The following is a 144,179-nucleotide window of genomic DNA, read 5'->3' as shown; positions in this document are numbered from 1 at the left end:
GGGTGTGAGGAAATTAGCCCTGATGAAGATGGTAGATATGAAATGGAGAATGAAGAGAAATGATTCGCTCTGTGGCGGTGGAGCTCAGGTTTTTGCCCTTAACCTGGATGGGACAGAAATACCTCGTATGGAACGAAGCTCAGGTTTGACACTTAACCTGATTGGGGAATCAAATATCTCATAAAATGAGATTCAGATTTGTACCCTTAACCTGATCGGGCGGAAGATGAAATAACTCTTTGATTGAGGCTCAGGTTTGTACCCTTATCTTGATTGGGCGAAAAATGGAATACCTCTTAGGATGAGGCTCAGGTTTGTACCCTTATCCTGATTGGGCGGAAAATGAAATACCTCTTCAACGAAGGCTCAGATTTGTACCCTTATCCTGATTGGGCGGAAGATGAAATACCTCTTTGATTGAGGCTCAGGTTTGTACCCTTATCCTGATCGGGCGGAAGATGAAATGGTATGATGGAACCTTCGGATTTTGCACAATAAATCCGACAGGGGTTTTGCAAAAGGAAGGAAAATGGGGTCCCTAAAGCTTGAAAAGGGGTTGATTTTGGGCGTCTTATTGCTGAGACTAAATAGCTTTTGAAATTGCCTTTTGCGGGAAATGATTGGTGGTTCGACCTCGAACCGAAATGGGACTGTCTATGGTGGGACAGTGGGGACACAGGGAAGTGTGCAAATCTGAGAGTTCATGCTCTCAAAGAAGGGAAGGAATCAAGTCCTTAAGAGGGATTTAAAATTGGTGTCAGGATGTATAAAAAATGGATATCAAGTACTCACTTCACGACAGGATAGCTAGAAAATATTGTCAAAATATTGAGAATTTTGTTGTTGATTCAAAGTTTTTTGAAAATGTTGCACATTGTTGCAAAGATATTCTTTCTTTTCTACCCAAAGCATTACCTCCAAACAAGGTTCACTTCGTAGAATCAAGATTAGAAACCCAAATTACTTGCAATTGCCGTTCTTCAAGGGTGCTATCAGTTTCCTTGATATGAGCAGGAAAGAGAATTTGATATTATGAAAGCAATTGATGAAAGAATACTGATAATAGAATTTCACAAATTTAAAGAGGATTCTTGATAGATTTGGTAGTTTGATATCCTGGGAGCTTCTCTCATGATAATCTTTCTGCACTCTTTTGACTCTCTGGTGTTTTGACTACATTCTCCTTCATTTTGGAGATGTTCTGACTTTTTCTCTCTTTCTTTTTCCTCTCTTTCTCTCTTTTCGAAGGGTACGCCACAAACTCCTTCAACTTGGAGATGTTTCGATCCTTCTTGGACGATGTTGGTTCATGGGTTTAGAAAACTTTGGATGATAGCTGAAATTAAATATCTTTTAGGGATTGTCGGCAGGTTCATCGCATCTGCCTTCATCTCGACAGTGCTTTGGACTTTCTCTGAAAGGATCTGTCACAAACTCCGTCATCTTGGTGATGTTTCAAATCTTCTTTGGCCCCGGGGGTCTACTCGCTTAATTCACCTTCATCTTGGCGACAATTGAGAGATCCCTTTTGCGGATATTTAATTGCAGCTTAGGTGATTTTGGGGAGACTGGGTTTGGGTAAATGCTCTCTTTTTCTAGTGCTCGGGATATTTTCACTGCCTCGTCTTTACAAGAATAGTCTTTAAAGATGTGTCATTGAGCGCGATCAATATCGATCATCTACGGCTTTTCAATAACATTGAATCTTCTTTTCTGGCCATATCGAGGACTTATCCTTCATCCTTTTGGTTGGCCAATAGAAAGAATTTGAATTCTGAATCTCTTTTCGCAAAAGCTTCACTCTTTTGGAAGTAATGCTGAAGGTAGATTGAGATAGGGATTTGTATAATAAAGATTCTGAAATCAACAATTAATTGATAAAATTTTCTTGAAATCCTGTGTGAAAAAGAGCACTTGATGTCCGGCTCAACACATCCGTGACGAAAATTCTCCTCTCTTTTTCCCCCAAATAGAGAGACTCAGGCGTAGCCCTTACCTGAATGGAAAATGGGAAATACTCCTCTCTTCCCTGAAGAGGAGGTGTTTGCAAAAGAGACTTTCAAAGAGAAATTAAGCTTTCGTCAAAGCTCCCTAATATTAGGCTTCTCTTATGGAAAGGGGGCCGATAATAGTGAGGTCTGAAAATTGGGTCATGAAAGGAACGAGTCCATCACACTCTCCCTGCAAAGAGGGTCCTTCATGACGAAAATGACATAATAGAAAAATTGGGGGGTCACAAGAAAAGCGAGTCTCCGTCGAGCCTCTCCCTATCAAAGGGGTTCCTTGTGTGAAATTGGAGATTGTTTTGCAAACGGTTCACGAAGACGCGAGTCCCTTCAAACTCTCCCTGAAAAGGGGCTAGGTGAACGAATTGGATAGCATGCGAAAAGAACGAGCTCCCTCGAACTCTCCCTAAAAAGGGTCTCTCGCAAGAGAAAATGATTGGAATTGGATATTGAAATTTGATTGACGCAAAGGTCGAAATTGGAAATTGGAAAATTAGTTTTTGGAAATTGAATGACCCGAAGGTCGAAATTGGATGACCTAACGGTCGAAGTTGAGAATTGGTTGACCAAAAGGTCAAAATTGCGTGACTCAAAGGTCGAAATTGAGAATTGAGTGACCCGAAGGTCGAAATTTGAAAATTGAGTGACCCGAAGGTCGAAAATTGGAAATTGAGTGACCCAAAGGTCGAAAATTGAAAATTGAGTGACCCGAAGGTCGAAAATTGGAAATTGAGTGACCCGAAGGTCGAAAATTGGAAATTGAGTGACCCGAAGGTCGAAAATTGGAACTTGAGTGACCCGAAGGTCGAAAATTGGAAATTGAGTGACCCGAAGGTCAAAAATTTGAAATTGAGTGACCCGAAGGTCGAAAATTGGAAATTGGTAATTGAAATTGAGAATTAGAAATTGGGTGACCCAGAGGTCGAAATTGGAGAATTGCCTGATTTGAAGATTTAAATTGGAATTTGGAGGGCAAAATATCAAATTTGAGCAATTGACAGACCCTGATGATTGAAATGGCTAGAATTAACAAAGGAGAATAATGAGTTCAAGTCAAAGCTCGAATAAAATACAGAGATCATGAGTCAGAACCCGGATCAACAAAAGAGAATAAAGAGCTCACATCTGAGCTCGAATGAATAGCGAGATCTTGAGTCGGAACCCGGATCAACAAAAGAAAATAAAGTGCTTGAATCTGAGCTCGAATGAATAAAGAGATCTCGAATCGGAACCCGGATCAACAAAAGAAAATGACAAGCTCGAATCTGAGCTCAAATGAGATAAAGAGATCACGAGACGGAGCTCGGATCAACAAAAGAAAATGACAAGCTCGAATCTGAGCTCGAATAAGATAAAGAGATCTCGAGTCAAAACTCGGATCAACAAAAGAAAATGACAAGCTCAAATCTGAGCTCGAATAAGATAAAGAGATCTCGAGTCGGAACCCGGATCAACAAAGGAGGATAATTTGAATAAAAACCCGAGTCGAAACTCGATTTTCCAAACAGTTGGGTCTTGAAAATGTACCAGTTTGAACACTAGATTTTGAAATAATACCAGTTCGAGCGCTGGGTTTTGGTTCAATATTGACGATTATCTTTCCATTTTGAATAATTGTAATGGGACTGTTTGTTGAAATCCCAATACTGACCGGATTGTTGTTAATGCAGTTGAATGCAAATGAATATGAATTTATGCATATGAATGCATAAGTTCGTGAAATGAGAAATTTGTTTATCCTGCTTGCATACAGAACAAAATTTTAAAAATGCCCCAGTGTAACGGGGAAAAGAAAGTTTGATCATTATTTGAAAGAAAAATTAGGAGGGATTACAAGAGGAGAATAACTGCTTCAAGTATAAAACTTTTTCAAGTGTCGAGCATTAATGGGATCTGGTAATTCTACCCCATCGGCATTGATGAGCCGATATGAGTTGCGGGGTAATGCTTCTTTGACAACATAGGGACCTTCCAAATTTGGCGACCATTTGCCGCCGGGATGATGCTTGAGATAAGTTGTGGATCGAAGTACTAAATCATTGACTTTGAATCTTCTTTCGATGATAGACTTTGCATATTGCCTGGCTACTCTCTGGCGATAGGATTGAGCATGCTCTGCTGCTTTTAGCCTTCTCTTGTCGAGTAAGTCTAGCTGCACTAGTCGCTGCTGCTGGTATTGATCAAGAGGTAATTCTAGAAATGATGCGAATTTCAAAGCGGGTTTTTGAACATGTAGCGGCAATACTACTTCTGTTCCATAAACCAATTCTGATGGAGTAGCATTTGTTGGAGTGCAAATGGTGGTTCGATAGGCCCATAGTGCATCGTGGATCTTCTCATGTCAGTCACGGCCTGTTTCTACAGTTCGCTCCAAGATACGAATTAAAATTTTGTTGGTGGCCTCTGCCTGACCATTCCCTTGAGGATAGTAGGGAGCAGAAAAATGATGATAGATTTTGAACTTTGAGCAGAATGTCTTCATCTTTTCATTCTTGAAATGACTGCCATTATCTGACACGATGTCATGTGGGATGACGAAACGGCAAATGATGTTCTTGTGAATAAAAGAGACTATGTGTCGGCCTTCTACTGTGCGAAGAGTGATAGCTTCTACCCACTTGGTGAAATATTTTGTTGCGGCAAGGAAGTATTTGTGGCCATTTGAAGCAGAAGGGGTGATGAGACCTACGACATCGAAGGCCCACATAGAGAACGGCCATGGAGAAACAACGGATTGCAAATAAGTTGCCGAAGCATGAATAGAAGGTGCATGCATTTGGCATTGAACACACTTCTTCACATGATAGTAACGGTCTTGCTGCATAGTCTTCCAGTAGTAACCTGCTCTGATGATCTGCTTGACAAGGGTTTGGTAGCCGACGTGGCCACCATAAATGCCTTCGTGTGCTTCTCGCACGACTTCTTTGGCTTCGTCTTCATCTAAACATCTGGAATACTCTGAACTGAATCCTCGACGATAAAGAACGTTGGCCAGAATGAAATATCGAGTAGACATACGTTGGATTGCTTCGTTGTTCTTTCTTTGAGAGTTCTGGAGGAAATTCGCCAGTTTCTACGAAAGTTTTGATATTGTAATACTAAGGCTTCTTCTTTTGCTCAGCTTGGTGTACTTGTTCTGTTGGAAGGAACGCAGGTTGGTCAAGTCTGCCAATTTCGAAAGAGCGACAAGATTCTCCATTTTTGAATGCCATGATGGAGCCTAAACTGACTACGCTATTAGCCACTTGATTAAAATCTCTCTTGATATGGAAGAACTGAAATTCTTCAAACTTGCTAACAAGAGCTGAAACAATTTTCGGATAGGGAAATAACTTCTGATCTTTGACTTGCCATTCGGCTCGAACTTGATTGACAACAAGTAATGAGTCGCCGTAAGCATGCACTCTCTTAACATTGAAGTCTAGTAGAATCTTTAAACCTTGAATCAGGGCCTCATACTCAACCATGTTATGGGTGCATTGAAAATCTAACATAAGAGAAAATGGAATCATCTCTTTCTCTGGGGTGATTAATAAGATTTTGATGCCTATTCTGGCCGTATTCTTGGAACCGTCGAAAAACAAATTCCAGACCGGGTATTGTTGGATGTTGCATATTTGCTCATCTGGGAAATCATCTTCGGCTTTCACCTCTTCCGCCAAAGGAAAATCTGCCAATTGATCAGCGATTGCTTGGCCTTTGATTGATTGTTGTGAACATATTCTAAGTCATATTGCATCAGTAAGACTTGCCATTTGGCGACTCGTCCGCTGAGGAAAGGTTGCTCTAAGATATACTTGAGAGGATTGAGTTTGGACAAGATTTTGACTTCTGGTGCTAGCAGGTATTGTCTTAGCTTCTGACACATCCATACCAGAGCTAGGCAGGTCTTCTCTATGTGAGAGTATTTCTTTTCATAGTTTATGAAAGTCTTACTCACATAATAAATAGCATGCTCTATCAAACTGCCATCTTTGTATTGCGCCAAGAATTCGCCGCATGCGACTTGATTGACTGAGATGTATAATAAAAGAGGTTTTCCCAATTCTGGCGGCTTCAGGATGGGAGGATTGAGAAGATATTTCTTGATTCGATCAAACGATTGCTGACATTCTGGTCCCCATTCGAACTTCACTCCTTTTCTGAGCAAATGATTGAAAGGTTCGCATCTCATCGCCAAGTTGGAAATAAATCGCCGGATTGATTGCATACGTCCTTGAAGGCTACACAATCTTTAAGATTTTTCGGGGGTGGCATATCAATGATAGCCTTTGCTTTGGCTGGGTCAACTTCAATTCCCTTTTTGCTGACCAGAAAACCCAACAGTTTGCCTGATTCGACTCCAAAAATACACTTTTGCGGGTTAAGCCTTAACTTATAAAGAATGAGTCACTTAAAGACTTGATCAAGGGCTTCAAGGTGATCTTCTTCTTCTTTAGATTTTACGAGAATATCGTCAACATATGCATCCATGATTTTGCGCATCTGATCATGAAAGATAACAACCATTGCCCTTTGGTATGTTGCTCCAGCATTCTTGAGCCCAAAAGACATAACTGTATAGCAGAAAGTGCCCCAAGGCGTAGTGAAGGAAGTTTTGGATTGGTCGCGGGTGGCTAACTTAATCTGATTGTAGCCGGAATATCCGTCCATGAAAGAGAACATAGCATGTCCTGCCGTGCTGTCGACTAAAAGACCGATGCTTGGAAGTGGATAGTCATCCTTCGGAGTTGCCTTATTGAGATCTCTGAAGTCTATGCAGATCCTTACTTTGCCACTTTTCTTTGGGACAACGACGATATTGGCTAACCAATCCGGGTAGTCAATAGCTCGGATAAATCCTGCTTTGAGTAAATCTTCAAGTCCTTCCTTGACTTGTTGTTCTACTTTAGGATCCATTTTTCTCAGCTTCTGCTTGACTGGCTTAACATCTGGCTTCAAAACGAGTCGGTGTTCGACTAATTTTGGGTCTAAGCCCGTCATATCTTCATATGTCCATGCGAACACTTCCTCATGTTGCTTGAGAAAATTAGTGAGCCTTTTCTTTTCTTCCGGACTCAAACTGGTTCCGATCTGGAGAATTTTCGGATCTTCCTCTGAGCCGATATTGACATCTTCAGTCGGATCTTGTACTAGAGGAGATGGTTCATCCTGTTTCTGAACTGAGGCGAACTCTGGTAACTCCTGAAGAGACTGATCATATTCTGCACAATCCTTTGATCGCTTTGCAATCTTGCCATCTTCGGTGCTTGCTTTGACTCGGTGAATTGCTGCCGACTTTTGAAAAGCCTTGGGATTGAGAACGAGCTTCTTGATTGTCCGAGAAGTCATTCTGAAATTTTGGATGAGAAATTTGGTTCAGATAAATTTTCCTACCGTAAGACAAGCAGTCATTTGAAGAGAACTACACATAAAATGGTATTTAAAATTATAATAAAGAGATAGATGGAAAGGAGACAAATGGCATCCGGATAGACAAAAAAATTTAGAATTTTATTGATTGATCAAAGACATTGATAAGATGAGACATTTATTTTGGAAAGAATAAAAAATAACAAATGGTCTTCATTGTGCCCCTTTGACAAAAATAGTCTTCTTTGGCAAGCTTCCTCCGGAGAATCCTAGTCCTGCTCTGTGGGGACGATGCTTCTGGATCACTGGCTCTATGCGGCCATCTTCATTTTTGCCGAGTCCTTTGAAGGGTTGATAACCGTGCTTCAGGAGTAACTCAAATCCCTTTCTTGCCTTCATGAATTGAGGAAACAACGGGTGATCCTTAATGGTACTGTAGTTGATCCGGCCACCAACCTTGAAGAATTGAGGACCTCTCCATCGGGTCATGGCTACCGTGTGCAAAGATAGCTCTGAGGATGCCTGGAGTATTTCTCGATTTTCTTCGTGACTGATCTCTTTACTTTCCCTGATGCTGGGAATATCCACAGTGAATGATGGCCGGGGAATCATGGGCTGCGGGAGCCTTTCTTCTGGGTCTTCTCCAAGTATTGTGGTAATCATTCCACCTTTTGACCATTTCACGCATTGATGCAGGGTGGAAGGCATTGCATTTGCATTATGAATCCACGTCCTTCCGAGCAGCAAGTTGTAGGTGGGTGGTACATTGACCACATGGAAAAGGACGGAGTGCACCAAATAGTTGATGAACACTTCCAGAAATATTTTGCCTTTGGCCGTTTGACCATGGTTGTCAAATTCGTAGATAGTGATGGGATTTGGAATATATTCTTCATCCTTGATCCCTAATGCTTTTGCAGTCATCTCGAGACAAATATTGAGGCTACTGCCTCCATCGACCAGCACATGCGGTACTGTCATTCCCCTGACTCGAACGACAATGTACAAGGCATTATTATGAAAGGAATGAGGCTTTGGAAGGTCCTCATCCGAGAAGGTGATTGGCGCATTGGTCATGGCAGAGTTCACAATCTGTGCCATGTCTTCAGGAGTGGTACTGGGCTTAACTTTGATCTTTCTGAGCAAATCATCCAGTACTCATTGGTGCTTGCGGGAATTCCTAGCCAAGTCCAAAATTGAAATATTGGACAGAGCAGTTAGAGGCTTCTGAGTTGAAGTTTCTCCCTTTTTGGGGTTGGACTTGAGAAAATGCTTTGGGAGCCCCAGAATTTTACTGGCTGCTATAGGAAATACTTCGGCTGCCTCCGTTGATACTTTGAGCTTATCAAAAGCTGAAATTAGGTCCACCTTCTTGGTGGCTGGCGCTGCTTGTCGTAGTATTGAAACCTGGTGCTGAACTTGGAGATCTTGTGCAGAACACGACTTGATGTGCTCATGCGGTAGAAATGGCTGTGCAGACACTACTGCTGTGGTGTGTGGAGGAAAGGAGTGATTGAGAATATCCATTTTCTCTTCTTCTCCTTCCACTAAAAGATTTTTTTCAATAAGATCTTGTACAATGTTTTTGAGAATAAAGCAGTTCTCAGTGTTGTGTCCCACTGTCCTGTGGAACTTGCAAAATTGATCCTTCCATTTCCCCATAGGCACAGGGGGATCGACCAATCTGGGCAACTTAACCATCTCTTTTGACAGCATATACTCGAGCACATCCTCGAGTGATTGGTCTAAAGGAGTAAATTTTCTATCGTAACTCCATCCTTCATGCTTAGTCTTCTCGCGCAGTTTCGGCCCTTGATCCTGCTGAGGAGGCATGCTGTATTGAGGAGCAGGCTTTGCTTTCTGATCTCCTTTGTTGTTTGAACTTCCTGCGCTGTAGCAGTAATCCCTCATCTGCCCTTTGTACTGATTTAAGCCTTTGTTGTTGTTGTTGGCAGAATAGGTGAAGTGAGCTTTCTTCTTCTGCTTACCTTGGGGGTTGTTTTTGGAAAAAGTGAAGCCTTCGTAGACTCCATTCTCCACACTCAGTTCGAGCCATTCGGCTCGTTCAGTCAACTCAATAAAGGTACGGGATGGTGCAGTAGAGATTAATCCTCTTAATGGTTGCGAGAAATTATTGAGGATTAAGGATAAGGCGTGCCTTTCCGAGATAGGATCTCTCATTTTGTTGCAGGCCGATCTCCATCTGTGAATAAAGTCCCATGCTTTTTCATTCTCATTCTGCCTTAGATTGCAGAGATGACTCAATGTAGGAAGTGCTTCTGTGTTGAACAAGAGGCGTTCAATGAACAGATTTACAACTTTGTCGAACTCTTTGAGCTCGATGGGGTTGATATGCTCAGCATACCACTTAGCTGCAACTCCTTCCAAGCTGCGGGGGAAACATAGAAATAGTGCCCGATTGTCCCTCTTGAACCTCGAGCATTCAGCAAAGAAAGTGGCGAGATGAGCTTTTGGGTCGCCAGAACCGTCGAACTTGATGAATTTTCGGGGAAGATTCTCCAGATCATCATCCCCTTCTAGGCCGTCATAGAAGTCCTCGCTGGTAAATACTTTCTTGCCCTTGTCACGGGCTTGTAGATCTTTTACCACTCTAGCCATTTCTTTGAACTGCGCTTGCAAAGGCTCTTCTGCATCTCGGCTCTTTGATTTGTGGCTCCTCCTTTGGCCACGTTTCTGAAATGCCGGAGGCACCTCATATTCTTCATCGGTGTTTTCAGTTGAGTCTGATTCATCTGAAATCTTCTCTGACTGGATCTGCTTTTTGGGAGCCTTCTTACTCCTGTGACCATGGAACTTCTCTCTGAATGGGTTTCTTTCCGAGCTGGTCTCGGGCTGTTCATTCATCATTTTATTCATCATCTTTCGGAACATGGCATACATTTGCGGGTCTATGCCATCATCTTCTTGTTGCTGCTCTTGACTCCTCTCGAACCGGGGGGAACCCATCTCTTCTTCTGAGGCCGATGAGTACTGTGATGCCGTTGTTCTTTTGTCTGATCTTGTTTGAACCATCAAATGTTGTAGACGCTTTCTGCAAGGCAAAGACCTGATTAGATTCTGTAGGAATTGGTTTTTGGAAGAAATATTTGCTGAAAATATGGTAGACAATTTGAAAAAGATATCCCATTACTAGAGACTGAGTCGTCACGGGAATCACGACAATTGTGTTGTCATTCTTTTTGCAAGAGGAACAAACAACGAAAATGTGCCTTGTTACCTAGGCGAGGTCGTCAAACTATAATAGAAGGAGAGAGAATTTTATTGAAATGAGAAAGCATGATTTTATTGATCTTGACAAAGAGGTGGAGGACAAACAATTTGCCACCATTCATGATAGTCGGCAGATACTCTAGGACCAAGAAAGATTTTAAGAGAGACAAAGGAATCCCAGCTGTAGCAGACAGAATGATATGCCCCAGACCATTGTGCGGAGGTGAGATCGAACTCTGCCATAGCTCCTGATAACAGTCGGGCTTCGACGTACTGCTGCCTCTGGGAAAACTGTCGAACACATCTCTCTGGTTGGTAGTAAGTGCAGAAGAAAGGTCTCAGCAACTTGAACCGCTTGCCAAAAGCGTATGTATATCTGGGAGGGGATAATTGCCGATAAAAATAGTCCCAGACAATGTCATCTTCTTGAATGTTGTTGATCATGGATCGATACTGCGCTACTGAAAGGAGTTCTTGACCATTGTATCTGAAAGAGCTTGCTCAGGCTGGAACATGTTGGAAGAACCAGGATTGAAGTGCGTAGATGCAACCTTCAACTAAAATGGATTCTTCAAGTGAGAATCGAGTTAGACCACGATATAGGAAGGCGAGCGTTGCCATGGCTAAGGAGAGGTGATTGGTCTGCCGACTTCCCCATCTTCTCATAAGCTGGATTATTCTGATGTCTATGTAGTTTTGTCTATCTGAAAAGAGGGATAATCCTACAGTGCACAGAACCATTGCATTCTGAATCCTTTCTTTGGCTGTCCTTGATAACGAACTGACTTCAATGAAGGTTCCATATTGGCGGTACAACTCGAGCAGGTTAACATATTCATTTCCGTCCAACTGGATCAGGGGCGAGGATCGACGGTCTGTCATACGAGCTAATGAATCTCGGGGGTCCAAACCCTTGACATTGATAAGGAATTCATGTTCTAAGGAATCTCCTGGTTGACCGGCTGGTTCTGGTAACCCCATAATTTCTGAAAATTCATCTATTAAAACGGTCATTTCTCCCCATGGGAACCAGAAGGTACACGTCCGTGGATTCCATCGTTCCACCATTGCGTGAATCAGGTTGCCATTGATGGTCTGCTTTCAGACTGCTGACGCCAGTTCTAATCCGCACTCGCTCAAATGGTCCAGAAACATTTGGGAAAAGCTTTTTAGCCAGGAATAGTACCACCGGGGAATGAAAGTTCTGGTGCTAAGGGCTCGATGTTCAGGACGACCTTGTCGCACCTTGTAGGAGATGTGACCTTCAGGAAATATAGGATCAACTTGACTGGATGCCATCGAACTGAAAATAGAGAAAGACTCAGAATGAGACTTTTGAGAAAATATGGGAAATTTTGGAAAATATTTCAGGCAGGATATAAAATGTAGCTGGAAATTCGAGATCCAGTAGAAAGAATGAAAAATCGCCTGGAGTTTTAAAAGAAATGGGATATTTGAGAAAAATCATCCAGGGTTTGAGGAAAAAGATCTCGTGGAAAATAAGGATATTTTGAAAAAGGCCTAATAAGTTGGAAAACATTGGGAAATATAAAGAATTGATTAAATAACACACATACAATCACATCCTGCACAAACATTTATGCACATTCAGCACTCCCTAAAAGGCTGATTCTAAATGCATCATTTTGAAAACAGCTGTAGGGCCCTAATCCTAACTCTAGGTTCAGATCATCTTTGTCCAATCCAGTTATGCCGATATACCCGAATCGAAATTCGAGGTACGTGGCATATAATTTCAACTCTGGTTCTAAGGTAAGGTTTTCCAACATCCTAGAGCGCCTACCGATATACTTCGGACTGTGGCCCGCGGTACGTGGTAGGGGGGTGTTAACCCAAATAATTGGCCCAGTTGTGAGGCTCTGTCCCGAACTAGGGTTCTGGAAGAGAGCCCAACAACGTGAAGACCGGGTAATGATAGGAAATGGAGGTTAAAAAAAAATGATCACATGCAAGAAATAGATGACTCTAAAACCTAAAGAGATAGATTTTAAAACTTTGAAGAAGCATACATTGTTCGCATTCATATCCTAAATTAAGAAGAGTTGTATTTAGACCTAAGTCTATGTGAGCATGAAAATATCTCCTCAATCTGGTCCTACCAAACCATGCCTAAGCTATATGCAATCAATGTCAGCTAGGTCAGAATCTAGGCTCCTGGGTTCGCATGATATCAAAAGTAAAAGAGCTGACATTTTGTGAACATAATTTCGATAATTGAACTAAGTCAAGAACAATTTAAGTCAGACAAGGACAGGTCCCATCTCGGTCGCCAAACCTGTTATCGTCGCAAAATTTTTCCCGTCTTCCGTTCCTTGCGGAAGAGAGAGGAAAAGGTTTTTGTGATTCAAACTTGACCGAATTTTGGAAATTGTTTTGAAATACTCGCCTCCGTTTTGAAAATTGTGGGAAAATCCGTGGGATGGGGCTCGACCTGTCGGTACGAGGTTCGATTGTTCCTGCCGCCTTTAACAGGGGTAATCGAACCAAGGACCAAAATTGTGCTTGAATTAGTGAAATTATCGAAGTTATGTTCTATCCTAAATGCACAGAGAATTCAGGCATGTGCTATGAGATTTTGGAAAAATGGAAGTAGGAAAACTATGATGTATGCTTGGAAAATATTTTGGAGTTGGAAATAGTTCTAAGGCAAATGATGGAAATCAATTTCTCAAGAAAACTCAGATGGAAAGGATTGGAAATCTCGAGAAAGTTCATAAAGAGGTGGGAAAATCATGAATAAATGAAAATCCTGAGAAAATGGAAAGAATTCTTGAGAAAAGGGTAAACATTTGAAGGGAAAATGCTTGTCAGGAAAAGCTTCAAGTTTTGAAAGCTTTCTTTAGAAAATGATTGAGATTCATTGGAAAATTCTTTGGAGAGGGAGAATTGAAACTCGGGAAACTAAAATCCTGAGAATCTTAGCCTTGAAACACTTGGAAATCAATTTGGATCTTTGAGAAAGGTGAGAGGCTTCTTTTGAAAATCTTGAGAAAATAACCTTTTCCATGGAAATGTGGAAAGACCTGACTTGGGAAAAATGATTTTGAGAAATCCTCAGAGTTTCTTGAGAAATCAATTTCTTGAGAATGAAGTTTTCTTAAGAAAATCATGAGAAAACCAATGATTTCATGATGCAAATGATATGAATGTATGAATGCACTTTGGAAAGATTTTCGGAGGAATTGGTTGGAAAAATGTGTATTATGTCAAAATAAATCCTTCACATATTCTGACTGTGGCCATGAATATGTTCATAGTTTATTTGATTTAATTCACAATGTTTTGCAAAATTGGAAATATGATATGCATTTTAAGATAGCCTAAGAGTGTAGGCTCAATGTGACTAGTAGAGAGATGATGGATCTGGGTCTCGTCCATATTCCGACTAGGGCCGTAAATATGGACTCCACCGAGTTCATTAACTCCCTAAGAGATGGTGCACGTGCCATTCGTGTACATCCATAGTGCTTTTGAAATAAGATGCATGAATCATAGAATCAGGATATTGCAGGAATTTAAACTATATGATATACATCCTAGTCTAATCAGAAAATTAAATCTCTTATTCCAAAATTTACATTATTACATCACTAAATAAAAGAAATAAAAGGAAATTGCAGACTTCAACTCCTTCCTTTGAATGTCCCTGCCAAGCTTGAAATGGAGTTAGTTCAAATATGTGGGTTTTTCCAACATTTTCCAATAATATTCTGAAATTATTGGACTTAATTGGATATAAACCCTATTTCCATGCTTTCTTGATATTTGAAATGATGTAAATGCAAGAAATTCAGTAGAAAATAGTTTGAAATTCGAAATTATGGTCAAAATGACCAAAATACCCCTAATATTAAGGTTACACCATTTACAATCAGGGTTTTTTTAAGGAAATTTTGGTAAAATTGAGATTTTGAAATTCGAATTAAAACAAATGATGATGAAATGTAGTAGGAGGCATGATGACATGCTGCTAAACACCTTAGGACTGTAAAATCAGAATTTTGACATGCTATCATTCATCAAAAATAATGAATTTCACTTGATTTTCGCTTGGATCTGGGTCCCGCGGGGCCCTGTTTTGATGATAGGGCCGAACCGAGCATCAAACGAATTCCAAATCACACAAAATTCGGTATGGAGCATCTACCTATTCTGATAAACAGCCTAGAATGATAAAACTCACGAAATGACATGGTTTAGATACTAAAATTTAAAGAAAATCCTAAAAAGGATGAATTTCGCCTACGGACCCGAACTAAATGCAATACTTGATATGATAATGCAACAATTACACCATAAAAACCTATGATATTTTGCATACTGCTAAAGGACATAAAATTGAATATTTTTGGTTTTTACAGTCTCGAGATTTGAACTACGGTGAGTTCGGTAACAAGAATTTGGTTCTGACGGAGGTAAAATCGACCTAATCTAATACAAAATGCTAAAACAAATAGAAAACAGCCATAACAATTTTTTATATTTAACAGAGTAACTCACTACACATACAGTAACAACTTTCATGTTTATGACTTTGGCATTTGCTCAACAAAAACATGGATAAAAATACCACTTTTCATGCCTAAAGCAACAGAACAGACAAATATGACAAAACAGGAGACTGACAAGAAAAATCTGAAACAGATATTAAAACTATTCTAAAAATCATAAGTTTTTAGATGCAAACAGAGGACATCCCGAACATGACATTCAGTTTTTTACAGATTCGGATTTGGAGCAATACCCAAAGAGAACCCATCTCCTTAAGTCGATCCAAAATCTCAGAGGCCCAAAGCAGGCTCTGACACATGTACCGAACTCTCGGATTTTTTTCAAACATAAAACAAAATTACAAAAATCTGAGAAAATCAAGTTAAAAACTAGACATCCTTCCGAGTTCATAACATTTTTCGGATCGAAACGCGGACCTCCCAAGAGAGAGATCTCGATTTTACAAGTCGGAAATGAGTTTTTAAAACGCATCCCGGGTAACAAAACCCGACTTACCATTTTGAATGTTTACCACAATAAACAAATTCAAATCCTTCTGAATTTTTGGCACATTTCTAGGGACACCTAAGGGCGCATACCATGATTGTTTTAGAATTTTTAACGAAAAATAAATGCATGAAAAGATGTGTGGACTGAATGACAAAAACAGAGAATTACTGAAACTGAGCAGAATTGAAATAAATACCGAATTAAACCTAATTAACTTATAAAACATGCTAAATTAACAAAATAAAATACAAATTAAATTTAGCTAGATGCATGAATGCTAAAAATCATCAAGGAAGCACAATTATATTTTTTTTTGATATACGTCGCTTTGTGAGAATAGCTCAATCCATCCCTCGGATGAGCTCTATCTTCAAGCGACAACACGCATCAAATCATGATATTATGAAATCAAGAGGAAGGGAGGTGCACCTTGCATTTTTATGCAGCTTTGAAACTCTCGAAATGGACAGCTACCAACGGCTTCTTTCGTCCTTTGATCCGGGCTTCAGATGGTTCACGAAGATCGACCCACGCTTAGATCAAATTGGCCACGGCACGAGCAAGGTCGGTGCTTCACTGCACCTTCTCCACTGAGCTCAAGAGGGGTGTGAATTCAGAGAAACACACTTGAGTTTTAAAGGAGAGCTAGGCTGAAGTTCAAAATCCAAAATTAGAGTCCCTAAACTGGGCGTGAGTCCTTGTACTTGTAGCCTTCTTTTGAAATTTTGAATTTCAAACAGGCTCAATCTGAGCCCTCCATGTGGCGCCATCTCAGGACATGCTATTTTGATTTTTTGAGAAAATAAAATGGGAATTTTGTGGGTGAGACACCTCAGCAGGGGAGTTTGAAAATTTTCAAAATGGTGGCTTGATTTTCTCTGCAGGAGGCTCTCAAATTGCGCCACCTCAGGGGGTGTTCTCTTGGAGTTTGAAATTCAAACTTCTACTTTTCTGAAGGTTCTCCTATGGCGCCACCTTAGGGGGCTACTTTTATAAAAGAAATAAAATAAATACAAAATGAAGCCAAGTGGGGTTTTGGAATGGCGCCACCTCAAAAGGGAGTTTGAGGTTTAAAGTTGGAATCAGTAGGAGCATGCCATGTGGCGCCACCTCAGAGTGGCTTTTGACACATGTCAAAAGAACAGGGCAGTGGGCTCAGAAGGTGCCACCTCAAAGGAGTTTGAATATTCGAATTTCTGCTTTTTTTGAAGGGAGCAGGGGATGACATGTGGCGCCACCTCAGGGTGGCTCCACACTGCCATGTGGCAGGAGAATAGGAATGGAAGAAGCAGAATGCGCCACCTCAGAGGGGAGCTGTTTCTACTTTTTCTGATGCAGGGAGGTCTGGACATGTGGCAGTTCAGGATGATTCTGCTTTTGACAAGTGTCAACTGGCTGGAGGTGTCTTCTCAAATGGCGCCACCTCAGAGGAAGATTTGAAATTCAAATGGGGTTGGCTCTGGAGGAATAGAGGGTGGACATGTGGCGCCTCCTCTGGGAGATCCTGCAGTGACATGTGGTGGTTGTGGAGAGAGGAAGAACCATGTGGCGCCACCTCAAAATAAAATAAAGGTGAGTTTATGCAGGAAAATCAGCATTTGTGCCACCTAGGTCTTGTCTAAAATTTTTTGAATGGTTGCTTTTTCTGAAGAAGGCCAAGAGTGACACGTGTCTTCTACTTTTTCTGAAGGAGGCTAGAAATGACATGTGTCACCTACTTTTCTGAGAAAAGTAGGGGGAGACATGTGTCATCCTGCTTTTTCTGAGAAGAGTGGGGAGAGACATGTGTCAGTCTACTTTTCTGAAGGAGGGAGAGGTTGACACGTGTCTTCTGCAGGAGACACACTTCAAATGGCGCCACCTCAGAGGAGACAAGCTTTACTTTTTCTGAACAGGACAACATATGACACTTGGCATCTCATGGTGACTTTGGAGTGACACATGGCATGAAATGAAGAGGATGCCTAATGACATGTGGCAGCTTCTTAAGGTAGCCCCACACTGACACTTGGCAGATAAATGGGAGGAGAGAGAAAAGACAAGTGGCGTCAATCTACGGGACAAGGCTCCTATATTTTTGGGTTTTTCAAAGTTCAGGTTTTTCAAAAGAAAAGCCTGTGTGACACCACCTCAGTGTGGGTCCCACATTGCTTCTTTATTGAAATAAAGACAAGATAACAAAAACCTCTTTTTGAAATTTTCATAAAATCTGGACTAATTGGTAAAACAAAATTTTTGAAAAGAGTTGGCCCCTGTAGGGCAATTTTGTAAAAGGAAGATATTTGAAATTGTCAAAAGGGCAAAATTTGAGATAAGGTGGCTGAAATCCATATCCAGATTGTTTTCTTGATAAAATATTTTGAAATTCAGAGTCCTGGGGGTAAAGTGGGAAGAATTGATAATTTTGAAGAGCTAGGGTTTTGAAATTAATTTTGAAAAGAGTTGAAATTCGAATCTGGATTAAAGATTTTGAAATCGAGAGTTCTGGATCTTGAAATGACATGTTGTGCAGTGCAGTGATATGAAATGCTCATGCAATGATATGCAATGCCATGTCTTATGAAATGCAATCCTGAACCAGGATTTGGAGATTCCTGTCTCTTGTCAGGAGTAGAATCTTGAACATCTGGGCTAAAATAAAGAAATTTTGAGAGTTGCAGATGAAATTTAGATTTTTGCAAGTTCTGAGCTCAGAAAATGACCATTTTGCCCTTCGGCGATTTCAGAGGCTGAATGATGATGCTAGGTGGAAATGTCGGAGAGGTGAATAAAAATTTGGGGTGTTTACAAGGGTCTGCATTTCGCATGTCATTTCTCATCATTTCATATCATTTCTCAGCATTTCATTCCATTTTCAAAGTCCAGAACTCCAGTTTTATAAATTTCAATCCAGATTGAGTTTTAAAAGTTTTCAGAAATCAATTTCAAACCTTGGGTTTCCAAAATTGACATTTTTACCCCCGAGATTCTAAATTTGGAAATATTTTCTTGAGAAAAACAATCTGGATTTATTTCAAACTCAAATTTTCAAATTCTACACTGGATTTGCTTTGCAACGAGGTATTGAACTTCAAAATCCGAGCTTGTTTCAAAAACTGCCAAAAATAGCTCGTTTCGTCTGGAAATAAATTTGGAAGTATTTTCTTGAGAAAAACAATATGGATTTATTTCAAACTCAAATTTTCAAATTCTATACTGGATTTGCTTCGCAATGAAGTATTGAACTTCAAAATCCGAGCTCGTTTCGAAAACTGCCAAAAATAGCTCGTTTTGTCTGGAAATTTTCTGAAAAGACTATTTTACCCCTTTAATTGTCAAAATGAATTTCAAAAGTGGAATTTGGACCCGCTCTGAGATGGTTCATCCATTTGCATTTTTTTGTTTTAATTTATATAGAAAAAAGAAAAAAAATCACATTTCCTTTATTTTCTTTATTTTATTATTTTATTTTACCTAAGGTGGGACCCACAAGGTGGTCGCCCAAACCTCCAGCCCCCTCTCCCTTCCTTTCTTTCCTTTTTCTCTTTCCCTTTCTTCTTCCTTTCTTTCCTTTTCTTTTTCTTTTTCTTCCTTTTCTTTTTCTTCTTTCTTCCCTTTCTTTCCTTCTTCCCTTTCCTTCCTTCCTTTTCCATATTGTCCAGCCCATGTACTCTCTCTCTCTCTCTCTCTCTCTCTTCACCTCTTCTACACAGCAGCCATCCTTCAGCAGCCACTCACCTTCAAACACCTCCATTACAACCTTGCAGCATCTTCACCACCAGTGTCCACCACCTCCTTTTCCTTGCAGCTACCATCACTTCCAGCCACACCAAGGTTGCAGCATAGCAGCAGCACCACCTTCAGTTGGAGCCATCTCCAGCACCTTCGAGCACAAGACTGCAGCCATCTTCATCAGCCGGCGCCTACTTCCAACTGCAGCCTCTACAGTTGCAGTCATCATCCACCAAAATCTCCAGCCGCCTCAAGCAAGTGGTAGTACCTCCAAAGCTCCAGCTCCATTGAAACAACAACAAGCAGGTCCAGGCCCTTCATCAGTCCAGCCTTCTCATCCACCGATTCAAGCAAGTCCCCGGGTAAGAATCCTTCCTCTTTGATTCTTTTATAAGCCTAGCATGAATCTAGTTCAGAACTGGATTCATTTGGCTAGGAGAGCTATTTCGTGAATGGATAATGGTGGTTTCTTGTTGCTAAGGCCATGTAAAAGAAGGGGTCCATCCAACGGATGGATCAGATCCCTCATTTCGATTGCCAACAACAAAAGAAAGAGTTCATGTCTCCCTAATGATTTCCATGTTTTATTATTATTATCATGAAGATTGCATGTTTCTTTTTTTTATTTAATTTAGTTTTATTTCTTAGTTTAATAGTCGTTTTACTCATTTAGTTTAGTTTTATTATTATTTGATGATTAGTTTATAGGTTTCAGATTCATATGCTTGGTCCAGTTATTATTTCATGTTTAGTTTCCTATCAACAAATCCAATTTTTTTTTTATTTTAAGTGCCTTCATTTGTCTGTAACCTTCTGTCAAAAACCCAGACTGATTTGGGTTCTACAACTTCATTTTAAAAATCAAATCCCAAACTGAGATTTTGTATTTCTGGAACTTCCAGTTTCTTCTTTAGCAGACTAAGACCTCCGGCACCACCCATGTGGGAGATCCGGACTGTCCTCCAAAAATCACAGTGGATTCATAATCAAATCTACTGATGATCTGGAAATGTTGAGGTTTTTTCAATTAGTTTGACTTCTGTAAAAAATCGGATTTCTCAGCTCCCTTGGAAAATATTGATTTTCCTTTGTCAGGGTATAGACAGACCCTAATGCACTGAGTCCACCCAATCTGTAGCTTTTATGCAAAAACTTTCAACACAAAAGTTCTTCCTAACATTATTTCCTGTCATTTTCCAAAATTTGGTAATTTTTGGATCTGTTTCAGTATTTTTCCCGGATTTTGTCTTTCTGTCTGACAGATTTCAATATCCAGAAATCTCAGAGATTTAGGTCTCTGATAACAGTATGGCCTTTTCCAAACCGTAACTCGAATCCCAATGGTGTCAAAATATAAAACTTTACTCTATTTGTTAGAGACATTTTCCCACAATTTCAGCCATTTTCCCATCTGTTTTTTATTTTTCCCACATTTTCTACCGAAACTTGTCTGTTTCCCCTAAATCCTAGAGTCGCCAGATTCCGATCCGACTTGCCGGAGTGGCACAACCCTGACCATAGGTCAAAACCATAAAGTGTAAAAGGCAAAAATCCTTTCCTTACTGTCCTCTATCACCCCATAAAATTTGGGAAATTTTTATGAAAGTTTGATATCCTAAATCTCCTTTAGAATCAACATTTTAGGCAAAAATCACAAAATTTAGGGTTTTTACTTGAATTTTCATATTTAAAAATACAAAAAAAATAGATTTTTCCATCTACATTCTGTTTTTAGGGATATTTTAGGTGTCAATGCAAAATTTTGCTTAATTCCAAGTTCATTTGCTCCATGTGTTAGTTTATCTTTAAGTTCAGAAGCGAAAATTAGGTTAAAATTGATATTTTATGATATTTTCGTCATTTTAAGGTTTTTATCATGTACATGAGCATATATAATTATATTAGGGTTAATTTCAATGTCATTTGCATTTCACATTTTTCATTTTTGCAAAATTTATTTCAGAAAACCCTGGTTTCAAGGCCATAGTCTTGTTATCAGGGGTATTTTGGTCATTTTGACCTAAATTTCGAAAGTTCAATTTCTAATTCTCCAAAATTTCATGCATATCATCATATTTTATCATATTATGTTTGATTTATTTCATTTGATTTTCAAAATTCCAAAATTTACAAAAATTCTTTCAGAAAACCCTGATGTCAAGGTCATCAGGGGTATTTTGGTCATTTTGACCCCAATTTCGATTTTTCAAGTTTTTTTTCGAAATTTATTCATTATTTATCATGTTTATATCAAATGGGGTATGATTTTGGGTTTATATCCGAATAATATCCGATAATTTCCCATATTTTTGGATAAATTCAGAAAAAACCTACATTTTTGTGCTAACCTTGTTTTCTAGTTTTGCAGGAACATTCAAGAAGAAGATTTAGATTTTATTTCTTTTATTTCAATTCAATATAAAAATCAATGTAATACTTGGAATAAGAGTTACTTTTCTGCTTAGAATAGGGTTGCATTGCATATAGTTTAATTTCTGCAAAATTCCAATATCTGATGTATGATCCATGTGCATTTATTTCAAATCCACTATGGTTTACACGAATGGAACATGCACAAGCTTTTATGGAGTTTATAAAGTCGGTGGGATTCGTATTTATGGCCATAGTCAGAATACGAAGAAAACCAAGATTTATAATCTTTATAGCAGCCACATTCAGCCTACACACTTAGGCTAACTTCAAAATGCACTGCATTTCTCAAAGTTTTAAAAGGATTTCCCAATTCCTCAATGAAATTCCCTTTTCAAATTCATATTCATTCATTCATATCATTCAAATTGCATTATTTTCAAATTCATTTTCCAATTTCAATTTCAGAAAAATCAATTTTCTAAAGGATTTACCAAGTCTTTCTCAGGATTGGATTTTCCCAGAATTCTAAATTTTCAAATGAGATTTCAAAGTATTTCCCAAGTTCAAATCAAGATTTTCCTATGTTTTAACATTCTCAAATTTCAAAATCCCAAGTTTTCAGAAATCCATTTTCTCAGAATTCCCGTTTTCCTGAGAATTCATTTTCCCTTTCAGAAATCCCTTTTCCAATGAACTTCCTGATTTTCTCAGAATTTTCAAATCCATTTCCTCAGAAAAGCAATTCCAAATTTCAAAATCAATTTTCTAAAGTTCAAATTTTCTTAAGAAATCACTTTCCAATGCAAATTTCTGATTTCCAATGAAATTCAATGATTTTTTCAAGAATTCAATTTTCAAGTACTTTTCCAATCAATTTTCAAGCATATTTCAATTTTCCAAAGCAAACATCATATTTTCTGAAACTTGCATTATTTTCAAAATTTCATAGCACAAGCCAGATTCTTTGTGCATTCTAGAAAAAATAAAGCATAATTTAGCTGTTTGAGTCGAGTTAAAGCACATAATTGGTCCTTTGTTCAATTACCCCTAGTAAAGGTGCCAAGAACGGTTGAACCTCGTACCGACAGGTGGATCCCATTCCACGGAATTTTCCCGCAAATTTTCAAAACGGAGGCGAGTAATTTTCAAAACCATTTTCAAAACTTTGGTCGAGTTTGACTCGCGAAATTTGTTTCTCTCTCGCAAGAGAGGGGAAAAATTTCGCGATGATAACAGCAGGGGTCTGCCAATAAGCTAAAAGATCAGTCTGCTAATAACTCTGACCAGTCACAATTCGGAGATATGGTCAAAATGGTTAAGGATCTGCAAGCCCGCGACAAGGGCAAAAGGATTTTCACAAGCGAAGATTTTTATGATGGTTTAGATGGGGATGACAACCTAGAAGATCTCCCCTGTAAATTTGTCAAATTTGATGGGACTGGCGATCCCAAGGCTCACTTGGCTATGTTCTTTGCAGAGTGCAATTGATTCAAGAGAGACAATCGTGCTTTGTTCAGATGTTTTTCTCACAGTTTGGAGGGCACTGCCACCAAGTGGTACTCAAAGCATATCAATCCCATTGAGTTGAAGGAATTCGACAAGGTGGTTAATCTGTTCATTGAACGATTCCTTTTCAACACTGAAGCGCTGCCAATGCTAAACCATCTCTATAATACAAAGCAAAGAGATAATGAGAAAGCTAGAAACTTCATCCGCAGATGGAAAGGCACTTGCAATAAAATGAGAAATCCCATCTTAGAGGAGCACACACTCCAGATTATTCTGAACAATTTCTCACAACCTTTGAGAGGTCTTATCTCTACCTCACCTTCCAAATCTTTCATTGAGCTTACTGAACGGGCCGAGTGGCTCGAGATGGGAATAAAGAATAGGGTCTATGATGGCATCACCCTCATTAAGAATAATCAAGATTCAAAGAAGAAGAAAAATTTCACCTTCTCTGCCAATATCGGCCGCAACGACTACAAAAATAGCAAGAGCAATCATGCAGGTCAGAAAGAAAAGTCTTCAAAGAAGAATGAAAAATTGAGTCAGCAGAAAGAAAAGATAAAAGGGGATGGTTGGGGTGACGATCATCAGTTTACTCCCCTTGAGCAACCTTTCGATGAAATCCTTGAATATATGTTGACCAAAAAAATGGTAAAGCTCCCAAGAGCCACAGATCCTCCCACGATCATGGGAAGGTTCATGGACCAGTTCTGCAAATTTCATCAGACAGTAGGACACGATACTGAGCATTGTTTCATCTTCAAGAACATCGTTCAGGATTGCATTGATAAGAATCTCCTCGTTGAAGATAAAAAGGAGGACTAGCCATCTTTCCTCGATTACTCAAAAAAGCCGACAATGCTAGCATTTTCCCATTTCTCATTTGGCTTTCAAAGGATGATGTAATCCTGTCTATCTTTCCTTGATTTGTCATTTTTCCTTCAATGCATCAATAAAATTATCAATTTTTCTTATAAGCTTGTTCTCCTTCTCTGCACCATGTCCTTCTACGAGGAGTGATATTCTTCAAAGTCTCTCCAGAATCAATCAAAAGTCAGAAAGCATTCTTCAAATATCAATTACTTATCCTTTCATCCAACTTCTCACTCCCCAGTTATACTGGGGCATTATTTTGAAAATTGTCTTCAAAACAACCTGTATACAGGCAAGATCAAATAAATCTCTCATTTTTGCATGCATGTGCATCCATTTACATCATTTTGCATTCATTTGCATTTGCATGCATCCATATGTATCGAATTAACTTCCCCTTCTGGTTAAGGGATAAACCTGAATTACCCATTCAGGATAAGGGATATATGCTGAGACCCCGACAGTTGTCTAAGTCATCGTGAGGATGAAGACTGAAAATTTCTCATCAGAATCAGTTGGGTAAATTTTCAAAAATTTAGTGTTCGTGCTGGTAAGATTTTCAAAAACCAGTGTTCGTGCTGGTAAAATTTTCTAAATCCAGTGTTCGTGCTGGTAAATCTTCAAAATCCAGTGTTTGTGCTGGTAATTCTTCCAAAAACTGTATTCGTACTGATCCATTTTCAAAATTCAGTACTCATACAGGTTCATTTCCAAAATCTGGTATTCACACAAGTACATCTTTCAAAATCCAATTGTTATTTGTCAGACTTTCAAAATCCAATTTTTATTGGTCAAACTTTCTAAATATGGCTTTACTGGTTAATGTTTTCAAACCTAATCCATGTTGGTCTAGTCTTTTTGCGAGATTCGAGTTCTGACTCGATTTTTTTTCCCTCCAGGATTCGAGTTTCAACTCAAATTTCTTTCCCTTCTGAATTGGTCTAGAATATTAGAGTTCCGACGGAAATTTTCTTCCAAATCCAATTCAAATGTCCTAGATTTGGTCTAGAAGATTAGAGTTCCGACTCAAATTTTCTTCCAAATCCAATTCAAATGCCTGGAATCGGTCTAGAAAATTAGAGTTCCGACTTAAATTTTCTTCCAAATCCAATTCGCTTGGCTTTCCTTTAAAGGTTTGAACTCCTACTCAAACTTTTCTACAATTTAGTAATTGGTCTAGAAGATCCAAGTTTCGACTCGAATTTTCTTTCAAAACCCAATTCATTTAGTTTTTCCTTGAAGATTTGAATTCTAATTCGAATCTTCCCTCAAAACCCAATTTTGCACCTGGTCCATTCAAAGCTCACAAGTTGAATCCTTCTTTCTTAAACTGTGATCCTTAGGTTAAATCCCTATGGAATTGATAGTTCATAGGTCGAACCTCTGCGAAACCGATGTGGTGCCTAGGTTAAATCTCTATGGAATTGATAGTTTGTAGGTCGAACCTCTGCGAAACCAATGTGATTTGTAGGTTGAACGCCTGTCAAACAAATATGATTCTTAGGTTAAATCCCTATAGAATTGATAGTTCGTAGGTCGAACCCCTGCGAAACCAATGTGATTTGTAGGTTGAACGCCTGTCAAACCAATATGATTCTTAGGTTTAATCCCTTTGGAACCAATCCCATTCTCAAAAATTCGATCTGTAGGTTGAATTTCTACTGATCCCCGGTTCTTAGGTTGAACCCCTTCAGAACTAATCCCACTGCCAAAAATTTGATCTGTAGGTTGAAGTCCTCCTGATCCAATATTCTTTACAGTCCTTAGGTTGAACCCCTTTTGGATTGGTATTTTTCTGAAATGTGATTTGTAGGTTGAAGTCCTCCTGATCCAAGTTCTTAGGTTGAATCCCTATTGAACCCACGTCGTTCCCATTGAATCCAAGTCGTTCTCAATTGAACCCATGTGGTTCCCAGTAAATTAATTTCTAATTTCGACCTTTGGGTCAATTAATTTCTAAATTCAAGCCTTCGGGTTACAACTTTATCAATATCCATCACTTTCCAAGCCTTCGGGTTACAACTTTATCAATGTCAATCAATTTCAAATCATCAAATTCAATCTTTCAATCAAATCCTGCTTTCGAGCTGATCGGTCAACAAATCCTACTTTCGAGCTGGTAAGTCAAAACAAAACCCAACTTTCGAGTTGATCTTTTATTGAGTCTTTTTAGGACTTAATTTGGTCATGGATGTGTCAATTAGACCTCAAGCAATTTCTTTCACCAAGGATTTCAAGAATATTTTGTCAATTTGTTGTCAAATGCTTGTTGATTTCAAAAATCTTTATTGCACAAAAACATTACCTCAGAATACCTTCAGTATTACTTCCGAAAGGACAAAGCTTTCTCACAAAAGGATTCAAAATTCAAAATCTTTCTATTGGCCAACCAAAAGGATGAAGAATAAATCCTCGATATGGCCAGCAAAGAAAATTCAATATTGTTGCAAAGCCATAAGTGATCGGTATTGATCGCAGTCAATGACACATTTTTAAAGATCATTCTTGGAAAATAAAGCAGTCGAAATATCCTGGGTGATACAAAAAAATCCACTCAATTTTCATATCTCCTCAATCACCTAAAGCTGCAATTAAATATCTGCAAAAGGGCTCTCTCAATTGTCGTCAAGATGTAGACGAATTATGCGAGCTAGACCCCCGGGGCCAAAGAAGATTTGGATCATCTCCAAGATGAAGGAGTTTGTGATGGATCCTTCCAGGGAAAGTTCAGATCACCGCCAAGAAGAATGCGATTGCGATGAGCCTCCTGACAAACCCTAAAGGATATTTAATTTCTGCTATCATCAAGAGATTTCCAACGAAAGAGCCAATACCTGAGAGAAAAGAAAGATCAGAACATCTCTGAGATGAAGGAGTTTGTGACGTACCCTTCCCAAAAAAAAGAGAGAGAAAAGTCAGGACATCTCCAAAATGAAGGATGATATAATCCCCAAAAAACCCCAAAAGAGCTCTAATTCTGCCAATAAAAAAAAAAGTGGGCAGATAATCATCATGAGAAAAGAATTTCAGGATATCAGACTGCCAAATCTGCCAAGACTCCTCTTTAAATTTTGTGAAATTCTACTATCAATATTCTTTCACCAATTGCTTTCATAATATCAAGAATACTCTTTTTTCTGCTCATATCAAGGAAATTGATAGCTTCCTTGAAAGAAAGTCAATCACAAGCAATTTGAATTTGAATCTTGATTCAACGGAGTTAAGCCCAGTCGGAGGTAATACTCTGGGTAGAAAAGAGGAAAGATTTTTATACCAATATACATCAATTTCAAGCATTTTGAATCAACAAACAATTTTTAACATTTTGGCAATATTTTCTTACTATCTTGACATGAAGTGAAGAGCTCGATGTCCATCTTGACACATCCTGGTATCACCTTTTACCTTCTTGAGAGAGTATCCTTTATCGTCTTTCGTATTGTTGAAAGATTAGCCTTTTCTCTGAAATGATAGCCTTTGTTATCTTTCATGTTGTCGAAAGAATTCATCTTTTGCGTTGTCAAAAGAATCGCCTTGTCATCTTTCGCATTGTTGAAAGAATCACCTTGTTCCTATGGATCGCCTTTGTTAACTTTCGCGTTGTCGAAAGAATTCACCTTTTGTGTTGTCAAAAGAATCGCCTTACTCCTTTGGATCGCCTTGTCATCTTTTGCGTTGTTGAAAGAATCGCCTTGTTCTTTTGGATCGCCTTTGCCATCTTTCGCGTTGTCGAAAGAATTCATCTTTTGCGTTGTCAAAAGAATCACCTTACTTCTTTGGATCGCCTTGTCATCTTTCGCATTGTTGAAAAAATCGCCTTGTTCCTTTGGATCGCCTTTGTTATCTTTCGCGTTGTCGAAAGAATTCATCTTTTGCATTGTCAAAAGAATCGCCTTGCTCCTTTGGATCACCTTGTCATCTTTTGCGTTGTTGAAAGAATCGCCTTGTTCCTTTGGATCGCCTTTGCTATCTTTCGCGTTGTCGAAAGAATTTATCTTTCGCGTTTTCGAAAGAGTCGCCTTATTTTTCTTCAAAAGAGTTGTCTTATTCGGCATCCAACTTACCATTTTCTTTTTTCCCGGTCAGGTTAAGGGATTAAACCCGAGCCTCATTTTGATGAGGTATTTCATTCCCGGTCAGGTTAAGGGATTAAACTTGAGCCTCATTTTGATGAGGTATTTCATTCCCGGTCAGGTTAAGGGATTAAACCTGAGCCTCATTTTGATGAGGTATTTTATTCACGAGTCAGGATAAGGGTCAAACCTGATCCTCATTTCTACATGAGGTATTTCCCGTCTCATCCAGGTTAAGGTCAAAACCTGAATCTCTACTTCTTCGAAACAAATTTTTGTCATTCTCCACTTCATATCTATCATTCTCATCAGGGCTAATTTCTTCATATCAAGTCAGATTCTTCTAACTGGGGCATTTTTATAGCCCAAATTTGGTGTATTTTTCTTTGCCACTAAGCTCGTCCTCAAGCCAACTTAGTAGCAAAGAGGGGCATCTGTAAACACCCCAAATTTTCCTCATCCATTCTCAAACAACCCTCTTCGTGCAGTGCCAACCCTGTTAGGTCAGTGTAGGAGTCAAAACCCCAAGTTTGTGTCAGAAAATCACCATTTTACCCACTTTTATTAGGAAAATTACCATTTTACCCACTTTCATTAGGAAAATTACCATTTTACCCATAAGTCATCCTGGACCCCAGTCAATCAGAGTCAACCAAGCTTGTGGGTCAATTCAGAACAGTTAGAATATCAGTCATTTCGAGCTCATCTGAGCTCATGATGAACAAACCATTTTCATTTCTGACCATTCCTGCCAAAATAAGATTATTTCTTCAGAAATGAGCTCATTTCTCACTCAAATCTAAGCCAATTGTCTCTGAGTCAGTCATTCCCAGTCAGTCATACTTCTCAGAGTCTAGCTTGAGCTTACCATGAGTTCAAGTGCTCTAATTTCAGTTTAAAACCATTTCCAAGTGTCTAGGAGCCCATTTCAGCTCTTTCAGTTGAAATTGAGCTTAGTTCAGTCAATTGAGCTAGTGTTCGAGGTTCGATTTTAGTTCATGTCAGTAATACTGACCTTTGTTCTAGCTTAAACCCCTAATTCACTTCACTCCAGTGGTCATTTTGTACCATTTCTCTAAAAATGGCAGTATTTCTTGAAATTTTAGTAGGAGAGTCCAGTCGAGTCAGTGTCTGGTCAGTTCACTTGAGTTCTGAAACTCTAAAACCCAGCTCAATTCAGCTCATTTCAGTTTAATTCAGCTCAAACCCCAATTTTCAGTGTCACTCTAATCCATTAGAGTCCAAAAAATCATTTCTTCAACCATTTTGCAAATTTTATCAGTTTTTATGCTTTTTAAACTGATACAGCTGCCAATCGGGGTTTAAAATCCAAAATTCTTCATTCAAGGTCTGCATTTCGCATGTCATTTCATATCATTTCTCAGCATTTCATAACATTTCATCACATTTCATTCCATTTTCGAAGTCCAGAACTCCAGTTTTATAAATTTCAATCCAGATTGAGTTTTAAAAGTTTTCAGAAATCAACTTCAAAACCCTGAGTTTCCAAAATTGACATTTTTACCCCCGGGAGTCTAAATTTGGAAATATTTTCCTGAGAAAAACAATCTGGATTTCTTTTAAACTCAAATTTTCAAATTCTACACTGGATTTGCTTCACAACGGAGTATTAAACTTCAAAATCCGAGCTCGTTTCAAAAACTACCAAAAATAGCTCGTTTCGTTTGAAATTTTTTAAAAAAGACTATTTTACCCCTCCAATCGTCAAAATGAGTTTCAAAAGTGGAATTTAGATCCGTTCTGAGATGGTCTATCCATTTGCATTTTTTGTTTTAATTTATAAAAAAAAAATACCTTTTTCTTTATTTTTTTGTTTGTTTTATTTTATTTTTTTATTTTTTTTTATTATTTTATTTTTCCTAAGGTGAGACCCACAAGGGGGTCGACCTCCCTAGCCCATTTCCTTTCTTTTTTTCCTCCATTTTCCTTTTTTCCATTTTTTTTCTTTCCTTCTTTCTTTCTTTTTTTTTCTCTTTTTCCTTCCTTTTTCTTTTCTTTCTTTCTTTCTTTCTTTCCTCTCCCTCCATTCACATACATCCTTCTTCAGCCACTTCTCTTTCCTCTTTCCCTCTCCTTTCTTCCCCTTTCTTTCTATTTCTTTCTCCCTTCTCTCTTTCCTTCTTCTCTTCCCTTTCTTTCCTTCCTTCCTTCCTTCTTTTTCCCCAGCCTCCAACCCATTCACGTAAAGGGTGGGATCTTCTTTTTCATTAGGTTATCAATACCTAAGTCGAAGGGGAGATAAAAGCTAAGTTTGGATTTTGGTGAAAAAAAAAGAGGAGACGGCTACCTCATCTAACACATCTCTCTCTCTCTCTCTGTTGAAATCTCTCTTTCTCTCCCCTTTGAAGTCCCACAACACCCTTTCTCCTTTATCACAACCTTCCTTGGTGGCAACAAGAGCCCAGCCACCTGCAACCTCCACGCCCAACCGGCTCTCTCATTGCAGCACCACAGTCCTCCTCCACGCCCAACACTTGTACCACAACACCACACAAGACACCAGCCATTGTCCAACTCCTTTCTGCAGCCCTTCTTCAGCCACCACAGCACCACACAACCCTCACTACACGCCTAGCAGCTCCATGCCCAGCACCTGCCAGCCAACAGCCACTAGTCGGTTCAAGCTTTAGTCGGCGCCCTTGTAAACACCCCAAATTTTCACTCACCTTCCTGACATCTCCCTCAATCATCACATTTCAGTTCTCTGGAATCAATGAAGGGCAAAATGGTCATTTTTTAAGATTGAACCTTGCAGAAAGTCTAAAATTTCATTCTTGAGCCTCAAAATTTCTATATTTAGGTTCAGAAACATCTTCAAACTGCAAATTTTCGAAATCCTATTCCTGACAAGAAGCTAGAATTTCCAATTCTAGATTCAGAATGACATTTCATATAACATGTCTTTGCATGGCATTACATGAACACTTTACATCATTTCACTGCACAACATGTCATTTTGAGATCCAGAACTCCTGATTTTCAAAATTGTCAATCCAGATTTGATTTTTAAACTTTTCAAAATTGATTTTTAAAACCCTGGGTCTTCAAAATTACCAATTTTTCCAATTTTACCCCCAGGACTCCGAATTACAAAAGTTTTCTCAAGAAAACAATCTGGATAGTTTTGATATTGATTTTTAAAATTTCGCCAGTTGGAAAGAAGATGACACAATTTTAAAGATCTTATCTCAAAACTTTTTGCAAAAAGATTTTAAATCTCTTCTACAAAATTTCTGCAGTTTTTCTTTATATACATATTTTTTTTTGCCTTGAAAAACCATTTTTTTCCAAATTCTTGAAAACAAACCAAGTTTCACTTCATATTATAAAAAAAAATTCCAAAAAAGAGGTTATGTCTTTTGCTTTTTATTTTTTTTATATAATTGGTGTGGGACCCACCTTTTGAACTAGCATCACACTTAAATTCTCAGGTAAGTTTCTTATTTTCAAGCGGGACCCACCCGGAGATGGCACCAATTTGCAAATTCCTCTTTTTAATTTTTTAATGTTATTTATTTTTTTTTAAAATAGTTAGTGGGCCCACACGCATGTGGCGCCCCACTTGAAAATAAAAGATTTGCCAAAACAAAATAAAACTTTATTTTAAAAAAGGATTTTAAAAGTTGGTTGAGGTGGCATTTCCCTAAAAGCCTCCCATTTATTTCACTATTCGTTTTTATTTCTTTTTATTTATTTGCATAAGATTTTTATTTTCAAAAGGAAGCAGCCTTAAATGGCACAACCGAACTTTCCTAAGAAAAAAAGATGTTTACTTTACCTAAAACATTAGGTAAAATAAACCAAAAATTTTCAAAAGGCCAAAAGTCGTCCCCTCTTAAAGGGCGACATTTCAAAATTTTCAAAAGTTTGTCTTAAAGATTATCAAAACCTTTCAAAGATGGAATTCGAAAATTTTCAAATTTCCGTTTTGAGATTTCAAACGATTTCAAAATTTGGAGTAACGCCCCAAAATCTGCGGTTTTTTTGGAAAACCTAATGAAGATCTTTAAAGGGAGACCCTTTTGATGGAAAAAAGGGGGGAAGGTCGATTGATCTTTTCCTTGTTTTCGGTTTTTGCAGATATCTTCCTCTCAGCGTGGAGCTCCCTTCCACTCTTAGGCATAGAAGGCCAATCCCTTTTGGCTGCTCCCATCTCGATCCCCTTTGGTGCAGAAGATCCAGCCGGCTGCTGTCCATTCCCTTTCAGTCCAGCAGCAGAAAATCGACCATCACTTCCCCTTTGGTGCAGGGGATCCAACAGGGGATTCACAAGGCTCTCTTTTTCATTTCTTTCAGTCCAAGCAGATTGATTGAACCTGCAAAAAAAAAAAAAGCCACAAGAGGCATATTTCCTCCAAGCAATCAGCCTAGCAGCAGAAAACTGACCCTCATCTGCTCTCTGCAGGTCGTTTGGAACAAGGATTTACAAGGTAATGCATGGTTGTTGTTTTTTTTTAATCCTCATTTTGTTATGTTCTATTAAATAAAAATCTGTTGTAAATCTGATTAAACTGGAGTTGATGTAAGATAAAGCATAATGTAAAGTTTCGTTTTCAGCATGAGAGACATTTCCTCTACATATCTCCTGTGGTTTGATCCTCAATGAAGATAACTCTATACACGATGATCTGGGGTTTTCGTTTGAATGACTAATAGACTTCAAGAGGTTGATGTCGGGTCGGTCTTCATTCTATATACATCTAAAGAGTTTTATTAGTTATATGTTTTGAAGGGTATTTGTCAACATCTATAGTTAATAACCTTGATTGGTTATGAAAATCTGAGTTGTAACACTATTGTAACTTAACCTGTTGTCATTTTATATATACTGGCTTTATCACCTGTTATTTAAATTCATTTACATTAGCATCTTATGCTCGTCCCTTTGTACCCACTTCATGTTATCTAGTTGGTTTTCTACTATGTTACCCGAGACCCGTAAATAGGATATTCTAGGGTGTTGTTCATTGTATAGGTATGCTCATAAGTTACCTTAAAGGATATCATTTAAAACAACATCTGTTATATGGACCCATCCATCTCAAAGTTTTTTTTTCTGGAATGTCTTACTCCTGTAATATATTCATTATCCTGTCTATACTACTAACCTATTTATTTTGTTGTAGGACTACTGTGCCATTATTTGGCACTACCCCCTTAGGCATCCAGATCTATTAACATTTGTTGTAAAAAAATTCATCTCAATGATGAAACTTTAGCTACTAAACAGTAAAATCTGTTTCATTTCATTATTTCTGAGTCTTATCAGATAGGTTTTGTTGATGTCATGATCACTGAACTACTAGAAATCAACTTTTCACTGGGTTCAATGTGATTTTATGTTACCTGTATGTGTAGATCATGATAAGGGAATGCCATCAGTTTTTGCAGGAAATGAGGAGTGGACAACTACACATTTGAGTGATGTCCATCCATCGTTTAAGTGTCTACAACAGTCAATGGTCTCTTTGTTGTATATCTTCCACACGTCAGCATATTTACATTTGATAAAATCATAGAGCTGAAGACGCCAGCCATTGTCTGGATAAAACAAAAAAAAAAAGAATTTTCCTATGATTGATATGAAATCTTTGCTACAGCCATTCCTATTAATATATATATTTGCTGAATTATATCATGTCATAGCTATGTATCTTCAGCTTAAAATTTCTGTAGGTTAGGATATATCAGTTTTGCATAGTCATTGGTCGCACCTCTACTCACTTGCTATCCCCAAAGTAACCTCTCATTGCTGTATCTGTCATGGTCAATTCCCTGCAACTTTATAGCATTTTAGCCTTTCATTTACTGCACATATGCATTGATTTCCCTGTGCCTTCCATAGCAACTAAGGCCTTTATCTTTGCATATCACCAACTGTATCCCATACCCATTTTACTTTCAGCATTTTATGTCATTGTGCACATTTACTATAGCATGTCTGTTTCTGCAAAATTACATTTCCCTCATCTCTGCATTCACACTTAGATCTTCTTTTCACCTTTTCTTTACATTAGCACATTGTCCCATCTACATTTATCATCTATTGTTTTCTACACTTTGTTCCCAATTTCAGTGTTTGTCTATCATCATATAAATAGTACATTGTTGTATCACCTTGGTTATGCCTTTACACCAACATTTTGTCTCATACTATCGGCTATCCTATATAGGTCATCTGTGGCATGTCCATAGTGAATGTTCATCAGCATATCATTTCAGCTTACATTTCTCCCATTACATATGGGAATTCAAGTATTATGTATATTCTCCCCTTACAAGCATATATATCTATATGTGTAAATATATCTATCTATATATATATATATCTATATATACCTATATATATATATAGATATCTACATCTACACTTGTTTTCATATACAAGCATTTAGGTAGATATTTTTTTTTTCTTTCTGTAAATATACCTTCATTATCATATGTCACTTAGCCCAAATTTGAGCATTTAGAGATATACCTATATATCTTTGTTGTACATATTATGTATATACCCATTTCCTTGGGTATCTTGTATATCCATTCCTTGTACTAATTCTCATTTTGCAGGAAAATCTGGAAGATAGGGTTTCTTTGGAGTTATCAAATATTTAGTTATATTTTTTTACTTTTTGTCAGCAATGTAACAATCAAATGTAAACTTTGGAATAATATTTATTCTTCTGATTAGATTAAGATGCATCTCATATAGTTTGAGTTTCTGCAATATCCTGATGCTATGAATCATGCATTTTATTTCAAAATCACTATGGATGAACACGAATGGTACGTGCACCAACTCTTAGAGAGTTGATAAACTCGGTGGAGTCCATATTTATGGCCCTAGTCGGAATATAGACGTGACCCAGATTCAGCATCTTTCTACTAGTCACACAGAGCCTACACTCTTAGGCTATCTTCAAAATGCACATCATATTTCCAATTTTGCAAAATATTGTGAATTAACTCAATTAAACTCTGAACATATTCATGGCCACAGTCAGAATGTGTGAAGAATTTACTTTGGCTTAATACACATTTTTCCAACAAATTTCTCATAAAATCTTTCTGAATGTCTTTTCCAAAGTGCATTCATACATTCAAATCATCTGCAACATGACATCATCTGCTTTTCTCATGATTTTCTCAAGAAAATTTCATTCTATGGAAATCAATTCCTCAAGAAATTCAGAAAATTTTTAAAAGTTGGATTTTCCAAGTCAAAATTTTCCATGATTTTCCCTGGAAAATGTTATTTTCTCAAGATTTTTTTCAAAAGGGAATTTCTCATCTTTCTCAAAATCAAATTCGATTTTCAGACATTTCAAGGACAATACTCTCAGGATTTCAGTTTCCTAAGTTTTGCTTTTCCTGCTGTAAACACCCCAAATTTTCACTCACCTTCTTGACATCGCCCTCAATCGGCACATTTCAGTTCTCCAGAAGCAATGAAGGGCAAAATGGTCAATTTCTGAGATTGAACCTTGCAGAAAGTCCTAAATTTCATTCTTGAGCCTCAAAATTTCTATATTTAGGTTCAGAGACAGCTTCAAATGGCAAAATTTCAAAATCCTTTTTCTGGACAAAAAACTAAAATTTCCAAGTCCGAGCTCAGAGTGACATTTCATAGAACATGTCTTTGCATATCATTGCATCATTTCACTGCACAACATGTCATTTTGAGATCCAGAACTCCTGATTTTCAAAATTGTCCATCCAGATTTGATTTTTAAACTTTTTCAAATTGATCTTTAAAACCCTGGGTATTCAAAATTACCAAATTTTTCTATTTTACCACCAGGACTTTGAATTACAAAAAATTTCTCAAGAAAAACAATCTGGATATTTGGATATTGATTTTAAAGATTTTATCTCAAAACTTTTTGCAAAAGATTTTAAATCTCTTTACAAATTTTGTTTTTACATTTATCCATATTTTTGCCCTGAAAACCCAATTTTTCCAAATTGTTGAAAAACAAATAATGTTTTATCTCATATCTTCAAATAAATGGAGCGGGACCCGCCTTTGAACTAGCATCATACTCAGACTCTCAGGTAAGTTGTTTATTCTCAAGCGGGACCCACCCGAAGTTCATACCAATTTGCAAAATTTTCTTAATTTCTCAATATTTATTTATTTATTTATTTATTTTTTAGCTAGTGGGCCCACACACATGTGGCACCCCAATTGAAAATAAAAGACTTTCAAAAACAAAACATAAAACTTTATTTTCAAAAGGATTTTAAAAGTGGGTTGAGATGGCATTTCCATAAAAGCCTCTCATTTATTTCAATACTCACTTTCTATTTTATTTTCTTTTTATTGATTTGTTTAAATAATTTTTTTTTTAGAAGGATGCAGCCTTAAATGGCACAGCCGAACTTCCAAAAAAATAAAAAATTAAATAAATTTCATTTTACCTAAAACTTAGGTAAATGAAATGAAAATTTTGAAAAATCACAAGATGCGCCCTTTTGAAAACGGCAGCATTAAGTTTCAATTTGAAAAAATTTCAAAGTTTCTAATGGAAGCTCAAGGCTGCGTTTTTCTTCAAAAGAGCTGAAAGTTTTTTTTAAAAAGGGGGAGCCGATTGAAGAGTGGGGGAGCCAATTGATTGTGAATTTTTTTCTGTTCTGCAGGTGTTTCCTGCTAAGCGTGGAGCCCTCTTCCATCTCCACCAGCTGCCTTCCACCCTTCTTTAGTCCAGCCGCAGGGCATCTCCAGCCAACGTGTCCATCCTCTTCTCCAGCCCCATTGAAGATCCAGCCACCAGACATTTTAACGACTGCTTCCCATCATTTCTTCAGCCCAACGGTTGCTGCCCAACTCTTTTTCTTCCCAGCAGCAGAGGAAGCAACAAGTTTTCATCCAGCTGCTGCCCCTTTTTTAGTCCACCAGCCAGAGATCCAGCAGTCTCTGCATCTTCTTCAGCACACCAGCTGCAGGAGAGACAGCTGTATCACCATCCTTCACCCTTCTTCAGCCACCCGCAGCTGCTGACCCTTTATCGTTGGTTACACTACTCCAGCCATCATCAGCTCCTTCATATTTACCTTCAAACAGCAGGCCGTCTCCTTCTTCAGTACATCAGCCGCAGAGGATCCAGCAGATCCATTAGTGTAAAAATCCCCAAAACGCTGGCTGCAAGCACACCATCCAGAAGGAGCGTTCCTTTCTTCCAGCCTCTATCAAATCAAGGTGTGGATAACATGAAACATTGAATTTACCCATGATATAATCTCTGTAAAAGTCAGTAAATGAGACCCCATTTGAATTTTTTTTTTTATTCACGTATGACATTTTTGGTGTCATGACTTTTCTTTGAGCTTATCGTTTTCATGACTTTTTAATTGTTGATATCATCATAATTCAACCCTCCTGTATATTCAATATCTGCAATTTGAATCCATGGTTGTGCATTAGCATCTCTTGACCCTTCCCATTTCCTGCATCTTATGTTAGCGTTACTATGTTACATTTTTTTTCTTTTGTTTTTGCATCTTATATTAACATAACTTAGTTTTTTCCTTTTTTCTTTTGCATCCAATCCACGGGTTTTTCAGCATAACAAAGATTGTTGAGATGGCGCATTACAATATGAATCATCTCAAGCTTGTTTGGTCAAACATTTGGCATGTATTTGGTGATTTCTTTGTGAATATTGGTTGTTCTGAAAATCTCTCCATTATAATTTTGCTATGGATACCTTGAGGCAGATGGCAATGGAAGGCCTTTGGTTATAATGCATAATGCTGCAAGTGGAGTCTGTGCTGGAAGCACAGAACTTGCCTATTAGCAAGCTATAGATGCTGCTGCTGATATAGTTGATTGCTCTGTTCAAATGACAAAAGATAGTATGCCCATTTGCTTGAACAAAGTGGATCTTATGGTTGATACACAAGCAGTGAATGTCACGTGCCAAAGGGGTTCCAGAGATTCAAGAGAACAATGGCATTCTCTCTTTCGATCTCACAGGGGATGAGATTTAAAGCCTGTCACCTGAGTTGACTAGCCAAATTGAATCATAGACAGGGTTAAAGAGAAACCCAACGTATAAGAACCAAGGGGAGTTTATGACATTAGCTGATTTTCTTGCTTTTGCAAAAGCAAAGTCAGTTTTTGGTGTCTTGGTTGACATTCAGATTGCCTTTTACCTTGCATCCAAGGGACTTAGCATAACAAACTGCAAACAAGACTGCATGTTCAATTTGCTATTTTTTTTTTTTAAAACACAGTGTATATGGTCTACTATTATATATCTATTGTCTTTGTGACTTTTCCCTATCATTCCCCTTTATAGGCGTGTCATCCATGCATTCCTCATCCCCTGTCATTACTCTCTGTTGTCATTGCTTTAGTTAAGAAACAATGTATAGAGGGAAAGTCGTTTATAAAATGAACTTGTTATTTCTTTTACAGCAAGACACATATGTGTTGGAACTTTCAGTAGGATAAAATGCCTCTAGTTTGTTAATCATATCAACATAGTTTACAAAGGTTCATTTTACAACTGGTAATTCATTTAGCCCATAATGCTCCCACAGTGCATTACCTGCGCATATCCATTTTCTGCAGATGTGCAGTCTTGATAATCGGTCATGTTCACGGATGGATATTTTTATATCCATTCATGATCTATAAACCATCTTTTGTATGCTTTGTTATTGATATATAGGGAAGCTGCATACCCAGTTTTATCGAAAATTACCTTGTAATTTGGAAATCCTTATGAAATCCCCTACAGAAACTATATATACCTGTATTTTCTGATTTTACCCATTATATAGAATTTCCCTTAAATGTGTATATTTTCTTATTATAGGTATATATATATCAATATATATGTATATCTATCTATATGTATACGTATATATGTATATATATATATGTATATATGTATATATATATACATATATATATACTTATATATATACATACATATCCTTTCATGTGTATTGGTTATTATATATATTTTTCTTTTATCTTATTTTTGTAAATATATCTTCATTATCATATATCATTCATCATAAATTCAAGTATTTCTACATTTACTTGTATATTTTTGTTGTATATAGTATATATATACCCATTTCCTTGGTTATCTTGTACTAACTCTCATTTTGCAGGAAAACCTAGAAGATGCTGATTTCTTGGCTCCATTTCATTTCATTTTTTTTTTTACTTTATGTTAGCAATGTAACAATCCAATGTAAACCTTGGAATAAGATTTACTATTACTGCTTAGATTAGGCTGCATCTCATATAGTTTGATTTCAGTAATATCCTGATTCTATGATGCATATATGTCAAATTTCAAAATTCACCGTGGATGAACACGAATGGCACGTGCACCAACTCTTAGAGAGTTGATGAACTCGGTGGAATCCATATTTACGGCCCTAGTCGGAATATGGACGAGACCCAGATCCATCATCTCTCTACCAGTCACATTGAGCCTACACTCTTAGGCTATCTTGAAAATGCACCTCATATTTCCAATGTTTTCAAAATATTGTGAATTAACTCAAATAAACCCTGAATATGTTCATGGCCACAGTCAGAATATATGAAGGATTTACTTTGGCTCAATCCATATTTTTTTAACAAATTTTTCAGAAAGTTTTTCAAAGTGCATTCATTCATTCAAATCACCTGCATCATTCGTTTTTCTCATGATTTTCTCAAGAGATTTTCACTTCATGGAATCGATTTTCTCAAGAAACTATGATGATATTCGGAGTTGGATTTCCCAAATCAAAGTTTTCCTGTGATTTTCCTTAAAAAGTTATTTTCTTAAGATCCATTTTCAAAAGGAATTTTCATCTTTCTCAAGAATAAAAAGCTGATTTTCAGATATTTCAAAGATAAAATTCTCAGGATTTCAATTTCCTAAGTTCTAAATTTCCTTCTTCAATGAGTTTCCCTACAAAATTTTCTATCATTTTCCTAAGAAAATTCTCAAAGTCCAAGTTTTCCTAACAAATGTTTTCCTTTTCAAATATTCATCTTTTCTCAAGAATTCCTCCAGTTTTCCTGAGATTCTCATTTCTTCATGGTTTTCTAAGTCTTTATAAACTTTCTCCAAATTTTCCTGAGATTCTCATTTCTTCACAGTTTTCTAAGTCTTTATAAACTTTCTCAAGATTTTCTCGAGATTCTCACTTCTTCAAGATTTTCCAACTCTTTATAAACTTTCTCGAGATTTCAAACCTTCTTCGTCTGAGTTTTCCTGAGAGATTGATTTTCATCTTTTCCTGAGAAATGCTTTCCAACTTCAAATATTTTCTAAGCATACATCATATCTTCCAATTTACATTTCCCAAAATTCTCATAGCACATGCCTGAATTCTCTATTCATTTACGATAGAACACGATTTCGGTAATTTCACTAAGTCAAGCACAATTTTGGTCCTTGGTTCGATTACCCCTGTTAAAGGCGTCAAGAACGGTCGAACCTCGTACCGACAGGTCGAACCCCATCCCATGGATTTTCCCGCAATTTTCAAAACGGAGGCGAGTATTTCAAAACAATTTCCAAAATCCGGTCAAGTTTGAATCGCGAAAGCATTTCCCTCTCTCTTCCGCAAGGAAGGGAAGACAGGAAAATTTTGCGACGATAACAGGTTTGGCAACCGTGATGGGACCTGTCCTTGTCTGACTCAATTGTGCTTGACTTAGTTCAATTATCGAAATTGTGTTCACCAAATGTCAGCTCTTTTACTTTTGATATCATGCAAACCTAGGAGCCTAGATTCTGACCTAGTTGACATTGACTGCATATAGACTAGGCATGGTTTGGTAGGACCAGATTGAGGAGAAATTTTCATGCTCACATAGACTTAGGTCTAAATATAACTCTCCTCAATTTAGGATCTGAATGCAAACAATGTATGCTTCTTCAAAAGATTTTCAAAAGTCTATCTCTCTAGGACTTAGAGCCCTCTATTTCTTGCATGTGATCATTTTTTTTCAAAATCTACATTACCTACTATTACCCGGTCTTCACGTTGTTGGGCTCTCTTCCAGAACCCTAGTTCGGGATCAGGCCTCACAACTGGGCCAACTATTTGGGTTAACACCCCCTACCACGTACCGCGGGCAACAGTCCGAAGTATATTGGTAGGCGCTCAAGGATGTTGGAAAACCTTACCTTAGAACCGGAGTTGAAATTATGTGCCACGTACCTCGGATTTCGGTTCGAGTATATCGGCATAACTGGATTGGATAAAGATGATCTGAACTTAGAGTTAGGATTAAGGTCCTACAACTGTTTTTCAAAATGATGCATCTAGAGTCAGCCTTTTAGGGAGTGTTGTATGTGCATAAATGTTTGTGCAGGATGTGATTGTTCGTATATTACCTCTATTTCCTTACATTTTCCCAAAATATTTTCAAATATCCATATTTCTCATCTTTTCCTTTTATTTTCTCAAACCCTAGAAGGTTTTCCCAAATATCCAATTTCTTTCAAAACTCCAGGTGATTTTTCCTTCTTCCGTTCTACTGAATCTCGAATTTTCAACTGCATTTTCATCTTGCCTGCAATTTTTCAAAATCATATGTTTTCTTTCCTTGGATTTCAATTCTTTTGTCTATTTGCAAAATTCTTCATCTTATTTTCCTCGTGCATACCTTGACTATTGCGGTGGAAATTGTTTACCCACTTGCCTTCTCCTTATTCTAAATCCGTTTGCGGATTGTTTTCCAAGAGATATCTCTTTCCTTTAAAATGGTGTTTTTCCTCGTGGTTGACGACCTCGCCTAGGTAACAAGGCACATTTTCCGTTGTTATTTCTCTTACAAAGAATGACAACACAATTGTCGTGATTTCAGTGATGACTCCATCCCTAGTAATGGGATATTCTTCCAATTGTCTACCATATCATCAATAATCATTTTTTCCCCATCCAAAATTTCCTCAGAGCCTAACCAAGACTTCATCCTGCAGAGAGCATCCACAACATTTGATGGTTCGAACAAGATCAGGAAAAAGAACCACATCACCACAGTACTCCTCAGCCTTAGAAGAAGAGATGGGCTCCCCGCGATCCGAGAGGAGTCAAGAGCAGCAGCAAGGGGAGGATGGCATAGACCCACAGATGTATGCCATGTTCCAGAAAATGATGACCAAAATGATGAGTGAACAGACTGGGACCAGTGCAGAGAAGAACCCATTCAGAGAGAAGTTCCATGGGCACAAGGATAAGAAGACTTCCAAGAAGCAAGTTCAGCCCGAGGAAATTTCAGATGAATCAGAATCAGAGGAAGACACCGATGAAGAATATGAGGTGCCTCTGGCATTTCAGAAACAGGGCCAAGAACAAAGGAAGAGTCGCAAATCAAAAGATCAAGTTGCAGAAGAGCTCTTGCAGACACAGTTCAAAGAAATGGCCAAAGTTGTTAAAGACCTGCAAGCTCGCGACAAGGGTAAGAAAGTCTTCACTAGCGAAGATTTTTATGATGGATTAAAAGGAGACGAAGAACTGGAAAACCTGCCCCGCAAGTTCATCAAGTTCGATGGTTCTGGTGATCCCAAAGCCCATCTCGCCATGTTCTTCGCCGAATGCTCCAAATTCAAGAGAGACAATAGGGCCCTATTTCTCTGTTTTCCTCGTAGCTTAGAAGGCATTGCCGCCAAGTGGTACTCTGAGCATATCAATCCAATTGAGCTGCGAGAATTCGATAAGGTGGTCAACCTATTCATTGAGCGATTTCTGTTCAATACTGAAGCGCTCCCAACATTGAACCATCTCTGCAATCTAAGGCAGAATGAAAATGAAAAGGCAAGGGACTTCATTCGCAGATGAAGAGAGACCTGCAACAAAATGAGGGATCCTATATCAGAAAGGCATGCTTTATCATTGATCCTCAATAATTTTTCGCAACCCCTGAGAGGATTAATTTCTACCTCACCATCCAAGTCTTTCGTTGAACTCATTGAACGAGCTGAATGGCTCGAAATGGGAGTAGAGAATGGAGTCTATGAAGGCCTTACCATTGCAAGAAACAGTCAAGATGCCAAAAAGAAGGCTCACTTCACTTTTGCGGCTAAGTCTTTCAATAATAGCAAAGGCAACAAGAATGATCATGGTAACAATTTGGAGAGAATCAAAAGGCAAAAAGGGAAGGACATCAACAGTGATAAACCTCTCCAATCCAGCCCTCAGCATCAAAAGAAAGATCAGGAAAAATCAAAGCGCAAGGACTGGAGAACTGATCGAGAATTCACCCCTCTGGATCAGACACTCGAGAGTATACTCGAGTATATGCTTGAGAAAGACCTTGTTCGGTTGCCTAAAGCCGATGATCCTCCAACAATTATGGGCAGATTCAAAGAACAGTTTTGCAAATTTCATTGAGCAGTAGGGCACGATACAGAAAACTGCTTTGTCCTTAAGAACATTGTTCAAGACTGCATTGACAAGAAACTCCTCGTTGAAGATGGAAAAGAGGACTAGTCATCCTGACTAAGCTTTTTCCACAATCATTCCAGAAGATGACAATGCCAACAATTTCCCATTTTTCATCTTGCTTTTTCAAAAAGAATAATGTAATCCCATTCTCCTTCCTTGATTTTAAAGCATCAATAAAGTCATCGAATTTTTCAATAGCTTGGTGCCATCTTATTTGCTTCTTCTTCCTTTTCAAAATGTCTATCTTGTGAGGAATGATCTTGAGGACGTCTATCAGTCAAGAAGCTTGTCAATTATCCTTCTTTTATTCAAAATTTTCCTTCCCAGTCACACTGGGGCATTTTTTTTTTTGAAAATTTCTCTTTACCTTAAAACATCCTGTATGCAGGCAGGATAAACCAATCTCTCATTTTGCATATATATGCACTCACTTGCATTAATTTTGCATTCATTTACATGTCATATGTATTTGCATTTGCATTTCATTTTGCATCAATTCTGCATCCATTTTTTCCCATTCAGGTTAAGGGATAAAACCTGAATCATTTTCCATAATTCTTCAATTTCGACCTCCGGGTCATCCAATTTCTAATTTTCAAATTACCAAAATTCTCAATTTTGACCGCCAAGTCATCCAATTTCCATTCCCTATTCAGGATAAGGGGATAATCCGGAAACCGTTCATAAAAGTAATCCAACTCTCTATAATGATCCTTGTTCTTCATTGAACTGATAGTGTTCCAAGCGAACTGATAGTCGTTCTTTATTGAACTGATATTGTTCCATGTGAACTGATAGTCGTTCTTCATTGAACTAATATTGTTCCCAGTGAACTGATAGTCATTCTTCATTGAACTGATAGTGTTCCCAGTGAACTGATAGTCGTTCTTCATCGAACTGATAGTGTTCTAAGTGAACCGATGGTCGTTCTTCATTGAACTGATATTATTCCCACTGATAGTCATTCTTCATCGAACTGATAGTGTTCCCAAGTGAACTGATAGTCGTTCTTCATCGAACTGATAGTGTTCCAAGTGAAATGATAGTCGTTCTTCATTGAACTGATAGTGTTCCAAGTGAACTGATAGTCGTTCTTTATTGAACTGATAGTCGTTCTTCATTGAACTGATATTGTTCCCAGTGAACTGATAGTCGTTCTTCATTGAACTGATAGTGTTCCAAATGAACCGATGGTCGTTCTTCATTGAACTGATATTATTCCCAGCGATGGTCATTCTTAATTGAATTGATATTGTTCACAGTGAACCGATGGTCGTTCTTAATTGAACCGATATTGTTCTCAATGAATCGATGGACGTTCTCAATTGAACTGATATTGTTCCCAGTGAACTGATAGTCACCTCCTTTGGGGAAAGGAGAGGATAATTTTTGTCACGGATGCGTTAAACCGGACTTCAAATGCTCTTTTTCACCTAGGATTTCAAGAAAACTTTGTCAATTTGTCAATCAAATTATTTGTTGATTTCAGAACTTTATTGCACAAATTTTTACTTCAGTTTACCTTCAGTATTACTTCCAAAAAGGCAAAGCTTTTGTGAAGAAGGATTCAAAATCCAAATTCTTTCTATTGGCCAACCAAAAGGATGAAGGATAAATCCTCGATATGGCCAGAAAAGAAGATTCAATGTTTTGCAAAGCCATAGATGATTGATATTGATCGCAGTCAATGGCACATTTTTAAAGACCATTCTTGTAAAGACGAGGCAGTGAAAATATCCTGAACGCTAGAAAAGAGAGCATTCACCCAAGTCCTGTCTCCTCAGAATCACCTAAGCTGCAATTAAATATCCGCAAAAGGGATCTCTTACTTGTCGTCAATATAAAGGCGAATTAAGCGAGTAGACCCTCGGGGCCAAAGAAGATTCGAAACATCTCCAAGATGACGGAGTTTGTGACGGATCCTTCCAGGGAAAGTCCAAAGCATTGTCGAGATGAAGGCAGATGTGATGAACCTCCCGACAATCCCCAAAAGATATTTAATTTCCGCTATCATCCAAAGATCTCTAACCCATGAGCCAATATCGTCCAAGAAGGATCAAAACATCTCCAAATTGAAGGAGTTTGTGACGTACCCTTCCCAAAAGAGAGCAAGAGAGGAAAAAGAGAGAGAGAAAAAGTTAGAATATCTCCAAAATGAAGGAGAGTGTAGCAAAAAAAAAAAGAGTCAAAAGAGTGCAGAAAGATTATCATGAGAGAAGCTTCCAGGATATCAAACTGCCATATTTATCAAGAATCTTCTTTAAATATGTGAAATTCTATTATCAATATCCTTTCATAGATTACTTTCATGATATCAAATTCTCTTTCCTGTTCATATCAAGGAAATTGATAACTTCTTTGAAGAAGGTCAATCACAAGCAATTTGGATTCCAAATCTTGTTTCTATGAAGTCAATCCTGTTTGGAGGTAATACTTCAGGTAGAAAAGAAGGAATATTTTCACAACAATGAGCATCATTTTCAATTACTTTGAATCAACAAAATTTTCAACATTTTGACAATATTTTCTAGCTATCCTGACGTTAAGTAAGAGCTTGATATCCATATTGATGCATCTTGACCCCTTCGAGAGAGTTTCCTTTGTCATCTTTCACATTGTTGAAAGATTAGCCTTCTCTCCGAAAGGATTGCCTTATCATCTTTCGCGTTGTCAAAAGAATCGCCTTGTTCCTTTGGATTGTCTTTTGTCATCTTTCGCGTTATCAAAAGAATCGCCTTACTCCTTTGGATTGCCTTATCATCTTTCGTGTTGTCGAAAAAAATCGCCTTGTTCCTTTGGATTACCTTTATCATCTTTCGCGTTATAAAAAATCGCCTTGTTTCTTTGAATCGCCTGCGTTCATCTTTCGCGTTGCCGAAAGAGTTGCCTTATTCTTCGTTGGAAAAATTGCCTTATTCATCTTTTGCATTGTCAAAAGAGTTGCCTTACTCTTCTTTGAAAGCGTTTGCCTTGTTTGTCTTTCGCGTTGCCGAAAGAGTTACCCGTCAAAAGATTGCCATATCCATCTTTCGCATTGTCGAAAGAGTTGTCTTACTCCTTACCTTATTCATATTTCACGATGATGAAAAATTCACCAGATCGTCTTGATCATTTTCCAAAATTGCCTCTTACAATTCCATTTTCATCGCCTCGTTCATCTTCAAGAAAAGTTGTCTTATTCACCTTCCAAAATTCCATTTTCCGCCCGATCAGGATAAGGGTACAAATCTGAGCCTCAATCAAAGAGGTATTTCATCTTTCGCCCGATCAGGATAAGGGTACAAACCTGAGCCTCAATCAAAGAGGTATTCCATTTTCTACCCAATCAGGATAAGGGTACAAACCTGAGTCTCATTTCGATGAGATATCCCATTCCCCAATCAGGTCTAGGGTTAAAACCTGAGCTTCGTTCTAGACGAGGTATTCCTGTCCCATCCAGGTTAAGGGCAAAAACCTGAACTTCGCTCTCACAGAGCAAATCTATTTTTTTCTTTATTCTCCATTTCATATCTACCATCTTCCTCGGGCTCATTTCTTCATACCCAGTCAGATCCTTCTAACTGGGGCATTTTTATATATCCCAAATTTGGTGTGTTTTTCTTTGCCACTAAGCTCGACCATAAGCCGGCTTAGTAGCAAAGAGGGGCATCTGTAAACACCCCAAATTTTCACTCACCTTCTTGACATCGCCCTCAATCAGCACATTTCAGTTCTCCAGAAGCAATGAAGGGCAAAATGGTCATTTTCTGAGATTGAACCGTGCAAAAAGTCCTAAAATTCATTCTTGAGACTCAAAATTTCTATATTTAGGTTCAGAGACAGCTTCAAATGGCAAAATTTCAAAATCCTTTTTCTGCACAAAAAGCTAAAATTTCCAAGTCCGAGCTCAGAGTGACATTTCATAGAACATGTCTTTGCATATCATTGCATCATTTCACTGCACAGCATGTTATTTTGAGATCCAGAACTCCTGATTTTCAAAATTGTCCATCCAGATTTGATTTTTAAACTTTTTCAAATTGATCTTTAAAACCCTGGGTATTCAAAATTACCAAATTTTTCTATTTTACCCCCAGGACTTTGAATTACAAAAAATTTCTCAAGAAAAACAATCTGGATATTTGGATATTGATTTTAAAGATTTTATCTCAAAACTTTTTGCAAAAGATTTTAAATCTCTTTACAAATTTTGTTTTTACATTTATCCATATTTTTGCCCTGAAAACCCAATTTTTCCAAATTCTTGAAAAACAAATAATGTTTTATCTCATATCTTCAAATAAATGGAGCGGGACCCACCTTTAAACTAGCATCATACTCAGACTCTCAGGTAAGTTGTTTATTCTCAAGCGGGACCCACCTGAAGTTCATACCAATTTGCAAAATTTTCTTAATTTCTCAATATTTATTTATTTATTTATTTATTTTTTAGCTAGTGGGCCCACACACATGTGGCACCCCAATTGAAAATAAAAGACTTTAAAAAACAAAACATAAAACTTTATTTTCAAAAGGATTTTAAAAGTGGGTTGAGATGGCATTTCCATAAAAGCCTCTCATTTATTTCAATACCCACTTTCTATTTTATTTTCTTTTTATTGTTTTGTTTAAATAAATTTTTTTTTTTTTAGAAGGATGCAGCCTTAAATGGCACAGCCGAACTTCCAAAAAAATAAAAAATTAAATAAATTTCATTTTACCTAAAACTTAGGTAAATGAAATGAAAATTTTGAAAAATCACAAGATGCACCCTTTTGAAAACGTCAGCATAAAGTTTCAATTTGAAAAAATTTCAAAATTTCTAACGAAAGCTCAAGGCTGCGTTTTTTCTTCAAAAGAGCTGAAAGTTTTTTTTAAAAAGGGGGAGCCAATTGATTGTGAAATTTTTTTTGTTCTGCAGGTGTTTCCTGCTAAGCGTGGAGCCCTCTTCCATCTCCACCAGCTGCCTTCCACCCTTCTTTAGTCCAGCCGCAGGGCACCTCCAGCCAACGTGTCCATCCTCTTCTCGAGCCTCATTGAAGATCCAACCACCAGACATTTCAACGACTGCTTCCCATAATTTCTTCAGCCCAACGGTTGCTGCCCAACTCTTTTTCTTCCCAGCAGCAGAGGAAGCAACAAGTTTTCATCCAGCTGCTGCCCCTTTTTTAGTCCACCAGCCAGAGATCCAGCAGTCTCTGCATCTTCTTCAGCACACCAGCCGCAGGAGAGACAGCTGTATCACCATCCTTCACCCTTCTTCAGCCACCCGCAGCTGCTGCCCCTTTATCGTTGGTTACACTACTCCAGCCATCATCAGCTTTTTCACATTTACCTTCAAACAGCAGGTCGTCTCCTTCTTCAGTACATCAGCCGCAGAGGATCCAGCAGATCCATTAGTGTAAAAATCCCCAAAACGCTGGCTGCAAGCACACCATCCAGAAGGAGCGTTCCTTTCTTGCAGCCTCTATCAAATCAAGGTGTGGATAACATGAAACATTGAATTTACCCATGATATAATCTCTGTAAAAGTCAGTAAATGAGACCCCATTTGAAATTTTTTTTTTATTCACGTATGACATTTCTGGTGTCATGACTTTTCTTTGCGCTTATCGTTTTCATGACTTTTTAATTGTTGATATTATCATAATTCAACCCTCCTGTATATTCAATATCTGCAATTTGAATCCATGGTTGTGCATTAGCATCTCTTGACCCTTCCCATTTCCTGCATCTTATGTTAGCGTTACTATGTTACATTTTTTTTCTTTTGTTTTTGCATCTTATATTAACATAACTTAGTTTTTTTCTTTTTTTTTTGCATCCAATCCACGGGTTTTTCAGCATAACAAAGATTGTTGAGATGGCGCATTACAATATGAATCATATCAAGCTTGTTTGGTCAAACATTTGGCATGTATTTGGTGATTTCTTTGTGAATATTGGTTGTTCTGAAAATCTCTCCATTATAATTTTGCTATGGATACCTTGAGGCAGCTGGCAATGGAAGGCCTTTGGTTATAATGCATAATGCTGCAAGTGGAGTCTTTGCTGGAAGCACAGAACTTGCCTATTAGCAAGCTATAGATGTTGCTGCTGATATAGTTGATTGCTCTGTTCAAATGACAAAAGATAGTATGCCCATTTGCTTGAACAAAGTGGATCTTATGGTTGATACACAAGCAGTGAATGTCACGTGCCAAAGGGGTTCCAGAGATTCAAGAAAACAATGGCATTCTCTCTTTCGATCTCACAGGGGATGAGATTTAAAGCCTGTCACCTGAGTTGACTAGCCAAATTGAATCATAGACAGGGTTAAAGAGAAACCCAACATATAAGAACCAAGGGGAGTTTATGACATTAGCTGATTTTCTTGCTTTTGCAAAAGCAAATTCAGTTTTTGGTGTCTTGGTTGACATTCAGATTGCCTTTTACCTTGCATCCAAGGGACTTAGCATAACAAACTGCAAACAAGATTGCATGTTCAATTTGTTATTTTTTTTTTTTTTTAAACACAGTGTATATGGTCTACTATTATATATCTATTGTCTTTGTGACTTTTCCCTATCATTCCCCTTTATAGGCGTGTCATCCATGCGTTCCTCATCCCCTGTCATTACTCCCTGTTGTCATTGCTTTAGTTGAGAAACAATGTATAGAGGGAAAGTCATGTTTATAAAATGAACTTGTTATTTCTTTTACAGCAAGACACATATGTGCTGGAACTTTCAGTAGGATAAAATGCCTCTAGTTTGTTAATCATATCAACATAGTTTACAAAGGTTCATTTTACAGCTGGTAATTCATTTAGCCCATAATGCTCCCACAGTGCATTACCTGCACATATCCATTTTCTGCAGATGTGCAGTCTTGATAATCGGTCATGTTCACGGATGGATATTTTTATATCCATTCATGATCTATAAACCATCTTTTGTATGATTTGTTATTGATATATAGGGAAGCTCCATACCCAGTTTTATCGAAAATTACCTTGTAATTTAGAAATTACATCCTTGTGAAATCCCCTACAGAAACTGTATATACCTGTATTTTCTGATTTTACCCATTATATAGAATTTCCCTTAAATGTGTATATTTTCTTATTATAGGTATATATATATCAATATATATGTATATCTATCTATATGTATACATATATATGTATATATATATATGTATACTTGTATATATGTATATATATACATATATATATACTTATATATATACATACATATCCTTTCATGTGTATTGGTTATTATATATATTTTTCTTTTATCTTACTTTTGTAAATATATCTTCATTATCATATATCATTCATCATAAATTCAAGTATTTCTACATTTACTTGTATATTTTTGTTGTATATAGTATATATATACCCATTTCCTTGGTTATCTTGTACTGACTCTCATTTTGCAGGAAAACCTAGAAGATGCTGATTTCTTGGCTCCATTTCATTTCATTTTTTTTTTTACTTTATGTTAGCAATGTAACAATCCAATGTAAACCTTGAAATAAGATTTACTATTACTTCTTAGATTAGGCTGCATCTCATATAGTTTGATTTCAGTAATATCCTGATTCTATGATGCATATATCTCAAATTTCAAAATTCACCGTAGATGAACACGAATGGCACGTGCACCAACTCTTAGAGAGTTGATGAACTCGGTGGAATCCATATTTACGGCCCTAGTCGGAATATGGACGAGACCCAGATCCATCATCTCTCTACCAGTCACATTGAGCCTACACTCTTAGGCTATCTTAAAAATGCACCTCATATTTCCAATGTTTTCAAAATATTGTGAATTAACTCAAATAAACCCTGAATATGTTCATGGCCATAGTCAGAATATATGAAGGATTTACTTTGGCTCAATCCATATTTTTTTAACAAATTTTTCAGAAAGTTTTTCAAAGTGCATTCATTCATTCAAATCACCTGCATCATTCGTTTTTCTCATGATTTTCTCAAGAGATTTTCACTTCATGGAATCGATTTTCTCAAGAAACTATGATGATATTCGGAGTTGGATTTCCCAAATCAAAGTTTTCCTGTGATTTTCCTTAAAAAGTTATTTTCTTAAGATCCATTTTCAAAAGGAATTTTCATCTTTCTCAAGAATAAAAAGCTGATTTTCAGATATTTCAAAGATAAAATTCTCAGGATTTCAATTTCCTAAGTTCTAAATTTCCTTCTTCAATGAGTTTCCCTACAAAATTTTCTATCATTTTCCTAAGAAAATTCTCAAAGTCCAAGTTTTCCTGACAAATGTTTTCCTTTTCAAATATTCATCTTTTCTCAAGAATTCCTCCAGTTTTCCTGAGATTCTCATTTCTTCATGGTTTTCCAAGTCTTTATAAACTTTCTCCAAATTTTCCTGAGATTCTCATTTCTTCACAGTTTTCTAAGTCTTTATAAACTTTCTCAAGATTTTCACGAGATTCTCACTTCTTCAAGATTTTCCAACTCTTTATAAACTTTCTCGAGATTTCAAACCTTCTTCGTCTGAGTTTCCTGAGAGATTGATTTCCATCTTTTCCTGAGAAATGCTTTCCAACTTCAAATATTTTCTAAGCATACATCATATCTTCCAATTTACATTTCCTAAAATTCTCATAGCACATGCCTGAATTCTCTGTGCATTTAGGATAGAACACGATTTCGGTAATTTCACTAAGTCAAGCACAATTTTGGTCCTTTGTTCGATTACCCCTGTTAAAGGCGGCAAGAGCGGTCGAACCTCGTACCGACAGGTCGAAACCCATCCCATGGATTTTCCCGCAATTTTCAAAACGGAGGCGAGTATTTCAAAACAATTTCCAAAATCCGGTCAAGTTTGAATCACGAAAGCATTTCCCTCTCTCTTCCGCAAGGAAGGGAAGACGGGAAAATTTTGCGACGATAACACCTGCTCCTATGGATTTTCCTTTGAATTTTCAATCATTTTCCAAAGAAAGTTTTCAAAATTGGAGTTTCCCTGACAAGTATTTTCTTTTTCAAATGTTCATCTTTTCTCAAGAATTCTCTCCATTTTCTCAGGATTTTCTCATATCATCATAAACTTTCCTGTGATTTCTAAATCCTTTCATCTGAGTTTCTTGAGAGATTGATTTCCTGAGAAATGCTTTTCAACTCCAAATGTTTTTTAAGCATACATCATATTTTCCAACTTACATTTTATAAATCTCATCGCACATGCCTGAATTCTCTGTGCATTTAGGATAGAACATGATTTCAATGATTTAACTAAGTTAAGCACATTTTGATCCTTGGTTCAATTACCCCTGTTAAAGGCGGCAGGAACGGTCGAACCTCGTACTGACAGATCGAGCCCCATCCCATGGATTTTCCCGCTATTTTCAAAATGGAGGTGAGTATTTCAAAAACAATTTCCAAAATCCGGTCAAGTTTGACTCGCAAAAGCATTTTCCTCTTTCTCTCCCGCAAGGGAAGGGAAGAGGAAAAAATTTTGCGACGATAAGAGGTTTGGCGACCGAAATGGGACCTGTCCTTGTCTGATCAAAATTGTGCTTGATTTAGTTCAATTATCGAAACTGTGTTCACAAAATGTCAGCTCTTTTTGCTTTTGATATCATGTGAACCTAGAAGCCTAGATTCTGACCTAGCTAACATTGACTGCATATAGCTTAGGCATGTTGAGAAACTCTGTTTTGATGTCACATAATATGATACATTGTCTCATTTGATTTTATATGATATGATAATATGTCCTCTTGAAAAATGTTATATTATGACTGAATATGTTTTGCCATAAATCTAACGAGTATTTGATGCAAGGATATCTCACCCAATAAGGATGGAGACTTCTTGTTCAAGTACAAATATGGTGCAATCATACTCCTTGAAGAAAAAGCTTGATGAGCCATGCATTCCTAAAGTTCAAATGAAGAGATCGGCTACCTCAAGATGAAGACTTCTTTCTTCTTTAGAGTCATATGTAACAGAACCTTAAGGAACTTGCATATTGCATATTACATACTCATTCATAAACACTATATCATAAAAGTATACGATAGTTTCAAAAAGCTCCTTTTTGAAAACCAATAATTGTACCTTCTTACAACCTTTTATGAAAAAGATATTTTGTCATGTAATAATTGTACCTTACACTATATACAAGACAACATAAAAAAAAAGGAATGTAGGAAAAAGACAAAAACATAAAATCGGCTACATGGAGAAAACAAATATAATATGTTTTTGAAAAGACTCTAGTTACCTTCTTTAAAGAAATATTTCTAATATAAGAAGAAGACAAAAACATAAATCGGCTACACAAAAGAAAAACAAATAAAATATGTTCTTGAAAGGACTCTAGTTACCTTTTTGTAAAACCATAAAATGTCGACTTACTTGAAGTCAGCATTCTCTTTACAAAGCATTAAATACCTCCTGTAACAAATCCTTGTTAATATCCTTCTCAAAGAATGTCGACCTTCTTTTGGTCCTCATTCTCTCTGGAGACTTTGAAAAACACAACATAAAGAAAACACTTGACATGACTATGTACAAATAAATATCTCAAAGCACTCATTGTACTTACACTCATTTAAAGCAAAAAAGTACTAATGTACCTCAAATCATTAATTAGAATAAAGACAAAACTATAACCCAACGTTCAATGTACTATTGTAAGAAATAGACTTTTTACATAAAATATGTATTACCTAAAATATTACAACGACTAGTGTACCCTCTATTTTACTTTTATGGAAAAAGACATTCTCGAATTTCTCTAAAAGATATTTTTGAAATGACATAACATTTCACATTTCAAAAAGTTACAATTCCAAAATGTAACGACTACTTTTTAAAAGCTATATAAACACACTCAAATAAACTATTCAAACAATGGAATGGAATAGACGTGTGAGCTTACAACGAGAAAAATTCTTATTTGATATTTGAAAAGAGAGCCTTGAAAAAGAAAGAGAAAAAAAAAAGAAAGAAAAGAGAAAAAGTCAAGTCCAGCTCTGTGACAAAGAGCATCCTCTGAGTGACAAACAGAACATTCTGAGAATCCTTCATTCGTGCATTCATATCATTCTGAAGGTTCTATAGGAAGTATTGTAACTCTGTTATTCATTGTATTCCTTCTTTGTTGAAAGAAGTAGACCTCTGTGAAAGAGGGTGTTGCCTTTCTCTGTTGAGAGAAGAAGACCTCTGTGAAAGAGGGTGTTGTCCTTCTCTGTTGAGAGAAGAAGACCTCTGTGGAAGAGGGTGTGCCCCTTCTCTATTGAGAGAAGAAGACCTCTGAGGAAGAGGGTGTTGTACTATTTATCCGGTGACTCGGATGTTATAGTGGAAAGCTCAAGTGGTTTGCTTGGGGACTGGATGTAGGTCTGGATACTGACCAAACCAGTATAAATTCTGTGTTTTATGTGTTATGCCTTATTGCCTGATTATTTTATTTTATCGATTTTTATCGTATTTCACTATTCACCCCCCCTCTAGTGGAATTTCATTTGGTATCAGAGCAGGTTTGTTGGTTTCGACGTAACAAGTCTTCCAGCACAAATGGCATCTACCTCATATGCTCGTGATATTGAAGGTCAACACGCATCTCATCCACCCTTCTTCAATGGCTCCAACTATGGATACTGGAAGTGCAGAATGGCTATATTTCTCAAATCCATTGATTTTGCCGTATGAAAAATTATTGAGCATCCATACACATCTCCATCCACAGACTATAGCTTATGGTCTGATGAAGAAAAGAAAATGGCAAACCTAAATGCAAAGGCTATGAATGCCTTGTATTGTGCCATTGATCAAAACGAATTCAATAGAATATCTATATGTGAATCTGCATATGATATTTGGCATTCTTTGGAAGTTATTCATGAAGGAACCAACAAAGTGAAAGAAGCCAAAATTTCATCTCTTGTTAGAAAATATGAGTTGTTCAAAATGAACAAAGATGAACCCATCACAGAGATGTTTACTAGATTTACCAACATCACCAACGATCTGAAATCTCTGGGTGTAACATATTCCCAGACTGAAAAGGTGAAGAAAATCTTGAGATCTCTCACAACTGATTGGGAGAAAAAGACTACAGCTATTGAAGAAGCTCAAGATTTATCTAAGCTTACTTTGGACGACTTAATAGGCAATCTTATGGCCTATGAAGTCCACATGAAAGAAAGAAGGGAAGAAGAGCAATCAGTAAAGAAAACTCTAGCTTTCCCAGCTCTATCTGAGAATGAAGACTCAGATAAAGAATCAAAAATTGCGCTACTCACCAGAAAATTCCAGCGCTTCATGAGAAGGAACCGGCTTCCAAACAGGCACAAGGAAAGAAAAGATCCTAAAGAAGATCCCATGTGCTTTTAGTGTAATAAGTCAAGCCACTTAAGACGTGACTGTCCCCTTCTCAAAAGAAAGTCCAAGACTGAGGAACCAAAGAAGAGGTTCTTCAAGAAAAAGGCTCTGCATGCTCAATGGGATGATTCAGAACCATCCACTAGTGAAGAGTCAAGTGATGATGAAGCCGAAACTGCAAATATGTGCTTCATGGCAAACGAAAGTTCGGTAAGTGAAATCTCTGATTTTTCCTTTAAAGAACTTCTAGATGCTTTTCAAGAACTATTTGAAGAATCTAGAAAATTGAGTTTCAAAAATAAAGATTTAAAATCTGAAAATCTAAAGCTTTCCCAAGAAAATGAAAAACTCAGCAGTAAAAATTCTGAGTTGAAAAAGGAAAATCTTATGCTTATGTCTGGAATTTCTTCTACTAGCTCCAAAACAAAAAATCTGCAAGTAGAAATTTCAGAGCTAAAAAGTAAAACTGAGAACCTCATGAAAACAGTTTTCAAGTTTACTAAAGGTAAAGAGAACTTGGATAAACTCTTATCCTCTCAGAAAGTCTCTTTTTACAAGAATGGTATTGGCTACTCTCATTTCAAAAAGCCATCTTGTATGAAACAAAAGACCACGTTTGTGAAAAGTTCATCTGAACCTAATAAGAAGTATTATAATGATAATCTTTTTAACTCCTCTAAAGATATAGACAAACCCAAATCCAAATGGATATGGGTTCCAAAGTCTAACAAAAAAGGACCCGATTGGGTACCAAAAAAGAGATTTACTTAATGTTTTGCAGGCTCCAAAGAAGAAGAACAGATGGATACTAGATAGTGGATGTTCAAAGCACATGACAGGACATCCAGACCTTTTTGCTGTTCTTCATCATAAAGAAGGAGGAACCGTCACCTTTGGAGATAACAATAAAGGTTTGATAATTGGTATTGGCAATATTGGTAACATAGATAAACTTCTTATCAAAGACGTTCTCCTTGTTAAAGGCTTAAAACATAACCTACTAAGTATCAGTCAAATGTGTGACACAGGTTATAATGTTAGCTTTAATCATGATGCATGCCTCATAGCAGACACCAATGAAAACATCATCTTAAAAGGTATAAGAAAGAATAATATATATGAACTATACCTAGAAAACATCACAGAACATTGTCTTATAGCTAATAATGACTCTCAACATTTATGGCACTTGAGAATGGGTCATGTAAATTCTAAGTACATGTCTAAATTAGCTAAAAATAAGTTAGTACGTGGGTTACCCAAAATTTCTTTTAAAAAGGATTTCTTTTGTGATGCATGTTAATTAGGAAAATTATCAAAATCATCTTTCAAATAAAAAAATATCATTTGAAGTAAAAGACCTTTAGAGCTTCTCCACCTGGATCTTTTTGGTCCCTCTAGAGTAGCTAGTCATAATCACAATAAATACGTTTTTGTTATTGTAGATGACTACTCAAGATTTACTTGGGTAATATTTTTGAAAAACAAAAGTGACACGTTTTGTCAAATTGAAATCTTATGTAAAAAATTACAAAACGAAAAATCTTGTTCTATTGTTAAAATCCGTAGTGACCATGGAGGAGAATTTGAAAATGAACTTTTTGAAAATTTTTGTAACTTGCATGGTATTTCTCATAACTTTGTCTTTCCTAGAGCTGCACCTCAAAATGGTGTAGTAGAAAGAAAGAATAGAACCCTTCAGGAATCTGCCAGGACTATGCTCCAACACAATAATCTTGCTAAATCATTTTGGGCAGAAGCTGTTAATACTGCATGCTACATAACAAATAGAGTTCTCATTAGACCCTTATTAAATAAAACTCCCTATGAACTATTCTATGACAGAACTCCAAGAATAGACTATTTCAAAGTCTTTGGATGTAAATGCTTTATCCTAAACACAAAAGATAGCCTGAATAAGTTTGATGCTAAATCTGTTGAAGGAATATTCTTAGGATATTGGAGTCATAGTAAAGCATACAGAGTTTTCAATAAGAGTCATAATACTATTGAAGAATCTATGCATGTTAGTTTTTGTGAATCTATTGATCAATCTGTTCATGAGCAAACTAATGATGATGATGTTGAAAGTACAGATTTATTTTTAGATAACACAGCTAAGTCTAATGAAGATGATCATCAAAGAACATTTGTCGATATCAAAGATCATCCTCAAAAGCAGATTTTGGGAGAACTGACAAAGGGGGTTCAGACTAGAGCTCAGTTAGAACGAATTGCAAATATGGCATTCATTTCTCAACTTGAACCAAAGAAGATTGATGAAGCCATCATTGATGAGTTCTGGATGCTAGCCATGACTGAAGAACTGAATCAATTCCAAAGAAATGAAGTTTGGGATCTTGTACCTAGACCAAAGGATCATCCAATCATTGGGACAAGATGGATCTTCAGAAACAAGCTAGACGAAACAGGTAATGTTATAAGAAACAAGGCCAGACTAGTAGCTCAAGGATACAACCAGGAGGAAGGTATTGATTTTGATGAAACATTTGCTCCTGTTGCTAGACTTGAATCTATTAGAATGTTTCTAGCATATGCAAGCTATATGGATTTCAAATTATATCAAATGGATGTTAAAAGTGCTTTCTTAAATGGTTTTATAAATGAAGAAGTGTATGTAAAACAACCTCCAGGATTTGAAAATGAACAATACCCAGATCATGTTTTCAAACTCAAACGTGCTTTGTATGGTTTAAAACAAGCACCTCGTGCTTGGTATAATAGACTTAAAACCTTTCTTTTAAAAACTGGTTTTTCTGTTGGCAAAGCAGATTCTACATTATTTGTTAAAGTAGTGAATAATCATACCCTAATTGTTCAAATATATGTCGACGACATCATCTTTGGATCTTCTAACAACACTCTTTGTGAAGAATTTTCTAAGTCCATGCAGAAAGAATTTGAAATGAGTATGATGGGAGAACTCACCTACTTTCTTGGACTGCATATTAAGCAAACCAAGGATGGAGTTTTCATCAATCAATCTAAGTATGCTCGTGAACTTCTGAAGAGGTTCAACATGAACTCAACTGCTTCAAAATCCACTCCTATGAGCACTACTACTGTTTTGGATAAAGATGAAGATGGTAAGTCTGTTGATACAAAGGTATAGCGAGGTATGATAGGATCACTTCTTTATTTAACTGCTAGCCGTCCAGATATTATGTTCAGTGTTTGCTTGTGTGCTAGATTTTAGTCAAATCCAAAAGAATCACATCTTAAAGCTGTAAAAAGAATAATAAGATATTTAAAAGACACAGTTGATTTTGGATTATTCTATTCAAAATCCTCTACATTTGATCTAATCTCATACAACGATGCTGACTTTGCTGGAAGTAAATCTGACAGAAAAAGCACAAGTGGAACATGTCATATGCTAGGGCACTCACTAGTATCATGGTTCAGTAAGAAACAAAACTGTGTATCCTTATCAACTACTGAAACCGAATACATTGCTGCTAGCCTAGCCTGTACACAAGTCATCTGGATGAAACAAACTTTAAAAGATTTTGGTTTAAATTTTGAAAATACAACTATTTTCTGTGATAATACGAGTGCTATAAACTTATCTAAGAATCCTATTTTACACTCACGAACTAAACACATTCAAATAAGACACCACTTCTTAAGAGAACAAGTCTTAAACAACATAATTAAACTAGAATTCATACCCACTAATCAACAGTTAGCAGACATATTTACTAAACCATTAAAACATGAAGACTTCACACGAATTAGAAGAGAACTAGGAATATGCAAACTAAGTGACTTATAAATTAATCACACTTATTATAATACTTCTTATAAGTTTTGTTAAAATCTTATTTTAAATAGCTTTTCTTCTTATCGATTTTTGTTAGTCAAACTAAGTTTCCATATTCACGTGCACTTTATATTCTTATAAGACACATTCTTTATGTCTTTCAACTTGTCATCTTTCAAGTACACATCCATTATGACTCCTTGTCCTATCTCCTTTCTCTCATATCCATAAAGACTAATTATATTAAAAGCTATCATAACAATGTTCACATCACTCATCTCATAACTCCTTTATTATTTTTGTCTTTTTGTGAAAACTTTTCTTACGATAAATTGTTTCACCTTTCTACTTAGTTTATGAGAACTCATACTTTTCATTAGTTAAAATCGAATGACTATTTTTTTTGGTTCTTTTACCTTTTTCTAAAAAATCTAGTTGCTATATTCTCACGTAAATTTTTTTACTATATCATTTGATATATCATAGATTACGTACACTCTATTATATCTCACGTAAAACTTTACTATATCATCTGTTATATCATAGCCTGATGAACTATCTATTATCATCTCTTCATGCTTTATATCTTTTACATAAAGTATCATAAAAACACTTGTACTTCATATTTTTTATTCTCATTAGTACCTTCAGTACTTTCTCTCTCTCTCTCTCATACGAATTAAGCCTCCATTCTTGTCAATTCTTGTTTGTGACTCCTTCACTAGTTTAAAACTTAACTTTATTCTCTAATAACTATGAACTTCCTCAAGTCGAGTTTCTTTAAGAATATGTTTATCAAATAAACAATAATTCATATCAATCATAACTTTATGTTTTTCATCAATCATGTTTTTTTTTACTTCTTTATCCTACACAAAATCCATATATGTCATCTCACTTCTCTCTATGACAACTCACACTCCTTCCACGCATATCCACAAAAATGATTCTTATATAAGCAATTATTACTCTTCGCTCATAAATATTTCTTTGTCTCCTTATTTCATCTCTCGAATACATTTTTTTATATTTTAGATTTTTGAATCCGACTCCTCCATGTCTATTCTTATTTTTTTAATCTATCATTTATCAATTCTTATATACTTTTGACTCTTTCTCCTTTTTGTCTCATCATCTCTCTTACCACTAGTCAAAGTCAAAGTGTGTCCTTCTCATATCTACGTATACTCATAAAAATTACAAATATGAAAACACATTAATCATGAAACATTTTTTAAGGCATTCTTTTCTTTAAAAATATCATATCTTTCAAAGTACACATCACATGATCACCCTATGACCTATTTCCATAAAAAAAAAATTTATTTCTATATTAAATAAGCAATCATGTCATTTCTTTCCATCCGTGACCATGCCTCTCTCTTACATTGTATATCTCTCTAAAATCGAGAATCATTAAAGTCTTGTATCCAAGCAAAACTTTATTTATTCTAATTCTACTCTATGTCATATCTAAATCAAGTAAATGTTGTCCTTTATAACCTTTCTCTCTTCTCTACATATCTGTATCATCTTTTTATATCTTTCACTCTCCTTTCACGCTTATCCATATATATAAATGAAAACTATTATTGCCTCTCACCCATACCCCATGGGTTGTCCTATTCTAAACTCTCCATTCACGAATTTAGAATACCTCCAAATAAAGTAAAAAGTTGTTTGTTTTATTAGGCCATTATTTTCAAAAATCATTCACTCTTTTTACTTCAACATGACACCCCATACTCTATTAATGGCTTCTCTCACTAGTCGATAAACTCACCCATAGTAAAATCTATATATATACTATATATTTCAATACTATGTCCTTCTCAACCTAATATAATACACTATCCTCAAACATTGATTTGATTTGTCATTCACAAGTCTCTTAACTTACTCCTCACGGATTTCCTTATTTGACTAAAATCTAAAAATCACTCACTTCCAATGTCATTCAAAACCTATCAAAATTATTTTCATTTCCTCTATTTAATGGATTGGTTCATCACACACCAATTCCACTCGTATCTATCTATCATCCTTCAAATTATTACCCACTTCAAACTCGCCCTTCTTAGTCCTCCTTTTTCCTTACAAACTCTTGCAATGGCCTCTTCCTCCTCTAACAATGTGATTACCGCAGCAGATCTAAGGTATCCAGACTTGTTTCACAATTACAACTTACTATGCTCTCGCCCCATTCATGAAGGTAAATTGGTTAACTTTGACGACTTCATGCTCTTTGACTTAGACACCTATCTCCCTGAACTCAAACCTCTACTAGGATCTTCATCCCCAGCTGCCTATTATCCCGAACTAGTTCGACTGTTCTATACCAACTTCTCTACTGATCATGAACAAACCACAATCACCAGCAAAGTCCGAGGAAAGCTGATGATTTTCGATGCTTCCGACTTAGGTAGAATTCTAAACCTACCTTCCACCGGTACCGACCTTAACACCATAGTACCAATCGAACGATCGGTACTTCGAAAAATACTTCTCTGCACCAACTGCTACCAACTTCCATGGCACATGAGGAATCTCCAACCTCATGCTCAACTACTTGCCCAGATTCTTCTCCACAACATCTATCCCAAGCTTCCCCGCCAGGGATTAGTTCCTCGAAAAATCTCTCTTCTTATCTACGCAATTTTTTCTTCTCTTCCGATAAACTGGTCATCCATTCTTTTCGCTCTTTTTATTCATTATCAAAAATTCGAGCCTCTTCTTTTTGGGTGTTTCATAACTCCCATTCTCAAATACTTCAAAGTACCACTTCACAACGAAGTCATCCTCCGTCCATCTCAGGTCCTCGATGATACCACCTTCAATCTAAGGTCCCTGCACATGCCCGGCTCTGATGAAGCAGATCCAACATCCTCCTTCAATTATTTTTCTGCTATGATGGATATCGAGCACTCTCAGGATCGTATCCTTCGTAATCAAGCCCTGTTGCAGCAGACTCGCAAGCGGAATCGTGCTGACCGAACACATTCACCTCCTCCACCTTCGAGATAAACTCATTTTTTTTGGTCTGTAATAACTTTTAATTACTTTTAATATTTGGTCTGTAATAACTCTCTTACTCTGATCCCTTCCTTTTTGTCCATGACAAAGGGAGAGAAAATATGTCTCCATTATTGGAGAAATACTCTCTTTAAACCTTTTTTTTCAAATATTTTATCATATTATTATTTCTATGCATAATGTCTTTTTGACAGGGGGAGCATATTTTGTCATCATCAAAAAGGGGGAGAATGTTGAGAAACTCTGTTTTGATGTCACATAATATGATACACTGTCTCATTTGATTTTATATGATATGATAATATGTCCTCTTGAAAAATGTTATATTATGACTGAATATGTTTTGTCATAAATCTAACGAGTATTTGATGCAAGGATATCTCACCCAATAAGGATGGAGACTTCCTGTTCAAGTACAAATATGGTGCAATCATACTCCTTGAAGAAAAAGCTTGATGAGCCATGCATTCCTAAAGTTCAAATGAAGAGATCGGCTACCTCAAGATGAAGACTTCTTTCTTCTTTAGAGTCATATGTAACAGAACCTTAAGGAACTTGCATATTGCATATTACATACTCATTCATAAACACTATATCATAAAAGTATACGATAGTTTCAAAAAGCTCCTTTTTGAAAACCAATAATTGTACCTTCTTACAACCTTTTATGAAAAAGATATTTTGTCATGTAATAATTGTACCTTACACTATATACAAGACAACATAAAAAAAAAGGAATGTAGGAAAAAGACAAAAACATAAAATCGGCTACATGGAGAAAACAAATATAATATGTTTTTGAAAAGACTCTAGTTACCTTCTTTAAAGAAATATTTCTAATATAAGAAGAAGACAAAAACATAAATTGGCTACACAAAAGAAAAATAAATAAAATATGTTTTTGAAAGGACTCTAGTTACCTTTTTGCAAAACCATAAAATGTCGACTTACTTGAAGTCAGCATTCTCTTTACAAAGCATTAAATACCTTCTATAACAAATCCTTGTTAATATCCTTCTCAAAGAATGTCGACCTTCTTTTGGTCCTCATTCTCTCTGGAGACTTTGAAAAACACAACATAAAGAAAACACTTGACATGACTATGTACAAATAAATATCTCAAAGCACTCATTGTACTTACACTCATTTAAAGCAAAGAAGTACTAATGTACCTCAAATCATTAATTAGAATAAAGACAAAACTACAACCCAACGTTCAATGTACTATTGTAAGAAATAGACTTTTTACATAAAATATGTATTACCTAAAATATTACAACGACTAGTGTACCCTCTATTTTACTTTTATGGAAAAAGACATTCTCAAATTTCTCTAAAAGATATTTTTGAAATGACATAACATTTCACATTTCAAAAAGTTACAATTCCAAAATGTAACGACTACTTTTTAAAAGCTATATAAACACACTCAAATAAACTATTCAAACAATGGAATGGAATAGACGTGTGAGCTTACAACGAGAAAAATTCTTATTTGATATTTGAAAAGAGAGCCTTGAAAAAGAAAGAGAAAAAAAAAGAAAGAAAAGAGAAAAAGTCAAGTCCAGCTCTGTGACAAAGAGCATCCTCTGAGTGACAAACAGAACATTCTGAGAATCCTTCATTCGTGCATTCATATCATTCTGAAGGTTCTATAGGAAGTATTGTAACTCTGTTATTCACTGTATTCCTTCTTTGTTGAAAGAAGTAGACCTCTGTGAAAGAGGGTGTTGCCCTTCTCTGTTGAGAGAAGAAGACCTCTGTGAAAGAGGGTGCTGTCCTTCTCTGTTGAGAGAAGAAGACCTCTGTGGAAGAGGGTGTGCCCCTTCTCTGTTGAGAGAAGAAGACCTCTGAGGAAGAGGGTGTTGTACTATTTATCCGGTGACTCGGATGTTATAGTGGAAAGCTCAAGTGGTTTGCTTGGGGACTGGATGTAGGTCTGGATACTGACCGAACCAGTATAAATTCTGTGTTTTATGTGTTGTGCCTTATTTCTTGATTATTTTATTTTATCGATCTTTATCGTATTTCACTATTCACCCCCCCTCTAGTGGAATTTCAAGGCATGGTTTAGTAGAACTATATTGAGGAGATATTTTTATGTACACATAGACTTAGGTCTAAATACAACTCTCCTCAATTTAGGATCTAAATGCAAACAATGTACGCTTCTTCAAAGATTTTCAAAATCTATCTCTCTAGGATTTAGAGCCCTTTATTTCTTGCATGTGATCATTTTTTCAAACCTCCCTTACCTACTTTTACCCGGTCTTCACGTTGCTGGGCTCTCTTCCAGAACCCTAGTTCGGGACAGAGCCTCACAATTGGGCCACTTATTTGGGTTAACACCCCCCTACCACATACCGCGGGCCACAGTCCGAAGTATATCGGTAGGCACTCAAGGATGTTGGAAAACCTTACCTTAGAACCAGAGTTGAAATTATATGCCACGTACCTCGGATTTCGGTTCGGGTATATCGGCATAACTGGATTGGACGAAGATGATCTGAACCTAGAGTTAGGATTAAGGTCCTACAGCTGTTTTCAAAATGATGCATCTAGAGTCAGCCTTCTAGGGAGTGCTATATGTGCATAAATGTTTGTGCAGGATGTGACTGTTTGTATGTTACCTTTATTTCTTTCATATTTTCCCCATAAATATTTTCAAATACTCATATTCTCATCCTTTTCCTTTATTTTCTCAAACCCTAGATGATTTTCTCAAATATCCAATTTCTTTCAAAACTCCAGGTGATTTTTCATCCTTCCGTTCTACTGCATCTTGAATTTCTAGCTGCATTTTATATCCTGCCTGCAAAGTTTTCAAAATTTCCTACATTTTCCCAAGTATGATTCTGAGTCTTTCTTTGTTTTCAGTCCGATGACATCCAGTCAAGTCGATCCTATCTTTCCTGAAGGTCACATCTCCTACGATGTGCGACAAGGTCATCCTGAACATCGAGCCCTTAGCACCGGAACTTTCATTCCCCGGTGGTACTATTCCTGGCTTAAAAGTTTTTCTCGAATGTTCTCGAACCATTTGAGCGAGTGCGGATTAGAATTAGCGTCAGTAGTCGAAAAGCAGATCATCAATGGCAACCTGATCCACGCAATGGCAGAGCGATGGAATCCACGGACATGCACTTTCTGGCTCCTGTGGGGAGAAATGACCATTTTAATGGATGAATTTTCAGAAATTATGGGATTACCAGAACCAGCCGGTCAACCAGGAGATCTGTTAAAGCATCAATTCCTGATCAATGTCAAGGGTTTGGACCCCCGAGACTCATTAGCTCGTATGACAGGCCATCGATCTTGGCCCTTGATCCAGTTGGACGGAAATGAATATGTCAACCTGCTCAAGTTGTACCGCCAGTACGGAACCTTCATTGAAGTCAGCTCACTATCAAGGACCGTTAGAGAAAGGATTCAGAATGCAATAGTCCTATGCACTGTAGGATTAGCCCTCTTCTCAGACGGATAAAACTACATGGATATCAGAATAATCCAGCTTATGAGAGGATGGGGAAGTCGACAAACCAACCGTCTCTCCATAGCCATGGTAGCGCTCACTTTCCTATATTGGGGTTTGACTCGTTTCTCGCTTGGAGAGTCTATTCTTGTCGAAGGATGCATCTACGCGCTTCAATCCTGGTTCTTCCAACACGTTCCAGCCCGAGCAAATTCTTTCAGATACAATGGCCAAGAACTCCTCCTAGTGGCGCAATACCGGTCTGTTATCGTCGCAAAATTTTTCCCGTCTTTCCTTCCTTGCGGAAGAGAGAGGGAAATGGTTTCATGATTCAAACTTGACCGGATTTTGGAAAATGTTTTGAAATACTCGCCTCTGTTTTGAAAATTGTGAGAAAATCCATGGGATGGGGCTCGACCTGTCGGTACGAGGTTCGACAGTTCCTGCCGCCTTTAACAGGGGTAATCGAATCAAGGACCAAAATTGTACTTGACTTAGTGAAATTATCGAAATTGTGTTCTATCCTAAATGCACAGAGAATTCAGGCATGTGCTATGAGATTTTGTAAAAATGTAAGTTGGAAAAATATGATGTATGCTTTAGAAAACCTTTGTAATTGAAAAGCATTTCTCAGGAAAAAGATGGAAATCAATTTCAGAGGGAACTCAAACGAAGAAGTTTTGAAATCTCGAGAAAGTTCATAAAGATATGGGAAAATCATGAATAGTTTGAAAATCCTGAGAAAAGTAGAAGTAATTCTCGAGAAAAGGTAAACATTTGAAGACAACATGCTTGTCAAGAAAATCTAACTTTTGAAAATTTTCTTTAAAAAAATGATTGAAATTCATTGGAAAACCACTGTGGAGAAGGAAAATTGAAACTTGGGAAATTGAAATCTCGAGAATCTTAACCTTGAAACACTTGGAAATCGATTTTGATTTTGAGAAAGGTGAGAGACTTCTTTTTGAAAATCTTAAGAATGTTACATTTTCCATGAAAAATCACGGGAAAACTTGACTTGAAAAAAACCGATTTTCAAAAATTCTCAGAGTTTCTTGAGAAATCGATTTCTTGAGAATGAAATTTTCTTAAGGAAATCATGAGAAAAACAAATGATGCAGATGATTTGAATGAATGAATGCACTTTGAAAAGATTTCTGAAAAATTTGTTGGAAAATTGTGTATTAAGCCAAAGTAAAGCCTTCACATATTCTGACTGTGGCCATGAATATGTTCAGAGTTTATTTGAATTAATTCACGAGATTTTTGAAAAATTTGGAAATATGATGTCATTTTAAGATAGCCTAAGAGTGTAGGCTCAGTGTGACTGGTAGAAAGATGATGGATCTGGGTCTCGTCCATATTCCGACTAGGGCCGTAAATATGGACTCCACCGAGTTCATCAACTCTCTAAGAGTTGGTGCACGTGTCATTCGTGTTCATCCATGGTGTTTGTGCAAAATGAGATATATGCATCATAAAATCAGGATATTGCTGAAATCAAACTATATGAGATGCAGCCTAATCTAAGCAGTAAAAGTAAATATTATTCCAAACTTGAATTATTATGTCTCTGACATAAAGCAAAATGAATAAAAGAAATATAAAATTAAAATAGTCAGCCTCCTCCAGATTTTCCTGCAAAAGTGGGTTAGTACAAGGAATGGATATACAAGATACCCAAGGAAATGGGCATATGTATATGTATATGTAAATATATACACGTTCCTATAATCGGAAATATATATATGATGAGCAAATTTACATACGTGATGTGCAAGTACAATATGTATTGATATGCTAGAATATAGAGGACTAAACTCAGATATGCCATGGAATATACTAGTATGTAACGAGATTTGATGATATACAGGTCCACCAAAATGGATGGCAACATGCGGGTTATGAGCAGATAGGTATATAAGGCAAGCTTATGATATGGGATTAAGGGAAAGGCCATGAAGTAGTCTTTGTGGATGGCAAGGTGGTATTAGATCAGCTACAATGGATGGAGAGCTACAAGGATAGGTACATGAGATGCTTAGGTGAAATGTACAAGTGCACATTGTATGCAATACGCTCTGTAACGCATGGCGAAGAGAATACACATGCAATGAAAGCATAGTGGGCAGCTGATGACGACATAAAAGGAGGGTGGAACATACGTGTGGAAATGATATACAAGGTATAGGGAAATAACAAGGTAAGTATTCTATTATGTACAGGTTAAGCATGGAATATGACTGATAGTGTAAAGGGGCAAAAGGAGAAATGCAGATGGAACTGCAAATACAGGAGTGTAAATATACAAGAAAGGGATAAGATGAATACTATCTAAAATAGGGGGATGTCACTGAATATCATGATGTGATTGGAAAATCACTATATGGTTGCCATGTTAAGTATATAAAGGCTTCTTTGAGATCACTGGATCTCTTTTAGCCGTGTAGGTGGCAAGATTGTTACTGAGCATGCATCTAGAAAATGACATTTGGCAACATTCTGCAAAACAGGAACAACCCTTTTTCAAAACAGAAAATAACATTTTGCAACTAGTTATCCACACCAGTCTGTATACTCATGAGTCTGAGGCCTGGAAGTTTTAACTATTGCCTACATTAGTCAGCATTAGTCTCCAAAAGAGTAACCCTTAACGTGCTTAGGAACACAATGGTTTTCTTTAACTTGTTGGAGCTTGGTGAACTTGCTGAAAATGAAACCATTCGTCTATAGAACCATGTTCCATAAATGACTACCATATCAGCAAATCTTCCACAGCAAATCTTCCAATGCACAGTTTCACACAAAAAAAAAAAAAAAATGACAACCCCATTTCTTCAAAGTCTTGCAGAGACAGTCGTATCTGATGCTTCAATTAATCTGATAAAAGAAATGACTGGGGATTGTATAAAAAAAAAAAAGACAGTTGTAACGGCATAGCTGCCCTGTACCAGCAGCTAATGAAAGTTGGTAATACTCCTTTACATATCCATACGAGAACAGTAAGCATAAGGGTTACACAGATGAAAAAAAAAAGTTAAAAGACGTGAACATATAACAGGGTATTCTACTATAAAGCAAATGGAATAGGATGCTATAGGTAATGGGCTTTAGCACAATTTTTTTTTTATTAAGATAAGCTAATAGGTGCAAAACATATGCTGAGTAAAAAAAAAAGTGTAAGGGTGCAGAAGTTATGCCTAAACTGATCATACGTGCATATTAGATGATATATTGCCATACAATTTAATGAACCCAACTCATGGAGTTCATCCAATGTACATACAGAGGTCGACATTGACATGATATTATGGGAAACATGAGTTCAAGATTAACACCGAAATTAACTATAGTACCCTGGTTAAAAGCACAGTTCACTGTAGGATAAACCTTATTGGTTATCGCTTTACACCATGATGTACAGGCAACTCGATGAAAAACCATATAGATAAAAAAAATGACATACTGAATGTTTTAAACCAACTTTAAGCAAAAGGTTGTAAGACAACGAGAAGGTTACTACTACTAATGCCTGCAACCTGAATTGTTGCCCTTACAAAAGACAGAAAAACAGAAGTTCATGAAAAGGCATTTTTTTTTTGAAATGAGTATAAATCATGGGTATGTAACAGGGTAATCCAGGTGTGAAGGTCCCGAATTGTAATGAAGAGAAGACACTTTAGATGCTGAAATGAAATAATAAAATAAAATTTTTTTTTAAGGAAAATGACGATTTTAGGACTATGCTGAATCGAGAATGCCATTAAAGGGGCATCATCGATTCCAGACGCATTGAGAAAAAAAAGACCAAGGTGCAAGCCACATTAACGGATGCAACGGACTTGCATTGCGAATGACACAAACGTGAAGCCTAATTCACACAAACGCAGAGATGAAGAGGATCTTTACCTGGATTCGGTAGAGGTTGAGGGAACGCTTCCTATCAGGGTGGGCCAAAGAAGAGGGAAGCCTGCATCTTCTGTTGGATGTCATGCAAAATCCAAAGAAAATAAATCGGCTCTGAAGGAAAGGGAATGGACAACAGTTGGTTGGGCTGAAGGAGAGGTCCAAACGCTGGTTCTCCTGCGGCTGGACTGAAGTGGAGGTGAAAACGCTGCCTGCAACTGGTGGGCTGAAGAAAATGCAGAGGCTGGAACCTTTTGCTGTTGGGATTGAAGAAAGAGGCAGCTGGCTGGAACTGAAGGAAGATTGGGAAGAAGCTGGTGGTTGGATCTTCAATGGGCTGAAGGCCAAGGGGGAGGGAAGATGATGACAGCAGGAGTTCGTGAACAGGAGAGAACCGGGGTTCAGGGAAATCGCCCCTTTTTCTCGTTCTTTTGCTGGACTCCCCTTCCTTTCTTTAATAGTCGTCATTTCAAAACCCCCCTTTTCCTCCTCTTTAGTCGATCTTGATAACTCTTAAAACAAACCTTTAAAAAATTTTGAAAATTTTCTTGAGAAAGGGGAATCACCGTTTTGAGAGGGGACGGCTCCTATTCTTAAGTTCATATTTGAAACTTAGGTAAAATGGGGGATTTTAGGTAGAGTTTCACGGTGGCTCCTTTTTGGGGTTGAAAAGTAATAAAAATAAAGTAAAAAAAAAAGAGTAAAAAACGTATTTTGTTTTGGTGGTGCCACCTCAACTGAAAAATTATTTCTCTTGGCAAAGAGTCTTAGTGGGGTGCCACCTACGTGGGCCCACTAATTATTTCATCAAAAATTAAATCTAATAAAAAAAAAGTTTTATAAATCGGTGCCACTTCCGGATGGGCACTGTTTTGAAAATAAGAGAAATATTTGAAAACTCTAGTGTGACACCACATTGAGGTGGGTCTCACGTCACTTATTTGAAATAAGAGCTAAGTGGAATTTTTGGAATTTTCATAATAGTAGGCTAGTTTTGGAAAAACACGAAGCAAAGTTTGGCTTGATTTCAAAACTTGGAAGAAAATGGTTCTTCAGGGCAAAATTTTGAAAGGAGTAGAGAAATTCGGAGCCTTTTTGTAAAAGTTTGAAATAAGGTCTTACGAATTTTGAAATTGTGTCCCCCTCTTTTCAACTGGCGAAATTTTGAAATGTCAAAACCATCCAGATTGTTTTCTTGAGAAAACTTTTTGTAATTCGGGGTCCTGGGGGTAAAATGGGAAGAATTGATAATTTTAAAAACCTAGGGTTTTAAAATTAGTTTTGAAAAGTTTAGAAATCAAATCTTGATTGACAATTTTGAAAATCAGAAGTTCCGGATCTCAAAATGACTTGTCGTGCAGTGAAATGATATGAAATGCGCGTGCAATGCTATACAAAGACAGGTTCTACAAGATTGCCACTCTAGATTTGAATTTGAAAATTCTAACTTCTGGTTAAACATGAGATTTTGAAGATTTGCAGTTTGAAGATGTCTCTGAGTCTAAATAGAGAAGTTTTGAGACTCGAGAATGAATAAATAGAGAAGTTTTGAGACTCAAGAATGAAATTTTAGACTTTCTGCAAGGTTCTATTTCAGAAAATGACCATTTCACCCTTCATTGATTTCGGAGAACCAGAATGTAATGATCGGTGGAAATGTTAAGAAGGTGAATGAAAATTTGGGGTGTTTACAGATGCCCTTCTTTGCTACTAAGCCGGTTTGTGGCTGAGCTTAGTGGCAAAGAAAAACACACCAAATTTGGGCTATATAAAATGCCCCAGTTAGAAGGATCTGACTGGGTGTGAGGAAATTAGCCCGAAAAAGGTGGTAGATATGAAGTGGAGAATAAAGAGGAAAAATTCATTCTTTGATAGCGAAGTTCAGGTTTTTGCCCTTAACCTGGATGGGACGGAAATACCTCGCATGGAACGAAGCTCAGGTTTGACCCTTAACCTGATTGGGGATTGAAATATCTCATAGAAATGAGACTTAGGTTTGTACCCTTAACCTGATTGGGCGGAAAATGGAATACCTCATTGGATGAGGCTCAGGTTTATACCCTTATCCTGATCGGGCGGAAGATGGAATACCTCTTTGAATGAGGCTCAGGTTTATACCCTTATCCTGATTGGGCAGAAAATGGAATGGTATGATGGAACCTTCGGATTTTGCACAGTAAATCCGACAGGGGTTTTGCAAAAGGAAGGAAAATGGGGTCCCTAAAGCTTGAAAGGGGTTGATTTTGGGTGTCTCATTGCTGAGACTAAATAGCTTTTGAAATTGCCTTTTGCGGGAAATGATTGGTGGTTCGACCTCGAACCGAAATGGGACTATTTATGGTTAGACAGTGGGGACACAGGGAAGTGTGCGAATTTGAGAGCTTACGCTCTCAAAGAAGGGAAGAAATCAAGTCCTTAAGAGGGATTTAAAATTGGTGTCAGGATGTATCAAAAACAGACATCAAGCTCTCACTTCACGTCAGGATAGCTAGAAAATATTGTCAAAATGTTAAGAATTCTGTTATTGATTCAAAGTTTTTGAAAATGATACGCATTGTTGCAAAGATATTCTTTCTTTTCTACCTGAAGCATTACCTCCGAACGAGATTGACTTCGTATAATCAAGATTTTGGAATCCAAATTGCTTGCGATTGACCTTCTTCAAGGAAGCTATCAATTTCCTTGATATGAACAGGAAAGAGAATTCGATAAAACAATTGATGAAAGAATATTAATAATAAAATTTCACAAGATTAAAGAAGATTCTTGATAAATGCGGCAGTTTGATATCCTGGGAGCTTCTCTCATGATAATCTTTCTACACTCTTTTGGCTCTCTTGGGTTTTGGCTACATTCTCCTTCATTTTGGAGATGTCCTGACTTTTCTCTCTTTCTTTCTTTTTGAAAGGGTACGTCACAAACTCCTTCAACTTGGAGATGTTTCGATCCTTCTTTGACGATATTGGCTGATGGGTTAGAGATCTTTGGATGATAGCGAAAATTAAATATCTTTTAGGGATTGCCGGGAGGCTCATCGCATCTGCCTTCATCTCGACAGTGCTTTGGACTTTCCCTGGAAGGATCCATCGCAAACTCCGTCATCTTGGAGATGATTCAAATCTTCTTTGGCCCCGGGGGTCTACTCGCTTAATTCGCCTTCATCTTGACGACAATTGAGAGATCCCTTTTTCGGATATTTAATTGCCGCTTAGGTGACTTTGAGAAGATAGGGCTTGGATGAATTCTCTCTTTTCCTAGCACTCAGGATACTTTCACTGCCTCATCTTTACAAGAATGGTCTTTAAAAACGTGCCATTGACTGCGATCAATATCAATCATCTATGGCTTTTTGGTAACATTGAATCTTCTTTTCTGGCCATATCGAGGATTTATCCTTCATCCTTTTGGGTGGCCAATAAAAAGAATTTGAGTTTTGAATCTCTTTTCGCAAAAGCTTTGCTCTTTTGGAAGTAATGCTGAAGTTAAACTAAGGTAAAGATTCATGTAATAAAGATTCTGAAATCAACAAATAATTTGATTGACATATTGACACAATTTTCTTGAAATCCTGGTTGAATGAGAGCGTTTGAAGTCCGGTTCAACACATCCGTGACGAAAATTCTCCTCTCTTTTTCCCCAAAAAGAGAGACTCAGGCTTAGCCCTTACCTGAATGGGAAATGGGAAATACTCCTCTCTTCCCTGAAGAGGAGGTGTTTGCAAAACGAACTTTTGAAGAGAAATTAAGCTTTCGTCAAAGCTCCCTAATATTAGGCTTCTCTTATGGAAAGGGGACCGATAATAGTGAGGTCAGAAAATTGGGTCATGAAAGGAACGAGTCCATCACACTCTCCCTGAAAAGAGGGTCCTTCATGACGAAAATGGACTAGTATGAAATTGGGGGGTCACAAGAAAAGCGAGTCTCCGTCGAGCCTCTCCCTATGAAAGGGTTCCTTGTGTGAAATTGGAAATTGTTTTGCAAACGGTTCACGAAGACGCGAGTCCCTTCAAACTCTTCCTGAAAAGGGGCTAAGTGAACAAATTGGATAGCATGAGAAAAGAACGATCTCCCTCGAACTCTCCCTAAAAAGGGTCTCTCGCAAGAGAAAATGATTGAAATTGGATTTAAGATTGATTGACCCAAAGGTCGAAATTGGAAATTAGAAAATTGATTGTTTGGAAATTGGATGACCCGAAGGTCGAAATTGGATTACCTAACAGTCGAATATCAGAATTGGTTGACCGAAAGGTTGAAATTGTGTGACCCGAAGGTCGAAATTGAGAATTGAGTGACCCACAGGTCGAAATTGAGAATTTGGAAATGAGAATTGACAATTGAGAATTGAAATTTGAAATTTGAAATTAGAAATTGGGTGACCCAGAGGTCGGAATTGGAGCATTGCATGATCCAAAGATTTAAATTGGAAGTTGGTGGGTAAAATATCAAATTTGAGCAATTGACAGATCCTGAGGATCGAAATGACTTGGATTGACAAAGGAGAATGATGAGTTCGAGTCAGAGATTGAATAAAATACAGAGATCACGAGTCGGAACCCGGGTCAACAAAGAAAATAAAGAGCTCGAGTAAGGTAATGAGATCTCGAGTCGGAACTCGGATCAACAGAGCTCGAGTTAGTGCTCGAATAAGGTAAAGAGATCACAAGTCGGAACCCGGAAAATGAAAAGCTCGAATCAGAGCTCGAATAAAGTAGAGAGATCTCGAGTCGGAACCCGGATCAACAAAAGAAAAATGAAGAGCTCGAATCAGAGCTCGAATAAGGTTGAGAGATCACGAGTCGGAACCCGGATCAACAAAAGAAAATGAAGAGCTCGAATGAATAAAGAGATCTCGAGTCGGAACCCGGATCAACAAAAGAAAATGGCAAGCTCGAATCTGAGATCGAATGAGATAAAGAGATCATGAGTCGGAACTCAGATCAACAAAAGAAAATGACAAGATCGAATCCGAGCTCGAATGAGATAAAGAGATCACGAGTCGGAACCCGGATCAACAAAGGAGGATAATTTGAATAAAAACCCGAGTCGGAACTCGGTTTTCCAAACAGTTGGATTTTGAAAATGTACCAGTTTGAACAATGAATTTTGAAAAAATACCAGTTCGAGCGCTGGGTTTTGGTTCAGTACTTGTGATTACCTTTCAATTTTGAATCATTAGGAATTGTGATGGGACTGTTTGTTGAAATCCCAATACTGACCAGATTGTTGTTAATGCAGTTGAATGCAAATGAATAGGAATTGATGCACATGAATGCACAAGTGCATGAAATGAGGAATTTGTTTATCCTGCCTGCATACAGAACAAAATTTTAAAAATGCCCCAGTGTAACTGGGAAAAGAAAGTTTGATCATTATTTGAAAAAAAATTAGGAGGATTACAAAGGAAGAATAGAGGCTTCAAGTATAGAACTTTTTCAAGTGTCGAGCATTAATGGGATCTGGTAATTCCACCCCATCGGCGTTGATGAGCCGAAATGAGTTGCGGGGTAATGCTTCTTTGACAACATAGGGACCTTCCCAATTTGGCGACCATTTGCCGCCAGGATGATGCTTGAGATAGGCTGTGGATCGAAGTACTAAATCATTGACTTCGAATCTTCTTTCGATGACAGACTTCGCATATTGCCTGGCTATTCTCTGGCGATAGGATTGAGCATGCTCTGCTGCTTTTAGCCTTCTCTCGTCGAGTAAGTCTAACTGTACCAGTCGCTGCTGCTGGTATTGATCAAGAGGTAATTGCAGAATCGATGCGAATTTCAAAGCGGGCTTCTGAACATGTAGCGGCAATACTACTTCTGTTCCATAGACCAGTTCTGATGGAGTAGCATTTGTTGGTGTACGAATGGTGGTCCGATAGGCCCATAGTGCATCGTGAATCTTCTCATGCCAGTCACGGCCTGTTTCTACAGTTCGCTCCAAGATACTAATTAAAATCTTATTGGTGGCCTCTGCCTAACCATTCCCTTGAGGATAGTAAGGAGCGGAAAAATGATGATAGATCTTGAACTTTGAGCAAAATGTCTTCATCTTTTCATTCTTAAAATGACTGTCATTATCTGACACGATGTCATGTGGGATGCTGAAACGGCAAAGGATGCTCTTGTGAATGAAAGAGGTCACGTGTCGGCCTTCTACTGTGTGAAGAGTGATAGCTTCTATCCACTTGGTGAAATATTCTGTTGCGGCATGAAAGTATTTGTGGTCATTTGAAGCAGAGGGAGTGATGGGACCTACGACATCGAAGACCCACATAGAGAACGGCCAAGGAGAGACAACAGACTGTAAATAAGTTGTCGGAGCATGGATGGAAGGTGCGTGTATCTGGCATTGCACACACTTCTTCACATAATGATAACAGTCTTGCTACATAGTTTTCCAATAGTAACCTGCTCTGATGATCTACTTAGCAAGGGTTTGGTAGCCGACATGGCCACCACAAATGCCTTCGTATGCTTCTCGCACGACTTCTTTGGCTTTGTCTTCATCTAAACATCTGCAATACTTTGAGTTGAATCCTCGACGATAGAGGTCATTGGTCAAAATGAAATATCGAGTAGACATACGCTGGATTGCTTGCTGCTCTTTCTTCGAGAGTTATGGGGGAAATTCCCCGGTTTCTACGAAAGTTTTGATATTGTAATACCAAGGCTTCTTCTTTTGCTCAGTTTGGTGTACTTGTTCTATTGGAAGGAAAGCAGGTTGATCAAGTCTGCCAATTTCGAAAGAGCAACAGGATTCTTCATTCTTGAATGCCATAATGGAGCCTAAACTGGCTACGCTATCTGCCATTTGATTAAAATCTCTCTTGATATGAAATAGCTGAAATTCTTCAAACTTGCTGACAAGGGCTGAGACGATTTTCTGATAAGAAAATAGCTTCTAATCTTTGACCTGCCATTCGGCTCGGACTTGATTGACAACGAGTAATGAGTCACCGTAAGCATGCACTCTCTTGACATTGAAGTCTAGTAGGATATTTAGACCTTGAATCAGGGCTTCATATTCAGCCATATTATGAGTGCATTGAAAGTCTAACTTGAGAGAAAATGGAATCATCTCTTTTTCAGGAGTGATTAATAAGATCCCAATGCCTATTCCAGCCATGTTCTTGGAACCGTCGAAAAACAAATTCCAGACTGAGTATTGATGGATGTTTCATATTTGCTCATCTGGGAAATCATCTTCGGCTTTCACCTCTTCTGCCAAAGGAAAATCTGCCAATTGATCTGCAATTTCTTGGCCTTTGATTGATTGTTGCAAGACATATTCTAAGTCATACTGCATCAGTAAGACTTGCCATTTTGCGACCCGTCCGCTGAGGAAAGGTTGCTCCAAGATGTATTTGAGAGGATTGAGTTTGGACAAGATTTTGACTTCAGATGCCAGCAAGTAGTGTCTTAGCTTCTGACACATCCATACCAGAGCTAGGCAGGTCTTCTCTATTTGAGAGTATTTTTTTTCATAGTCTATGAAAGTCTTACATAATAAATGGCATGCTCTATCAAGCTGCCTTCTTTGTACTGCGCCAAGAATCGGCCGCATGCGACTTGATTGACTGAGATGTATAATAAAAGAGGTTTTCCCAATTCTGGCAGCTTCAGGATGGGAGGATTGAGAAGATACTTCTTGATTCGATCGAACGATTGCTGACACTCTGGTCCTCATTCGAACTTCACTCCTTTTCTGAGCAAATGATTGAAAGGTTCGCATCTCATCGCCAGGTTGGAAATAAACCGTCGAATTGATTGCATGCATCCTTGAAGGCTACGCAATTCTTTGAGATTTTTCGGGGGCGACATATCAATGATAGCCTTTGCTTTGGCTGGGTCGACTTCAATTCCCTTTTTGCTGACCAGAAAACCCAACAGTTTGCCTGATTCGACTCCAAAGACACACTTTTGCGGGTTAAGTCTTAACTTGTAAAGAATGAATCTCTTAAAGACTTGATCAAGAGCTTCGAGGTGATCTTCTTCCTCTTTAGATTTCATGAGGATATCATCGACATACGCATCCATGATTTTGCGCATCTGATCGTGAAATATAATGACCATTGCTCGTTGATACGTTGCTCCAGCATTCTTGAGCCCAGAAGGCATAACTGTATAGCAGAAAGTGCCCCAAGGCATAGTGAAGGAAGTTTTGGATTGGTTGCGGGCGGATAACTTAATTTGATTGTAGCCGGAATATTGTGAACACCCCAAATTTTTCAAAGTTTTGTAAAAATGACCCTTTTGCCCCTAATCCCGTTTTCTGAGAAAAATCAAATCAGTTCTTCAGATTTTCTGAACTAAATTCCGTAAAGCTATATTCAAAATCAACTCCGGATCCGAATCCAGTGTTTTAAATCCATATTTCCTCAAAAACCGGATCCAAACCCATTTCTGAAGAAATTTTCTCAAAATAGCTTCTAAATTCTCAGAAAAATTCCCTTTTGTAAATATTTTTGCAAAAACGCCAAAAAAAAAATTTAGTTTTAATCTTTAGCTTTAGGACTTTATTCTAAAAATGCAAAAAATGGAAAGATAGTGCAAAAAACCAAAAAAAAAAAAATTTCAAGCTTTCTAAATCAATTTTTGCTAAAAAGATCAATTTAAAACCGTTTTTATGAAAAATCTCTTACACGGAGCCTCTTTTTGGAAAAACCAAAATTTCTTACAAAATAACCCTTTTTAGGGTTTCTCTTCGAGAGACCTTGAAAAAAAGGATGGAGGGCCGCCCCCCTCCCTTTCTCTCTTCACTCTCTCTCTCCACCGAAACCCTTGAAACCCCTCTTCTCAGATGGCTTCCTCTCCCCATCACCCTCCATCTCCGAACCTTCATCCTCCACCTTCGATCTCCAACCGATTTCAAAACCTCCCGAACCTTCCTCCCCTCCCTTAAGAGGGCACGCAGGGCTCTCTCTTCAGGGACCGTCTTCACCTCTCTATCCTTCTGTGTATACTATTCAATCCCCTTTCGTCGCCTTCATCTCCTCTCTTCTCCTGATCTTCTCTTGATTCTCTTCTCTTCTCTGATCGAGCGAAGGAGATCTGAATCTCTGTGGGACCACAGTCAACGGAAGGAATCGGATCCCGCACTCTTCCTTTCCCTCTAAACCATCGATTCTTCCCCTCTTGATCGATTGAAGAAACCTTAGTCTCAGCAACTAGTAGCCCCCACTGAGCAATCCGAATTAATCATGCCACGGGGAGCCTAGGCTCGATCCGCCATTTAAGGAGCTATTCCCCTCAGCCTCGACGATAATAGTTAAAGCCACTGAAGAAGCCTCGCCCCTTCCAATCTCCTTTGCACGAAACAATCAGGAGCCAAAGGAGTGCTCCTTCTTTGAGATTCAAACGACAGTCAGAGGAAGCCGACCATTGCAGCAAGGTTACAATCGATCAATTTCCTGGCAATTTTCATTTGGAGATCAAGTATCACTCAGAAAGGATACAAGTGAATAATAGAAATAACAGTATTTAGAAGGAACATCTCTTTCACTCCTCAAATCAATTCACGGTAAGCATGGGCTATTTCTTCTGTTTATTTCTCTTCATTCTAGTTTTGTTTAACAGCAATATTTGTCGTCCATTGTTTTTCCCTTCACTTTGTTTTTCTTCTTCTTTATTTCCCCTCTTTTCTTATTTTTCCGTTATTTTCTGATTTCGGTTAACTCTTTTTGTTAACCCATTAAAGCACCATTGTGATATCGGACTGCATATAGCAAGCACCGAACCACACTTATGTGCAATATCAAACGGAACGTTCACGTTCCTATAGTTTCTTCTTGATTTTACCTTACTTTATTTCTTCTTTTCCCTCCATTTATCGTCAAAATCCCGCGGTTTATCTATCGCCTATTAGATTCAACATCTTACTTTCTAATATCGTCATTTCCTCTTTTGTTTCCAATTTATTATTTTCATCGGTTTCTGTTTGAGTTTGGTGGATTATCCAATTATTGATCTGTGCATCTCAGCCCATTCTGCCTTCACCATAATATGAAATTGTTATATGTTGTAAGAATCTTGGAGGCAAGTAATATATGTATTACATCATGCAAAGATGGTGAGATGATGCAGGCATAGGCGAAACCTCAGGAGAGGTGTGATCGTGGCCAAGGAAATCAACACAGGACACCCATCGAATAGGCTCACCTTCATTTTTTTTTTCTTTTTTTTCTTTTTCTCACGTCTGAATTTTTCTGCAGCATTTTTTTTAGAGGACCAGTACTCTGGATGATCCCAGAAGAGCATTTGTAACATGTACCTCCCTTGCCTTTGTCCATCATGAGAAGGGAATACTGTTTTGCCCCATGAGTAAAATTTGAACGATGGGTGGCTCAATATGTATGGCTGCTTGAAGAGCCAATCGGACCCCCCCCCCCATTCTGCAATAAAATCACCGTGAATTCCAAAGGGGTTCAGATTTCCTCCAGTTGGGTATCCAGCACTCTCATAATGAAGCTATAAGGAAAATTAGCCTGCATCCCAAAACACAGAAAAGAAAATTTTTAGCCCTCGTTCTGCTATGGAGAGATCTGAGGAAAAGCTGATAAAAGTTCAATATTATGCTCGTTGTTACCATTCTCTTAGTGTATTGCATTACCTTACAATATTTTTATCAGTATGCTTTTTTTTTTTTTTTTTATTCATAACGCTTGGTTATCTCATACCAGCCGATCCTCATGCTGATTCCTTGTTAATTTTGGTTGCATCAGAGGGAAGTCGCCTCTCACCTCTTGCAACAGTGGCCGACTCAGGTAAGTAGCCAATAATAGCAACCTCACATACCACACTTAGCACATATGTTCTCTACATATGCATAACATTGAACATAACCCCATCTTCTGTGTTAATAAATTTGCTTTTATCATTCACACCTCCCCACACGTTGTATATCAACTGAAAACCTATGTGTTTAGGCACTACCCTTTCTCTGCATATTAGTTCACAGCCCCATTGCACCATCCAGGTTTCATATCTTCCATCGTTTTTTTTTTTTTTTATTATTATGTTTTTTGTAATCTGATTTTTATGACACTCCTCCCTGTATATCACTCACACAATCATTTCCTCGCTATTTCCACCTGTTGAGGTTGGGTCACCCTGGTACATCAAAGGGCTACAAAATGTTTCAGTTTTCTACTATTGTCTGCAATATGTTGAAGTAGCTTTAAAATATGTAAATCAGGCCTTGTACCTCTTTATATCTCACTTGCAGAGCATTATTTCCCAACAGTGCTGTAAGCTATTCTGCTACAGCCATTGCCTCTTTGATGGAGGCATGTTCCATATGGACAAAACACCTTACAGATGCTCAAAGCTAAATTAGGGGCTGAAGACCTTCGTATTCAGGATGTTGTTGCTTGGTTAGGATTTTTTTTTTTTATTCTAAGAATGCAGAACAGCAAGAGTATACCAATGCCCATTGTTTAAATCATATTCATAGCCCACCACTTATACATACCTGTAGCACTAACCCCATTAGGCCTCTTAACATAGCATTTGATAAAACTAGTGCAATTTCTTATAAATTCCTGTATTAATATCATACACCATCCCCTTGGCTTAGTATTATGAATTAGAGGTGCTACTTTGTAATGTCACCTTCTAAACCCATGCCTACAGGTAATGCAATTTCAAATGCTCTTCATTATGGTTAGCTTGATCCAATTTCCTCAACTTCATATAGTTTATCAATTATATTTGTTCATTAAAGAATCAATATTATTTTCTTTTAGTTCATCATCTGTATATTAAGCATATATTTCTACTTTCTGTACAGTACATCATTTGTCTCCACTACAACTGTCATCATTTTTTTTTATATTCTCTACAAATATCTGCCCACATGCCTACTTTCTACATCTGCAGTTACATCAGCACATTGCTGAAGTAATCCACTTCACAAACACACCCTGTTATCCCATTGTTCCAGTACTACTTGCAGCAATACACTGTTAATATACAACATGCATTGCATTCTTTCATTAACAGACATGCGTTCAGATCTCAGCAGTTCCAGCCTTGTCGCTGGCTAGTACAAGTGCTACAAGAGAGCATCTTGTGCTGAAACACGAAACTGAGAACAGATGAGCACAAATTGGCTCTGGTGATTCCAGTCTTTGAAGTCCAGCTAGAGTGTTGCCCTTGAAGAAAGCAGCTACAGTTGTTCCAACTGATAGAAGCCATGAATCATGTGTGCCCACCTCATGCAAGACCCTACCTCACTCCTTTTTCACTACTTCACAGCATTATGATACTATGCTCCATTCGCCTATATTGCCATTGCATTGACCACTCCCGTGGCTGCCATCCCAACATCAAATTTTCACATACATATTTATAGGCACCCTTTGGATATATACCTTGGATCATAAAGGCATCTTCATAAGTAGGCATATACATGAATTCTTTACCATCTGCATTCTTTTATTCAATATAGTGCTTCACCTTACACTAATATTGCTTTGCAGGAATTAGATAGAAATTGCTTTTTCTTTCTTAGCTCAGGAGTATGATTTCAATTCAATTGTAATAGCTAGGTATAAATGAGAAATTTACATTTTCTGCTTTAGGTAGAATGAATGAGCATTATAGAAAATCATGAATTGTTTGATTTCATACATTTTTCTTTATTTCTCAAAATTTCTCACAATGGTGAAACACGAATGGCACGTGCACCATTTTGTAAGAGGTAAGTTAATTCTAAGTTGACGATTTACATCAACGGCCATAGTCGGGGTATAAACAAAACTTAGAATTTTTATCTTTTACAAAATAACACCGGATCCACACTGGATCCATTTTCAAAATTCATCATATTTTTCTTAAAAAAATCTTCTCCTTTTATTAGAATTTAACTTAAAATTGACCCAAAATATATACCAATGGCCATAGTCAGGGTATATTGAGAGTTAATTTCATTTTAAATTCTATAAAAGCACCAAATGTGTTTTATTCTTCTTTTGAATTCAAATATAGATTATTATATAATACGTTCAATGACCATAGTCAAGGATGTATCATATCTTCAATCTTGTTTTAATTCATTTGAAGAATAAGATAGCTTTTCAAAATCTAAATTCAAAGTCTTTAAATTATTCATCATTTAGGATAGAATTGCATCATATTTCAAAATTTCTTTTTTCAAAAACTCCAAGTGATGTAAATATCTTTCCTCAATCTATTCTTATAAAATCCAATTCATTCTTTCAAATTTTCAAAATTTTATTTTCAATCTCAAAGTTCAAATTAACTTTGAGATTTCAAATTCATTTTATATTCAAAATTCAAATCAGATTTCAAAGTCCAATTTTGAAACTTCAGAATCATCTTGTATTCCAAATTCCATATTCTACCTTAAAGTACAATATTAACTTTGAAATTTCACCTGTATATTCAAGATTCAATTCATTTTTCCAAATCCAATTCAAATTTAAAAATTCTGGATTCATCTTCTAAAATTCCAGATTCAAACTCCAATCAAAATCAAAGTTTAATTTAACTTTGAAATTCTTGATTTATCTTCTGAATTTAAACTCCGAACCCATTCTAGGATCCAGGATTCAACATTCACATCGGATCTTAGACTTCAAATTCAAAACCATCTTAGGATCCAGAATCCAACCTTATTTTGGATCTCAGATTTCAGATCCAAATACCATCTCGTATTCCAATTCTTAAAGCCAATTCCATTTCATTCAAACCAAGTCCCTATTTCAGATCCTAAAAATCAACTCAAAACTCTATCCAGAACTTGGATTCGGATTTCATCTTGAAAATCCAACTTTTACAAATCTCATTTCTCAATTCCTTTAGATTTCTCATATTCCCTTCTAAACTTCAAAGTTAGAATTCAATTCCATTCCAAATATTCATCCAAGTTCAAACTTCCAAAATTCAAAAAGTCCATTTATGACTTTGAAATTTTCTTTCTTTCAGTTTTAAGATCATTTCTCTCAAAGATCCAAATTCATTTTCCTAAAGCTCTGATTATTCTAAAAAACTTAGAACTTCAAATCTTAAGTTCTAAGTTAGAAAACATTTCTTCACTTCATCTGATTCACTTGGAAATTCTTCAAAATATTTTCAAAAAGAGCATACATCTTTGCATTTGCACAAGCATGATTCATTGTGCATTTTAGACTTAGGATAAATACTTAGATAAATTCTTTGCAAAGCAAAAGGCATAAAATTCGACCCTTGGTTTGATTACCCCTGGTAAAGGCGCCAGGAACGGTCGAACCTCGTACCGACGAGCGGATCCCGTCTCCCAGTTTTCCCGCAGATATTAAAAAACGGAGGTGAGTTATTTCAAATATTTTTAAAATTAAGGTCAAGTGAGACCCGCAAAAGAGTTCCTCTTCTCTTCTCTTCTTTCTTTTCTCTTCTCTCTTTCTTTCCGTTCTTTTATCTTTTCTTCCTTCAAAAAGGAGAAAAATAAGAGGTTGGAAAGGAAAAGAGAAGGAAGAGAGAGAATATTACGAGAGGAAAATTTTTGCGATGATCACAGAAGTGGCGACCGTGATGGGACTCGTCTTCGTTCGGTCGAATTTAATGCCTTTTCTTTTGCTTTGACATTATCTAAGTCTTTATTATTCAAAATGTCAGCTACATTTTCATGCAAACCTTAGGAGCCTAGATTTTGTCCTAAGCTGACATCATTGCATGTAGGATTTAAGTATGGTTTGGTAGGACTATATTGAGGAGATTATTCATGTTCACATTAGACTTAGGTCTTAAATACAACTCTCCTCAATTTTAGGGATTGAATGCAAAACAATGTATGCAAGTGTATGCTTCTCTTCATTTTTATTTATCTCTTTAGGACTTGCATTAGAGCCTTCTGAATTCTTGCATGTTGCCCATATTTTGAAAACCTCCTTACCTATATTGTCCCGGTCTTCACGTTGCTGGGCTGTCTCACTGAACCATAGTTCGGGAGAGAGCCTCACAACTGGGCCACTTATTTGGGTTCGCGCCCCCCTACCACGTACCTAAGGGCCATAGTCCGAGGTATATCGGTAGGTGCTCAAGGATGTTGGGAAGCCATTACCTTAGAACCGGAGAAATATTTCTATGCCACGTACTTCGAGCTTCGGCTTGAGTATATCGGCGTATCTTGATTGGAATCAGATGATCTGAACCCTAGAGTTAGGATTAAGGTCCTATCAGCCACTTCAAAACATTGCATTTAGAGTCAGCTTTAGGGAGTACTGTTTGTGCATCTTTTGTACATTTGTGATTGTATGATATTGTATATTCCTCATATTTCCTAACAACCCTGGGTATATATTATTCCAAATTTCCTCTTTGTTTTCAAAACCCAGGTGTGTTTTTCCTTTCTTCTCTTATTTTCTTCAAATTCTTTTGATCCTGCCTGCAATTCTTCAAAATTTTAAAACTTTGAAATTCTTTTCTATATTCTATTTCTTACCCTCATTTACAATAAAACATCTTTTGTCAGGATGTGTCCTTTTCGAAATTAATCTTTTTGTTCATATTTTACTTTTTCAGAAAAACAATGCGGTTGTCGCAAATTTTGGGTGACAACCCGATCCCTCGTAATGGGATGTTTTCATTGTCAAATTATGATTTCTTCCTTTATTAAAATTTCCTTCCTAGATCTTTTCTAAAAACCCTCCCATTTTATTCATAGTAAAAACGTCAACGTTTCATCATGGTTCAAACGAGAGCGAGGAGAAGGGCAGCTCAGCAGCACGATGATAGCAAAGTGGAAGAAATAAACTCTTCCAGATTGTCTCGAAAACATAATTCAAAGGAAGATGATGTTGACCCGGCGATGTATAAGATTTTTCAAAAAATGATGGCAAAGATGATGTCTGAGCAAGGAGGGGCAAGTTCAAAGAAGACATCTTCTAAGAGCAAGACCAAGAGAAAGCCAGTAAAGAAGCATGTCAGGATCAACAAGAAGAGGGTCCAGCAGAACAGCACCTCAGAGGGTTCAGAGTCAGGAGGAGAGGATTCCGAAGAAGAGCAGTTTGTATTCGTCCCGAAACATCTGCGACAGCCCAAGAAAGTGACAGAAGAACCTGAATCAGTCAACAAGCCTAAAGATGGAGCCTCGACAGAAGATTCAGTTCAAGCATTAACTAAAATGGTCAAAGATCTGCAGACTCGAGATAAGGGAAAGAGAGTATATACCAGGCAAGACTTCTACCTTGGTTTAGATGGGGACAATAGCTTGGAAGATCTCCCCCGAAAATTTATTAAGTTCGATGGGTCCGGCAACCCAAAGGCCCATCTCGCAATGTTCTTTGCCGAATGTGCCAGGTTCAGTGAAGACAATCGGGCCCTCTTCTTATGCTTTCCTCGCAGTTTGGAGGGCGTAGCAGCTAAGTGGTATGCAGAGCACATCAACCCTGTCGAGCTGCGTGATTTTGATAAAGTTGTCAACCTGTTTGTAGAGAGATTCATGTTCAATACTGAGGCTCCGCCAACCCTCAATCACTTATGCAGTTTGAGGCAGGATGACAACGAAAAGGTCATAGATTTCATTCGTAGGTGGAGAGATACTTGCAATAAGATGAGAACCCCCGTCTCAGAGGAACATGCCCTTCAACTCATCCTCAATAACTTCTCTCAACCCCTGAAAAGCCTCATTTTCCCATACCCTTCCAAGTCATTTATTGAGTTGACTGAGCGAGCTGAATGGCTTAAAATGGGAATAGATAACGGAGTCTATGATGGCACCACTCTGGCAAGGGGCAATCAAGATGCAAAGAAGAAAGCCCATTTCACTCTTTCCGCTGGTCCCTCATCCGACAACAAGGGTAACAAGGATGATCATGTCAGCAATTCAGAAGGATTCAGAGGTCAAAAGAGAAGGTCTTCCAACAACAATAAGCCTTCCCAACCTAATTCTCAACAACGGGAAAAGAATCAGGAAAAACCAAAGCGCAAGGATTGGAGTTCTGACCACGAATTCACCCCTTTAGAGCAGACACTCGATGAAGTTCTGGAATATATGCTCACAAAGAATATGATTCGCCTGCCAAAAGCTGGCGATCCTTCAGTAGTCTTGGGCAGCTTCAAGGAACAGTTCTGCAAGTATCATCGAGCAGTGGGGCACGATACAGAGCACTGTTTCGTTCTGAAAAATATCGTCCAGGACTGCATCGATAAACACCTTCTGATAGAGGAGAAAACTGAAGAGCAGCCCGCCACCCTGACTTAGCCTTCTTCAAATCGTTCAAAAGGCCGATGACACTAGAGTCTTTTCTGTTATCCTCCATTTTCTTTCCTGTAAGGACAAGTCAGCCCGAGTCTTTTTACGACCTTCCGTTCAAGAATGCTTGTAAATATTTCAGTCTTTATCAATTTTGCTTATAAGTGCAATGACAATTTCCTTCCTATCTTTGAGGTTCAATTCTTATTTCTTTTTGCTATATTGGGGCATTAAAAAATTTTTTTTTTCCAAAAATTCGGGACAATCCTGACATCATTCATGAGAGAAATGATATTACCTATGAGAGTCTTTCAAAAATCATGAAAATTTTAGTTTAAATATTTTATTACAACCTTTTTTTCAAAGATCAACCCTTGTGTTGATCATATTTTTCTACAAATTGATTTCAAATCATTGCATTTCAAAGATCAACCCTTGCGTTGATCATATTTTCTGAAAATTGATTTTTGAATTATTGCATTCCAAAGATCAACCCTTGTGTTGATCATATTTTTCCAAAAAAATTTTTGACTTTGAATCATTACATTCAAAAATCAACCCTTGTGTTGATCTCATTTTCCAAAATTTGATTTCATTTTATTCAAAGATCAACCCTTGTGTTGATCTCATTTTTCAAAAATTGATTTCGTTACATTCAAAGATCAACCCTTTTGTTGATCTCATTTTTTCAAAATTTGATTTCATTACCTTCAAAGATCAACCCTTCTGTTGATCTCATTTTTTTCCAAAATTTGATTTCATTATATTCAAACATCAACCCTTGTGTTGATCATATTTTCTAAAAGTTGACTTCAAATCATTGCATTTAAAGATCAATCCTAGGTGTTGATTATGTTTTCTAAAAAAAAATTGATTTCAAATCATTGCATTCAAAGATCAACCATTGCGTTGATTATATTTTCTAAAAAAAATAAATTTTTTTTTTTTTTTTCAAATCATTTCATTCAAATACCAACCTTCGTGTTGGTCATATTTTCTATAAATTGATTTTCAAATCATTGCTTCAAAAATTAACCCTCATGATGATCTCTCATGAATGATCCCCTTTCAAAAGATCAGCTCTCGCAGAAAATCTTTCTTTCCAAAAATGATTTTCTCGTATTCTTCTCTCATTTTGAAGATCCCACATGCAGGCAGGATCAAATCTTTTTTTTCAAACTTTATCAAAATTTTCATTTATCAAATCTTCTTTTCAGTCTTATCAGTTTTATTCATCTTTATCAAATTTTATTTTATTCATTCATTTTATTAATTCTTTTGTCAAATTCTTATTTCAAAAATTACCCTTTCAGGTTAAGGGATAAACCTGATGCCTCTTTCCCATGAGGTATTTCTTTTTCCTTCTTTTCTTTTTCTCCCTTTCAGGTTAAGGGATAAACCTGAAACCTCATCCTACGAGGTCCTTATTTCTTCAAAACAAGGAAAAGTCTTGAATGTCTTTCCACCTCTTTTAAAGCTTCATTAATCTCTGCCAAATCTCTTCTTTATCAAATTTTCAAGCTTTGCTGATTCTTTTGACTCTCTATCAAACCTTTTATCAATTCTTGCCAAAATTTTATTTCTGCCCCATTCAGGATAAGGGTTTAATCCTGAAAACCAGGCCACATACAACTTAACTATGATGGTCTATTTCAATCCACGAGTTGAATCCTTTCTTTAGGTTGAATTCCTATAGAATCAAAAGCCCATAGGTCGAACCCCTGTCAAACCAATATGACTCGTAGGTTACATCCCTCCTCAAACCAAAATTCTTTCTTAAACCGTCGATCTTTAGGCTGAACCCCTACTGATCAGCGAGCTTTAGGTTGAAGTCCTACTGATTCGCAGTCCTTAGGTTGAAATCCTTTAGGACCATTTCTTCCGATCTTTAGGCTGAACTCCTACTGATCAGCGAGCTTTAGGTTGAAGTCCTACTGATTCGCAGTCCTTAGGTTGAAATCCTTTAGGACCATTTCTTCCGATCTTTAGGCCGAACTCCTACTGATCAGCGAGCTTTAGGTTGAAGTCCTACTGATTCGCAGTCCTTAGGTTGAAATCCTTTAGGACCATTTCTTCCGATCTTTAGGCTGAACTCCTACTGATCAGCGAGCTTTAGGTTGAAGTCCTACTGATTCGCAGTCCTTAAGTTGAAATCCTTTAGGACCATTTCTTCCGATCTTTAGGCTGAACTCCTACTGATCAGCGAGCTTTAGGTTGAAGTCCTACTGATTCGCAGTCCTTAGGTTGAAATCCTTTAGGACCATTTCTTCCGATCTTTAGGCTGAACCCCTACTGATCAGCGAGCTTTAGGTTGAAGTCCTACCGATTCGCAGTCCTTAGGTTGAAACCCTTTAGGACCATTTCTTTCGATCTTTAGGCTGAACCCCTACTGATCAGCGAGCTTTAGGTTGAAGTCCTACTGATTCGCAGTCCTTAGGTTGAAATCTTTTAGGACCATTTCTTTCGATCTTTAGGTTGAATCCCTACTGATCAACGATCTTTAGGTTGAAGTTCTACTGATTCACAGTCCTTAGGTTGAAATCCTTTAGGACCACTACTTTCATCGATCTTTAGGCTGAACTCCTACTGATCCGAGATCTTTAGGTCGAACTCCTACTAATTCGCAGTTCTCATTTTTAATCCCCTTCAGAGAATTCATAAGTCAATCTGTAGTTTGAATTCCTACTAATCTCTATTCTTCCGCAGTTTTTGGGTCGAATTCCCATTAAGCCAAATTCATCCTTTAAAAAGTAAATCTGTAGGTTGAAATCCTACTGATCCATATTTTTTGGCAGGTTCTTAGGTCAAATCCCTACTGAACCAAAAAGTTCACTTCTATCCAAAATTTTAATCTGTAGGTTGAATTCCTACTAACCCATGTTCTTTTACGGTTCTTAGGCTAAATTCCTATCAAAACCACATTTATCCTTCAAAAGGTAAATCTGTAGTTTGAATTCCTACTGATATGTATTCTTTTGCAGTTCTTAGGTTGAATTCCTATTGAACGAAATTCATTTTTTGTAGGCTGAATCCCTACTGATCTATATTCTTTTGTTGAAATCCTATTAAACCAAAATTCATTTTTCAAAAATCCAATCTGTAGTTTGAATTCCTACTGATCCATATTTCTTTTGTTGTTCTTAGGTTGAAATCCTATTGAACCAAATTCGTTCTTCAAAAATTCAGTCTATAGATAAATTCTTATTTGCCACAAATTCTTTTGCGAAATTCTTAGATTGAATTCCTATTGAATTAAAACTTCATTTTTCAAAATTTCAATCTGTAGGATGAATCCCTACGGATTCAATATTCTTTACAACTCTTAGGTTGAGTCCCTGTTGAGCCAATGTTGTATGATAAAACCAATATTTTCATGTTATTTCCTCCAAAATTTCAGCTAAAGGATGCATCAAAATCTATATTGAGTGATTATTTCACAAAAGAATTCTGGAGCATTATGCCAATTTGCTAAAAACAGTTGTTGAATCCAATATTCTTGCTACACAAAAAGAATTTCCTTAGATTACCTCCTGCATTTCCTTCCAAAAAGGTGAAACTTTTTGTGAAAAAGAGGTAAAATTCAAATCTTTTCCTGTTGATCAACCAAAAGGATGTAAGAAATGTCCTCGATATGATCAATAAAAGAAATCTTCAATGATGTTGAAAAGCCATAAGCGAATTGATATTGATCTTGGCTATGACGCATGTTTTATGACTTTCTGGCAATCAGGCAGTGGAAATATCTTGAGCCATAAAAAGAATCCACTCAATCCATATCTCCTCATTTATCCATTTAAAGTTGCAATCAAATATCCACAAAAGGGATCTCTCAACTGTCGTCAAGATGAAGGCGAATTAAGCGAGTAGACCCCCGGGGCCAAAGAAGATCTGAAACATCTCCAAGATGACGGAGTTTGTGACGGATCCTTCCAGGGAAAGTTCAGATCACTGTCGAGATGAAGGCAGATGCGATGAACCTACCGAAAAACCCTAAAAGATATTTGATTTTAGCTACATCTAAAGACCTTTTGAGCCAATATCATATAGAATCCCTGAGATAAAAGAAGGATTGGAACATCTCCAAGATGAAGGAGTTTGTGACGTACCCTTCCCTGAAAAAGAGAGAAAAATCAGGACCCATCCAAATGAAGGATGATGAGAAAAATCGAGAAAGCCCAATGACTCAAAAAGAGTGCAAAAAGATTATTGTGGGAAAACACCCAGATGTCAAAACTGCCAAAGTTGCCATAAGTCATCTTTTCTCATGCAAAATTCTTTTATCAATATCTCTTCATTTCCTGCTTTTATGAAATTAAGAATATTTCTTCTACTTCTCATATCAAGGAAATGGATAGCTTCCTTGAAGAAAATCATCAGCACTAATCTTTTGAATTTGACTCTTAGAACCGAGAAGTTAACCCCATTGGCGGAAATACTCTAGGTAAAAGAGGGAATATCTTCGCACATACGTGCACATTTTCAAGTGTTTGAAACAACTACAATTTTATCTTATTGGCAGAATTTTTTTTCCAAGAATTAAATAAACATTCAATATTCATTTTGATGCAACCTATCATTGTTTGTATTTCCCAAGAAGAGTTACCTCTGAAGAAAGTATCTCCTGTCCCATCGCGGTTTCTTCAGTCTAGGATTCCGTATGGTACCCCCACTCAAGATAAGGGTCAAACCGGAACCATTTGCAAAAGATTCTTTGATTTCAAAAGCTATTTCAGTCTCAGCAATGAGACGCCCAATTTCTTCCCCTTTTCAAAGCTTTAGGGATTCTATATTTCCTCCTTTCGCAAAAACCCCTCTCGGATTTGTTCATCCAAATTCCGAAGGTCCCATCGTGCTTTCTCCATTTTTGAGAAACCCATATGGTAGATTTCCTATCCAGATTAAGAGCTAACCCGGAACCTCGCTTCGCGAGGTATCTTCCTTGCAGATTTGGGTTAAACCTGAGTCTCGTTCCAACAAAATTCCTCGTTTGGACGAGATGATTTCTTCCAGTCCCATCATGGCTCTTCTCATTGAGGAATCCATGCTTTGTATATCCATCCGAAGAAAGGATTTTACTTTGAGCTTCATCTCACAAGGCCTTTTCCAAGATGTCCCATCAAGGCCCTCGAGTATTCCTTTCCTCATTTCAACCTCATCTTGATATATTTTCGTCCCATCCAGGTTAAGGGCTAAACCTGAATCATTCCCAAGAGAGTATCTTGTCTCACCCATGAGACCTGATCACAATTTTCATTTCCCACCATTTCAGAATTTCCATCTAAAATCCCATCACGATTTCCTCATTTTCTACTCAATCATATCATCTTCGAGGATTTCGATTCCCCTCGAAACCACTCAGGATAAGGTTTTAAGCCTGAAAAGCCATATTTCCCAAATAAATTCTTCCACACCTAGTTCAGATCTGTTGACTGGGGCATTTTCAAAATTTGGAGTGTTGTCTTTGCCACTAAGCTCGGCTTTCAACCGGCTTAGTAGCAAAGAGGGGCATCTGTGAACACCCCAAATTTTTCAAAGTTTTGTAAAAATGACCCTTTTGCCCCTAATCCCGTTTTCTGAGAAAAATCAAATCAGTTCTTCAGATTTTTTGAACTAAATTCCGTAAAGCTATATTCAAAATCAACTCCGGATCCGAATCCAGTGTTTTAAATCCATATTTCCTCAAAAACCGGATCCAAACCCATTTCTGAAGAAATTTTCTCAAAATAGCTTCTAAATTCTCAGAAAAATTCCCTTTTGTAAATATTTTTGCAAAAACGCCAAAAAAAAAAAAATAGTTTTAATCTTTAGCTTTAGGACTTTATTCTAAAAATGCAAAAAATGGAAAGATAGTGCAAAAAACCAAAAAAAAAAATTTCAAGCTTTCTAAATCAATTTTTGCTAAAAAGATCAATTTAAAACCGTTTTTATGAAAAATCTCTTACACGGAGCCTCTTTTTGGAAAAACCAAAATTTCTTACAAAATAACCCTTTTTAGGGTTTCTCTTCGAGAGACCTTGAAAAAAAGGATGGAGGGCCGCCCCCCTCCCTTTCTCTCTTCACTCTCTCTCTCCACCGAAACCCTTGAAACCCCTCTTCTCAGATGGCTTCCTCTCCCCATCACCGTCCATCTCCGAACCTTCATCCTCCACCTTTGATCTCCAACCGATTTCAAAACCTCCCGAACCTTCCTCCCCTCCCTTAAGAGGGCACGCAGAGCTCTCTCTTCAGGGACCGTCTTCACCTCTCCATCCTTCTGTGTATACTATTCAATCCCCTTTCGTCGCCTTCATCTCCTCTCTTCTCCTGATCTTCTCTTGATTCTCTTCTCTTCTTCTGATCGAGCGAAGGAGATTTGAATCTCTGTGGGACCACAGTCAACGGAAGGAATCGGATCCCGCACTCTTCCTTTCCCTCTAAACCATCGATTCTTCCCCTCTTGATCGATTGAAGAAACCTTAGTCTCAGCAACTGGTAGCCCCCACTGAGCAATCCGAATTAATCATGCCACGGGGAGCCTAGGCTCGATCCGCCATTTAAGGAGCTATTCCCCTCAGCCTCGACGATAATAGTTAAAGCCACTGAAGAAGCCTCGCCCCTTCCAATCTCCTTTGCACGAAACAATCAGGAGCCAAAGGAGTGCTCCTTCTTTGAGATTCAAACGACAGTCAGAGGAAGCCGACCATTGCAGCAAGGTTACAATCGATCAATTTCCTGGCAATTTTCATTTGGAGATCAAGTATCACTCAGAAAGGATACAAGTGAATAATAGAAATAACAGTATTTAGAAGGAACATCTCTTTCACTCCTCAAATCAATTCACGGTAAGCATGAGCTATTTCTTCTGTTTATTTCTCTTCATTCTAGTTTTGTTTAACAGCAATATTTGTCGTCCATTGTTTTTCCCTTCACTTTGTTTTTCTTCTTCTTTATTTCCCCTCTTTTCTTATTTTTCCGTTATTTTCTGATTTTGGTTAACTCTTTTTGTTAACCCATTAAAGCACCATTGTGATATCGGACTGCATATAGCAAGCACCAAACCACACTTATGTGCAATATCAAACGGAACGTTCACGTTCCTACAGTTTCTTCTTGATTTTACCTTACTTTATTTCTTCTTTTCTCTCCATTTATCGTCAAAATCCCGCGGTTTATCTATCGCCTATTAGATTCAACATCTTACTTTCTAATATCGTCATTTCCTCTTTTGTTTCCAATTTATTATTTTCATCGGTTTCTGTTTGAGTTTGGTGGATTTTCCAATTATTGATCTGTGCATCTCAGCCCATTCTGCCTTCACCATAATATGAAATTGTTATATGTTGTAAGAATCTTGGAGGCAAGTAATATATGTATTACCTCATGCAAAGATGGTGAGATGATGCAGGCATAGGCGAAACCTCAGGAGAGGTGTGATCATGGCCAAGGAAATCAACACAGGACACCCATCGAATAGGCTCACCTTCATTTTTTTTTTTTTTTTTTCTTTTTCTCACGTCTGAATTTTTCTGCAGCATTTTTTTTAGAGGACCAGTACTCTGGATGATCCCAGAAGAGCATTTGTAACATGTACCTCCCTTGCCTTTGTCCATCATCAGAAGGGAATACTGTTTTGCCCCATGAGTAAAATTTGAACGATGGGTGGCTCAATATGTATGGCTGCTTGAAGAGCCAATCGGACCCCCCCCCCCCCATTCTGCAATAAAATCACCGTGAATTCCAAAGGGGTTCAGATTTCCTCCAGTTGGGTATCCAGCACTCTCATAATGAAGCTATAAGGAAAATTAGCCTGCATCCCAAAACACAGAAAAGAAAATTTTTAGCCCTCGTTCTGCTATGGAGAGATCTGAGGAAAAGCTGATAAAAGTTCAATATTATGCTCGTTGTTACCATTCTCTTAGTGTATTGCATTACCTTACAATATTTTTATCAGTATGCTTTTTTTTTTTTTTTTATTCATAACGCTTGGTTATCTCATACCAGCCGATCCTCATGCTGATTCCTTGTTAATTTTGGTTGCATCAGAGGGAAGTCGCCTCTCACCTCTTGCAACAGTGGCCGACTCAGGTAAGTAGCCAATAATGGCAACCTCACATACCACACTTAGCACATATGTTCTCTATATATGCATAACATTGAACATAACCCCATCTTCTGTGTTAATAAATTTGCTTTTATCATTCACACCTCCCCACACGTTGTATATCAACTGAAAACCTATGTGTTTAGGCACTACCCTTTCTCTGCATATTAGTTCACAGCCCCATTGCACCATCCAGGTTTCATATCTTCCATCGTTTTTTTTTTTTTATTATGTTTTTTGTAATCTGATTTTTATGACACTCCTCCCTGTATATCACTCACACAATCATTTCCTCGCTATTTCCACCTGTTGAGGTTGGGTCACCCTGGTACATCAAAGGGCTACAAAATGTTTCAGTTTTCTACTATTGTCTGCAATATGTTGAAGTAGCTTTAAAATATGTAAATCAGGCCTTGTACCTCTTTATATCTCACTTGCAGAGCATTATTTCCCAACAGTGCTGTAAGCTATTCTGCTACAGCCATTGCCTCTTTGATGGAGGCATGTTCCATATGGACAAAACACCTTACAGATGCTCAAAGCTAAATTAGGGGCTGAAGACCTCCGTATTCAGGATGTTGTTGCTTGGTTAGGATTTTTTTTTTTTATTCTAAGAATGCAGAACAGCAAGAGTATACCAATGCCCATTGTTTAAATCATATTCATAGCCCACCACTTATACATACCTGTAGCACTAACCCCATTAGGCCTCTTAACATAGCATTTGATAAAACTATTGCAATTTCTTATAAATTCCTGTATTAATATCATACACCATCCCCTTGGCTTAGTATTATGAATTAGAGGTGCTACTTTGTAATGTCACCTTCTAAACCCATGCCTACAGGTAATGCAATTTCAAATGCTCTTCATTATGGTTAGCTTGATCCAATTTCCTCAACTTCATATAGTTTATCAATTATATTTGTTCATTAAAGAATCAATATTATTTTCTTTTAGTTCATCATCTGTATATTAAGCATATATTTCTACTTTCTGTACAGTACATCATTTGTCTCCACTACAACTGTCATCATTTTTTTTTATATTCTCTACAAATATCTGCCCACATGCCTACTTTCTACATCTGCAGTTACATCAGCACATTGCTGAAGTAATCCACTTCACAAACACACCCTGTTATCCCGTTGTTCCAGTACTACTTGCAGCAATACACTGTTAATATACAACATGCATTGCATTCTTTCATTAACAGACATGCGTTCAGATCTCAGCAGTTCCAGCCTTGTCGCTGGCTAGTACAAGTGCTACAAGAGAGCATCTTGTGCTGAAACACGAAACTGAGAACAGATGAGCACAAATTGGCTCTGGTGATTCCAGTCTTTGAAGTCCAGCTAGAGTGTTGCCCTTGAAGAAAGCAGCTACAGTTGTTCCAACTGATAGAAGCCATGAATCATGTGTGCCCACCTCATGCAAGACCCTACCTCACTCCTTTTTCACTACTTCACAGCATTATGATACTATGCTCCATTCGCCTATATTGCCATTGCATTGACCACTCCCGTGGCTGCCATCCCAACATCAAATTTTCACATACATATTTATAGGCACCCTTTGGACATATACGTTGGATCATAAAGGCATCTTCATAAGTAGGCATATACATGAATTCTTTACCATCTGCATTCTTTTATTCAATATAGTGCTTCACCTTACACTAATATTGCTTTGCAGGAATTAGATAGAAATTGCTTTTTCTTTCTTAGCTCAGGAGTATGATTTCAATTCAATTGTAATAGCTAGGTATAAATGAGAAATTTACATTTTCTGCTTTAGGTAGAATGAATGAGCATTATAGAAAATCATGAATTGTTTGATTTCATACATTTTTCTTTATTTCTCAAAATTTTTCACAATGGTGAAACACGAATGGCACGTGCACCATTTCGTAAGAGGTAAGTTAATTCTAAGTTGACGATTTACATCAACGGCCATAGTCGGGGTATAAACAAAACTTAGAATTTTTATCTTTTACAAAATAACACCGGATCCACACTGGATCCATTTTCAAAATTCATCATATTTTTCTTAAAAAAATCTTCTCCTTTTATTAGAATTTAACTTAAAATTGACCCAAAATATATACCAATGGCCATAGTCAGGGTATATTGAGAGTTAATTTCATTTTAAATTCTATAAAAGCACCAAATGTGTTTTATTCTTCTTTTGAATTCAAATATAGATTATTATATAATACGTTCAATGACCATAGTCAAGGATGTAACATATCTTCAATCTTGTTTTAATTCATTTGAAGAATAAGATAGCTTTTCAAAATCTAAATTCAAAGTCTTTAAATTATTCATCATTTAGGATAGAATTGCATCATATTTCAAAATTTCTTTTTTCAAAAACTCCAAGTGATGTAAATATCTTTCCTCAATCTATTCTTATAAAATCCAATTCATTCTTTCAAATTTTCAAAATTTTATTTTCAATCTCAAAGTTCAAATTAACTTTGAGATTTCAAATTCATTTTATATTCAAAATTCAAATCAGATTTCAAAGTCCAATTTTGAAACTTCAGAATCATCTTGTATTCCAAATTCCAAATTCTACCTTAAAGTACAATATTAACTTTGAAATTTCACCTGTATATTCAAGATTCAATTCATTTTTCCAAATCCAATTCAAATTTAAAAATTCTGGATTCATCTTCTAAAATTCCAGATTCAAACTCCAATCAAAATCAAAGTTTAATTTAACTTTGAAATTCTTGATTTATCTTCTGAATTTAAACTCCGAACCCATTCTAGGATCCAGGATTCAACATTCACATCGGATCTTAGACTTCAAATTCAAAACCATCTTAGGATCCAGAATCCAACCTTATTTTGGATCTCAGATTTCAGATCCAAATACCATCTCGTATTCCAATTCTTAAAGCCAATTCCATTTCATTCAAACCAAGTCCATATTTCAGATCCTAAAAATCAACTCAAAACTCTATCCAGAACTTGGATTCGGATTTCATCTTGAAAATCCAACTTTTACAAATCTCATTTCTCAATTCCTTTAGATTTCTCATATTCCCTTCTAAACTTCAAAGTTAGAATTCAATTCCATTCCAAATATTCATCCAAGTTCAAACTTCCAAAATTCAAAAAGTACATTTATGACTTTGAAATTTTCTTTCTTTCAGTTTTAAGATCATTTCTCTCAAAGATCCAAATTCATTTTCCTAAAGCTCTGATTATTCTAAAAAACTTAGAACTTCAAATCTTAAGTTCTAAGTTAGAAAACATTTCTTCACTTCATCTGATTCACTTGGAAATTCTTCAAAATATTTTCAAAAAGAGCATACATCTTTGCATTTGCACAAGCATGATTCATTGTGCATTTTAGACTTAGGATAAATACTTAGATAAATTCTTTGCAAAGCAAAAGGCATAAAATTCGACCCTTGGTTTGATTACTCCTGGTAAAGGCGTCAGGAACGGTCGAACCTCGTACCGACGAGCGGATTCCGTCTCCCAGTTTTCCCGCAGATATTCAAAAACGGAGGCGAGTTATTTCAAATATTTTTAAAATTAAGGTCAAGTGAGACCCGCAAAAGAGTTCCTCTTCTCTTCTCTTCTTTCTTTTCTCTTCTCTCTTTCTTTCCGTTCTTTTATCTTTTCTTCCTTCAAAAAGGAGAAAAATAAGAGGTTGGAAAGGAAAAGAGAAGGAAGAGAGAGAATATTACGAGAGGAAAATTTTTGCGATGATCACAAATATCCATCCATGAAAGATAACATAGCATGTCCTGCTGTGCTGTCAACTAGAAGATCGATTCTTGGAAGTGGATAATCATCCTTCGAAGTTGCCTTATTGAGGTCTCTGAAGTCTATGCAAATCCTCACTTTGCCGCTCTTCTTTGGAACAACGACAATATTGGCTAACCAATTTGGGTAGTCAATAGTTCGGATAAATCCTGCTTTGAGCAGATCTTCGAGTCCTTCCTTCACTTGTTGTTCTATTCTAGGATCCATTTTTCTCAGTTTTTGCTTAACTGGCTTAGCATCTGGCTTCAAGACGAGACGGTGTTCGACCAATTTTGGGTCTAAAACCAGCATATCTTCATATGTCCATGCGAATACTTCCTCATGTTGCTTGAGAAAATTAGTGAGCCTTTCCTTTTCTTCCGGACTCAGACTGGTTCCTATCTGGAGAATTTTGGGATCTTCCTCTGAACCGATATTGACATCTTCAGTCGGATCTTGTACTAGAGAAGATGGTTCATCCTGTTTCTGAACTGAGGTGAACTCTGGTAATTCCTGAAGAGACTGATCAAAGTCTATATAATCATCTGACTGCTTCGCAATCTTGTCATCTCTTGTGTTTGCTTTGACTCTGTAAATTGTTGCCGACTTCTGAAAAGCCTTGGGATTGAGAACGAGCTTCTTGATTGTTCAAGAAGTCATTCTAAAATTTTGGATAAGAAATTTGGTTCAGATAAATTTGCCTATCGTAAGACAAGCAATCATTTGAAGAGAACTATGCATAAAATGGTATTTAAAATTATAATGAAGAGATAAACGGAAAGATATAGATGGCATCCAGATAGACAAAGAAACTTGGAACTTTATTGATTTTGAATTGATCAAAGACATTGATAAAATGAGACATTTATTTTGGAAAGAATAGAAAGAAAATAATGAATGGCTCTCAATGTGTCCCTTTGACAAAAACAGTCTTCTTTGGCGAGCTTCCGCCGAAGAACCCTAGTTCTGCTATGTGAGGACGATGCTTATGGATCACTGGCTCGATGCGGCCATCTTCATTCTTATCGAGTCCTTTGAAGGGTTGATAATCGTGCTTCAGAAGTAAATCAAATATCTTTCTTGCCTTCATGAATTGCGGAAACAACGGGTGATCTTTAATGGCACTGTAGTTGATCCGGCCTCCAATTTTGAAGAATTCAGGATCTCTCCATTGGGTCATGGCTACCGTGTGCAGATATAGTTCTGAGGATGCCTGGAGTATTTCTCGATTTTCTCCGTGACTGATCTCTTCACTTTCCCTGATGCTGGGAATATCCGCAGTGAATGATGGTCGGGGAATCATGGGCTGTGGGAGCCTTTCTTTTGGGTCTTCTCCCAGTATTGTGGTAATCATCCCACCTTTTGACCATTTCACGCATTGATGCAGGGTGGAAGGCACTGCATTAGCATTATGAATCCACGTTCTTCCGAGCAGCAGATTGTAGGTGGGTGGCACATTAACCACATGAAAGAGGACGGAGTGCACTGAATAGTTGATGAATACTTCCAGAAATATCTTGCCTTTGGCCGTTTGACCGTGGTTGTCAAATCCGTAGATGGTGATAGGATCCGGAATGTATTCTTCTTCCTTGATCCCTAATGCTTTTGCTGTCATTTCAGGACAGATATTGAGGCTACTGCCTCCATCGACCATCACATGCGGTACTGTCATTCCTCTGACTCGAATGACAATATAGAGGGCATTATTATGAAAGGAATGAGGCTTTGGAAGGTCCTCATCTGAGAAGGTGATCGGTGCATTGGTTATGGCGGAGTTCACAATTTGTGCCATGTCTTCAGGAGTGGTACTGGGCTTAACTTTGATCTTTCTGAGCAAATCATCCAGTACTCGTTGGTGCTTGCGGGAATTCTTAGCCAAGTTCAAAATTGAAACATTGGACAGAGCAGTTAGAGGCTTTTGACTGGAAGCTTCTCCTCTTTTTGGGTTGGATTTGGGAAAATGTTTCGGAAACCCTGGAATTTACTGACTGTTGTAGGAAATACTTCAACTGGCTCCGCTGATACTTTTAGCTTATCAAAAGCTGAAATTATGTCCACCTTCTTGGTGGCTGGTGCTGCTTGTCGTAGCACTGAACCCTGGTGCTGAACTCGGAGATCTTGTGCAGAACACAGCTTGATGTGCTCATGCGGTAGGAATGGCTGTGCAGACACTACTGCTATGGTGTGCGGAGGAAAGGGGTGATTGAGAATATCCATTTTCTCTTTTTCATCTCCTTCTACTAAAAGATTTTTATCGATAAGATCTTGCACAATGTTTTTGAGAACAAAACAATTCTCAGTGTTGTGTCCCACTGTCCTGTGGAACTTGCAAAACTGATCCTTCCATTTCCCCATGGGCATAGGGGGATCGGCCAATCTAGGCAACTTGACCATCTCTTTTGACAACATATACTCGAGCACATCCTCGAGTGATTGGTCTAAAGGAGTGAACTTTCTGTCGTAACTTCATCCTTCATATTTGACTTTTTCACGCAGTTTCGGCCCTTGATCCTGTTGAGGAGGCTTGCTGTATTGAGGAGCAGGCTTTCCTTTCTGATCTTTGTTGTTTGAACTGCCTGAGCCATAGCAGTAATCTTTCTTCTGCCCTTTGTACTGATTCTGACCGTTGTTGTTGTTGTTGTTGTTGGCAGAATAGGTGAAGTGAGCTTTCTTCTTCTGCTCACCTTGGGGGTTGTTTTTGGAAAAAGTGAAGCCTTCGTAGACTCCATTTTTCACACTCAGTTCGAGCCATTCTGCTCGCTCAGTTAATTCAATGAAGGTGCTGTGGAGATCAATCCTCTTAACGGCTGCGAAAAGTTGTTGAGGATTAGGGACTTGGCATGCCTTTCCAAGATAGGATCTCTCATTTTGTTGCAGGCTGATCTCCATCTGTGAATAAAGTCCCGTGCTTTTTCATTCTCATTCTGCCTTAGATTGCAGAGATGACTCAATGTAGGAAGCACCTCTGTGTTGAACAAGAAGCGTTCAATGAATAGGTTTACTACTTTATTAAACTCCTTGAGCTCGATGGGGTTGATATGCTCAGCATACCACTTGGCTGCAACTCCTTCCAAGCTGCGGGGGAAGCATAAAAATAGTGCTCGGTTATCCCTCTTGAACCTCGAGCATTTAGCAAAGAAAGTGGTGAGATGAGCTTTTGGGTCGCCAGAACCGTCGAACTTGATGAATTTACGGGGGAGATTCTCCATATCATCATCCCCTTCTAAGCCGTCATAGAAGTCTTCGCTGGTGAAGACTTTCCTGCCCTTGTCACGGGCTTGGAGATCCTTAACAACTCGGGTCATTTCCTTGAACTGTGCTTGCAGGGGCTTTTCTGCATCCTGACTCTTTGATTTGCGACCTTTTCTTTGTTTCTGGCCCCGCTTCTGAAATACCGTAGGCACTTCGTATTCTTCATCAGTATCTTCAATTGAGTCTGTTCCGTCTGAGATCTCTTCCGACTGAACTTGTTTTCTGGAAGCCTTCTTATCCCTGTGACCATGTAACTTCTCTCTGAATGGGTTTCTTTTCGAGCTAGTCCCGGGCTGTTCATTCATCATTTTATTCATCATTTTTCGAAACATGCCATACATTTGCGGGTCTATGCCATCATCTTCTTGTTGCTGCTCTTGACTCCTCTCGGATCGCGGAGAGCCCATCTCTTCTTCTGAGGCCGACGAGTACTGAGATGTTGTTGTTCTTTTGCCTGATCTTGTTTGAACCATCAAATGTTGTAGATGCTCTCTGCAGGGCAAAGACCTGATTAGATTCTGTAGGAATTGGTTTTTGGAAGAAATATTTGCTGAAAATATGGTAGACAATTTGAAAAAGATATCCCATTACTAGGGACTGAGTTGTCGCGAGAATCACGATAATTGTGTTGTCATTCTTTTTGCAAGAGAAATAAAATAACGAAAATGTGCCTTGTTACCTAGGCGAGGTCGTCAAACCACAATAGAAAGAGAGAATTTTATTGAAATAAGAAAAATATGATTTTATTGATCTTGACAAAGAGGTGGAGGACAAACAATTTGCCACCATTCACGATAGTCGGCAGACACTCTAGGACCTGGAAAGATTTTAAGAGATACAAAGGAATCCCAGATGTAGCGGGCAGAATGATATGCCCCGGACCATTGTGCGGAGGTGAGATCGAACTCTGCCATAGCTCCTGATAACAGTCGGGCTTCGACATACTGCTGCCTCTGGGAGAATTGTCGAACACATCTGTCTGGTTGGTAGTAAGTGCAGAAGAAAGGTCCCAGCAACTTGAACCGCTTGCCATAAGCGTATGTATATCTGGGAGGGGACAGTTGCCGATCAAAATAGTCCCAGACAATGTCATCTTCTTGAATGTTGTTGATCATGGATCGATACTGCACTACTGGAAGGAGTTCTTGGCCGTTATATCTGAAAGAGCTTGCTTGGGCTGGAACATGTTGGAAGAACCAGGATTGAAGTGCGTAGATGCAACCTTCAACTAAAATGGATTCTCCAAGTGAGAATCGAGTTAGACCACGATATAGGAAGGCGAGCGCTGCCATGGCTATGGAGAGGCGATTGGTCTGCTGACTTCCCCATCTTCTCATAAGCTGGATTATTCTGATGTCCATGTAGTTTTGTCCATCTGGAAAGAGGGATAATCCTACACTGCACAGAACCATTGCATTCTGAATCCTTTCTTTGGTTGTCCTTGATAACGAGCTGAGTTCAATGAAGGTTCCATATTGACGGTACAACTCAAGCAGGTTAACATATTCATTTCCGTCCAACTGGATTAGGGGCCAGGATCGACGGCCTGTCATATGGGCTAATGAATCTCGGGGGTCCAAACCCTTGACATTGATAAGGAATTGATGTTCTAATGGATCTTCTGGTTGACCGGCTGGTTCTGCTAACCCCATGATTTCTGAAAATTCATCCATTAAAACGGTCATTTCTCCCCATGGGAACCAGAAGGTACACGTCCGAGGATTCCATCGCTCTGCCATTGCGTGGATCAGGTTGCCATTGATGGTCTGCTTTCTGACTGCTGACGCCAGTTCTAATCCGCACTTGCTTAAATGGTCCAGGAACATTCGAGAAAAGCTTTTTAGCCAGGAATAGTACCACCGGGGAATGAAAGTTCCAGTGCTAGGGGCTCGATGTTCGGGATGACTGTGTTGCACCTCGTAGGAGAGGTGACCTTCAAGAAAGATAGGATCGACTTGACTGGATGCCATCGAACTGGAAATAGAAAAAGACTCAGAATGAGACTTAGGAAAATGTGGGAAATTTTGAAAAAATTTGCAGGCAGGATATAAAATGCAGCTGGAAATTTGAGATCCAGTAGAAAGGTAGAAAAAAAAAAAAACACCTGGAGTTTTGAAAGAAATAGGATATTTTGAAAATCATCCAGGGTTTGAGAAAATAAAGGAAAAGGATGAGAATATGAGTAGTTGAAAATAGTTTTGGTGAAAATATAAAAGAAATAAAGGTAGCATACAAACAATCACATCCTGCACAAACATTTATGCACATTCAGCTCCCCCTAAAAGGCTGACTCTAGATGCATCACTTTGAAAACAATTGTAGGACCCTAATCCTAACTCTAGGTTCAGATCATCTTTGTCCAATCCAGTTATGCCGATATACCCGAACCGAAATCCGAGGTACGTGGCATAGAATTTCAACTCCGGTTCTAAGGTAAGGTTTTCCAACATCCTTGAGCGTCTACCGATATACTTCGGACTGTGGCCCGCAGTACGTGGTAGGGGGTGTTAACCCAAATAAGTGGCCCAGTTGTGAGGCTCTGTCCCAAACTAAGGTTCTGGAAGAGAGCCCAGCAACGTGAAGACCGGGTAATAATAGGTAAAGGAGGTTTTGAAAAAATGATCACATGGAAGAAATAGATGGCTCTAAAACCTAAAGACATAGACTTTTGAAAATCTTTGAAGAAGCATACATTGTTTGCATTCAGATCCTAAATTGAGGAGAGTTATATTTAGACCTAAGTCTATGTGAGTATGAAAATATCTCCTCAATCTGGTCCTACCAAACCATGCCTAGGCTACATGCAGTCAATGTCAGCTAGGTCAGAATCTAGGCTCCTAGGTTCGCATGATAGCAAAAGTAAAGAGCTGACATTTTGTGAACATAATTTCGATACTTGAACTAAGTCAAGCACAATTTTGATCAGACAAGGACAGGTCCCATCACAGTCGCCAAACCTCTTATCGTCGCAAAATTTTTCCCGTCTTTCCTTCCTTGCGGAAGAGAGAGAGAAATGGTTTCGCGATTCAAACTTGACCGGATTTTTGGAAAATGTTTTGAAATACTCGCCCCCGTTTTGAAAATTGCGGGAAAATCCATGGGATGGGGCTCGACCTGCCGCTTTTAACAGGGGTAATCGAACCAAGGACCAAAATTGTGCTTGACTTAGTGAAATTATCGAAATTGTGTTTTATCCTAAATGCACAGAGAATTCAGGCATGTGCTATGAGATTTTGTAAAAATGTAAGTTGGAAAAATATGATGTATGCTTTAGAAAACCTTTGGAATTGAAAAGCATTTCTCAGGAAAAAGATGGAAATCAATCTCTCAGAGAACTCAGATGAAGAAGTTTTGAAATCTCGATAAAGTTCATAAAGATGTGGGAAAATCCTGAGAAAAGTAGAAGTAATTCTCGAGAAAAGGTAAACATTTGAAGAGAAAATCTAACTTTTGAAATTTTTCTTTAAAAAAATGATTGAAATTCATTGGAAAACCACTGTGGAGAAGGAAAATTGAAACTTGGGAAATTGAAATCCCGAGAATCTTAACCTTGAAACACTTGGAAATCAATTTTGATTTTGAGAAAGGTGAGAGACTTCTTTTTGAAAATCTTAAGAAAGTTACATTTTCCAGGGAAAATCACGGGAAAACTTGACTTGAAAAAAACTGATTTTCAAAAATTCTCAGAGTTTCTTGAGAATGAAATTTCTTGAGAATGAAATTTTCTTAAGGAAATCATGAGAAAAATAGATGATGCAGATGATTTGAATGAATGAATGCACTTTGAAAAGATTTCTGAAAAATTTGTTGAAAATTTGTGTGTTAAGCCAAAGTAAAGCCTTCACATATTCTGACTATGGCCATGAATATGTTCAGAGTTTATTTGAATTAATTCACGAGATTTTTGAAAAATTTGGAAATATGATGTGCATTTTAAGATAGCCTAAGAGTGTAGGCTCAGTGTGACTGGTAGAAAGATGATGGATCTGGGTCTCGTCCATATTCCGACTAGGGTCGTAAATATGGACTCCACCGAGTTCATCAACTCTCTAAGAGTTGGTGCACGTGTCATTCGTGTTCATCCATGGTGTTCGTGCAAAATGAGATATATGCATCATAAAATCAGGATATTGCTGAAATCAAACTATATGAGATGCAGCCTAATCTAAGCAGTAAAAGTAAATATTATTCCAAACTTGAATTATTACATCTCTGACATAAAGCAAAATGAATAAAAGAAATACAAAATTAAAATAGTCAGCCTCCTCCAGATTTTCCTGCAAAAGTGGGTTAGTACAAGGAATGGATATACAAGATACCCAAGGAAATAGGCATATGTATATGTATATGTAAATATATACACGTTCCTATAATCGGAAATATATATATGATGAGCAAATTTACATACGTGATGTGCAAGTACAATATGTAATGATATGCTAGAATATAGAGGACTAAACTCAGATATGCCATGGAATATACTAGTATGTAACGCGATTTGATGATATACGGGTTCACCGAAATGGATGGCAACATGCGGGTTATGAGCAGATCGGTATATAAGGCAAGCTTATGATATGGGATGAAGGCAAAGGCCATGAAGTAGTCTTTGTGGATGGCAAGGTGGTATTAGATCAGCTACAATGGATATCGAGCTACAAGGATAGGTACATGAGATGCTTAGGTGAAATGTACAAGTGCACATTGTATGCAATACGCTCTGTAACGCATGGCGAAGAGAATACACATGCAATGAAAGCATAGTGGGCAGCTGATGACGACATAAAAGGAGGGCGGAACATACGTGTGGAAATGATATACAAGGTATAGGGAAATAACAAGGTAAGTATTCTATTATGTATAGGTTAAGCATGGAATATGACTGATAGTGTAAAGGGGCAAAAGGAGAAATGCAGATGGAACTGCAAATACAGGAGTGTAAATATACAAGAAAGGGATAAGATGAATACTATCTAACATAGGGGGATGTCACTGAATATCATGATGTGATTGGAAAATCACTATATGGTTGCCATGTTAGGTATATAAAGGCTTCTTTGAGATCACTGGATCTCTTTTAGCCGTGTAGGTGGCAAGATTGTTACTGAGCATGCATCCAAAAAATGACATTTGGCAACATTCTGCAAAACAGGAACAACCCTTTTTCAAAACAGAAAATAGCATTTTGCAACTAGTTATCCACACCAGTCTGTATACTCATGAGTCTGAGGGCTGGAAGTTTTAACTATTGCCTACATTAGTCAGTATTAGTCTCCAAAAGAGTAACCCTTAACGTGCTTAGGAACACAGTGGTTTTCTTTAACTTGTTGGAGCCTGGTGAACTTGCTGAAAATGAAACCATTCATCTATAGAACCATGTTCCATAAATGACTACCATATCAGAAAATCTTTCACAGCAAATCTTCCAATGCACAGTTTCACACAACAAAAATAAAAAAAAATGACAACCCCATTTCTTCAAAGTCTTGCAGAGACAGTCGTATCTGATGCTTCAATTAATCTGATAAAAGAAATGACTGGGGATTGTATATAAAAAAAAAGACAGTTGTAACGGCATAGCTGCCCTATACTAGCAGCTAATGAAAGTTGGTAATACTCCTTTACATATCCATACGAGAACAGTAAGCATAAGGGTTACACAGATGAAAAAAAAAAGTTAAAAGATGTGAACATATAACAGGGTATTCCACTATAAAGCAAATGGAATAGGATGCTACAGGTAATGGGCTTTAGCACAAAAAAAAAATTATTAAGATAAGCTAATAGGTGAAAAACATATGCTGAGTAAAAAAAAAAAGTGTAAGGGTGTAGAAGTTATGCCTAAACTGATCATACATGCATATTAGATGATATATTGCCATACAGTTTAATGAACCCAGCTCATGGAGTTCATCCAATGTACATACAGGGGTCGACATTGACATGATATTATGGGAAACATAAGTTCAAGATTAACACCAAAATTAACTATAGTGCCCTGGTTAAAAGCACCGTTCACTGTAGGATAAACCTTATTGGTTATCGCTTTACACCTTGATGTACAAGCAACTCGATGAAAAACCATATAGATAAAAAAAATGACATATTGAATGTTTTAAACCAACTTTAAGCAAAAGGTTGTAAGACAATGAGAAGGTTACTACTAATGCCTGCAACCTAAATTGCTGCCCTTACAGAAGACAGAAATACTGAAGTTCATGAAAAGGCATTTTTTTTTTTGAAATGAGTATAAATCATGGGTATGCAACAGGTTAATCCAGGTGTGAAGGTCCCGAATTGTAATGAAGAGAAGACACTTTAGATGCTGAAATGAATTAATAAAATAAAATAAAAACTTTTAAGGAAAATGACGATTTTAAGACTATGCTGAATCGAGAATGCCATTAAAGGGGCATCATCGATTCCAGACGCATTGAGAAAAAAAAAAACCAAGGTGCAAGCCACATTAACGGCTGCAACGGACTTGCATTGCGAATGGCACAAACATGAAGCCTAATTCACACAAACGCAGAGATGAAGAGGATCTTTACCTGGATTCGGTAGAGGTTGAGGGAATGCTTCCTATCAGGGTGGGCCAAAGAAGAGGGAAGCCTGCGTCTTCTGTTGGATGTCATGCAAAATCCAAAGAAAATAAATCGGCTCTGAAGGAAAGGGAACGGACAACAGTTGGTTGGGCTGAAGGAGAGGTCCAAACGCTGGTTCTCCTGCGGTTGGACTGAAGTGGAGGTGAAAACGCTGCCTGCAGCTGGTGGGCTGAAGAAAATGCAGAGGCTGGAACCTTTTGCTGCTGGGATTGAAGAAAGAGGCAGCTGGCTGGAACTGAAGGAAGATTGGGAAGAAGCTGGTGGTTGGATCTTCAATGGGCTGAAGGCCAAGGGGGAGGGAAGATGATGACAGCAGGACTTCGTGAACAGGAGAGAACCGGGGTTCAGGGAAATCGCCCCTTTTTCTCGTTCTTTTGTTGGACTCCCCTTCCTTTCTTTAATAGTCGTCATTTCAAAACCCCCCTTTTCCTCCTCTTTAGCCGATCTTGATAACTCTTAAAACGAACCTTTAAAAAATTTTGAAAATTTTCTTGAGAAAGGGGAATCAACGTTTTGAGAGGGGACGACTCCTATTCTTAAGCTGATATTTGAAACTTAGGTAAAATGGGGGATTTTAGGTAGAGTTTCACGGTGGCTCCTTTTTGGGGATGAAAAGTAATAAAAATAAAGTAAAAAAAAGAGAGTAAAAAACGTATTTTGTTTTGGTGGTGCCACCTCAACTGAAAAATTATTTCTCTTGGCAAAGAGTCTTAGTGGGGTGCCACCTACGTGGGCCCACTAATTATTTCATCAAAAATTAAATCTAATAAAAAAAAAGTTTTATAAATCGGTGCCACTTCCGGATGGGCACTGTTTTGAAAATAAGAGAAATATTTGAAAACTCTAGTGTGACACCACATTGAGGTGGGTCCCACGTCACTTATTTGAAATAAGAGCCAAGTGGAATTTTTGGAATTTTCATAATAGTAGGCTAGTTTTGGAAAAACACGAAGCAAAATTTGGCTTGATTTCAAAACTTGGAAGAAAATGGTTCTTCAGGGCGAAATTTTGAAAGGAGTAGGGAAATTCGGAGCCTTTTTGTAAAAGTTTGAAATAAGGTCTTACGAATTTTGAAATTGTGTCCCCCTCTTTTCAATTGGCGAAATTTTGAAATGTCAAAACCATCCAGATTGTTTTCTTGAGAAAACTTTTCGTAATTCGGGGTCCTGGGGGTAAAATGGGAAGAATTGATAATTTTAAAAACTCAGGGTTTTAAAATCAGTTTTGAAAAGTTTAGAAATCAAATCTGGATTGACAATTTTGAAAATCAGAAGTTCCAAATCTGAAAATGACATGCCGTGCAGTGAAATGATATGAAATGCTTGTGCAATGCTATGCAAAGACAGGTTCTACAAGATTGCCACTCTGGATTTGAATTTGAAAATTTTGACTTCTGGTTAAGCATGAGATTTTGAAGATTTGCAGTTTGAAGATGTCTCTGAGTCTAAATAGAGAAGTTTTGAGACTTGAGAATGAATAAATAGAGAAGTTTTGAGACTCAAGAATGAAATTTTAGACTTTCTGCAAGGTTCTATTTCAGAAAATGACCATTTTGCCTTTCATTGATTTCGGAGAACCAGAATGTAATGATCGGTGGAAATGTCAAGAAGGTGAATGAAAATTTGGGGTGTTTACACGGTCCATGATCGACATCATCCAAGAAGACGACACAGTCTGGGACTATTTTGATCGACCATTATCCCCTCCCAGATATACATATGCTTATGCCAAGCGGTTCAAATTGTTGGGACCATTCTTCTGCACTTACAATCTACCGGAGCGATGTGTTCGGCAGTTCTCCCAGAGGGAGCAGTACGTCGAAGCTCAATTGCTATCAGGAGCTATGGACAAATTCGATCTCACTTCCGCACAATGGTCCGGGGCATATCATTCTGCCCGCTACGGCTGGGATTCCTTTGTCACTCTCAAATTCTTTCCTGGTCCTAGAGTGTCTGCCGACTATCATGAATGGTGGCAAATTGTTTATCCTCCACCTCTTTGTCAAGATCAATAAAAGTTCAAAATTTATCATTCCAAGAAAATTTTCTCTCTCTCTCTATTGTGGTTTGACGACCTCGCCTAGGTAACAAGGCACATTCTTATTGTTCATTTTCTCTTGCAAAAAGAATGACAACACAATTGTCGTGATTCCTGCGACGACTCAATCCCTAGTAATGGGATATCTTTTTTCAAATTGTCTATCATATTTTCAACAAATATTTCTTCCAAAAACCAATTCTTTCAGAATCTAATCAGCTCTTTGCCCTGCAGAGAGCATCCACAGCATTTGATGGTTCAGACAAGATCAGGCAAAAGAACAACGGCATCTCAGTACTCGTCAGCTCCAGAAGAAGAGATGGGTTCCCCGCGATCCGGCAGGAGTCAAGATCAGCAACAAGAGGATGATGGCATAGACCCACAAATGTATGCCATGTTCCGGAAGATGATGAACAAGATGATGAACGAGCAACCCGTGACCAGTTCAGAAAAGAATTCATTTAGAGAGAAGTTCCATGGTCATAAGGATAAGAAGGTTTCCAAGAAGCAGGTTCAACCAGAGGAAATTTCAAATGAATCAGACTCAACTGAAAACACCGATGAAGAGTATGAGGTGCCTCCGACATTTCAGAAACGGGGTCGAGAACAAAGGAAGAGCCCCAAATCAAAAAGTCAAGTCACAGAAGAGCCCCTGCAAGCGCAGTTCAGAGAAATTGCCAGAGTTGTTAAAGATCTTCAAGCCCGCGACAAGGGCAAGAAAGTTTTCAATAGCAAGGACTTTTATGATGGCTTAGAAAGTGATGAAGATCTAGATAATCTACCCCATAAATTCATGAAGTTTGATGGTTCTGGCGACCCGAAAGCTCATCTCGCCACATTCTTTGCTGAGTACTTAAGGTTCAAGAGGGACAATTGAACATTATTCCTATGTTTTCCCCGCAGCTTGGAAGGAGTTGCAGCCAAATGGTATGCTGAGCATATCAATCCCATCGAGCTCAAGGAGTTCGATAAAGTGGTGAATTTGTTTATCGAACGCTTCCTGTTCAACACAGAGGCGCTCCCGACACTAAGCCATCTCTGCAATCTATGGCAGAATGAGAACGAAAAAGCATGGGATTTCATTCATAGATGGAGATCAGCCTGCAACAAAATGAGAGACCCTATATCAGAACGGCATGTTTTATCCCTAATCCTCAACAACTTTTCTCAACCTCTGAGAGGATTGATATCCACCACACCATCCAGGACTTTCATTGAGCTAACTGAGCGAGCAGAATGGCTCGAGCTAAGTGTGGAGAATGGAGTCTATGAAGGCTTCACATTTTCCAAGAATAACCCCAAGGTGAGCAGAAGAAGAAAGCACAGTTCACCTATTCTGCCAACAACAACCACAATAGTCGAAATCATTACAAATGGCAGAAGAAAGACTATTGCTACGGTGCGGGCAATTCGAATAACAAAGGAGATCAGAAAGTAAAGCCTGCTCCTCAATATAACAAACCTACTCAGCAGGATCAAGGGCCGAAACTGCGTGAGAAGGACAAACATGGAGGATGGAGCTACGACAGAAAATTCACCCCCATCGATCAATCACTCGAAGATGTGCTCGAGTACATGATGACGAAGGAAATGGTCAAGTTGCCTAGACTAGCCGATCCCCCTATGCCTATGGGGAAATGGAAAGACCAATTCTGCAAGTTCCACAGGACAGTGGGACACAGCACTCAGAACAGTTTCATTCTCAAGAACATTGTGCAGGATCTTATTGACAAGAATCTATTGGTGAAAGGAGAAGAAGAAGAGAAAATGGACATTCTAAATCAGCCCTTTCCTCCACACACCACAACAATGATATTTGAACAGTCATTGCTACCTCATGAGCACATCAAACCATGTTTCGTCCAAGATCTTCAAGTTCAACATCAGGTGTCAGTGCTACGACAAGCAGCTCCAACTTCAAAGAAAATGGACATAATCTCAGCACTTGGCAAGATGAAAGTGTCTGAAGAATCTGCAAGATCGTCCCCCAAATCAAAAGGAATCCCAGAATTCCTTAATCAGTTCATCAAGCCCAGGCCAGAAAATGTAAGTCAAGAGCCTCTGACTGCTCTGTCCAATGTCTCAATTTTGGACTTAGCCAATAGTTCTTGCAAGCACCAACAAGTACTGGATGATTTGCTCAGAAAGATAAAAGTTAAGCCCAGTACCACACCTGAAGACATGGCTCAAATTGTGAATTCAGCCATGACAAATGTGCCAATCACTTTCTCGAATGAGGACCTTCCAAAGCCTCACTTCTTTCATAATAATGCCTTGTACATTGTCGTTCGAGTAAGAGGAATGACAGTACCCCATGTGCTAGTTGATGGAGGCAGCAACCTCAACATATGTCCCGAAATGACCGCAAAGGCAATAGGCATCAAGGAAGAAGAATACATTCCAGATCCTATCACCATATATGGATTTGATAATCATGGTCAAACAGCTAAAGGCAAGATATTCCTCGAGGTGTTCATCAATTACTCAGTGCACTCCCTCCTCTTTCATGTGGTCAATGTGCCACCCACCTACAATCTACTGCTCGGAAGGACATGGATCCATAATGTGAATGCGGTACCTTCCACTCTTCATCAATGTGTAAAATGGTCCAAAGGTGGAATGATTACAACGGTATTAGGAGAGGACCCAGAAGAAAGGCTCCCGCAGCCCATGATCCCTCGACCGCCATTCACCGCAGATATCCCCAGCATCAGGGAAAGTGAAGAAGTCAGTCTTGGAGAAAGTTGGGAACTACTCCAGACAACAGCAGAATTATCTCTACACACCGTAGCCATGACCCGATGGAGAGGTCCTAAATTCTTCAAGATTGGAGGCCGGATAAGCTACAACACTCTCAAAGATCATCCATTGTTTCCGCAGTTCATGAGAGCAAGAAAGGGATTTGATTTACTTCTGTAGAATGGTTATCAACCCTTCAAAGAACTGGGCAAAAATGAAGATGGTCGTATCGAGCCAATGATTCAAAAGCATCATCTCCACAGAACAGGAGTTGCAGCCAAATGGTTCTAGCGACCCGAAAGCTCATCTCGCCACATTTTTTGCTGAGTATTTAAGGTTCAAGAGGGACAATAGAGCATTATTCCTATGTTTTCCCCGCAGCTTGGAAGGAGTTGCAGCCAAATGGTATGCTGAGCATATCAATTTCATCGAGCTCAAGGATTTCGATAAAGTGGTGAATTTGTTTATCGAACGCTTCATGTTCAACACAGAGGCGCTCCCGACACTAAGCCATCTCTGCAATCTATGGCAGAATGAGAACGAAAAAGCATGGGATTTCATTCATAGATGAAGATCAGCCTGCAACAAAATGAGAGACCCTATATCAGAACAGCATGTTTTATCCCTAATCCTCAACAACTTTTCTCAACCTCTGAGAGGATTGATATCCACCGCACCATCCAGGACTTTCATTGAGCTAACTGAGCGAGCAGAATGGCTCGAGCTAAGTGTGGAGAATGAAGTCTATGAAGGCTTCACATTTTCCTAGAATAACCCCAAGGTGAGCAAAAGAAGAAAGCACACTTCACCTATTCTGCCAACAACAACCACAATAGTCGAAATCATTACAAATGGCTGAAGAAAGACTATTGCTATAGTGCGGCCAATTCTAATAACAAAGGAGATCAGAAAGTAAAACCTGCTCCTCAATATAACAAACCTCCTCAGCAGGATCAAGGGCCGAAACTGCGTGAGAAGGCCAAACATGGAGGATGGAGCTACGACAGAAAATTCACCCCCCTCGATCAATCACTCAAAGATGTGCTCGAGTACATGATGACGAAGGAAATGGTCAAGTTGCCTAGACTGGCCGATCCCCCTATGCCTATGGGGAAATGGAAAGACCAATTCTACAAGTTCCACAGGACAGTGGGACACAGCACTCAGAACTGTTTCGTTCTCAAGAACATTGTGCAGGATCTTATTGACAAGAATCTATTGGTGAAAGGAGAAGAAGAAGAGAAAATGGACATTCTAAATCAGCCCTTTCCTCCACACACCACAACAATGATATCGGAACATCCATTCCTACCTCATGACCACATCAAACCATGTTTCGTCCAAGATCTTCAAGTTCAACATCAGGTGTCAGTGCTACGACAAGCAGCTCCAACTTCAAAGAAAATGGACATAATCTCAGCACTTGGCAAGATGAAAGTGTTTGAAGAATCCGCAAGATCGTCCTTCAAATAAAAAGGAATCCCAGAATTCCTTAATCAATTCATCAAGCCCAGGCCAAAAAATGTAAGTCAAAAGCCTCTGACTGCTCTGTCCAATGTCTCAATTTTGGACTTAGCCAAGAGTTCTTGCAAGCACCAACAAGTATTGGATGATTTGCTCTGAAAGATTAAAGTTAAGCCCAGTACCACACCTGAAGACATGGCTCAAATTGTGAATTCAGCCATGACAAATGTGCCAATCACTTTCTCGGATGAGGACCTTCCTAAGCCTCACTTCTTTCATAATAATGCCTTGTACATTGTCGTTCGAGTAAGAGGAATGACAGTACCCCACGTGCTAGTTGATGGAGGCAGCAACCTCAACATATGTTCCGAAATGACCGCAAAGGCAATAGGCATCAAGGAAGAAAAATACATTCCAGATCCTATCACCATATATGGATTTGATAATCATGGTAAAACAGCTAAAGGCAAGATATTCCTCGAGGTGTTCATCAATTACTCAGTGCACTCCCTCCTCTTTCATGTGGTCAATGTGCCACCCACCTACAATCTACTGCTTGGAAGGACATGGATCAGAATTATCTCTACACACCGTAGCCATGACCCGATGGAGAGGTCCTAAATTCTTCAAGATTGGAGGCCGGATAAGCTACAATACTCTCAAAGATCATCCATTGTTTCCGCAGTTCATGAGAGCAAGAAAGGGATTTGATTTACTTCTCAAGCATGGTTATCAACCCTTCAAAGGACTGGGCAAAAATGAAGATGGCCATATCGAGCCAATGATTCAAAAGCATCATCCTCACAGAACAAGAGTTGCAGCCAAATGGTTCTGGCGACCTGAAAGCTCATCTCGCCACATTCTTTGCTGAGTACTTAAGGTTCAAGAGGGACAATAGAGCATTATTCCTATGTTTTCCCCGCAGCTTGGAAGGAGTTGCAGCCAAATGGTATGCTGAGCATATCATTCCCATCGAGCTTAAGGAGTTCGATAAAGTGGTGAATTTGTTTATCGAACGCTTTCTGTTCAACACATAGGCGCTCCCGACACTAAGCCATCTCTGCAATCTAAGGCAGAATGAGAACGAAAAAGCACGGGATTTCATTTATAGATAAATATCAGCCTGCAACAAAATGAGAGATCCTCTATTCCTAATCCTCAACAACTTTTCTCAACCTCTGAGAGGATTGATATCCACTGCACCATCCAGGACTTTCATTGAGCTAACTGAGCGAGCAGAATGGCTCGAGCTAAGTGTAGAGAATGGAGTCTATGAAGGCTTCACATTTTCCAAGAATAACCCCTAAGGTGAGCTGAAGAAGAAAGCACACTTCACCTATTCTGCCTACAACAACCACAATAGTCGAAATCATTACAAGTGGCAAAAGAAAGACTACTGCTATGGTGCGGGCAATTCGAATAACAAAGGAGATCAGAAAGTAAAGCCTCCTCCTCAATATAACAAACCTCCTCAGCAGGATCAAGGGCTGAAACTGCGTGAGAAGGCCAAGCATGGAGGATGGAGCTACGATAGAAAATTCACCCCCCTAGATCAATCACTCGAAGATGTGCTCGAGTACATGATGACGAAGGAAATGGTCAAGTTGCCTAGACTGGCCGATCTCCTTGTGCCTATAGGAAAATAGAAAGACCAATTCTGCAAGTTCCACAGGACAGTGGGACACAGCACTGAGAACTGTTTCGTTCTCAAGAACATTGTGCAGGATCTTATTGACAAAAATCTATTGGTGGAAGGAGAAGAAGAAGAGAAAATGGATATTCTAAATTAGCCCTTTCCTCCACACACCACAGCAATGATATCAGAACAGCCATTCCTACCTCATGAGCACATCAAACCATGTTCCAACCAAGATCTCCAAGTTCAGCATCAGGTGTCAGTGCTACGACAAGCAGCTCCAATTTCTAAGAAAATGGACATAATCTCAGCACTTGGCAAGATGAAAGTGTCTGAAAAATCCGCAAGATCGTCCCCCAAATTAAAAGGAATCCCAGAATTCCTTAATCAGTTCATCAAGCCCAGGCTAGAAAATGTAAGTCAAAAGCCTCTGACTGTTTTGTCTAATGTCTCAATTTTGGACTTAGCCAAAAGTTCTTGCAAGCACCAACAAGTACTGGATGATTTGCTCAGAAAGATTAAAGTTAAGCCCAGTACCACACCTGAAGACATGGCTCAAATTGTGAATTCAGCCATGACAATTGTGCCAATCACTTTCTCGGATGAGGACCTTCCAAAGCCTCACTTCTTTCATAATAATGCCTTGTACATTGTCGTTCGAGTAAGAGGAATGACAGTACCCCATGTGCTAGTTGATGGAGGCAGCAGCCTCAACATATGTTTCAAAATGACCGCAAAGGCACTAGGCATCAAGGAAGAAGAATACATTCGAGATCCTATCACCATATATAGATTTGATAATCATGGTCAAACAGCTAAAAGCAAGATATTCCTGGAGGTGTTCATCAATTACTCAGTGCACTCCGTCCTCTTTCATGTGGTCAATGTGCCACCCACCTATAATCTACTGCTTGGAAGGACATGGATCCATAATGCGAATGCGGTACCTTTCACTCTTCATCAATGCATAAAATGGTCTAAAGGTGGAATGATTACAATGATACTAGGAGAGGACCCAGAATAAAGGCTCCCGCAGCCCATGATCCCTCGACCGTCATTCACCGCAGATATCCCCAGCATCAGGGAAAGTGAAGAGGTCAGTCTTGGAATAAGTCGGGAAATACTCCAGACAACATCAGAATTATCTCTGCACACCATAGCGATGATCCGATGGAGAGGTCCTAAATTCTTCAAGATTGGAGGCCGGATCAGCTACAACACTCTCAAAGATCATCCATTGTTTCTGCAGTTCATGAGAGCAAGAAAGTGATTTGATTTACTTCTGAAGCATGGTTATCAACCCTTCAAAGGTCTAGGCAAAAATGAAGATGGCCGTATCGAGCCAATGATTCAAAAGCATCGTCCTTACATAACAGAACTAGGGTTTTTCGGTGAAGGCTCACAAAAGAAGATTGTTTTTGTTAAAGGAGCACATTGAGAATCGTTGTTGCATTTCTTTTCTATTCCTTTCAAAATAAATGTCTCCATGTCTTTTCAAATCAATAAAATGTCAAGTTCCTTTGTCTATCTGGATGCCATCCATTTCCTTTCTCTCTATCTCCTAATTTCAATGTCATTTTACGCATAGTTCTTTTCAAATGATTGTTTGTCTTATGATGGGCGATTTTATCTGAATCAAATTTCTTATCCAAAATTTTAGAATGTCTTCCCGAACGATCAAGAAGCTCGTTCTCAATCCAAAAGCTTTCCAGAAAACGACAACAATTCACCGAGTCAGAGCGAGCACAGAAGATGGCAAGGTTGCAAAGCATTTAGATGACTATATAGAATTTGACCAGTCTCTTCAGGAATTACCAGAGTTTGCCTCAGTTTAGAAGCAGGATGAACCATCTACTCTAGTACAAGATCCGACTGAAGATGTCAATATCGGTTCAGAGGACAATCCCAAGATTCTAAAGATCGGTACCAGTCTAAGTCCAGAAGTAAAGAAAAGGCTTACTAATTTTCTCAAGCAACATGAAGAAGTGTTCGCATGGACATATGAAGATATGCCGGGCTTAGACCCCAAATTGGTCGAACACTGACTCGTTTTGAAGCCAGATGATAAGCCAATTAAGCAAAAGCTGAGAAAAATGGATCCTAGAATAGAACAACAAGTCAAGGAAGGACTTGAAGCTTTGCTCAAAGCAGGATTTATCCGAACTATTGACTACCCGGATTGGTTAGCCAATATTGTCGTTGTTCCAAAGAAAAGTGGCAAAGTTAGACTTCAGAGACCTTAATAAAGCAACCCCGAAAGATGATTATCCACTTCAAAGTATTGATCTCTTAATTGACAGCACAACAGGACATGCCATGTTCTCTTTCATGGATGGATATTCCGGCTACAATCATATTATGTTGGCCACCCGAGATCAATCAAAGACTTCCTTCACTACGCCTTGGGGCACTTTCTGCTATACAGTTATGCATTTTGAGCTCAAGAATGCTGGAGCAATGTATCAACGAGCAATGGCTATTATCTCTCACGATTAGATGCGCAAAATCATGGATGCGTACGTTGATGATATCCTCGTAAAATCCAAATAGGAAGAAGATCACCTTGAAGCCCTGGATCAAGTGTTTAAGTGACTCATCCTTTATAAGTTAAGACTTAACCCTCAAAAGTGTGTTTTCAGAGTCGAATTAGGCAAATTGTTGGGTTTCTGGTCAGCAAAAAGGGAATTGAAGTTGATCCAGCTAAAGCAAAGGCTATCATTGATATGCCACCCTCAACAAATCTCAAGGAATTGCGTAGCCTTCAGGGATGCATGCAATCAATTCGGCGATTTATTTCCAACTTGGCAATGAGATGCGAACCTTTCAATCACTTGCTCAGAAAAGGAGTGAAATTCGAATGGGGACCAGAGTGTCAGCAATCGTTCGATCAGATCAAGAAATATCTTCTCAATCCTCCAATCCTGAAACCGCCAGAATTGGGAAAACCTCTTCTATTATACATCTCAGTCAATCAAGTCGCATGCGGCGGATTCTTGGCACAGTATAAAGAAGGCAGCCTGATAGAGCACGCCATTTATTATGTGAGTATGACTTTCATAGACTATGAAAAGAAATACTCTCAAATAGAGAAGACCTGCCTAGCTCTGGTATGGATGTGTCAGAAGCTAAGACACTACCTGCTGGCATCTGAAGTCAAAATCTTGTCTAAACTCAATCCTCTCAAATACATTTTAGAGCAACCTTTTCTTAGTGGACGAGTCGCCAAATGGAAAATCTTACTGATGCAGTATGACTTAGAATATGTTTCGCAATAATCAATAAAAGGACAAGCAATTGCAGATCAATTGGCAGATTTTCCTCTGGCAGAAGAGGTGAAAGCCGAAGATGACTTCCCTGATGAGCAAATATGCAATATCCAGCAATATCTTATCTGGAATTTATTTTTCGATGGTTCCAAGAATATGGCTGGAATAGGCATTGGAATCTTATTAATCACTTCTGAGAAAGAGATGATTTCATTTTCTCTCAATTTAGATTTTCAATGCACCCACAACATGGCCGAGTACAAAGCTCTAATTCAAGGTCTAAAGATTTTACTAGACTTCAATGTTAAGAGAGTGCATGCCTACGGTGACTCATTACTCGTTGTCGATCAAGTCTGAGCGAATGGCAAGTGAAAGATCAGAAGCTATTTCCTTATCACAAAATCGTTTCAGCTCTTGTCAGCAAGTTCAAAGAATTTCAACTCTTCCATATCAAGAGAGATTTTAATCAAGTGGTTGATAGTCTAGCCAGCCTAGGATCCATTATGACATTCAAAAATGGAGAATCTTGTCGCTCCTTCAAAATTGGCAGACTTGACCAACCTGCCTTCCTTCCAACAGAACAAGTAAACCTAGCTGAGCAAAGGAAGAAGCCTTGGTATTACAACATCAAGAATTTCATAGAAACCAGGGAATTTCCCCCATAACTCTCAAAGAAAGAGCAACGAGCAATTCAGTGTATGTCTACTCGATATTTCATTCTGGCCAATGTCCTCTATCGTTGAGGATTCAGTTCAGAATATTCCAGATGCTTAGATGGAGATGAAGCCAAGGAAGTCGTGCGAGAAGCACACGAAGGCATTTGTGGTGGCCACGTCGGTTACTAAACCTTTGTCAAGCAGATCGTCAGAGCAGGTTACTATTGGAAGACTATGCAGCAAGACTGTTACCATTTTGTGAAGAAGTGTATCCAATGTCAGATACATGCACCTTCTATTTATGCTCCAGCAACATATTTGCAATCTGTTGTTTCTCCATGGTCGTTTTCTATGTGGGCCTTCGATGTCGTAGGTCCCATCACTCCCTTTGCTTCAAATGGCCACAAATACTTCTTCGCCGCAACAGAATATTTCACCAAGTGGGTAGAAGCTATCACCCTACGCACAGTGGAAGACCGACACGTGGTCTCTTTTATCCATAAGAGCATCTTTTTCGTTTCGGCATCCCACATGACATCGTGTCAGATAATGGCAGTCATTTCAAGAATAAAAAAACGAAGATATTCTGCTCAAAGTTCAAAATCTACCACCATTTCTCCGCTCCCTACTACCCTCAAGGGAATGGTCAGGCAGAAGCTACCAACAAGATCTTAATCTGTATCTTAGGGCGAACTGTGGAAACAGGTCGTGATTGGCATGAGAAGATCCACGATGCACTATGGGCCTACCAGACTACCATTCGCACTCCAACAAATGCTACTCCATCAGAATTAGTTTATGGAACAAAAGTAGTATTGTCGCTACATATTCAGAAGCCCGTTTTGAAATTTGCATCACTGCTAAAACTACCTCTTGATCAATACCAACAGCAGCGACTGGTACAACTAGACTTGCTCAACGAAAGAAGGCTAAAAGCAGCAGAACATGCTCAGTCATATCGCCAAAAAATAGCTAGGCAGTACGTGAAGTCTGTCATCGAAAGAAGATTCAAAGTCAATGATTTAGTACTTCGATCTACAGCCTATCTCAAGCATCATTCTGGCGGTAAATGGTCGCCAAATTGGGAAGGTCCCTATGTCGTCAAAGCAGCATTACCCTGCAACTCATATCGGCTCATCAATGCCTATGGGGTAGAATTGCCAGATCTCATTAATGCTCGACACTTGAAAAAGTTCTATACTTAAAGCATCTATTCTTTCTTTATAATCTTCCTATTCTCTTCAAATAATGACCAAACTTTCTTTTCCCAGTTACACTGGGGCATTTTTAAAATTTTGTTTTGTATGCAGGCAGGATAAACAAATCTCTCAATTTACACACTTGTGCATTCATGTGCATCAATTTGCATTCATTTGCATTCAACTGCATTAATAACAATCTGGTCAGTATTAGGATTTCAACAAACATTTCCATCACAATTCCTAATCGTTATTCAAAATTGAAAAACAACCATTAATACTGAACCAAAATCCAGTGCTCGAACTGGTATTATTTCAAAATCCAGTGCTCAAACTGGTATTATTTCATAATCCAGTGCTCAAACTGGTATTATTTTCAAAATCCAACTTTTAAGTCGGTCTTTGAAAAACCGAGTTCCGACTCGGGTTTTTATTCAAATTATTTTTCTTTGAAGATCCGAGTTCTGACTCGGGTTTGTTTCAAATTATTTTCTTTGAAAAACCAAGTTCCGACTCAGGTTTTCCTTAAAATTATTTTTTCTTTGAAGATTCGAGTTCCGACTCGGGTTTGTTGATCCGAGTTTCGACTCATGATCTCTTTACCTTATTCAAGCTCTGACTCAAGCCATTTATTCTCCTATGTTGATCCAAATTATTTCGACCCTCAGGGTCAGTCAATTTCTCAAATTTGATATTTTGCCCACCAATTTCCAATTTAAATCTTTGGATCATCCAATTCTCCAATTTCGACCCTCGAGTCATTCAATTCTCTAATTTTTCAAATTCAATTCCTAATTTCGATCTTCGGGTCACCCAATTTCCAACAATCAAATTTCCAATTTTGACCTTTGGGTCAATCAATACCAATATCCAATTTCAATCATTTTATCTTGCGAGAGACCCTTTTTATAGGGAGAGTTCGAGGGAGCTCGTTCTTTTAGCATGCTATTCAATTCGTTCACTTAGCCCCTTTTTAGGGAGAGTTTGAATGGACTCGCGTCTTCGTGAACTGTTTGCAAAACAAATTCCAATTTCACACAAGGAACCCTTTTATAGGGAGAGGCTCGACAGAGACTCGCCTTTCTTGTGGCCACCCCAATTTTCATACTAGGACATTTTCGTCATGGAGGACCCTCTTTTTAGGGAGAGTGTGATGGACTCATTCTTTCATGACCGAATTTTCCGACCTCACTACTATCGGCCCCTTTCCATAAGAGAAGCCTAATATTAGGGAGCTTTGATGAAAGCTTAAATTTCTCTTCGAAAGTTCGTTTTGCAAACACCTCCTCTTCAGAGAAGAGAGGAGTAATTTTCATTTCTTATTCAGGTAAGGGCTAAGCCTGAGTCTCTCTTTTTGGGGAAAAAGAGAGGAGAATTTTCGTCACGGATGTATTGAGCCAGACTTCAAATACTCTCTTTCACCAAGGATTTCAAGAACATTTTGTCAAATTATCAATTAATTACCTGCTGATTTCAAAATTTTATTGCATAAATCTTTACCTCAGTTTACCTTCAGCATTACTTCCAAAAAAGAGTGAAGCTTTTGCGAAGAGGGATTTAAAATTCAAATTCTTTCTATTGGCCAACCAAAAGGACGAAGGATAAATCCTCGATATGGCCAGAAAAGAAGATTCAATGTTATTTCAAAGCCACAAATGATTGATATTGATCGCAGTCAATGGCACATCTCTAAAGACTATTCTTGTGAAAATGAGGCGGTGGAAATATCCTAAGCGCTAAAAAAAGAGAGAGTTCACCCAAGCCTTGTCTCCTCAAAATCACCTAAGCTACAATTAAATATCCGCAAAAGGGATCTCTCAATTGTCGTCAAGATGAAGGCGAATTAAGCGAGTAGACCCTCAGGGCCAAAGAAGATTTGAAACATCTCCAAGATGATGGAGTTTGTGATGGATCTTTCCAGGGAAAGTCCAAAGCACTGTCGAGATGAAGGCCGATGCGATGAACCTCTCGACAATCCCTAACAGATATTTAATTTCCGTTATCAACTAGAGACATCCAAAGCCAATCAGCCAATATCATCAACATGACCCTTGAGACAAAAAAGGATCGAAACATCTCCAAGTTGAAGGAGTTTGTGACGTACCCTTCCAAAAGAGAGCAAGAGAGAAAAAAGAGAGAAAAGTCAAGACATCTCCAAAATGAAGAAGAATGTAACCGAAACCCAAGAGAGCCAAAAGAATGCAGAAAGATTATCATGAGAGAAGCTCCCAGGATATCAAACTGCCAAATCTATCAAGAAACTTCTTTAAATCTGTGAAATTCTATTATTAATATCCTTTCATCAATTGCTTTCATAATATTAAATTCTCTCTTTCTTGTTCATATCAAGGAAATTGATAGCTTCCTTGAAGAAGGTCAATTGCAAGCAATTGGGATTCCAAATCTTGATTCTACGAAGTCAATCTCATTTGGAGGTAATACTTCAGGTAGAAAAGGAGGGATAATTTTGCAACAGTATGCATCAATTTCAAATACTTTGAATCAACAACAGAATTCACAACATTTTGACAATATTTTCTAGCTATCCTGACGTGAAGTGAGAGCTGGATGTTCATTTTTGATACATCCTGACACCAATTTTAAATCCCTCTTAAGGACTTGATTCCTTCCCTTCTTTGAGAGCGTGAGCTCTCAGATTCGCATACTTCCCTGTGTCCCCATTGTCCCACCATAGACAGTCCCATTTCGGTTTGAGGTCGAACAACCAATCATTTTCTCGCAAAAGGCAATTTCAAAAGCTATTTAGTCTAAAAAATGAGACGCATAAGATCAATCCATTTTCAAGCTTTAGGGACCCCATTTTCCTTCCTTTTGCAAAATCCCTATCGGATTTATTGTGCAAAATCCGAAGGTTCCATCATGGTCTCTTCTTTCAAGAACTCCATTCATTTCTGCCCGATCAGGATAAGGGTATAAACCTGAGCCTCATTCAATGAGGTATTCCATTTTCCGCCCGATCAGGATAAGGGTATAAACCTGAGCCTCATTTAATGAGGTATTTCATTTCCGCCCAATCAGGATAAGGGTACAAACCTGAGCCTCCCTTGATGAGGTATTCCATTTTCCGCCCGATCAGGTTAAGGGTACAAACCTGAGTCTCATTTCTATGAGATATTTCATTCCCCAATCAGGTTAAGGGTTAAAACCTGAGCTTCGTTCCATACGAGGTATTTCTGTCCCATGCAAGATAAGGGCAAAATCTGAACTTCACTCTCGCAGAGTGAATCTTTCTTCATTCTCCATTTCATATCTATCATCTTCACTGGGCTAATATCTCTATACCCAGTCGGATCCTTCTAACTGGGGCATTTCTTTATATAGCCCAAATTTGGTGTGTTTTTTTTTGCCACTAAGCTCGGCAACAAGTCGGCTTAGTAGCAAAGAGGAGCATCTGTAAACACCCTAAATTTTCACTCACCTTCCTGACATCTCCCTCAATCATCACATTTCAGTTCTTCGGAATCAATGAAGGAAAAAATGGTCATTTTTTGAGAATGAACCTTGTAGAAAGTCTAAAATTTTATTCTTGAGCCTCAAAATTTCTATATTTAGGTTCAGAAACATCTTCAAACTGCAAATTTTTTAAATCCTATTCCTGACAAGAAGCTAGAATTTCCAATTCTAGATTCAGAATGACATTTCATAGAACATGTCTTTGCAGGGCATTGCATGAACACTTTACATAATTTCACTGCACAGCATGTCATTTTGAGATCCAGAACTCCTGATTTTCAAAATTGTCAATCCAAATTTGATTATGAACTTTTCAAAATTGATTTTTAAAACCCTAGGTCTTCAAAATTACCAATTTTTCCCATTTTACCCTTAGGACTCTGAATTACAAAAGTTTTCTCAAGAAAACAATCTGGATAGTTTTGATATTGATTTTTAAAATTTCGGCAGTTGGAAAGAAGAGGACACAATTTTAAAGATCTTATCTCAAAACTTTGCCAAAACAAAATTTCGGCAGTTGAAAATAAAAGATTTGCCAAAACAAAATAAAACTTTATTTTCAAAAAGGATTTTAAAAGTTGGTTGAGGTGGCATTTCCCTAAAAGCCTCCCATTTATTTCACTATTCGTTTTTATTTCTTTTTATTTATTTGCATAAGATTTTTATTTTCAAAAGGAAGCAGCCTTAAATGGCACAGCCGAACTTTCCTAAGAAAAAAAAATGTTTACTTTACCTAAAACATTAGGTAAAATAAACCAAAATTTTTCAAAAGGCCAAAAGTCATCCCCTCTCAAAGGGCGACATTTCAAAATTTTCAAAAGTTTGTCTTAAAGATTATCAAAACCTTTCAAAGATGGAATTCGATTGATCTTTTCCTTGATCCTTTCAAACGATTTCAAAATCTGGGGTAACGCCCTAAAATCTGTGGTTTTTTTGGAAAACCTAATGAAAATCTTTAAAGGGAGACCCTATTGATGGAAAAAGGGGGGGAGGTCGATTGATCTTTTCCTTGTTTTCGGTTTTTGCAGATATCTTCCTCTTAGTGTGGAGCTCCCTTCCACTCTTAGGCATAGAAGGCCGATCCCTTTTGGCTGCTCCCATCTCGATCCCCTTTGGTGCAGAAGATCTAGTCGGCTGCTGTCCATTCCCTTTCAGTCCAGCAGCAGAAAATCGACCATCACTTCCCCTTTGGTGCAGGGGATCCAACAGGGGATTCACAAGGCTCTCTTTTCCATTTCTTTTAGTCCAAGCAGATTGATTGAACCTGCAAAAAAAAAAGGCACAAGAGGCATATTTCCTTCGAGCAATCAACCTAGAAGCAGAAAACCGACCCTCATTTGCTCTCTGCAGGTCGTTTGGAACATGGATTTACAAGGTAATGCATGGTTTTTTTTTTATCCTCATTTCGTTATGTTCTACTAAATAAAAATTTGTTGTAAATCTGATTAAACTGGAGTTGATGTAAGATAAAGGATAATGTAAAGTTTCGTTTTCAGCATGAGAGACATTTCCTCTACATATCTCCTATGGTTTGATCCTCAATGATGATAACTCTATACACAATGATTTGGGGTTTTTGTTTGAATGACTAATAGACTTCAAGAGGTTGATGTCGGGTCGGTCTTCATTCTATATACATCTGAAGAGTTTTATTAGTTATATGTTTTGAAGAGTATTTGTCAACATCTATAGTTAATAACCTTGATTGGTTATGAAAATCTGAGTTGTAACACTATTGTAACTTAGTCTGTTGTCATTTTATATATATTGGCTTTATCACCTGTTATTTAAATTCATTTACATTAGCATCTTATGCCTGTCCCTTTGTACCCACTTCATGTTATCTAGTTGGTTTTCTACTATGTTACCCCAGACCCGTAAATAGGATATTCTAGGGTGTTGTTCATTGTATAGGTATGTTCATAAGTTACCTTAAAGGATATCATTTAAAACAGCATTTGTTATATGGACCCATCCATCTCAAAGTTTTTTTTTCTGGAATGTCTTACTCCCTGTAATATATTCATTATCCTGTCTATACTACTAACCTTTTTATTTTGTTGTAGGACTACTGTGCCATTATTTGGCACTACCCCCTTAAGCATCTAGATATATTAACATTTGTTGTAAAAAATTTCATCTCAATGATGAAACTTTAGCTACTAAACAGTAAAATCTGTTTCATTTCATTATTTCTGAGTCTTATCAGATAGGTTTTGTTGATGTCATGATCACTGAACTGCTAGAAATCAACTGCTTAGCTGGGTTCAATGTGATTATATGTTATCTGTATGTGTAGATCATGATAAGGGAAGGCCATCGGTTTTTGCAGGAAATGAGGAGTGGACAACTGCACATTTGAGTGATGTCCATCCATCGTTTAAGTGTATACAGCAGTCAATGGTCTCTTTGTTGTATATCTCCCACACGTCAGCATATTTACATTTGATAAAATCATAGGGCTGAAGACGTCAGCCATTGTCTGGATAAAAAAAAAAAGAATTTTCCTGTGATTGATATGAAATCTTTGCTACAGCCATTCCTATTAATATGTATATTTGCTGAATTATATCCTGTCATAGCTATGTATCTTCAGCTTAAAATTTTTGTAGGTTAGGATATATCAGTTTTGCATAGTCATTGGTCGCACCTCTACTCACTTGCTATCCCCAAAGTAACCTCTCATTGTTGTACCTATCATGGTCAATTCCCTGCAACTTTATAGCATTTTAGCCTTTCATTTACTGCACATATGCATTGATTTCCCTGTGCCTTCCATAGCAACTAAGGCCTTTATCTTGGCATATCACCAACCGTATCCCATACCCATTTTACTTTCAGCATTTTATGTCATTGTGCACATTTACTATAGCATGTCTGTTTCTGCAAAATTACATTTCCCTCATCTCTGCATTCACACTTAGGTCTTCTTTCCACCTTTTCTTTACATTAGCACACTGTCCCATCTACATTTATCATCTATCGTTTTCTACACTTTGCTCCCAATTTCAGTGTTTGTCTATCATCATATACATAGTACATTGTTGTATCACCTTGGTTATGCCTTTACACCAACATTTTGTCTCATACTATCGGCTATCCTATATAGGTCATCCGTGGCATGTCCATAGTGAATGTTCATCAGCATATCATTTCAGCTTACATTTCTCCCATTACATATGGGAATTCAAGTATTATGTATATTCTCCCCTTACAAGCATATATATCTATATGTGTAAATATACATATATATATATACATACATATATATATATACATATATATATACATATATATATATACATATATATATATATATATATGTAGATATGTAGATATCTCCATGTACACTTGTTTTCATATACAAGCATTTAGGTAGATTTTTTTTTCTTTCTGTAAATATACCTTCATTATCACATGTCACTTCGCCCAAATTTGAGCATTTAGAGATATACCTATATATCTTTGTTGTACATATTATGTATATACCCATTTCCTTGGGTATCTTGTATATCCATTCCTTGTACTAATTCTCATTTTGCAGGAAAATTTGGAAGATAGGGTTTCTTTGGAGCTATCAAATATTTAGTTATATTTTTTTACTTTTTGTCAGCAATGTAACAATCAAATGTAAACTTTGGAATAATATTTATTCTTCTGCTTAGATTAAGATGCATCTCATATAGTTTGAGTTTCTACAATATACTGATGCTATAAATCATGCATTTTATTTCAAAATCACTGTGGATGAACACCAATGGCACGTACACCAACTCTAAGAGAGTTGCTGAACTCGGTGGAGTCCATATTTACGGCCCTAGTCGGAATATGGACGAGACCCAGATTCAGCGTCTTTCTACTAGTCACACAGAGCCTACACTCTTAGGCTATCTTCAAAATGCACATCATATTTCCAATTTTGCAAAATATTGTGAATTATCTCAATTATACTCTGAACATATTCATGGCCACAGTCAGAATGTGTGAACAATTTACTTTGGCTTAATACACATTTTTCCAACAAATTTCTCCTAAAATCTTTTCGGATGTCTTTTCCAAAGTGCATTCATACATTCAAATCATCTCCATCATGACATCATCTGCTTTTCTCATGATTTTCTCAAGAAAATTTCATTCTATGGAAATCAATTCCTCAAGAAATTCAGAAAATTTTTAAAAGTTGGATTTTCCAAGTCAAATTTTTCCATGATTTTCCCTGGAAAATGTTATTTTCTCAAGATTCTTTTTCAAAAGGGAATTTCTCATCTTTCTCAAAATCAAATTCGATTTTCAAATATTTCAAGGACAATACTCTCAGGATTTCAGTTTCCTGAGTTTTGCTTTTCCTGCTCCTAAGGATTTTCCTATGAATTTCCAATCATTTTCCAAAGAAAGTTTTCAAAATTGGAGTTTCCTTGACAAGTATTTTCCTTTTTAAATGTTCATCTTTTCTCAAGAATTCTCTCCATTTTCTCAGGATTTTCTCATATCATCATAAACTTTCTGGTGATTTCCAAATCCTTTCATCTGAGTTTCCTGAGAGATTGATTTCCTGAGAAATGTTTTTTAACTCCAAATGTTTTCTAAGCATACATCATATTTTCTAACTTACATTTTACAAATCTCATCGCACATGCCTGAATTCTTTGTGCATTTAGGATAAAACACCATTTCGATGATTTAACTAAGTCAAGCACATTTTGATCCTTGGTTCGATTACCCCTGTTAAAGGCGGCAGGAATGGTCGAACCTCGTACCGACAGGTTGAGCCCCATCCCATGGATTTTCCCGCTATTTTCAAAATGGAGGCGAGTATTTCAAAAACAATTTCCAAAATCCGGTCAAGTTTGACTTGCGAAAGTATTTTCCTCTTTCTCTCCCGCAAGGGAAGGGAAGAGGGAAAAATTTTGCGACGATAACAACCCCCCTTTTGAAGCCTCCAACTGGCACCCCCCTGTGAACGCCTCAAATTTTTCAAAATATTGTAAATATTTCCTTTTTGCCCCTGACCTCATTTTCTGGGTAATTGAGTCACTTTTAAATCTAAATTTCATTTTATTTCTTAAAGCTTTTTCTAAAATTAAACCCATTTTATACATTCCACTCAATTTCGGATTCGGATCCAGATAAAAGATCCAAATCTGAGCATTGTCATCCAATTTTAAATTAAATTCTCAAAATTACCAAAATAACTTTTAAAAAGCTCAGACACTTCGTCCGGTATCCGTTTGGATCCATCGAGTTCTATTTCTCGATTCGAGGTTTAAAACTCGAGTATTTCCTCAAAACTTGGGTCCAAACCCATTTTCTGAAGAAATTTCCTCAAAAATAGCCTTGAAAAAACTTCTCTTGTAAATATTTCTCAAAAATACAAAAAAAAATTAGTTTAAATCCTTGTTTTGCCGTACATTTTAGGATTTTGTATTTCCCAAAATACAAAAAAATAAAAATACTCAGAAAAAAAATAAAAAAAAAACAAAAATAAAGGAAATCGTAAAATGGTTTTTAGAAACCTGTTTTTGAAAAAAACTTTTTTTAAAGAGGCCCTTCTATGGAAAAATGGTATTTTCATTTAAAAGTCGAGTTAGGGTTTTAAAAACCCTAACTCTCGCCTTCTCCCCTTTCTTCTCCTCTCAGCCGCCGCCCTCCTTCCCTCTCCATGGCCGAACCCTCCTCAGCAAGCCACCCATCCACAACCTCCACCTTCCATCGCCCTCCATCTTCAACCGATTCCTTCCCGAATCCTCTTTCTTCTTCCTTAAAAGGGGACTCAAGAAACCCTAAACGGGACCGCTTCTCACCCCCGCACCCTTCTTCATGCATGGTCGTCTTCTACCCCTCCATATTTCCTCTCCTTCACGGGTCCGCTATTCACCTCATCTACTTCACCTCGAGCAGCATCCCATTTTCCTTAGTTTTCCTTCTGATCGATGGGAAAGCCTTCCTTTCCTCCAGCCTCTACATGAGCAAACTGCAGAGCTGAAGCCAAAGTTTGTCGGCAACCTTCAGAATCCCAGCAGAAGCACACGCCATAGACAAGGACATACACCGCTTGTGATCGAGGGTCTCTACAACCGAGATAAGTCTTTCTTCCTCCCTTTTTCTTCTTTCTTCTTGAAATATTCCTTTCTTTACAAGTGTTTTCCTCATTTTTTTTTATTTACAAGGCATAAGATGGTAGGGTCGATCTGCGTATAGCAGCATCGGCCCACCAGTTGCTACAGCAAAGGGGAATCTCCGATTCCGACAGTTTTTTTTTTTTTCTCTATGTTATGTTCGATTTTTGGTTATATTTTGATGATCAATGTTGTTTGGGTTGCCTTCTCCGATTTCGAATTCCCATTTTTATTGTTCATCGGTTCTGATTTCCAGCTTTACGTTAGTAATCTATTGCATTCTGTAGATAATGTCTATGCTATTTTATCATCAGCCCACCCAGATCAAGCGCAATCTACCCTTGCTTTGGTGATTATCAGCTGATGGATCGTCCCAGAGTAGGGTCTGTAAACCCCTGTTGCTGGGAGGGTTTTGATAAGTAGATTCCCTACGAAGGACTAATGTTAGATCTCGATTTGTTGATAATTTTGAGGCTTAGCCATAATATTTGAAGTTAATCGATTAATGGATTCACTATGTAAATCTTGGGTCTGATGTCTGAAATTTGGTTCATCTGTTCACTGCCAATCTGTGAGTTTCTCATTTACTTATCGCGAATACTGCCAATCTGCTAGCAGTATGAAGTCTCATTTTCTTCATTGTAAAGCTGCGTCCTGAGGTTTTTGGTTCTAAAGCAATAGGTGTTCGGGCTCTTGGTCTAGTCAGAAACTCTGTAAATCAAGGTTACTTGGTAGTCTTGATGGAGGCAGCAATACAACTTGTTGTTGACAATGTTGTGATCGTGATGTATGCTTATAAGGTCCTGCTGAATGCTCCTTGTTGTGGAATGAGTGTCTTCTCCAAGTTGATTGGAAAATTTCCTGCATTGGGTGTTAAAGCATCGTTCATAAATGAGGGTGATATATGCCTTTGTGACATGGATTCAACTTACATATCCATTGGCTTTCATTTTGTCTTCTTTGATGATTGCAACTTCTGTGCAGAAATAATCAAGTTATGTAAAAGTTCTGATGATCCCAAGGGTGATCATGTTTCCCCTACCGAAGATTCTCATAAGTTCATCAAGGACCAGATTGTCCAGGAGGTGTTAGAATAAAGAATTCCAGTGCAATCGCTATCGCTTGCAAATCCCCTGCGAAAATTACAAGGAGATGTTTAGACCTGCTGCAATATGTGAGATGCCTCACAATCAGATTCCTGATTTACTGTAAAATTCGGGGATCTGCTGGATCGAAATCAGTAAGCTTTTCAAGGTTGAGATGTGATCAATCCTCAAACCCCTGGTTTCTGTGTTGAGGAATTTGGCTCCAACCCAGATCATAATATGTGCATAACAGAACCCCAAATTGACTGGAATTTGGTTGGCCGAGAGCCACATTGTGCTCGGCCTTAGCTTCATGGCTGGTGGAATCGTCCTGTCAGGTGACTGAGAAATCCACTGCACAGTAATGCTCATCATCTCAGTAATCTCTCTTTCATGGCGTAGTCTCTAATATCTTGTGACATCCCATCTATGCATCTTAAAATACAGGTATGTGTGGGTTTCATTTTTTTTGCATTCATAGATCCTTGCAATGTAGCATATATGCCTTATCTCACGACATCCATACACACACATCTGCACCTCATTCTCCTCGTCATGCACTACTTCATCTCAGCACCATTGCCTTTACATTTGTGTACAGCACATTCATATAAATTACTTCACTTCTGCCCTCTTTGTCCGATGTTTTGCTCTCAAAAGAAGAAGAATCTGCATTAGTTAAAGCTCTTACTGATTTTTCTCGATAAGGCATTAGATGGTAAAAAGATTTCTGAAATTGCCATGATAGAGGTTGGATCCAATGTCATTACCTTTAAATCCATATCAGAGTTGGAATACCACCCAATGTGTGACCAGAACTCTCTATAAAGGTGAGCTCTGTGCTGATTTATATTCCCTCTTAAAATCATATCTCAGCAGGTTGAAATCGGCATGTACCAAACAAGAAGTTGACTCATTGTACATCCAGGTAGCAGAGATGAATTTGTTGCTTAGAATCTTGAATCCCATACCTGAAATTGAAATAATAATCAGTGTGTCATATTAAAGTTTGAAGGATCTGTATTGGCATCGGTTCTAATATAAGCTCTCTCATTTTGCTATGAGTTCTTATTTCTTGCTATCAGCATCTATTATGAACTGCTGTGAAAACCACATTCCATTTATTGTAAAGACTTGCACAATGATCATCATGGACACTAATCTTATTGTAGGGTCGGGTTTAAATATTTTATGAGATCAGTCGATAATTTCATTCATAATATCTTGTATGCCAGTTTCTGGGTTGTTTGAAATTCAAGAATCAGATGGGATGAAGTTAACTGACAATAGTGATGGGAGTCATGATGTTTGGTCTGGGTGACAGGGTTGCCTAGATTTGCCTTCTAACATCACTTGGCAATCCTACATGCGTGCATTCATACATCACACTGCTGTTGCTGTTTACCCTGCTGAGCCTCATTTGCGCATTCACTCCTCGGGCATTGAAGTCTGTTTTATTAGCACCTCAGATCCTTTGTTTCATTATAGTTTTCATCACCCAAGTACATTTAATTTTATTCATTGATTCACTACGTTTCGTTACCCTCTCATTCTATCCATTCATTTACAACATCACTTTCATCAGATTTACATTTTGCATTTGCATCTCATGTTCTTTTGCATCAATTTCTGTAATAGGTGATACTAATTCCATTTTTTCTGCATACTCTGCATTCTGAATTTTACTTAGTGTACATTTGCATCAATATGTCTTTATTGCTATGTCATTCTAGCATCCTTCATATATTACATATACATTTTAATGTTTTCTCATATTTCTTTTCATTTCTTTAACGTCAATTGATTTTCCTCTGTGTTGATTTGACATGATATAAAGTTAAGTTATATTCAATCGGGAGATCGTTGAGTTTTAACACCTCGTGAGTTTCTATATCACCCTCATTCCAGCTAGGTAAATACATTCCTATAGATATACCTGACTTCAGGTATGCATTTTTCTATTCAATGTAAACATGACATCTAGATTTCGTTTCATATTTTGCAAACTTATTATATACTGACTCTGTTTTGCAGTAATCTCTGGAAGATGTTGGTTACTCTCTTAGATTAAGATTTTATTATTATTATTCTAATGATATAATAAGTTATATCTTACATTTCCTGTGTTAGATAGAATGTATGAGCATTGTAAATACCATGAATTGCTTGTTTTCATGCTTTTACCTTTTCTTTCTCAAATTCTCACAAATGGCTACACGAATGACACATGCATCATTTCGTAAGAGGTATTTGATACTAAGTTGATGATCCACATCAATGGCCATAGTCAGGGTGTGGACAAAACTTAGCATTTTTATCTTTTACAAAATAACACTGGATCCACATTGGATTCACTTTCAAAATTCATCATATTTCCTTAAATATTTTCTTTCTTTTATCAGAATTTAACTTAGGATTAACTCAAAATATATACCAATGGCCATAGTCAGGGTATATTGAGGGTTAATCTCATTTTAAATTCTATAAAAGCACCAAATGTATTTCATTCTTCACCTGAATTTAAATATAGATTATTATATAATACATTCAATGACCATAGTCAAGGATGTATTATATCTTCAATCTTATTTTAATTCATTTAAAGAATGGAATAGCTTTTCAAAAATCCCATTTCAAAAATTTAAATTCATTCATCATTTAGGATAGAATTGCATCATATTCCCTTTTCATAAAATCCAAGTAATTCTTTCCTTCATTTCTCAGATCAAAACCTATTTATAAATTCAAATTCAATTCTATTTCTCAAAAGGATTCAAGAATTCAATTTCAAAGTCCCATTTGACTTTGAAACTTCAGAATTATCTTGTATTTCAAGTTCCAAATTCTATCTTAAATTTAAAATCCAATTCAACTTTGAAATTTATCTGCATATTCAAAATTCAAATTCGCAAATCAATTTTGGAAATTCCAAATCCAAAATCGGATCAACTTGGATCTAGTCCTCTAAATACAATTCCACTTTTTTTGGATCTTAGACTTCAGATCCAGTCCCATTTTAGGATTCAGAATTCAATCACATTTTGGATCTCTGACTTCAGATCCAATTCCATCTTTAGGATCCAGAACCCGATTCTATATTTGGATCTCAAACTTTAGATCCATTCCATCTTTAGGATCCAAAACCCAACTCTACATTGGACCTCAGGCCTTAGATTTAAAATCCATTTTTTAAGGGTCCAAAACCCAATTCTACATCAGATCCTAAATCCATTTTGGGATCCAATTCCACTCCCAATTCTAGATTTCAAAATCCAGGTCCATTTCCAGGTTTTATTTGAACTCCCTAAATCCATTTCTATTCTTAAATACCATTTGGTTTTCTCAGATCCATTCTAAAATTCAAAATCAATATCACTTCAAAACTTAATCTTCTTCTCCTAAATCCATGATTAAATTCAAAATCCATTTCTGATTTTGAAATTTCATTTTTCAATCATTCTTTCTCAAAATCAAAACTTATTCTTCCAAATCTGATACACTTCAAAGACTTAGAATTTCTCTGATCTATCTCAAGTTCTAAGTTAGATTCAATCATTTCTTCACTCCTTTATCAACTTTCATCTCAGAATATTTGGAAATTTCTAAATCAATTTTCAAAAGAGCATACATCCTTGCATTGCACAAACATGATTCTTTGTGCATTTAGAGTTAGGATAAATTCTTAGATTACATTTAGGCAAAGCAAAAGGCATAGATTCGATCCTTGGTTCGATTACCCCTGGTAAAGGCGCCAGGAACGGTCGAACCTCGTACCGACGAGCGAATCTCGTCTCTCCATTTTTCCTGCAAATAAATTTCAAAACGAAGGCGAGTAATTTTCTAAATATTTTTCAAATCAAGGTCAAGTGAAAACCCGCAAACTAGTTCCTCCTCTCTCTCTCTTTCTTTCTTTCTTTTCTCTTCTCTCTTTCTTTTCTTTCTTTTATCCTTCTCCCTTCAAAAAGGAGGAGAATAGAGGTTAGAAAAGGAAAAGAGAAGGAAGAGAGAGAAACCAACAAGAGAATAGGAAAAATTTTGCGATGATCACAGTTTTGGCGACCGTAATGGGACTCGTCTTCGTCCGGTCGAATTTGTGCCTTTGCTTTGCTTTTCTATAACCTAAGTCTTTATTCTAACATATGTCAGCTTCATTTTTCATGCAAACCTTAGGAAGCCTAGATTTTGTCCCAAGCTGACATCATTGCATATAGGATCTAAGTATGGTTTGGTAGGACCATATTGAGGAGATTATCCATGTTCACATTAGACTTAGGTCTTAAATACAACTCTCCTCAATTTTAGGGATTGAATGCAGACAATGTATGCAAGTGTATGCTTCTTTTCATTTAAATCTCTCTCTTTAGGACTTGCATTAGAGCCTTCTGATTTTATTGCATGTTGATCATATTTTGAAAACATCCCTACCTATATTGTCCCGGTCTTCACGTTGCTGGGCTGTCTCATTGAACCATAGTTCAAGAGAGAGCCTTACAACTGGACCACTTATTTGGGTTCACGCCCCCCTACCACGTACCTAAGGGCCATAGTCCGAGGTATATCGGTAGGTGCTCAAGGATATTGGGAAGCCCTTACCTTAGAACCGGAGAAATATTTTATGCCACGTACTTCGAGCTTCGGCTTGAGTATATCGGCATACCTTGATTGGAATCAGATGATATAAATCTTAGAGTTAGGATTAAGGTCCTATCTGCCATTTCAAATATTGCATTTAGAGTCAGCCTTTAGGGAATGTTGTGTGCACATCTTTGTTGATATGACTTTAGCTATGCAATGTCTCTCATATTTTCTTATATATACATATCAAACCTTTCCAAAACCCTAGGCATATTATTCAAAATTTTCCTTCTCTTCGGAAACCCTAGGTGTATTTTTCTTTTCCTTTCTTGATTTCTTTAAATTTCTTTTCTGATCCTGCCTGCAATTTTTTTTCAATTTTTCAAAATTTACCATCTATTCTAAAAATTTTCTTCTACATATCTTCTAAACCTATTTTGTAACAAAAATCTCTTTCATCAAGAGATGTCCTTTTAATCATATTCTAAATTGTTTATTTCTTCTTACGGGAAAATAATACAACTGTCGTGCCTCTCGTGCGGGCTCAATCCCTAGTAGTGGGATATCTCTTTGTCAATTTGATTTCTTCCTTTATCAAAGTTTCCTCCAAAATCTTTCTAAAAAGGTCCCATTTTGTCCTGCCAGAGAGAGCATTCGGTATTAACGGGTGGTTCAGACTAAGATCAGAGGCCGCACCAGTCAGAAGCAAGAATTGAGAAATGGACTCTCAGAGGTTTGCCAGAGAAGGAGGTCAGGACAGCCAGAATGATATTGATCCTGCCATATATCGGTTGTTCAAAAAGATGATGGTTGAGATATTATCCGAGCAGGCTGAAGCCAGTTTTGGAAAAGCTCCCACCAAGGAAGAGACACCTGTCACTTTCCGAACAAGCAAGCACAACGATGGCAGTGCAGGAAGTTCTAAAATCAGCAGGAGTGGCAACAAAGGCAACCCAGGCAATCAAAACAGCAATTTGGAGTCATCTAGGAACCAGAAGAGAAAGTTCAGCAGAAACCAAGATGAACCACTTCAATCCAATCCTCCGCAGAAGGAGAAGAATCAGGAAAAGCTAAAGCGTAAAGATTGGAGTAGTAACCGAGATTTCACTCCCTTGGATGAGCCGCTGGATAAAGTTCTTGAATACATGTTGACCAAGAGACTAGTCAGGCTCCCAAAAGCCACAAGTCCTTCCACTATCTTGGGAAAATACAAGAACCAATTCTGCAAATTCCATCGGACAACAGGACATGACACTGATCATTGCTTTGTTTTCAAAAATATTATTCAAGACTGCATTGATAGGAATCTTTTTGTTGAAGACAAAGAAGAAAAGTGCCCGATTCCCCTAACCAAGCATGCTCAGAAAAGGGACGGCTCTCGACAAAAATCAGGCAAGCCAAAGGAGACAAAGCATGTTGGTTGGAGTTATGATCGCAAATTTTCCCCTTTAGGTCAGCCAGTCGAGGAGGTTCTCGAATACCTGCTCACGGAAGATATGATCAAGCTTCCCAGGGGAGTTGATCCTTCAGTCACCATGGGAAAATGGAAAGAATGTTTTTGCAAATTTCATCAAGTAAGGGGGCACGATACAGAGCATTGCTTCGTCCTCAAAAACATCATACAGGATTTCATCAACAAAGAAATTTTGGTACCAGACGAAGGAGGGGAACAACCTGCAGTTCCAACCTAGACTCTTCCAAATCACCCGAAGAATTGATAAAGCCAAAGTTTCCTGCTTTCGTCTCTTTTTTTAGTTATCTTGTAGGGGCAAGTCAGTTCAGCCTTCTATAGATCTTTTCCTTTTTAAAAAAAAAAAAAAAGTTCTTGTAAATATTTAGTTTTTGTCATCAAACCTTTACTTATCAATGAAATGTCAAATTTTCTTTATATCTTTGATATTCAAATACTTCATTCTTTTGCCATGCTGGGGCATTTAAATTCCTGTTCTTTTCAGAATGCGAGACAATCCTGGCATCATTCATGGGAGAAATGATATTACCTATGAGGGCTCTTTCAAAAATCATGAAATTTTGAAAATCCTTGTTATGACGAAAGGGTTCAAATGTTCTTTGGCCCAACCTTTGTCAAAAATCAACCCTCGTGTTGATCATATCTTCAAAAATAAGTTTTTGAACCATTGCATTGGCAAATCAACCCTCGTGTTGATCATATTTTCCAAAAGTGATTTTTCAAAACCGTCATGTTCAACGATCAACCCTTGCGCTGATCTTATCTTCCAAAATGAATTCTAAACCTTCATATTCAAAGATCAATCCTTGTGTCGGATTTCAAATCTTTATATTCAAAGATCAACCCTTGTGTTGGTCTAATCTTTCAAAATGGTTTTCAAATCATTCAAAAAAATCAATCTTTGTATTAAATTTAAATCATTGTATTCAAAGATCAACCCCTGTGTTGGTCTTATCTTCCAAGATTGGTTTCTAGAACAGTATATCCAAAGATCAACCCTTGTGTTGGTCTTATCTTCTAAAATGGGTTTCAAAAGCATCAACCCTTGTGTTGATCTTATTATCAGTTTCGAACTATTACTTTCAGAAATCAGTTTTTCGAAAATTAGATTTCAAACCATTTTCTTCAAAAATTGACCCTCATGATGATCTCTCATGTTGATTCGAAGGATCAGTCCTCGCACCGATCATTCTTCTTGCGGTGGATTTTCTTCCCAAAAATGATTTTTCACTCAAATAAACATTTTCCTTTAAAGATCCCACGTGCAGGCAGGATCAAACAAACTCTTTTTCAAAAAATCTTCTCAACTTTTCAGTTAATCTTGTTATCTTTATTAGTTGCATTCATTTCATCTTCGATTTAATCAAATTTTCGTCAGTTTATTATCCTTATCAATTTTTTGTTAGGTTTTCATCAATTTCATTAAATTCTATCAAATTTTTATTCTTAAAACCCTTTCAGGTTAAGGGATAAACCTGATGCCTCTTTCCCATGAGGTATTTTCTAAATCTTCTTTTTTTCGCCCTTTCAGGTTAAGGGATAAACCTGACCCTCGTTGTCCGAGGTGCTCCCATTCAGGATAAGGGATAATCCTGAAACCCCTCGTAGGAGCCACAATGCTACCTATGAGGATTCTTTTGTAAATACAAGTTTTTTTTAATCTTTGTTGATTTTCTAGATTTATATCAGTTTCTCTTTATTAAATCTCTTTAAATTCTATTCTTCTTTCCATTCAGGATAAGGGATAATCCTGAAACCCCTCGCAGGAGCGATAGTGCTACCTATGAGTATTCTTTTGTAAATAACAAGTTTTATCAACCTTCATTTGATTTTTTTTTATTTTTATATCAATTTCTTTTCATTTAAATTTTCCTTAAAATCTATTCTTTTCCCATTCAGGATAAGGGATAATCCTGATACCCCTCATAGGAGCATCGCTGCCACCCGTGAGAATTCTTTTCCAAAACAAAATTCCAAATAAATCTATTTAAATTCCTCTCCATGTTTATAAATTTTATTCTTCTTCAAATAAAGGGATAAATCTGGATTATTCCCCCATAAATTCTTCAATTCTCATCAAATTTTATTCTATATTCCTTTAGGATAGGGGGAGATCCTGAAGTCGTTCGAATCTTAGGCCATCTTGGGTCAAGGATCTCGAATAAAAACCCTCATTTTCATCATCAAAATCTACTCATGCTTCTGTCAATCCTTCAAATTCCAACTCTTGGGTAGAAATTATTTCCTTCCCGTCTGAGTTCTGACTCAGGTTTTTGTTTTTGTTTTTGTTTTCATTTTTATATTAAAAATCCGGGTTCCGACTCGGGTTTCCCCTTTTTACATATATATCGTTTGAAGTCCCGAGTTCCGACTCGGACTTCCTATCGGATTCAACGCTCGTGTTGAAACCGATCGTACCCTTGAAGATTCGAGTTTTTCAAAACTCGGGTTCTTCCATTTTTTATCATTATTTTTAAAGATCCGGGTTCTGACTCGGGTTTTCCCTTCTTTATATATTATTTGAAGTCTTGAGTTCCGACTCGGACTTCCTATCGGATTCAACGCTCGTGTTGGAACCGATCGTACCCTTGAAGATTCGAGTTTTTCAAAACTCGGGTTCTTCCATTTTTTATCATTATTTTTAAAGATCCGGGTTCCGACTCGGGTTTTCCCTTCTTTATATATCATTTGAAGTCTCGAGTTCCGACTCGAACTTCCTATCGGATTCAACGCTCGTGTTGGAACCGATCGTACCCTTGAAGATTCGAGTTTTTCAAAACTCAGGTTCTTCCTTTTTTTATCATTATTTTTAAAGATCCGGGTTCCGACTCGGGTTTTCCCTTCTTTATATATCGTTTGAAGTCTCGAGTTCCGACTCAGACTTCCTATCGGATTCAACGCTCGTGTTGGAACTGATCGTACCCTTGAAGATTCGAGTTTTTCAAAACTTGGGTTCTTCCATTTTTATCATTATTTTTAAAGATCTGGGTTCCGACTCGAGTTTTCCCTTCTTTATATATCGTTTGAAGTCTCGAGTTCCGACTCGGACTTCCTATCGGATTCAACGCTCGTGTTGGAACCGATCGTACCCTTGAAGATTCAAGTTTTTCAAAACTCGGGTTCTTCCATTTTTTTAATCATTATTTTTTTAAAAAAAAAGAAGATCCGGGTTCCGACTCGGATTTTTTCTTTTTATATATCGTTTGAAGTTTCGAGTTCCGACTCGGACTTCCTATCGGATTCAACGCTCGTGTTGAAACCGATCGTACCCTTGAAGATTCGAGTTTTTCAAAACTCGGGTTCTTCCATTTTTATCATTATTTTTAAAGATCCGGGTTCCGACTCGGGCTTTCCCTTCTTTATATATCGTTTGAAGTTTCGAGTTCCGATTCGGACTTCCTATTGGATTCAACGCTGGTGTTGGAACCGATCGTACCCTTGAAGATTCGAGTTTTCGAAACTCGGATTCCCCATCTTTTTCATCATTTTTAAAAGATCCGGGTTCCGACTCGGGTTTTTCCTTTTATATATCATTTGAAGTCTCAAGTCCCTACTTGAACTTTCTTTTGAATCCAATGCTCGTGTTGGACAAAATTGTTGGGTTGAGAATTCGAGTTTTCAAACTCGATTCTCACTCATTTTCTTATATTTGAAAAACCGAGTTCCGACTTGGATTTTCGCTTTTGTATATCCCTATTTTCTCAAAGTTCCTCCTTAAATTCCCCTTCAGGATAAGGGATAATCCTGAAACACCGGCAATCATTCTCGCTCAATTCTCAAATATCTTCGAATGTCGGTCTCATTTTTCAAATCCTCCTTTTGAAAAACCCAGTGCTCGTACTAGGTATGCATTTCGAAAACCCAGTGCTCGTACTGGTGTGCATTTCGAAAACCCAGTTCTCGTACTGGTGTGCATTTTGAAAACCCAGTGCTCGTACTGGTGTGCATTTTTCGAAAACCCAGCTCTCGTACTGGGGCATTTTTCGAAATCCAGTGCTCATGCTGGTACATCTAGCGCTTGCGCTAGTGTTTGGCTGACTAATCAGTTAGCCCTCCAGGTTCAGTCTTTGTGCTAACCAAGCATCATCATTTCAAAGTATAAATTCTCAATTTTGACCTTCAGGTCATCTTTTTATCAAAAATCAATCATTTTCTCTTGCGAAGGACCGTCTTCAGGGAGAGTTCGAGGGAGCTTGTTCTTTTCGCATGCAACCATCTTTCGTTCGCAAGGACCCTCTTCCAGGGAGAGTTTGAAGGGACTCGTTTTCTTCGCGAACAGTTTGCAAAACAACAACCAACTTTACACAAGAGAACCCTTTTTCCAGGGAGAGCTTCGACGGAAGCTCGTTTCTTTTGTGGCCCCTGTTTTATCATCTTTGGCCAACCCCTTCACAGAGGACCCTCTTCTAGGGAGAGTGTGATGGACTCGTTCCTCTGTGATACTTTCTCAACTTTGTTTTTCGGCCGCCTTTCCATGAGAGAAGCCTAGAGATAGGGAGTTTTGACGAAAACTTAATTTCTCTTTGAAAGCTCCGTTTTGCAAACGCCTCCTCTTTCAGGGAAGAGAGGAGTATTTCGAACTTCCCATTCAGGTAAGGGCTTAAGCCTGAGTCTCTCTTTTGGGGAAAAAGAGAGGAGAATTTTGTCATGGATGTGTCGACTCGATGTCAAGCGACCTTCGTCAAGGATTTTCTAGAATACGTTGCTAATTTGCTATCAAAGGTCATTGTTGATCTCAAAATTTTCATCGCACAAAAGAATTATCTCAAGCTACCTTCAGTATCATTTTCAAAAGAGCAAGACTCTTGCGAAATAAGAGCTAAATTCAAGCTTTTTTCTGTTGGTCAACCAAGAGGTTGAAGAAAAATCTTTGATATGACCGGCAAAGGAAAATTCAATGATGTTGAAAAGCCACAAGTGAGCTGATATTGATCATAGTTGTGGCGCATTCTTAAAGATTATTCTTTTGGCGGTAAGACAGTGGAAATATCCTGGGCAGTAAAAAGAACCTACCCAATCCATATATCCTCAGTCATCCAAGCTAAGCTGCAATCAAATATCCGCAAAAGGGATCTCTCAATTGTTGTCAAGATGAAGGCAAATTAAGCGAGTAGACCCCCGAGGCCAAAGAAGATTTGAAACATCTCCAAGATGACGGAGTTTGCGACAGATCCTTCCAGGGAAAGTTCGGATCACCGTCGAGATGAAGGCGGATGCGATGGACCTACCGACAAACCCTAAAAGATATTTGATTTCCGCTATCATTTAGAGATTTCAACCCAAGGACCAATGTCATAATTCCTGAGAAAGAAAAAGAAGGATCGGAACATCTCCAAGATGAAGGAGTTTGTGACGTACCCTTCCTCGAAAAAGAGAGAAAAGTTAGGAGCATCTCCAAAATGAAGGAGGATATAAAAGAACCCAGAAAAGATCAATGGTTCAAAAGAGTGCGAACAGATT

This window comes from Nuphar pumila, chromosome 1 (assembly GCF_984573655.1).
Source record: "Nuphar pumila chromosome 1, dmNupPumi1.hap1.1, whole genome shotgun sequence".
NCBI classification, from domain to species: Eukaryota; Viridiplantae; Streptophyta; class Magnoliopsida; order Nymphaeales; family Nymphaeaceae; genus Nuphar; species Nuphar pumila.
The sequence above is the reverse complement of the archived record's forward strand: the minus strand, read 5'-3'. Positions refer to the sequence as shown.